At 39.6% G+C, this 112070-nt stretch overlaps 1 protein-coding gene across 1 annotated transcript; it reads right to left on the bottom strand.

Annotated features, from left to right (window-relative positions):
- Positions 1-11926: 11926 nt before the first annotated feature.
- TNRC6B (trinucleotide repeat containing adaptor 6B) lies at positions 11927-108965 on the bottom strand. The gene is made up of 24 exons (XM_086479834.1): positions 108898-108965; positions 61562-61649; positions 57671-57692; positions 55655-55999; positions 48322-50649; positions 46850-47008; positions 43351-43529; positions 42142-42216; positions 40791-40836; positions 30954-31102; positions 29565-29735; positions 27187-27312; positions 26007-26138; positions 25387-25485; positions 24967-25141; positions 24459-24593; positions 24083-24259; positions 21748-21831; positions 19272-19418; positions 18926-19021; positions 16241-16465; positions 15668-15738; positions 13696-13835; positions 11927-12734 (listed from the first exon to the last, which is right to left on the bottom strand). The coding sequence occupies exons 1-24, from the start codon at positions 108963-108965 to the stop codon at positions 12344-12346; spliced, it is 5628 nt and encodes a 1875-aa protein (XP_086335960.1). The 3' UTR covers positions 11927-12343.
- Between the last annotated feature and the right edge of the window lie 3105 nt (positions 108966-112070).

Below are 112070 nucleotides of genomic sequence, written 5' to 3'. Positions count from 1 at the left end.
CTGTTTGTTCTGCTTTCTAGATGAGAAAGAAAAAGCATTGTGCATCACATATTCTGCTTGTTTTAGACAGGATGCAGCAGAAATCCAAGATACGTATGTGTGTAAATCCCACAGGTGCACATGCATCATTTCAGCTTCTTTCTCTGCAGAATCACTGTATATGCTTCACCTTGAGTACTGGCAGAGATGGAGAGGGTGGCATACGGCAACAGTGGAGAGATGTTCCTAAGGCCACGGGGAGCAACGCAGGACAGAGAGGACCAGGGAGTGTCAGATAGGAAGGTTTCAGGTAAAGAAACCATATTCTTTATATTTCAAAGGCCAAATTCCAAAAGGCATGGGCTCATATGCACATCCCTGAGACGCACATCCAAGAAAGAAGAAATGGCGACCATGTGATTGGAGAGGGGAGAAAGTAGCAGAGGTTCCCTGACAGCTGTGGGATTTACCCAATGAAGACCTCTTCCCCCACCACCCTCCCAGAGACGTTCTGGGAGAGCTGTAAGGCATATACACAAGCAGCATCTACTATCATTCCCTCTGTTCCTACGTGTTATTGGCAGGTGATGGCTTCTGCATGTCGTGGACAAGAAGAGACACTGCATTTGAAGTGTAACTGGTAACACACCGAAATTAGTTTCTTCAGGGATGGAAACAGAAAGCTACTCTGCCCTTCATCCCTGGAGCAGCAGCATAAAGTGGCAAGGTTCTTCATATTACAGTCCCCTCTCTGGAACTACACACCACCACCTCCCCTTCCCGACGGCAGGAAAAGATGTGTCTACTTGAAGGATGACATTACCAAAAACGCTATTTAAAGGCAGGGAAAAGTACACAAACTGATTCTGATTTGGTGATCTGGTGAAAGAAGCAGCAAGCTCAGAGTACTTCAATCAAGTATCTGAAAGTACAACCAGAGGCATGTGACCTGTAGCAACACTGGCATAACTATGTAAGGAAGAGCAGGAGAAAGAAACTCGCATAAAGACAGAGGAGTATGAGTAACTGAATCTCCATCAACTTCTGTTACTTAGGATCTGAGTGTCTGATGGCTTTAATCATTAAAAGTTATCTCCCTCCACACAAGCAAACAATGTAAAAAGAATGAACGATCTTGCTGTAAAAAACTCATAATACTTCTATCATGCTTTTTATCTTTAAAGCACTTCACAAACATTTACCAGTTGATCCTCACAAAACCCCTGTGAGGTAGGTAAGTATTATTATCACCCCCGCTGTACAGATGAAAAAACAAAGGCAAAGAAATTAAATGACTTGCCCAAGGCAAGGGAAGAGTAAGGGCCAATGTTAAAATTCAGGAGTTCCAGGCTTCTGGTCCTGCACTCAAAGCCACTAGTTGCAAACATCTTTTTAGAAAGGAGATAGCAGATCGAAATAAAAGCCCATTAAGTTTAGAAGAAAAGGTAAGATTTAAAAGGTTACATCAGAAGGGGAAATGTACCACGAGGTATTTTTGTGAGCGAGTTTAAACTTCAGATTTTTCCTTTTTAAAAATTTTTTATTTTTCTTCTCTCTCTCCTTTTTTTTTTTTTTTTTTTAAAAGGCAATCTGACAGAGTGGAACCCTGATAAGATCACATCTGCAAGGCAGGCACAGATGCGAGAGTGATCATCAAGTCTATTACTTATTACAGTACTGTGAACGTCAACAAAAATAAAACTGCTGCATGAAAACACTGAATACAGGCAGGATAATCTCTCAGTTTATGATATTACATCTAAAATAATGCCAAGGATAATGCAGGTACCATGGTATACCATGGACAAAGGAAAAAGTCAAGTCAAAGGGTCCCTACTAAGATGATGAAGAGGGCAGCGAGATCTACATTTTTCTGAGGAGACTGCTCCTGGAAGCTCAGCAAGCTTCAAGGAACACACATAATTCACAATGACTGCATTCTGGAGATGCGAGAAAGTGAATACTTTTTAATGACCATTACGATATCACCTTATAGGAAAAAAGGATCATTTCTTTTAAATACAGGGCCTTGTCTACTCACCAGTCTACATTCCCTAAAACTTCACACACTGCCAACATTAACGCTAACTCACTCTGGCAGTAACACCAGACAACAAAGCACTGGTAGCTGCTGATGTTGAAAAAACACAGTCCTCATAGTCATGCTTTGGTCAGCACTAGAAAGTAAGTAGCAGCTCTACTATCTTGTCCATAGCTGCGCTGTCACTGTATGAGCTGTGCCAGAACCAGCAGCAAAGAAAATTTTAGGGAGAAGAAAGTGTAGACATCAAGGACCAGCTGTGTTCCAACTCTCCTGGAAGAGCGCAAGGACTGCTGTAATGGAAAACGAGTAGTAAATCCGAAAGACGACAGTGCCTGTGGCACCGTGTTTCCTGAGCATGACAAGGGCCAGAACACAGGAGGCGGCAGACAGTTTCCCAGGGAGAGCTGGTGTCCCATTCACCCTACTGGCCCCGGGGTAACACTGCACGGCTAGAATTCACAATCCTCCGCGAGGTTTCGAGCTGATCTTGTTTTGCAGTCAACTTTAGTTTTCCAAATCTCTGCCCAGTTACCTATTGGCCAACTTCTGAAAAACAGAGGTTCTTATCAACTCCTTTTTGTTTCAAAGTCATCACCTCCCCACTTCCCCAAACTACAATGGATATACCATGGACACAGAAACTCCTAAACAGTTTTAACAAAGCTATCTTTGTCCCCTACACCCCCTTTGCAGAATGCATAGTTTACAATTCACTTACAAAATAAAGAAGCAATGCTGACCACATATGGGACCTTTTTTTTTTTTTTTGAAAAAAGAACAAACAACCTCTTCTTAAGTTCAGTATCAAAATTCACATTTGCATAATAATACATTTCAAGGCCATTAGAGAGGAATGAGAGCGAAGCAAAGAAAACTGCAGAGTCTCTCCTCTCTTTGTCTTCCTGAATAGAGCTGAGGGATCCCACTGGAGTTTCTTTTCAGAGTGGGAATTACGAAGGGCTACAGCAACAGCTCTTGATCTGGTACACCTCACGTTTTGGGTGGGACGAAGAGGTGAATTATTAGGAAAAAAAAAAAAAACAAATGGAAGGAGACACTGCAGATTCCCATGTTTAGCTACAAACAGCTTCGAAGAAACAAAAAATTACTTCAGATTTTTTTTCCTTTTAAACACTTCTACCTCACCATTTCAAAAACTCTTTTTTTTCTTCTTGTGTAATACCCTGTTCATTTAAATGGCAACGTTAAGTGTGCTGGAAGTTGAAGGGCTGAAAAAAAAGTAAGTTTTCCTGTTTCTCTTATCAGGACATGGACAGAGAGGGCAAAAGTGTGCCTGCACCCACTATTTAACAGAAGCTACAAAACATCATCTTCTCTACATGTATAAATTTGTCTCAAACATCACTGTGTTTCAATTCTCCAGTGCTTACAAAAAAATAAAGCCACACGCACTCACACTCATGCACACAAACATAAAGAGAAGCCACGTAACACAGGTACAAACTCAACGGCAGACTAGCCTAAAACTATCAACAGCTTCTGTGCATCACATGACATCCCTTCGCACCCCCCCACCCCGATCTCTACCACATATGAATACGTATTGTGCAGTGTAGAGACCAGCCCAAAGATGCTGCTTGTCAAAAGGGACCAGTGGGCTGCAATCTCGATGTCTGACCTCTTGACAGAGTAAATTGACCATTGTCTCCCCTCCAGCCCAAGTGGTCTCCTCAATTAGACAGTCACTATACTCACAAAGGCACATTCATAAATACCACATTTAACTTACTGCTTGTAAAAACATAGAAGGAGGAAAACATTAAGCGCTTATACCCCAACCCATCCCTACTGACCCAGCAAGAAGTATCACAATAACGTATCACTTGGTGAGACCTTACTCTACCTTTAGAAGGTACATATTAAAGAAGTCTTCCAACACCTCTTTTTAAAATTTTTTTTTGCATAAATGAATGCTTTTTCTGTTTTTGGCTTACATATTTTGGAATACAGCACACTCACTATAAAGCTCTGTTGTAAGGCTACCCCCTAAAGTAAGGCTGTTCTACCTTGGCTTGCATTTTCACTTCATTTTGCTTCTTCTCCACACGTTCCCAAAACAAAACAAAAAAACCCACACAGCGCCTTATATAGAAAGGGTAAGCCATATCGGGCAGGGAGAGGGAGGGGAAAGAAAGCATGTAAAATCATAACCATGTCACTAAAATAGCTGTTCTAACAAGCTGTGCAACCTGCTCTTACTGCTCCACAGTACATGATGAAGAAAATGTTCACTTACGGTTGTGTTTAATCTGAAACAAGAGAAGCTTCCACTTTGTCTCAATTAAAAAAACCAAATAGATTAAAAAAACATGAGGAAGTTAGTTCTGTGAATGCAACAACACACACTAATACCCAAGAGGAGGCATTTAGTGCTCGAGGAAACATTTCTTGCCAAGCACTACCTCCTTGTATTGCGCATCCGTGCAAACTTCTCCAGTCTCTTCCCCTCTGCCCACCACAGTCAAGAATGTTTGCTGCAAAAATACTTAACGCTGGCTGGTACAATGCATTCTTCCCTTTTTTCTTTCTTTTTTTTTTTTTTTTCCTCCTTTTCCCCTGGAGTGCTCTGTATTCGTTTACAGAAAGGCTGTCAAGAGTCAAGTCAAAAAACTCCCTTTCTCACTACAAAGTTAACAGGAGCCCTAACACTGCTGAATGTCACCAGTCCCAACTGTCACACACACAGGGCAAAAATGGCTCTTTGCAGAGGGCACTTGATTTGCTAGAAGCTTGCTTATATAGCACAGGATTCTGGGAGACTTTTAGAGAAAAACTTTCCTGCATAGCTTGATGAAAAGCAACACGCACGCAAACCGTGGATGCCAACGGACGTTGTCTGCTGCGTGCCACAGATGAAGCTGCATCTATCTTGGCCTGACAATAGTTTTAAAAATAGGCTCCACACCATCAGGAGCTACGGTGCTTTTTGTAGCACAGATGAAAACTTAAATCACTTTTCATATAAGGATTAGAAGCTATAGTTACTACATCGAAGTTTAACATCTCACATAACACCACAAAATAGAGAGCTATATTTTCAACAGGACCCTGACTCAGTTTTAACAGCAATGTAGACAGACCCTTGAATTCTACTGTAGACAAAGCTCTGCTTAGCGAGTCACTACAAAATGGACCTGTTTCCTATTATCTACTGCAGGGGAACTTTGGTAAAATTCAGCAACACTGGTATTTACAGTGATGGGACACTTACGCAAAACATTGTGAAGGACATGAACTAGCAAGGCTGACAAAAATCTCCAGTCAGGCTCCTGTCGTTTAGCCCAACCAACAACAACTCTGCTCCAGCATAGTTTTTGCTTTGTGTTTTAGGTTTGGATGTGAATTTGGGACAACAGGGAACCCCAGCTCTGTTTACACTGGGAAACTTTACATACTTCACCCCATCACTGTAAACGTCCTTCTGCCACAGGTGGAAGCCTAGTACTGGAGGTGAAGGAAAAGGAAGAGAGTTTCAGTTTTAGATATCTGTATTTTGATCACTGCAGGAATGACTGGTATGATTAACTAACAGTATCAGTTCCTAACATTGCAAAATAGAAAATAAACGAGAGAACTGAAATGGTATTTTGTGCAAAATCAATTTAGACAAGCCAACAGATTCTACATGTGTTGTTTCAGACTCAGGACCAAAGTTGCACTTCAACAGCATTTGTTTGATGTATTTCTTTTGTTAGAATTCACGTCAACTTAGTTTTCTTGGCATTACTTTCCTGCCCACAAATACATGCATGCATATTTACAATGAAGAAAGCTGCTTCTGCTAGGGGAACCTTACCTCTTTAGAGAGAAAAAACTACCTTCTCCTCAGTCGGGACTCATACCCTGAGATACTAACCATCCACCACAAATCCAGCATTTCAATCCACTTGAGAAAACCTTGATACTAAGGTCACATGATTTACAGTGAATGTGATACATGCAACACATGTGTTTGCTGCGCAACAGGTCCTCATCTGCTACCTTGGCCCGGATCCAGACAAGGTTTACTTACATGAAGAGCCCTTACCCAAGCAGCACGCACTCATTTAAGGTCAGTGGGACTAATTGACATAAGGATCACTCCCGATTTCCTGGAGCAGACTAGGCCAAATTTGGGTATCTCAGATACACAAACAGTACTCCCTTTAAAGTCAACAAGAAAACAGTATGCACAAAGTTAAAAGCCTAAGAGGTAAATGTAACAGAATGAAGCAAAAAAAACAAACAAAACACCCTATGGTACCATCTCGGTGTGCTACTAAGACACAGTGGAAGATGTGGCAGCATTTTTAGGAAGAAAGAATAAGGGAAAAGTTCTAAGGAATAAATGTTCAGAAATTTCATGGGGGGAAAAAAGAAAAAAGAGGCCAACTTAATATAAGGGTTCCATTGTTATTTAATCTTTGAGGTGGTTATCCCAGCGAGTTTGTTAGAAACATCCTGTTTATATTGTAGAGGAAAACCACACTTGGCTTAATATTCTTGCTCATCACACAAGCCACTTAACATGAAGCAAAATAAAAAGCTTGTAAGAAAAACCTGACACCCTGTGATTGGAAAGAAAACCCCAAACCAACAAAAAACCCACTCTCAAGACTGCTGGGCAAGAGTCCAGGTAAAAGCATAAAAATACTGGGAAAAGACAGCAAGCGTTCCAAAGCACATGGTACTAAAACTGCTTTCTGAAGTAAGTATCAGAGTTTTCAATACAGGTTTCTGAGCTGTACCCCACTTTTTTTTTTTTGGTTGCTAGACTTTGCTGTTGCTGCTAAAATAAAATACTCAAATGGAGCAAAGAATTACCAAGCCCATTAAAAAAACCCTCTCTGTTTGATAACACACTGCAGGGTGGGGTAAGCAAAGTGGCTAGTAAGAAATGGATATTTGCTTAGAAGACTGCTAACATTTTTGTCTGTTTGTTTTCACAAATTAAGCACTGAAGGATTCAAAACCAGGAAAAACAGGAATGCTGAAGCCACCTGTAAATCAAGTGTACATTTAAAACTGTATAACCTGGAGAACCAAAACCAAGAACAAATGATAGAGTTCTGTTTGTCGCTTGAGAAAGTAAAAAGTGTTTTCCAGTGAAAAGATGTTACGTTTGATTTTCATCTGGAAAGAGATGCCTGTAGTCTATTCCAAGCTGTGCTTTCCCCAGCCTCTTTTCCCTACCTTCTTTATCACTGTTTAAACAAGATGCTGCCACTGATTCCCTCCCTGGAACAGTTTTGTAAAAGCCCAGAAGTACCCTAACATCCATTCCCGCTGACTTTTTGCTGTTCTGAGTTCAAATGGTAGCAGAATATTTACAACATTAAGTGATGATTGTCCCCAGAAGATAAGTCTGGTTAGCACAATGCTCAGAAATCACTTGCAAGGGTTAGGAGTGCCACCACTAAGCCATACTAGTGACATCATGATTAGCTACACATAATTTGGAAAGGAACAGAACTGTCAACTGTAGCTGGAAAATAGTAAGATTAATGTTGCTTTAACAATTTAGGAAAACTATCACTGTGGAGACAGCCACTAACATTTGCAGGCCTGCACATTTAGTGAAAGGAGGAGCAGACTGTTGTACTACAATAGGTTTGGACCCAGCAAACTGCTGAAGCTGTAGACTGCCAACCCTTTAGCAGTCAGTCACAACCCACTTCCAAGTGACTGTCAAGTTCCTGGGCTCTTGTTGGCTAAATCCTACAATCTCCTCTTTTAGGACACTGCTGATTTGATAAAACACAACTTCTGGCAAAGCACAAATTCTCTCCATAAAATAAACGAAAAAAAAAATCCTAAAGTCCCTAAAATAAACTTTCCTTTTACTGGCCCATGACAAGGTTTTCTCTTTTTAAAAGCGCATTATTATTATTATTGATGCATTATTTTCAACACAGACATATACACTCAGATGTACATGCAGCACAACATGAAAACAACTGGGCAACTGATATGAAAAGGTCAGGAATCTGGCATCTGATTTTTTTGTTGTTTTTGTTTTTTTTTTTTTAAATAATAAAACGTTATCTCAACTACTGTTATGTACATTGCACAACATGCTTATGCAGCAAGCTCTTTTTCCTTAAGAACGGGTACATGTATTTCCATGAAGTGGCTATACTGCCTCATTTGCCTCATCTTCCCTCCCTTCCCCTACTGTAGGGCATGTGGGTGCACATAAAAAGGCACTAGCGCGGTTTTTGTGGTTTGAGCCTAGCCATTTCAGGCAGAGTAAGCCCCGACCCTTAGAGCTGGGAGACAGAAGTTGGCCATCCCAATAACCCAGCTCTGAAGTTCAAGACTGTAAGCCCTGACAGCCAGCAGCAATAGGGTGAACAGAAGAGTTTAACAGATATTTCCCTCATGTAAAATAAAACAGAAAGACTGGGAGGTGGGGTGGGTGAAGAAAAGCAAGCAGCAAATCTCCAAGCGGGGAATAAACTGACCAAATAGCTGAAAACAGGAAAGCTGATTTCTAATGTACATTTTACTGGAGTTTTTCCGTATTCTCTCTTTTTACTGTACTGAGAAAGGCAGGATAATAGAACTACTTCATTATTGGGTATTCTGTCAGCACTGGTTTTCTTTAGCACTACTTAAAAGTGGTTTAAAGAAGCACCATCACGTATATCCTGCTAGTCCTCCTAACTAAGGATTTTCTCCGTTCAATTATACTGCATTTTAATTAGGTTGTTAGTTTCACTTTACTTTTTAAAAGGTGCTTGGAAGAATATTTTCATTTAGTTTAAATTGAGAGGGAACAAAGTGATAAGATTTCCATTCACACACTTCTCTTCTCCATGCAACTGCACACATCTGCATGAGTAACAAAGCACTATAAATGATAACCCTTCTTCTCCCACTTGTTTTAAGATTACAATGAATTTCTGTTGCTGATATTGAGAAGTTTTCTTAATGTATTTTAATTTAGACACTTTAAAATTCTTGATCCCTCACTTGACAGTAACATTTGGAGATTTTTTCTTTTTTTCTTTTTCTTTTTATTTATTTTTTTTTAGCATTTTTATTTTAAAGTAAAAACTTTCAAACATTTTGAAGATTCAGGAACTTGTAAAAGTTTATCAACAAGAAACAGCCATCTATCTAGGATAAGATAAGGTTAAATAAACCATCTTCAAAAAACTGGCTTCCTACCCTAGAATTCCTGAGAATGCTTGCAAATTTAAAGCAGGAAAATAAAATGTTAAAATAAAAACAAAAACACTGTTAAATGCTCCCAGAGTTAGTCTTCATCTAAAATATATATATATATATATATATATATATATATATATATGCACTTTTTGGTCTTTTTTTGTATGTTTTAATTTTTTTCCCTTTAAGCTTACAATGGAAGAACAATTTAGCTTTTCTTTTTAAATATTTCAAATCCCTCATTAAGTCTTGTAAACAAGAGGGGCTCTAGCACCCGGCTTTCACCGTAGTATCGCAATGAACTCAACTAGCCCAAAGTGCAGGAAAAGGGACCTTATAGGGCAGGCTGGGAGAGAGAAGTGAGGGTGGAACACAGCAATGAACCAGCATGTATAGCAAATCATGTGACAGAACGGATACTGGCTTACTCGGGCCAAAGGTGCTTCACTAGGAAGTACTGCTGGCACAGGACTTTTAAGAACCTGCTCTGTGTGTCCAAGCATGGCTGGTCTTTGAGCAGAGACTAGCAGAAACCAAGCTTTGTGGATGTGTGCACACGAGGGGCACTAGCTAGCAGGAGCTGGAAGAGAGCATTTTGTTTCTTTGTGCATGGTGGGATGGATGAAGGAGGAGACATGATAGAAAAGCATATTAAGAAGGGGCCAGATACGCTGCACACTCCAGTTTACTAAACAAACACAAACCTACTCGTACTTTTTGTCACATAACACTTTGCATACAAATCTACAGGCATGTGTATATGCAGCATTTCCCTCAGTCAGTCTTCCTTGTGACATTGGGTTTACATAGAAAGGGCGAATTAAAAAAAGCCACGCAACTCCCTAGCCCTTCCCTCCCACCCCCAGCACACAGGCATACACACACACGCGCACACACATACCCCTACATTACTTGAATCTGCTTTTGCTTCTCCCCACCCAACCCATGCTTAGAGTTAAATGTATTGGACATTGTTGTATCCTTCAACGAAAACACTGAAGAAAGATTCCCCTATCCTCCCCGTCACGTAATAAAGCCCAAGCACTGCTCCCGCTGAGGGCTGGAATGGACAGGTATGTGCTGGTACAGAACGTCGGCACTTTGTTAGACAGTGTAACGGCTAGACAACGCCACATGGAAGTCCTAGCGCTTACGGAAAAAGTACCGGCATCTCTCTTCCCTCTTCTCCTGGCCCCACCCCCCCAAAAGACTTCCCGCTTTGTGTCAAGGGACGCTCCTTCAAGTCTGCTACAACTCTTTTCACAACAGGTCTTAAAAGTTTTGTTCCCAGCGCACACACGCACGCACACACTGGCTATCACTGTGGATTATAGGTCACCCCTATCCTGCCCAGAGTACTACTACACTGATGCTAAAAAAAAACCCCAAACCTTTCCTTAAATACAGAAATTAAAAAGCAACAGTACAGGAAAAGTAAAAACAAAAAACAAAAAGGTGCAATACTTTTTTTAAAAAAAAAAGTCTTTGCTAGTTATATACCTCCCTAAGCAAAACCACATACACAGGAGAAAACACAACACAAAGAAACAAAAGGAAACGTTTGAAGCACACACTGGTTTAAGAACATTCGTAAGTAAACGTTTCTGTCAGTGATGGTCTGGCGCTGTAATACACCAAGGCCTGGCACAGGTAACGCTCACCATGAAGGACGCAGAAAGGAGTTAGCTGCATGTGCTTTCAGGAGATGAGGCAGGCTGGCCAGCGATTTGCCAACACGATTTAGTTTTTGTCAGTTTTAATACAAGCAGTAAATCAATTAGAAGGCTAATTTGGTTGGGCTGGACTTTCAAGCTTTTGATGGATTCTTCAAGAATGAGTATGGGTGCTTATTTTGGTTTGTGGGAGAAAAGAAACACTCTTTTTTTTTAAAAAAAGGTACTGAAGCTTGCAAGAGACTGAATAAGAACATTTGTCTCAGCCGCACAAAAAATGGCAATGTCTTCTTCCCTCCTCTTTTCCCCTCGTTGGAAGAAAAAAATGGCTTGCATTATATAACAAACATTCTAGGGTTCACTCAGTACAAAAACCCCACATGCAGACATAAATAAATAAATACACTGCTACTCAAAAGACAACATTGGCTCCCCTCTCACCAAATCCTTTGGATATGGCAGTGTTCTGCTCTACCACAGGGTTAGAACAAGGGCTAGGAAGCAACTACCCACTCAATATGATCTGCAGACTTGAGATAGCACCCTGCTAAAATGAATTTAAAAAAACCTACTGACAAATTTTAATCCAGCCCAACTGGATTCTGCTTCAGCCACAGGGACTCCACCATGCCTGTCTTGTTTTCAGAATCAAGACATGCAGATGTCCAGCCAGCCCGTAGACCATCAGCAATGCAGCGTTTCAAGATTATATATAGAGAGAAAAAAATGCACACACACGAACATGTGCACACGCACTCACACAGAAACAAGCACACGTGGGCAGTTACATGTGCCAGAACACACTGGTACTTATCAACCAGCCAATCACAAAGTGTTGGTTTTTTTGTTTTGTTTTGTTTTGTTTTTTTTCTGTTTTGTTTTTTTTTGTGGGTTTTTAAATTTTTAAATTTTTTTTGTTGTTTTTATTTTTGTTTTTGTTTTTAAAGTGAGGCTCCGTCAAGTCTTCCCCTCCCCCCCACCCCTTTTTTCCTTTGAACCCCTCCCCTACCCCAACCCAACATGGTAGACCTAAGGACGGAAACACACCCAGTGCAAACAAAGTTAAAAAGCTATTTTTTCAGTATATATGTTTCTTAGCAACAACTTCCGTATAACATGAAAAAGTGAAAAACTAGAAACTAATTTTTTTAATTTTTTTTTTTTTGTGTTTAAATTTAAATGGTATGTGTACTTGCTTCACATTGTCTTTCTAAGTTGGCGTTCATGATTCAAGTATTTCAAGAGTGATATGTTCTCTTTTTGGATTCATATTCCAAACGAAAAAACTGAAGTTATATAAGGGAGGCAACTATGTGCTCAGACAGTCTGTCAATGACCCACCTTTTTTTCTCTCTCTGTTTTCTTTTTTCCTTTTATAAATGTATTTATTGCAAGTTGAAAAAAACGAGAAGGTCAAGTTAGTGCTGCTGCTGTTCCAAAAAAGGTCACGAGGTCAGAGTTGAAAGTTCTAAGTTCAGATTGAATCCGACCCTCCTCCCAGAAGGTCTCCAGGTAGTAAGGGAGCAGGGCTGCCCATTCTGTGTGGATCCTCTACACTTGGGACCCCCCACAAGCTTGAAGAATAGTTTGGGGGCCCCCACAACGAAGTGCCAGTGAGATCACCCCCACTGCTGCTGCCGCCGCCACCACTGCTCCACTGCCCAAGCCCTGTTGACCCACCAAAGAGATTCAAAGCAGGTCCAACTGGATCTGTCTGGTTCTGTCCTGTCTCCAGGGATTGCCAGCCTGCTGTGGGTGCACTTGGGGTTGCTGCAGGTGTAGGGGGCTGAGCTTGTGCCAGAAAGCGACTAACCTCTTCATCTGTGGCAAACTCAGCCAGGATGGTAGTGTTTCCCAACACACACCTAGAAGACAAGGTACATGGAAGAAAAAAAAAAAAAAATTAGAGCCGGGAGGTAAGGGCAAGAGTTTCAGAAGGCATGGAAACACCACTATTAGGTGCCCAAACCAAATGAGATACCAGCTTGCCACAAGGGAGCAAGCACAGAAAACTTTATCTGCTCTTCACAGTGAAACTGACCCAAAGCACAGGAACTTCCATTTCACAAGGGGGAAAACCCCAAACCAAACCGATTAACCCCCTCACCCCAACATTCAGTTGTTAGGCCTGCAACAAACCTTTCCAAATTTAAACTAAGGTCTTGAACATTAACAACAAGAGCAAAAGTGCCTATACAGTGTAGCTAAAATGGTAAATGCACATACACCACCTTCTAAACAAAACGGAGGAAGAACAGGTTATAAAAGCCTGTGAAATTCATGATAAGATTAGAATAGTTCAAGAGTTTTCGCTGAGTTTAAGAGTTTACACCAACTCCCCTGCGCCCCCACCACCCTGACTCCCGCTAAGATTTTTGTCTCAAAACCTGCCACATTTTCAAAACATACCAGAGCCACAGTCAATTCCAAAAAGCTTAAGGACAGGAAACCTAAGATCTGCAGCTTTTAAAGTAAGCTATTTCAGGTGTATAGCCGATTCCCACACATTCAGGTTATACATGTAGAGTGATTTTCATCTGAAACAACTCACAAGCTTTTATAAAATGACCAAAACTGTACAGCAAGGTGCATACTGGTCACAATTCCATCCTATTTGCACCTTCTTAAGTTCTGTATGCGTCAGTTTGTGCCAGCAATTAAAGTAACACAAACAGAAGGCATCTTTGTTTCTCTTCTTCCTCTGATGAATGAAAGATTCCCTTCCAACCATCGTATCTGAAACTAGTTTCCACAACATAGCACTGGACAGATGTTTCATGTTCGTGAATAACGTAGTAACAAAGAATGGACACGGGGATTGCTCACATGTGCAGTGCAGTCTGGGCCTTGGCTGCCTCCTGTTTGGTGTTGTATCGGATAAGGGCGGTGCCCTGGGTCAGGTTCAGATGGAATGTCAGCAGTGGGCCATGCTGCATGCAGATCGTCCTCAAGGTTGACCCATCGATCTGAGGAAGAACAGCCAGGATAAACACAGATGTTTGTAACTATTTCTCCAAACGTACTTCAATCCTAACTTTGTCTCCGTTAATTAAAAGATATCTGCTCTCAGAAAGGAAAACAGGTGACAGCAGTGGGAAGTAAGCAAAGGTGACAGAATCTAATTTTCAAACAGAATCAGTACGCCTTGACTTCTCACAACTACAAAGATTTTACTTTATGGAATAATCTGACTTATCTTTCCTGCTCACTTGTAGCTTGAGTCCAGTTTTCCCCATTTCACTGAGTTTCATTATTCCTATGTTGTCAGGTTTTCCAGTAATTATATACAACTTGTTCTTAGCCATCAGGATTTGTACTAAAGGAACCAGAATGTCAGTCTCCAGCACTCTGATTTCAGTAGAATTTAGATTAACCAGTATTTAAGAGGTCCTTGCAAAACTGGAAATATCACCTCCACAATGAAGGGTTTTTAAAATTTATTTTGTCTTTGTGGTTTGTGAAACAGTAAGTCACAGAAACAGTCAGTGAACTTTCTGCCAAACCCAGTGATGTTCATTCCCCCTGAACTAATGTTTTCACAGCAGTTGTTCTCTACATTCCTGCTGCAGCAGTAACAGCTTGTTACCTACCTCCAGTAACTGCTGTTCTCCAAGGTGTTCTGTACAGACAGATTCCATTCCTGGTATGCCACAGGAACATGCACACACGAATGGGATCCGTATGTGCAGATACTTAAGGAAGCGATACTTTCTTCCTTCTCCCTTTCTCCCCTATTATATAGTACAACCTCAAATGAGGGAACAGGAAGTTGTGTGTGGATACAAAGATGGTCAAAGTTAAAACAAAGAAACCTGAAACAAAGATACTGTCCCTGAATCCACCTTAACCTTTACGCTTCCTTCTCTCTAGTGTACTGACCCACAATGAACAGAGGATTTGTTATGGAAGAGACAATTATAATCTGCTTCTTTCTGTTTTCTATTAACTTAAATGCCTCCGAAATATATTCTTCTTCCATTAAATGATTCCTAAAGCAGTATTAAACTACCTTGAACAAGGGAGACTTAGAACTGTGCCTCTTCATCACACCACTCCTGTTTCCTTCACATCAAGGAAAACAGCCTTTTTTATGACAGGAGCACAGTTTGCCATTTTGGGTGATCTGAAGGAGACCTTAGTTTTTCCTTTCACATTGATGTTTTCTTAAGAGTGTAGTAGAAGCATGGTAAATTATCCTGCTGGACAGGGGACCCTCTGTCTAGACCGCAGGGTGCTGCTGATAATCATATAGGCTATTCCTAAGCCTCAAATACAGACTAATTGGGATTGCTGAAACCAGGATCTCCAAAGAATTGGTTTTGAACGGAAGCAAGCTCTAAGAATACTTGCAGGAATAAATTAACTAGACTGTTTTTGGCAGGAGTGCTGGAAACATTCTGTGGTTTCACTATGGAAACACCAAAGTGAAAACTGGCAGTTACACCAGCTTTCTTATTGACAACATCCCAAAGAACACTCTTTTAACAGCTATAAACCACTCCACATTATGGTCAGGCAACTTATCCTCACTTCTAAGAAAAATCTTTCTCTTCCAATAATTTTTTTGAAACTCTAGGTAATGAAAGGTTGTAACAATCACGTAGCAAAAACTGAACATCTTAAAGTTAGCGGAAGAGTTCACAACAGAAAAAACAATCAGACTGCAGCCCTGTTTAGTAGAAACGCATCTTACGTATGCTAACAAACCTGGTTTTGTTCAAAGGGAAAAAACTGAAGAATCAACAAATCTGTACCTCGATAAAGAAAACAAGTTCCTGGAGACAACAACAGAAAATACCTGTGGAGTGAGATTGTGAAGAACCAGCCAGTAGCTAGGACGAACTGAGCCACCATCACTCCAAGTAGATGCTGCAAGTTAGAAGGCAGAGCAATCAAGACAGATTTGATACAAAGAAAACCTTTTTTCTTTACAGTCAGGTCTTTCAAGCTCACACAAATTCAGCATTATCAGCCCTGCTAACATACAAAGCCTAATCTTCAGTCCTGAAAACAAAACCACATCTTTCCTCACATTTCACATCAAGATTCACTTTTTACTAGAGTTTATCTTCGAGGAGCTTCCCACCCACAGAAAGCATCTAGTCTTGAAAGGCCCCATGCAGTAGGTATTCCCTCCTGGCAACTCTCAGCCCTCTTCACTCATTCCCTGTGGCAGGACCTGGGATCCCACCCCCCACCCCCCCACCCCACCCCCCCCCAACTACTGACAGCAAATTTCCATTTCAAAAAGGAGTTGTGTTTTTTTTCCTTTTACCAGACAACTGCAACTTTCTTTGCTCCAAACCATTAGTGCTGTAAAACGTACACTCCTCAGGTCTGATCAATGGTGCTATCAGTTGATTCTTCTCACCAGAGGCAAGCCTTGAGTCCTGCGCCCCCCAGCCCCTGACCGATCGGGGTGCTGTGCTGTTCCATGGAGATGATGGTTTGGGGTTGGTCAGGCCAGGAGGCGGGCGGGGCAGCCCTGTAGTGTTCCTTGAGGAAATATGGTTTTTCCACATCTTGTTGGAGAGATGAGTGGGATTGTGTCCTATGGGATCTGGGGACCATGTTGATTTGTAATCACTGAATTTTGCTAGAAGATTAAAAAAATTGTACATATTAGAGAAACTTATGAGATTCAACTAGACTTTAACTGTACCATCACTGTAAACCTTTTGACTGCATTTATACCGGAGACAAGCACAAAGCACAGAACTGTACAACAGTTAATCTACCATACCAAAAAAAGCCATGCTACATGTAAGTTAGTCTTCGCTTATTTTACATATGCTGTCCCAAAAAAATCCCCCAAACCTAGACCATTTATGATAATGTAATAGGTTGCAGCATGTTCAATCATTAATAAGATGAACAGCAACTTTTATGTCTGCACTACACTTCATTTGAGAACCTGAGAATTTCTTACAGGTTTGGGCACTACCGACCTTTAATAAAACCGAACCTTCTTCAGTCCAAAAAGTTGCAGAGAACTGAAATGAGTGTTTACTACTCTTGGTCTACTAAGCTAATGCTACCTCCTAAAGATGTCCTCCTATAAGATCAAAGCTTTCTCATGAATCACGAATTTCATACAGAGTTGACACAACAGTAACACATGAAGATGGTCATTTAGCTGTGCGACAGCTGGACTTCTAAACAATCTGGATAGTGCACATTCATTTTTCTTACTAGAAAGAATTGCCAAATGCCTATTAGGAGAATTTAAGACCAATAGTTGATATCTAACACATTCCAAGAACCCTTTATATAGAAGTCCAATAAAAAAGAAAAATGAACACACTCCCCAAAACATCACTATTGGTCATGAATATTTGGTAGTTCTTCTTAAACTAGTTTTTCTTAAGAAGGCAGACTGCAAATTCTCCCACACATTCTGACACCAAAGGACATTTATCACCCAGCAAAAAAACAACCCAAAAGTCAAAACTGCTTGAGTAATTTCTTTTTCCCTTGTTCTATAATGAGAATCAGCAAACACCAGGACAATTTTGGGGAAAAGGCACTTGTGTCAGAATTATCTTAATCAGAACTCACGTGTGCGCGCACGCAAATAGATGTATTAAGCTCTATTCACTAACAAAAGGTAGTAAACTACTTATTTGAAACCAAGGGTTAAAATCTAGGCTTACAATATGCCAGGGTGTCACAAAATAGTGTGAGAATCAAGACTATAAACCTTTCAGCAAGTAAAAATGTGCTTCACCTTACAGTTGGATCACTGTATTTCCACAACAGAGTAAATGTCAATAGCAAGCAGGTTTCAAGCACTAATCTGTGAAAGTACTCAAAAACCTGCTTTCACTAGACTCAGTTTGTTTTACAGATATGTGAATTCTAAATCCCTAATTCAGATGACCTGCCTTCTGGCTGTAAAAGCTAGTGTGTAGTTTAACAAGATGAGCACAAGATGGTACATGTGCCAGGCAGTGGTCTAGTTTCCTCAATTCAAGTATGACTTCACTAATTTTTTTATCTCTTGGGTCCGTCTTACGTGCTAGCCAAAAATCAAGAAGAGGTAAGAAGCTGATACATGCCACTCCTTTCCACAGGCTATGAAAGAAAACTTCTATGTCATTGTAATGCTGCATACACCAATATTGCTTCAAACCAAAGTCACCTCACAAACTGACAGCAGGAACAGTTTCTCTCAAGGGCTAAATAGGATTTTGAACATATTTTGTTAAGATGCTGAGATAACATACAAACACAGCTTTTATTGAGTAAGATGCAAACAACAAAGTTTGGGCCAGATGCAGCTCTCAGCTATGTTCATCACTTCTGCTGTTTACACACAATTCTTCAGGTTTTAGTTGTCAAGACAATTATGTCTCAAGAGAAAACTCTGACAGTTGTAAGAAGTTCAAAAATCCAAATGGTTTGTCTGGAGCAAGAATTTTCAGCATCCTACTCAAAAGTGTGTGCAGAAACCATTTTTCACGAGAAACCTTTGGAAACCTTCTTACCAAGGTTCTGAGGCAGATATCCAAATTACTATTTACAGGCCAATCATTAAAAGCCAGAGGACTAAAAGCCCTCCCCTCAGGATTCACAGAATATAAAAGGTGCTATAAAAGGCAAGGCAAAAACGTTCCCTTCACAGCACTCCTATGTTCTAAAGTTAAAATGAATAAAATCACTCATCTTATTACTCTAACTCATACATATAGGAGCAGGTATGTTTAAAAAAGTTATGACAGTCCCTCAACCCTTCACACATGGTCAACAGATTGTGCACATGTGGGTCTACTTTTTTTCTTTTGCATCTGCTGCTCACTGCTACCCTATTCTTTAACTTGCATAAGTAAGAATTTTGTACTGGGGGTGGGAGGAAAGGCAGAGGATCTTAGTCTAGTTCTTAAAGCAACCGCAATCGAGTATTTTATCATCGGGAGGAAAAATACCTGACCAGCCACTCAAATTCAGAGTTCCTCAGAAACTACTGGAAAACTAAATATTCAAAGTAGAGCAAGAATGAGGAACTAGTGAACAACTGGAAAATGCTTTTTCCAGGTAAGTTTTGGAGCCCACATACCTGAAGTGCTATGAACGTTGGTGAAGGAATTGTCAGAGGCACTGTAGGGCCAGGCACCAGGTGAAGGCAGCGAGGTGTTGAGGGAAGAATTAGACCCTATCAAAAGGAAAAGGAGAGAGAAAGAGTAGGCCAACTTCATAGACCTTCTGTAACACTGTTAAAACTCAAGACAGCCACTATTTGTACCAATGCCAAGCTTTCACATGATACACAGCCACAGTGTAAAGGCACAGAGGCTTCCTTCTTAGCCAAACGCAATGGACTGTTACCCTGTTATGACAGGATCATCAGAATATTCTCTAATATCAGAATGGTTTAATCACATACCAGTTGTTCACTGTTTTACCTGTGGTGTTGTCCCGCAGAAGTTGGTGATCAGTATCTACAATGGGAGATGTGGCTGTCCCCCCCAGCACACTTCCAGGGGTCACATAGGGGTCAGATTCAGGGTCAATGTTTTGTATACCTTTCCATGGCACTCCTGGTTGGAACTCTGGGACAGGAGGGAAAAAGGAGTTAGATGCAAACAGGGAAATGCCATTTACTGGAAGTAATTGTTGAAGATATTTTAGGAGGGTAAATAATTTTCTTCTACACTGTTACTCAGAAAAAACCCAGACTTAATTAAAAACTACTTCACATTTCCTCCCACAGCAGTATCACCAGTGTCTGAATACAGGTCTACACTACAAAAAGGTGGTGCAAGTGCACACAGTACTCCTGTGACTATTCCTGTTCTACTACATTCAGATGAGGCTTCAACAGTTTTATCCTTCCTTAATACATTATATATTTTTTAAGATATATGAGATTAGATTAATCTGTACACATACTTTGTTGTGTGTGCAGAAAACTTTCTCAAGGAAAGGCTACCTACCTTCAGGGTTTGTAAACATAACATTTGACACTTCACACTGTCGGTACACACACTTTATACATTAGCAATCAATACTGAGGTAATGCTAAGGTGAGATGCCTTGTGGTAAAAACAACGTATATACTCATTGGCATTCTTCATGCTTCACAATGAGATGGAATATACTTATCATGCTTTAGTTTCCTTTCAACTATAACTCTGGGCATGCCAGATTTTTAAGGCAAGAGGATGAGTTATATGAAGTCTGAACACACAAAACCTCCAGATACTGTAAGAAAGATCAGTAACTTGTTTCGTTCTCTGAGTAGATGTTCAATGAATAAAGTGCTGTGGTCAATTCCTGAAGCAGTGATAAAGTAAAACTGCCAAACAAAAAAACAAGTAAAGAAGCTTCAGATACTATGTGACAATTTTGGTAAGGGTGAAAAGAGTGCCAAGGTGGCAGATTCATCCCTTGCAGATACAAGTCCAGGATATGGAATGATACCTTTATTCACAACCTGAAGTCTTGAAATAATTAATGACAGAATATTTGAGTGTAACTAAAAGTCCATGATTAAAAGTGGGATCCAGGATGTGGTCTCTGGAATGAAACGATGTAGGGTGAATCTGGGATGGAAGAGTTCATTTCAGTTACCTTTATAACGAAGAAGCATAGTCAAGACTATGAATTTCACAGACAAATACAGAAGAAAATGTGACAGTACTGGTTCAGACAATAGGCAGAGCAAGGACAGTATTAGACTGTGATAATGCACTGGCAGAAGAATCTCAGAGAATACGTAAGAAACGCTCCACTGGGTCAGAACTGTGGTCCATCTAGCCCAGTATTCTGCTAACAATGGCAGGAGAGATATCATTTGGGGACAGAACACAAACCTGGCCACTATCTGTAGGCTACTGCCCTCACGTTCTCCCAGCATCCATAGTCCTTCTTCTACCTAGGATGTCAGAAATACCCTCTTATCTGCTAGCACCTCCTTGTGAAACTGTTTTTCCATCAGTTTATCCAATCACTGTTTCAACTGGCTAGGACGATCTGTCTCCAGAAGCCAGGCCACACATGCCAGAAGTTCACCATTCCCAATGGGAAAAAAAAAGCAGCTCTTCTCTATTTAAAATTTGCGTCCTCTTAAGTCCAGCATTTGCACCATGGTTCTAGTGTTGCAGGATTCGCAGAATTACAATTCTGCATTTATCTTGTTCACTGCAAGATATGCTGTATGAGCAATCAGCACAGCATCAAGCAAGGAATCTGCTCAGCTACTGCCAAAATACTGCAATCCTCTGACAAACAGGACCAGCTTATGCTTATGGAGCAAGCAATGCAGCTCTTGGGTCTAATCAAAAGATGTTCTCTGTTCTGAGATAAAGAATTCAGGAACACAGGTAAGGACTTAGATATTAGACCTTGTTTTCAAAAAAAAAAAAGTCCAAGTCTTGCCTTTGTAAAGATTTCTGACAACTGATGGGACTGAAAATTAAGCACATAGTAAGCTCTCAACAAAGAGTTAAGAAATATTCAAACAAAGCTCCAAAGATCAGGCAGTGTATATAAAGACAACCACGCTTCAATATAATCCTGGTCTGGAGAAGAGTTTTTCTTGAACTTCAGCATACCGACAAGTTTCCAAATTATCCTTTGGGATTGACAGTTATTCTCATGCACATTCACCAACTCTCCCTACAGACATGCTTTTTCATTTCTATAGTAAAGAAAAATGAAGTGCGTTTCTCCACTGATATTTGAAAGATCCTCCCAAAAAGTTCAAACATAAGACTAATAGGGAAACCACGACAGACACATCCAGGCCAATTTGCCTAGAGTATATGACTGACTGCTCTTGAATGGGAAAATTACAGTCTAGTATTACCTAGGTATGCAAGTCTGCGTGACATAACCAAAAGATACAGTTCTCACCAATGCAGCAAAACTTGCTCTCACCTCCAGCTGTGATATCAGTTTGATTGGGCACCACTTCATTTATCTTTGTGCTGAACAATACTGCTCTCTTGAACGGCAGAATTTCTGCAGCAGATGGCATTTAGGAGGAAAACGCGAAAGGTGTAGTCAGGGTGAATGCTGAGTGACCACTGTATTCATTCAAAGGAAAAACGGACCTATTTCAAGAGGTTTTCTCTTGTAAACTCATTTTCGTTTAACAACTTATTTTCCAACACTTGGAAGAAAAATTTTATCTCCACGCCAGGAACTGATAGCAGGCCTCATCTACAAGCTTGCAGAGAAAAAGAACCTACAGTGTAAAATCATTTTGGGTCTTTATTCTTCATCAGAGGTGTTGATAAGGTGGATCATGATTTCAGCTAAGTTCTCGTTCCTGAGGAAGCCAATAAGCCAGAGAAGCTACGAGAGCTTAAGTAGCTGATGGTTAGGGGACAGTAACACTTATCTCAACAGTCTACTGACATCATAAAAGAGGGCTAGCAATACAGCAATAATTGCATAAAAGCCACATGCCAAAACCCATGATCAGTTACACGACACCTGCAATCACAACCGTGGGCTACTCCATTTACACAAGAAATTGGGATGGTACTAATGATCCCTGTGAGAGTTTATGTTCATGATTTGTGAACTCCAGCTATCCTCTCACGGTGGTGAGGCAGCCAGCAACAGCAAAAATTTTACTTATCACTGACAGTGGGATTGCAGTATCACTGAGGAAGCTCTATGATACCAACAAGGGGCAAAGAGCAGCTATTCAGCTTCTCACTTCTGTAACAGCCTTCTGGTACCAAGAACCTTGCCAGAGCCAGTGGCTGCTGCAAAATCTGGAAACACAGCAGAGCTGATCCTCACATCCCTCTCATTCCAAGCAGTATTGTATTTCTCAGTATTACATAGGGGAACGGTGACTAAAGAAAAAAGTTCAGCAACAATGAGTCTACGAGAGAGGTCCTGAAAAAATAGTACATTTTGGAGGGTTCCGGCATTATGAACAGTAACTCCAGCTCAAGCTCAGTACTTAAAAACAGGCTGGCAGAGATATAATGCAAATACACCCCTACAGAGAGCAGTCAGTGGTATGAAATGTTGTGGGTGTGCGGATGTTCTTGAGATAACTAATTCTTTATCTCTGTTAGCTCGTCATAAAACATTTTCTTGCCAGAGTCAGACACTGAGGGGTTCCCACATAAAAAGCTTTAACAGCTTTTTGTAGGTTTCCTGCAGTTGTATCTGTCACACAGAATTCTAGGCTTTCTGAGACAAGGTCTGTGCTACTGGTTTACCCAAGAGATGTACCTGCACCTTTACTTTTTTGTGCTTGAGGGGATACATAGCGGAGTATTTGCAGTCAGTAACGTTTTCCTGGAATGTAAATTCGAGGCAGAGAAAAATCACAGCGTCCACTATTTGCTAACGGCACTGACTGGCGATTAATCTGCAACTTCAAGGACACCACTCTGCATTTAACGAATGTTTTCTATAAAAAATTATGTGCATGTTCAAATACCTATGTATTTTTCCTAGATACTCAAGTTTTCTAGCAGGAAGATAAAATTCTGCCAGTGAAACTCTAGAAGACAAAAAGAATGTGCTACTGCCTGTAATACAAAAAGCAAGAAACTTCTACTCAAGCCACAAGATTGCTGAGCAGTACTGAAACATGGCAACGCTCTTCTATTCTTTACACGACATGATCAGAGGTGAACCACAACAGCACAGCACACACATTGTGTACATATTGCACCAATGCTGCTGGCAAAAGCAACCTTGTGGTCCACAATGGGTCATATTTGTAAATGACTGCCAGAAGAAAAGTTCATGCTAGATAAAATACAAAAGATCAAGACAAGAAAATCTTGTTCCCGCTGTCACAAAAAAACCCAGCTTTCACATCTTTTGTTTTCTGATTCCACACTATCAATCAGAATTTTTACACCCCATGTCAGCCTAACACAACACAAATAAGGAATCGATACAAGAGGAGGCAGCTGGTGGTGTGTTTCATGAACAAGTTATTTCATGAACAAGTGTTCTCATGAAAATTTCTGTGATTGTAAAACCACAAAATACAGAAGAGCTGACCTAACAAAAACCAAACACTATTCAGGCGATTCAGAGCTCATATTTAGCCCAGCAATTTTTTACTGGAAATTCAACATTTATGTTCTAATTTAACGCGGAAGAAAATTTAAAAAACAAGATAGGCCAAACAAGTATTTTCCTTGCAGTGGTTATTTAAAAAGTATGATGAGGAAAGGTGCCAGCACATCTACTCTAAAGGTAGGAGATAACCCCTGCCCTTATGTAATACCTGGAGGCCAGCTGGCGTTGCTGGATTTGCTTCCGATCTTGTTCGTTGGTGGAGATTTGGCAGGTAACCAACTATCACCAGCAGGGCCTGCATGGCCACCTAGTGGGTCGCCCTGAATTATGTCAAACTGGTTGTAGGGCGATCCTCCACGAGCCTTTCCAGGGGGCACTATTGCACCTGAAGCATTAAAAAAAAAATATTTACATTCAAGAAAGGTTGATACCTTTATAAGTATGGTATACTAAAGCAAAAAAAATATTTAAGATGCATACTGGTGACATTCACTAACTTGAAGCACAGTTTTCATCTGAGCTATTTCACCTCTGGCAAGATGACACTATAAGGACACTCCTGAAATAGCCAGTCCCCTTCTTACCATTTTTGTGGATATTGGCATCTTGTGAAGCCACAGAGGGCAGCCCTTCCATCATAGTCCACTGCTTAAAGCGGGATTCTGTTCCAGCCTCTTTTGCTCCCACCATGCCATAATCCATGCCACTTGAGCCAAAGCCTGCAAAACAAACAAACAAAACTCCATTGCCATTCTCTCTTTTTAGTTTGGATGTCTTCAAACAGGGAGTCACTGCGATAAGAAAAGTAAAAAAAAGCAAAACTAGCCAATTAAATATACAAGAGACAACTTCCAAATAATCTTGTTAGGTCAGTACACCACCAAGATATGCTTTGTTTTCAGTTTAGTCTTCTGCTCATGTAATGAAACATAACGCAAATTGATCAAGAGTTGACCCTTGTCATAACCGTTGCTTACACATAAATTACTCATTTCTGGACCCAGACATAACTGGCTACTGTGGCAACGCAATTACCGTGTTAACATGGTAACCACAGGCAATGCATCAAATCTCTTTCCACAGAGCACTTACCTGAACCGTATCCAGGTATTTGCCCTTTGGTCTGTAAATCTGAGAGACCCACATTCAAAGGATTGGGTACCATGCTGTCTAAATGTGGCTTAGGCCCAACAGGGTGGGACGGTGAATGCTTCATGCCAGGCTGCCTCTGCTGCTGCTGCAGGGCAGCACTCACCATACGAGCAATCTGTAAATGAAAGAAAAAAAATGGGGATGATATATCCTGTACTGTAACACAGAATTCCAGTAAACATGAAGAAATAGTGACTTGAAAGAGATCCAGAGGACCTTGCTCTCCACGAAGTGAAATCTGAAGAGAGTGCAAACTGAAAAGAGCAGATGACAATACTAAAGCCAGTGCCATCGTTGCTGCAGACTGGATTTTCCCAGCGCACACTATAGCTCATATGATTGACAAAAACAGTGCCACACCTGTTGCTCCTGCTGTTGTCGCACAGCTTGAGATAACTTCCTCTGGCTCTGTAACAGCTGCTGCTGCTGCTGCTGCTGCTGAAGGAGGAGCTGACATGCCTACAAGGTAAGTGGGGGTGGGAAGAGTGAAAATACAGAGCTCATGAAGTGATATATAATTGCTAGGAGCTAGTCACTCGCAAATGCTTTGCTCAGAACTTAGGTAAACTGTTTCTCATTCCACACACTCAAATAAAATGACAACGAATGCATTAGAAGAATACTATATCCTTCACTTGTTTCTAATTTAACATCATGTAACCGTATTACTAGTACCTGCTTTATCACCATCACTATGACTACGAGTCTGAAGAAAACTTCGTTAAAAATCAACTAACAACTGCTTTCTGTACCAAGACATGGCTTAGAATCACTACTAACCCACTGCAACTTTCATAACAATTACACTGCTGCCCTCTAACAGGGCTGTATTTTCCTGTACAACGAACAGGGAATACTTGTACAAAAATAACACAAGATCAGTAGAACAAAACAGAATTAGAACAAACATAAAAAGAAAACTCTTTCAGCAGACAATTTGTATACAGTCTGTTTCACAAGATTACTAGCTAGCTACTTACTAATTGAAACTGGGGAATCTGTGGAAGCTGGCTCAGCATGGCAATCTGTTGTGGAGAAAGCTGGGGGCCCATATTGAAAAGACCAGGATTCAAGCCACTGTTGGGAAACTGTTTGAGCATGGAGGCCGAAACCTGCATGGAAACCAGTTACATATCCTCAAGAAATGCACTGCTATAAGAAAAGATGATGAAGCAGAAGTATTTCTACAAAGGAATAGGTATGACACCAATCTTAAATGGCATTCTGGGAAAGACGTTACAAGATTTATTAACACATCACATTTAAACATGCACCATCTATGACTTGAGCAGAGTGAATACCTCACTTGATTGACAATATACAGTATTACATGTGCAGATACAGACACACACACAAAGGTTCCTCTCCCCCAACCAACCGGTTGCTAGAGACTGCGCTAAATTAAAATGCTGACATATAGGCAGCTAACCAGTAATCACAGTACTGCATTATCACATTAAAAACTTACTGCTTGACAAGGAAAAAGAAAGGCATTCAGGCAGTCACTGGAGCAAAGAAACAGTGCCTCACAGAAAGAGTTAATCTCTTTGTATGCTGAATAAGCTATAGTAAAAGACAGGAGTAGGCGGAGAGGAATCCCCCCATTTCTCCCTGCATTATTTGAAAGTTGCACCAGTAGAATTCAAGACAATCTCCAAAAGTCTTCACCAAGTCCAAAGCAAAAGGTAAACGTGCATTTGGAGACCCTGACATCTTAGAGCTCTGCAATGTAAATGCAATTTGCAGCCCTTTATCAGGCCTCTCTTTCAGGGGGGTAGGAAGCACAGGACAAGACTGCTCAAAAAAAAATAAGCAACCTGTCACACTTCAGAAAAACTTTCAGCTTTCACTTTTTTGTCGTTATTAAAATACTTCGCAAAAGCCTATGTAAAACACCGGATTCCTGAATCCACTTTGAGGTTTAAAAATACTGGTAGCGAGCATTTACCACCAACTGCCTTGGAATAAGAAAGAAGGCTAAACCTTCTGCGCTGAATTTTAAGCACTTTCAACTATGAATTTTATTTTTTTATCTTATCTAAGTTTTCAGTTTCTTAACATCAAGTCAAGACTAAGATAGGTGTGTAAGTAACCTCAGTGATGTGCTCTGAAGGCTGCAGCTCTGCTTTTACAAGTAACCAGTTACTGTAAATTCCTTACCTGGGGAGAAAGAAATTGGGGAGGCACTTGCGCCCGGATATTGGGGGAAGGATTTAGTGGCTGCACTGGTGTGTGCATGCCCCTCGATTGTGCTGTGCTGTTTCCAAACAAACCATGATTGCCACCCTACAAAATTAAAGCAGTAGTGAGAAGATGAATCTTTCAGGATAATGGTTTTCTATGCTATTAGCTATGTATCAATAACAAGTACTGACTTAAACAGAGTACCCTTAGAATTACTGAGATGTTTGCCCTAAATCAGTAATCTACCTGGGTTAAAACTGCTGTACTACATTTTTGAGATGCAGGCTCTTTCTCCTCTACATTGAAGAGTCATGTTTATCCACTTAATTCCAAAGCACACGAAAAAGCTAATGTTTCATATTTTGCGTTTTACATGTTGAGAAATGGAAACTTGGAGTACAAATAACACGCTCAAAAAAATTCCACTGGCTTAAAAGTATGGCAAGACTGTGTCAACAAGAGTTTTAGGCCATCAATTTAGAAAAGTCAGGTATTTTTCCTGCATAGACTGTTGAGGTATCACTCATAAGCCTATTGCTTCCTCTGCAGGCCTTTCACTAACTGAAACATTCTAAAACTTTGTTAAAAATTTTCCTTCTGATGTGACAACATCATTCTGGATTGGGATGTTTTTCTTTTCCTTTTTTTTCCCCACTAAATTGAAGAGCAAAAAATTTTCAAGTGAGAAAAAAAATCTGGGTTGTTTTTCTCTTCTCTCAGTGATTTATTTTCTAACACAAGAATACTTGCTGTTTGAGGTTTTTTTAATGAGAAGTATTTACTGTTTTATAAGCAACTCCTGTAATAATAAACCCTACTGCACGAAAAGACCAAAGAAAATCTGTGATTATGTTTCACTATTTCAGCCTCTGAGCAGACTGTCTTTATTAGTAACATCTTTCAACAAAAGCCACAGGAAATGTTATGGACAGTCTCCTACACTAACAGCTGCATGCTGTTGCTTCTAAAAACTGAAGCTCGTACTCCAAAAGGTCCTTATGTACCATGATTCTGTCCTTTCATGTTCGAGACCCTCTGAACTTCCCATCTTCTGCTATGTATCGGGATGTCTACAACCCTCAGATACGTGGGGTTCTAAACAGTACCTTCTCCATCCCTAAGGCATCATTCTCTGTTCTCCCTCTTCATGCCAGCAGCACTGCTGTACTGAACAAATTCATCATTCTTCCAAACTGAGATCGTACAGGCCTTCTCCAAAACCTTTCCTTCCCTTATATACTGGGATTTCATAAACTCTGCCTCCCTTCTACCATAATACCGTGCATCCTTCGCCATCCTTTCGCTAAAACAGAAGTCTCTCATCCTGCTTCTCTACTGGCAGCATTATGGATTGCCCCATTCACCTGCATCACATTTCATTTCCTCAGTGTATCTTCTATTTCAGAAGCAACTCATGATGTCAGACAGGAGGATAAACAAACAACCCCAAGAGACAAAAGAGTTTTTATTCTGGAAATAACTGACTGGGGTCAACTACACATTTAAAATTTTTGAGAGGCCTGAAGCTGCAGCTACACTTTCAGCCCTCCCTAAAAGCTCAGAGTTCTGCACGCTGAAGCCAAGAATATGCCTGCAAATTTTGTACTTAGTCTGATGTTCAACACTGATTGTGTCACATAGAAACAGAGAGACAACACAAAGAAACACCATCATGTTAGGCATGTGACTACATAAGCTAGTCCAGTTGCAATACTTAGGTTCTATTCTTTAATTTCCTAGTATTCCTGCAACATTTTCTTCCAGCATAATGCAAGACCTAAATAGCCAGAAATTCTTTCAAACTGCAGTTAGCCTCTTCCATTTCTTCCCCACCACTCCCCTGTATACCGACCAAAAATGCTGCTACTTCAAGAGTTTTTAAAGGCTGCTAAATCAACCCCTTCTTTGGACTGTGGGGAGGGGAGAAGGGAACAGGCACAAGGCAAAATGACTGCAACTTTTTAAAGGCACATTTCTACATATAAGGTCGTAGGGTGAAGTCTGGAAAAATTCAGTGTCAGGTGGTGATGGGGCAAATCAACAGCCAGCCTCTAACTGGGTTTTAAAACAGCAATTAAAATATAAAGGTTGCCACTAACTTCATGACTTCTGAAAAGCACATCTATCTGCTGTTGCACTGTGATTCAGGAAGTAAGAGGCCAACAAAATCAGATGAAATACATTTTGATGACAGGAACCAAAGTGGATTGATTCTCAATGGCCTGATACAGTTCAAATTTCCATTAACAATATTAATTTATTTAGTAGGAAAACAAATGCAAGCAACCAACTAACCAGGATTAAGCCCAGGTTGCAGCCTTATAACAATGCATCTTATAAGGTGGCCTGCTTACTTGTCTAGCAGCGAAGTTTTGGGGACTGAGCCCTGAGCCGATTGCCCCAAGGCCGACGTTGGATAGTGTGGAACCAGAGGGAGACAGCTTGTAGCTGGGAGAAGGGGAGAAGGGAGAGCAGGGAGCCTCATCCCCAAGGCACCCATCTTGATTGGAGAAAGGCAAAGTCAGCTGAAGCAGCAGTTAGCCAACAGCAGGAGTTGGTTAGTGAAGCAACAGAACGCAAGAGGAGAGAAAGAGGGACGGTGAGTGACTAGGAAGAAGCAAAGTTAATTTGTAATAGCAATTACAAGGACAAAACTTCTGACTCAAGTGATCACTTGACAATTAGGATTTTTGGTCCAAGGACATAACCAATAAATTCCTAAAGGTTTCTTTTTAAAAATACAGTTTGAACTCTCATTAGTTTTGTTTCTGACAGTGGCTATTACCACTACAGAACAAACCAATCCTGAGTGAATTCCTAATGTTAGCACACACCTACAAACATGATTTTTGAGAAACGCACTAGCTCTGCTCAAACATGATTTTTGAGAAACGCACTAGCTCTGCTAGTGGTATTTATTAATTAGGCCACCAGAGGGAGCTGACAAAACTCTTTTCTGGCCTGGTATACCAAAATGGAGGAGTTAAAAAGAATTCATTGACAGAAACACACCTTCAGAATTTTTAAATCAAATTTCTTTTCCGTTTTACATGTGATAAACTTACACTGTATTAAAAAAACCCTAAAGCATTCTGAATCTATTGGACACTCTCCAATTCATATTGCGAAGCAATTAATATTTGATAACAACAGTGAAAGCTTCTATTTAAAATAGGCAAGAATATGAAAGAAACACTACCATAACATACAACAGATGTCACAGAGAAACAGATGTCATACAGAAGCTTACAGTACATGGACATACAGCATAAGGGGTTGCAGAATTTAGAAAGGGTGTTTCCAATAAACGACAGACATGAAAGCAGAAAAAATTCGGAAGACTGTGATTACTTATGTTTACTTAGATCTAAACCAATTTTTTACACTAGATGATTGTAGTCAGTAGCCAAAAGAATCATTGTGATGAAACCTATAATGAATTTCACTGCTACCAGTAGTTTACCCTTCCAAGGAAAACAAAGGAATTTCTTTCTGTCCATATTAAGAGCAGTCTGTTCTAGAATAAAAAGCCTCATTCTCCCCAGATAATTTAGTTTGTCTATGCATATCTGACACCTCTGTTTTATATACACATTCATTCTACAAACATAACTCCCCCACACCTTTTATTACTGAGTTCGTCCAAGGTCACTGAATTTTTAGCACTTCCAGAAGAGTAGGGTAAAAACTAGGACCTTGAACACAGAGGCTGGTATTAATTTATCTGAAGATATTTCTCTCACCTTCTCAAAATAAGGCCCGCTATCTGTGGTTCCCATGTCTTTGGAATTAGGTGGACGGAACCCAGATCGATCCTTTCTCATCATGTCATTAAAATCCCCGAGATTCATGGCTCGTTTATCTACCTCAAACTTCTTATCTGGGAGACCACCTGTAAAAAAAGAAGAAAGAAGATAAAATTAGTGCAAATAATTGCTACCATGTTTCATGATATCAGGTTCACAGCCAAAGAAAGTATCTTTAAGATCAGGGTATAAATTAGATCTGTCCTGCAATTCAGCATAAGTATAGTTGCTATTATAAGTGTTGAAAAATTAAGGTAGGAAGTTTCATTTTTAAAACTGAACAAGCCAGTCTAGAGAGTTAATTCGAAATATTTCTCACAATTTATGTACAGATAGAAACACAGGCATTTCTACAGTAGCCTAGTTCAACTAATGATGTTCATTTATACATAATTCTCAGTGTCTTCCAAAACTCACACTGTTATTTATTGGTATTCAGCATCTATAGAGACACCACTATCTAAGTTCTCCATATACTCTACTTAGCCTTTACTGGGCATTGAGAAAGAATGTCTCAAACTGCAAAACCAGGCACATAATTGGGTCACGACTTTCCTACAGTCATGTGAACTTAACTCTTGAACACCATAAATCATCTGGTATAGCGTAACTTCCAGATGGGCAACCAATCTCCCTCAGCCTGTAACAATCACGCAACCAGAAACATTTTTCAAACACCCCCTACAGTCTCCTGCCACTGTTTAGCGAGTAATCTGGTGGAACATGAGGAAGAGATGTTAATAACAGATGATCAAACTACAATATACTCAGTGAACAAGACATCGTCTTTTTCTACAAGCTTATCATCAGCCAAGTGCTGACTGAAGGAAGTTTTCTACCTTACACACTGAACCGCTGCCAAGAAACAATTTTTTGGGGGGTCAAATTTGGCACCTGTAAGGTATCAGATGTATATTGTCACTTCGAAGTAGATGGAAAACATCTTTGTTTTAAAATATGGACAGCATGATAGAAATGAGCTTTACTTATATTTTTAGTTTAAAATAATTTTGTTTAGTAGCACAGGTAGCCTTTCCAAGAACAGTTTAAAAAAAACCTTCACCACAGTTAACTAAAATCTATGACTCTTCCAAAGCAAGTTGGTGACAGATATCCTACCCTACCACTGACAAAACACTAAGTCTTTATCAAACAGAGCAGACAGCTAATTGCTCCAATACCTTCAAAACACTTATCTGTTCCTCAAAAAAGCTTCTCAAAGAGAGCATCTCTTCTTAATGCCCAATCACAAACTACTAATATTCATAGGTATGTTACTGTCAAGAACCTACGAAATCCACCACTAATTACATGGAATTTTCTTGCTCGCACAGCTTTCAAAGTTGATCCAGCTTCATGCTCTCAGATGCCTTCAACATCATTTATCACAAAAACACTTGACAAGGCACCTACGTACATATCTTGACTTGTAACTGAAGCCATACTGACCTGGATGAGCTCATCCCTATCTAACATAGCACAGAATCGCAGAATGTTAGGGGTTGGAAGGGACCTCAAAAGATCACCTAGTCCAACACCCCTGCCAAAGCAGGACCCCTAGAGTAGATCACACAGGAACCTGTCCAGGCAGGTTTTGAATGTCTCCAGAGAAGGTGACTGCACAACCTCTCTGAGCAGCCTGTTCCAGTGCTGTCAAAGCCAGAACCGGCTCCGCAAAAGCAGTCACATAAAATGTCATGTACATCTCAATACTGTCAATACCTACATTTAATCACTCCTCACAATACCAGGAATGCACTACCCAAAAGGCTTGTGTGCTTTAATTCTAGACAGGAAGCCCTGTCCGTTAGTTGCTTGAAAAGAAACTGAAATCGAGACAGAGTTGCATCACTATCTGAAATGAAACTGAGTCAATGCTGATACAAGATGACTAAGCCACAGAAACACCCTTTTGTCTCTTCAGTTATCCTGATGATCCAATCAACTCCTCAAACATTACCGAATGATGCCTTGTAAAAAAGCTTGTTAAGTAACATGTAGAGCATTAAACAGCACCTTTAAAGGCTTCAAGTATAGATATGCATGCCACTTAGTGCTGAGGCAGCTGCTTAAACTTCAATATAAACAAAACCTTGCTAAGAGAGGTGATAGCATTCATTTATCCCATTCACAGAAAATTCTAATACAACCTTGAAACCTGTTGTGTAAGTCTGTCTTTTGCACTTACCAACAACAGCTATAAATAACACAGGTGGCTGAAGACTAGCTTTACCTTACACAGTACAAGACCACCGTTAAAATCTGAAAAGTTTGAATTTTACCCTCTGCAGTAGGCAAGAAAACTTGTGCATGAATAAATACGAAGCCCCAAATCCTCTACAGGCAGAAATGTGGAAGAGGTTGAAAGTCCAACCGTCTTCATAAAAGACGACACTCCATAAGTTCTTGGATTTTCCCCACTATTAACAGCTGTGAGAAACACTGTGAAAAATACAAAATGAAACAATGCCCTTGGAAGAGGGCATTTACATCCCAGTGAGGAAAAAACCCCTATTCAGTAGATCATCACCACCACATGCACGCAGCTTAAGAGAGCAAAAAAATTTAATCATATACAAACAAAATTACATAATGTGATTCTGTACTGGGAGATAGGAGACAGAAACGTCTGTTGAGCAAAGTTACTTAAAATGTTAGGAAACAAGAGACTCAATGTGCTGAAAATACATACCTCTAGTGGGGTAACCCCAACGGGGAAAAAAAAAAACAAAACTATTTGAAACATGTTTCTGCTTGACCACAAAACCAAAAACATTTTAAAGATACTGGTTTTATACCTTCGCCATAAATTTACATCATCCAAGCCTACTGAGCAAGCACAACCATTTTTTCGAGGTGTTGCACCTGAATGCTAAATCAGGTTATGGCTTTGTAACCTATTTACAATAGACAGCTGCAGGAATAGCATTTAAATCAACAGAAATTGGAAATTAATTTCGCAGTCTTTACAGGTGATTTGAGAATTCCGTGATCTGCAGGGGTTGCAACTAATACACTAAAAAAAAAAAAAAAAAAAGACAAGACAAAGGTGGTGGTCAAACAGAGGGAAGGAAAAGATAAAACATTAAGTGGTTCTGACAAGCTACTTACTGTAGCAAACACCATGCCTCAGGACTTGCATACTAGGATGTATTTCAACGGAAAAAAGTTGTATCCTATTTTCAAAGTAAAACAAGCTATCCATTGAAGGGATTTGATAGAAAGGTTAAAAAAAAAAAAAGGAATTAGATCTGCCTCAGGCATGCTATTGATCCATCTCTTTTCTGTCCTGGTCAGTAAATAAAAGTGTCACTCCAGCACCTTGCAATAAATGCAACACATTTTTTGAACAAGGAGACCAAGACCAACGTAGTAAGAATTACTTACCAACAACCAGTTCTATTTTATGAATATGATTATCAGGGCCAAGCTGTTCCATGCATATCAATTCTTTGATATGCATGGTCTCCATGCACAGACTTAACTCTCAGATCAATGTGCACTTATCCATAAACTGGGAAAATATCATGCTAGGAGTTATCTAGTTAGGAAAACCTGGTACATCATAATCCTGACTGAAAACCAGCGGAAAAACAAGCCTACCTCATAAGTCAGTCCAACTTTTGAAGTTTAGAAGTAGATATAGGCTGAGCAAAACAGTTTATAGTTTTCCACAAGCAACTGCGTTAAGTAACAAGCGCAAAACTGCTAAACAGAAAAGTAACAGAAAAGCCTCAGGAAGATCTGCTACATTCCCAGTCTTTGAAACAGAATACAAACTATAAGTGCCTCCACTTAGGATCAAGGATGCCACCATTAATGGGAACACTAATCTTAGAGAAGCGCAACATATAAAGACCATATATGCATATAAAGACTACCTATGCAACCTTTCTGCACCATTTCACATCATATTCTCAGTGTCAGCCATCTTTCTTCCAAAGGTCTGATGGCCTTAAGGTCCTTGACAGCAGAAAGTTCTAAAGGATCCAGAAGTTTAATTTTGAGATAAAGAACTAAGAGAGTTATAATCAGCATAATCCAGACTACCATCCTCTTCGTGTATTCTTAGATCTGTTCTTTAACAGCAGCATCTGAAGGCAGACAAGAACTGAACATCTAAGACCACAACTTATCTCTGTCTAGATAATGTTTAGAGAAGCAGGATATAATCAGAATCTGAACTCTAGAGAGGCTGTATGAGGCCAAAGTGGTGAGATCCAAAAACTCTGTTACCTTCCCCAAAACTATGTTGTACTATATAAATACACACTTTAATGATACACATTTTTAGAATGTAATGGATTCTAAGCTGAGAGACACTGCAGCTATTCAGATTGCATTATAATACCAAATTTGGAGTTGATATTAGATGCAAGTACGTCTTAACTACCACAGCTCTGCCTTTGGTACCAACAAAGATTAAAGGATATTCCCAACAAAAGAAGCTTTTTGTTTGTGAAAATCCCGACTACAGCATCACACGTGATGCTACAACAGTAGCAGATGAGGAAGTACTAAAGTTGGTGACAGCACTCGTGCAAAGAGCGTCAACATCAGAGGACTTCTTGCAAGGCATAATATTGGAATAATTTGGTCAACAAGGCACAGAAGAGGTATGGCAGAATCAGAATGGCACAGAAACGGCAATTGTATCACGAGGACAGAAGACACTTTAGAAGAAAGCAGTATCTACTACTGGATTACTTCCTGGGACAGGGGGAACACATCAGATGTCACTATCTTGACATCTGCAAAAACATAAAACTGAAGGTGGTATTTATCTGAGAGTTGAACAAACAGCTCTTGCTAGTATGGCCTTCCCTACTGTCAGTATTTGGTGTTTAGATAAAATAAAAAAAAATAAAAATCAGGTGATGAAACAAACCAAAAGTTGCTACAAAGACAGGATCCAATGCACTGAACTGTAGATGTATGTGATGCTGGCAAGTGAAATTACTTAATGCTTAGCACAAAGTCATAGACCTGAACACTGTAACTTCTTTGGCTGCTAACACCTCAGAAGTAAATAGATTCTATCTTTGAAGTGGACACAGCCAACTTGTACCACAGACCCAATGCTATTCTAACTTACAGCAACAAATTTCAGAACATACTTTGAAATGAACTGTACTTGACCTGTAAACACCAATTTTAGTTGATCTAGAGACCCCACAGGCTGTGACCTGACACAGAACTACTTTTGCAGGTGGTTCTTCAGGGATACCACCACAGGATCATCAGTAATTTAATTCAACTGACAGTCTCCCACAGGAAATTTAGAACTACCAGCAGAATAAGCATCGATTGCAAGTCAGTCACCTCCTCCAACCAGATCTCCCCTTCTTACCAAGTCCTTTCTGTCCTTTTAGCAGCACTTTGTACCTGTGTGCATCCATGTCTCAGCTAAGGTAGAAACTATTGCTGTTATGCAGAAGTAGCTGTAAATAAGCAGCTTGGTAATGGGACATTTTTGAACGTGAAAGAGGTAAAACAGTTACTGTGTAACGGCTATCCTGTGGGTCTCAGTGCTAGTCACACAGAATCAATGATGTCCACACCTTCTTAACAAGCTTGACTTGCATGGATACAAGGAGCCCTTCCAGACACAGAACCACTACACACACACTTCTCTGGAGCCCACAGAGCCCACCTCATCTACATAGGAAATTCACTGTTCTAGATGAGAGCTGAGAACACCACTACTACTTTGACATACCATTCTTTGGAATAAGAATTACAGACCTCTGGTTTCTGACATTGTAACTGGGAGGAAATCTGAGGCCTCTGTGACATTCCTAAAGTTATAGAAAGAGGATGAACATCTGTCTCCAAAATTAGTGCAGGGTTTGTACAGTGGCAATGTCCTTTAAGTGGACTAGAAGATCTGTCTTCGTAGTCAGGGATATGAGGTGATCTTGCTTCTGCAGATTTTGAAGAACCAAAACCTGAACAGAAGTAGTCTGTAGAACAGGAACAAAACCCTCTTCCCCTTTATAAATATCAAAGACTATCCTGTACAAGTTCTTAGCCTTACTAAGCCTTCAAAGACTGGATAACTGGATAAACGAAACAGCAGATTTGGATCATCCCTTTTTTAATACATACCTTAGGAATCTTGTACAGAAACCATCTCAAATGGCATAAGACTTCAAAAACCTGTGGTATTTCTATTGCAATACAATGATAGTGAATATTCAGAGACAATTTGGAGAACAGAATGCAAAGCTAAATCAGATTTCAAGATCAAAAAAGTATTTCTGTGAGAGTTCACTACTTAGTTTACCAAAGAAGAAAGTCATGACAAATTCAAAGGTGATTAAATGGGATTAACCCCCAAGTGGTCAACTCTAACTCTCATTTAGGATAGTGTTTTTCACACAGCCCATCCCCACTTAAGCTGTGTGGTGGGGCTATCAAGAGTGAAAAATGTAGTTCTACTGAGCAGCACCTTGTAACAGCCTGAGGCAAACAATTGAAGACATCAATGACAGAAGATATTCTTTTCCTCATATCACTTCCAGGGAGCTGCAGTAATTGGATGTCATACCGCCAAGAGCTAAAACAGTCCTCCTCTTCCACCAAATGAAAAGGGATCTTCACTTTGTTGAAACCATAACAATGAACACAAACTATATGGATCAAAACAGTCTTACATGATGTCCCTCCCACAAGTTATAGCTCCGTTCTGTACAGGTATACATCCCAATCTTGCATATGCACACAGCATAGGGAACGAACAGGAAGAACCAGAGATCTGTGTGTGGTGGCAGAGCCATAATCTCATTGCAGTCGCAGAGACATGGTGGGATAGCTTGCACGGACTTGAATGCTGTCATGGATGGCTACATACTTTTAAGGAAAGACAGGCCAGCAAGGAGAGATGGAGGAGTTGCTCTTCATGCAAGAAAGCACCTGGAATGTTTTGAGCTCTGCCTATGGGGGGGGATGAAGAAAGAGTCGAGAGCTTACGGGCAAGAATTAAGAGACACTTAGGAATGTCACAGAGGCCTCAGATTTCCTCCCAGTTGCAATGTCAGAAACCAGAGGTCTGTAATTCTTAATATGGGTGGCACTGTTGTGGGCGTTTACTACAGGCCACAGGATCTGGAAGAGGAAGTCGATGAGGCCTTCTACAGACAGCTGGAAGTAGCCTCACATTCACACACCCTGGTTCTCATGTGGAAATTCAACCACTCTGATATTTGCTGGAAAAGAAACACAGCTAGGCACACACAATCCAGGAGGTTCCTGCAGAGCACTGATGGTAACTTTTTGACACAGATGGTGGAGAAGTCAAAAGAAGAGAGGTACACTGCTGCACCTTGTGCTAACAAAGGAGGACTGGTTGGGGATGTGAAGGTTTGGGGCAGCCTTGGCTGCAGTGACCATGAGGCGGTGGAGTTCAGGATACTGCATGGAAGAAGCAGTAAGTGGGATTACAGCCTTGGACTTCAGGAAAGCTAACTTTGGCCTCTTCAAAGACCTATTTGGCTTAGGGCTCTAGAAGTTAGGCAAGTCCAACAGAGCCGGTTAATATTTAAGCACCACTTCCTCCAAGCTCAAGATCAGTGCATCCCTGTAAGAAATCAAGCAAAGGAGGCAGGAGGCCTGCTTGGATGAGCAAGGAGCTTCTGGAAAAACTCCCAATGGAAGAAGAAAGATTACAGAATGTGGAAAAAGGGACGGGCCACTTGGGAGGAATCTAAGAATGCTGTCAGAGTATGCAGAGATGCAACGAGGAAGGCTAAGGCCCACTTGGAGTTAAATCTGGCAAGGGATGTCAAGGACAACAAGAAAGGCTTCTTCAAGTACATCAGTTGCAAAAGGAAGACCAGGGAAAACGTGGGCCTGCTTGCTGAACAAGGCAGGTGCCCTTCTGACAGAGGATACAGACAAGGCAGAGTTACTGAATGCTTTCTTTGCTTCCATCTTTACTGCTAAGGCCAACCCTCAGGAATCCCAGACCTCGGAGGTAAAGGAGAAAGTCTGGAGAAAAGACAACTTCCCCTTAGTCAAGGAGGATCAGATTAGAGATCGTTTAGGCAAACTGGACACCCACAAATCCATGGGCCCTGATGGGATGCACGCACAGGTGCTGAAAGAGCTGGCAGATGTTATTGCTAAGCCACTCTTCATCATCTCTGGAAGGTCACGGTGAACAGGAGAGGTGCCTGAGGCCTGGAGGAAAGCCAATGTTACTCCAGTCTTCAAAAAGGGCAAGAAGGAGGACCCAGGAAACTACAGGCCATTAAGCCTCACATCCATCCTTTGAAAGGTGATGGAACAGCTCATTCTGGATGTCATCTCTAAGCACTTGGAGGAAAAGAAGGGTATCAGGAGTAGTCAACATAGATTCGTCAAGGGGAAATCATGCTTGACCAATCTGATACAGCCTTCTATGATGGCATGACTGGCTGGGTGGATGAGGGGAGAGCAGTGCATGTTGTCTACCTCAACTTCAGCAGGGCTTTTGACACTGTCTCCCATCACTTTCTCATGTAAGTGATGGTAAGCTTAGGAAGTGTGGGATAGATGAGTGGACAGTGAGGTGGATTGAGAACTGGCTGAAGGACAGAGCTCAGAGGGTTGTGATGAGCAGCGCAGAGTCTAGTTGGAAGCCTGTAACTAGCAGTGTTCCCCAGGGGTCAGTACTGGGTCCAGTCTGGTTCAACATATTCATTAACGACCTGGATGAAGGGACAGAGTGCACCCTCGGCAAGTTCACTGATGACACAAAACTAGGAGTGGCTGACACACCAGAGGGCTGTGCTGCCATTCAGTGAGACCTGAACAGGCTGAAGAGCTGAGCAGAGAGGAACCTGATGAGGTTCAGTAAGTGTAGGATCCTGCACCTGGGGAGGAATAACCTCATGCACCAGTACAGGCTGCGGGTCAACCTGCTGGAGAGCAGCTCTGCTGAGAAGGACCTGGGAGTTCTGGTGGACAAGTTAACCATGAGCCAGCAATGTGCCCTTGTGGCCAAGAAGGCCAATGGCATCCTGGGGTGCATCAAGAAGAGTGTGGCCAGCAGATTGAGGGAGGTTATCCTTCACCTCCACTCTGCCCTGGTGAGGTCACATCTGGAGTGCTGTGTCCAGTTCTGGGCCCCCCAGTTCAAGAGAGACAGGGAGCTACTGGAGAGAGTCCAACAGAGGGCTATGAAGATGATCGGGGGCTGGAGCACCTCCCTGATGAGGAAAGGCTGAGAGACCTGGGGCTCTTTAGCCTGGAGAAAAGACGACTGAGTGGGGACCTTGTCAATATCTAAAGGGTGGGTGTCAAGAGGACGGGGCCAGGCTCTTTTCAGTGGTGCCCAGTGACTGGACAAGGGGCAACGGGCACAAACTGGAGCACAGGAAGTTCCGCCTGAACATGAGGAAAAACTTCTTTACCCTGAAGGTGGCAGAGCACTGGAACAGGCTGCCTGGGGAGGCTGTGGAGTCTCCTCTCTCTGGAGATATTCAAAACCCAGCTGGACGCAGTCCTGGGCAACCTGCTCTGGGTGAACCTGCTTTAGCGGGAGGGCTGGACTAGGTGATCTCCAGAGGTCCCCTCCAACCCCTACCATTCTGTGATTCTATGATACCAGCATCAGCTGCGTAACTATTCAAAGCCTAAAGTCAAGACATCAGATGCTGTAAATCCATCATTCTATTAGGAGGAGTGCTAAAATTAAGGATCAAACCTTTCCAAAGCACAGCATGTCATCCACGTAAAAATACTAACACATGATCTCATTTTTCAAATACATTTAAATTAAATTATACGCACCTACAGACAAGTCCATCTTACCGCCTGGAATATCCTCAGTTTGACTCTGAAAAACAAAACAAAACAACTTCAGTTCTGACTTCTACGAAATGCTGAGGCATGTTTCAGAAAGCAGCCCTTGATGGTTAAAGGCAGAATGAAGGAAGGACATTGTGTCAATGAAAGTTTTCTTTTAAACTAAAAATCAAACATAAGGATTCCTGATATCACCCTGGACACACCTCACCTCGACCCCCTAATGCTTTGTGGCAGGTTTACCTGTATGAAACTAGACACATGAAAAGAACACATGTGACACAAAGATGGACAGACAGCTGCTCTGTGAAATGAACCTCTGTCCTCATGTTCCAGTGGTCAAGAGATGAAACACTGAAAATAGTGGCCAAAATGATAGCTCAATCCTCATGACTTGTCAAGTCATCAAATCTTGAAATGTGCTGCCAAGTTATTCTTTAGCTGGCAGTCTGGGACAGGGTGTTCCCATAGCTTTCAGAAGCATCTACGGTCTAGCAGACCGAATTTAGGCTTGGGAGCCAGCAGACATTACAAACTAATCCTAGTCATGTCAGCGACAGTTTGTGCAGCCCTGGGCTTCTCACAGAACCTCTGCGTTATCATCTTTCACTAGCCTGCATTACATACTATTCCTACTTCACAGGATGACACTTGGCACGATATTTTGTAAAATGTTTTACAAATTAGCGTATTGGAAGTTCTTAAAAAAATTTTTTATTGTAACTATTTTTAAGGTACTTCCCTGCAGATCTGTGTTTTCTCCCCATGATGTGCCATTTATTTATTCACTTTACCAATCAATCTTTAAGTACTGATTAATAATGAGCCCTTTTTTTTCTATAAAGGCCCCACTACACCACAGTGTTTAAAATATAAACAGCCAAGACAGACACAGGCTGTAAATCTCCTTTTCTGATAGGTGTCTGAGATTCAGAATGAATAGCCTTGGATGGATCACAGATGTCCACAGTCAGGAGCTGAGGCCTCTACCTTGAGTGCGCTAAACAGCATGTAACAAAAATAGAAGTAATTAAAAAAAAAAAAAAAAAAGAAAAACCCCAAATCCTATTACTTGCATGGAAATCGCAATCTCACACCAACAGCTGTTATGAAGTAACTTTGAAGAGTCAAAGCAGATTTTGTGTTTTTCCGAGAAGCCATTCTGACTAGCAAGGAAGTGCTGAATACTCAGCTATTACAGGTAGTATAATCAACATGGCAGCAGGGCAAATGCACATAAATAAGCAGTTACACACCACGAAACAGCTCATCTTTTGACTTAAAGTTTACTGCTTTTTTACAAAGTTGGATTTTATATTTTTAAAAAATTACTTACTAGCAAGCCCATATTTGAAAACTGTTTGGATAAAGGGTTCATCCACGAATCACTATTTCCTCCTTTTAATGCACACTAAAGAGGAAAAAAAAGACAAAAACATTTTAAAGCAACTTCTTGAGTTCTTAAATTCGGTTTTATCCCTGAGATGCATAAGCAAATGAAAATCCTAGTATCAGAGAAAATAATCTCCTGAACAACAAGTTTTTGCATGGTTGGAAACATTTACCAAATACTGTTTTCTTCTTTTCTCTCTCACAAAATTGTTCATTGTTACAGTTTAATACACTCTTTAATCCACCACATACAGAGGTAGATTTCTTCCTTGGCTTTCCTTGGCTTTCTTCGCTTTAGTATGGGTTCTTACACAGGCACTGTGCTGACCTGGCTCTCAATTTGGCCTTACTGTAATTTACAAGTGATCAAACCCAAAACTTAACAGTTCAACAGAAAAGAAATTTTTTTGGACAGTTACTTTGGTGGTTAAAATAAAAAAGCTTTAAGTGAGAAAACAATTAATGAGAATCATTTTTACAAAGTAGGAATTGTAAAACTCCACACCATGTCACAGCAGTATTTCCACATCATAGGAAGCTGCTCTCTACTTGCCTTTTGAGTTTGCCCTACCGATTCGATCAGGAGTAGACAAAGCGTAGTCCTAATATTAATACAGTACCAAGTGTTACTGTACTAGATAACTTTAACGCAAACAAGCCTTAGAAAGCAATGTACCCAGGACTATAGCCAAGCTCCTGCTCCTGTTTGAGGCCAAAGGTCAGTAACAAGAAACACAAGTCAGGTCAGACCTAAATCCAATAGTCAGTAGAAAAAAGAAGTGCACATGCCAAAGGGACTGTAGAATCTCAACTTCAGCAGACTATGCAAGGAGAACAGCAGGAGGCTAACACAGAAAGGTGTATCAACAACAGAAGAGCAATAGCCTTGGGATACTTATTGCTCAGTTTCATTTAGTAATGCAGCTTACAACCCAAAAGAATTTGACACCTACTGGCAGATTTATTAGTCACAACAGGTGTAATAGATTAAAACAAATCCAGAAACACTGCATTTTTTACACTGTTGTAACAGGCATCTTTCTAGCTGAATTCTGTAATACCTTTTTAGAGGAAAAACTATTATAATGCTCTAACATATCAGTCATACTGCTTTCAGACAACACAGTAGTTATGAATCATTCAAGCATTTTACCTTCATTTGTGTTTTCTTTCCTCCTTGCCCCCAGCTTGTTGAGTTGTGGGAGGAACTGCTTCCCTGAGAGCCTGCTGTGTTCCAGACTCCTCCCTCCTCCTCCTCTTCCCAGCTGGAATGACGTGTTCCTGTCACTGGCCCATCACTCTCTCCCCAGCCATCTTGCATAGATTTAGAACCTTTAGAAAATGAAAAAAAAAAAGCTCAAAAGCAGCCTACAATACCATGCAGCTGGTGATTTGACAGTGCAAGATTAGCTGAGATCATCAGAACCCCAAAGGAGTGGGAAAAAAAGTGTCTTCACTCTAACAGCTGTAAAAACTTGCATGTGAATCCCAAAACCCAAGAGACTGAGTGGCATGTTAGCATGTCATGTTTTGCAACTACTTTAAAGCAACGTCAAACCCTTAAAAGATATAATAACCATAGGGACCTCTTGTTTTATACAAATACAGGTTCATTTGAATTTCTTTAAAAGGCAACCTATTATTTTCTAGTGTAAATGAAAGACTTCAAGGGCACTTAAAAAGCAAGGGTGCTGAGGACTCTGGGTCAGGTGGTTTATCAATTATTTCCTCTCTTCCTTCAAAACCTTAACATCTCCCTTGCACTAAACTCCCTCACAAAATTACAGAAAACAAAGAACTTTAGGGAATAAGGAATAGTAAGTAGAATCTGGAGGAGAGGATGTGACATTGTGCTCTAGCATACCTAACACCAAAAGTAGTTTAATGTGAAAAACAACCCTCTGCTTGAATTTCTGTTCTTAATGTCACTAAAAGGACTCATTAGCAGTACTGTTTAAGTAGAGTTGCCATTGCCAGAAAGCTACAACCATTTCATCGTATCAGTTCAGACTAAGGACTTTTCCCTGTTGGCTTCTTTTCTTGCTGTTACTCTCTAGCACCAGCTGTCAGGCAACTCAGAATTCTAACCTTTACTGACAAGTCAACAAGAGCCAAAATCCTCATCCCGTCCACTGTCCAACTGTTCTCCCTCCTGCTGTAACTCTGAATTCGGCATATCTATTCCCTAAGCATCTCTCTGTTTTAAAAAAATATTTCCATCATCATCACCTTTTTCATAACTAATTCTTCAATTTGGGGTTTGAGTGTGGAAATGAGGGATAAGGATATTAACACACATAGCAGAAAATCTCAATATAAAAGAGGTCAGGAATTGTAATCAGTTGACCAAGGGGAACTCTACCGAAAATAAGTACAGCAGTATTTCATGGCAGTTTAAGAGCTACCTTAAAATCCGTCATAAATAACTCAGATGCTTCACAGGAAACATAACTTTTTAAAGTATATTCATTTGTGTACCAAAATTGAGGGCTGTTCCGGAAACATACTGTTCCAAGCGCAAAAATCTACCTCTTGACCCTTTAATCATGCTACTTACACAGAAAAGGCTACATTTAAGGATTATGACTGCAGAGTCAAGAACTTAATCTGGAAATGTCATATATGGGGTAGTCCCTGCAGCTTTACTTTATTTCCGGCCACAGTGTTTAAATATAGTACTATCATCCTGGTTTTAACTACATGACCACAGATTATTTTTCTGCACTGACAGTTCTCAGGTCTGAAATTCTTGAACATGAATTTGGACAACCGTGTAAAGATGACTTGTTTGTACGATTCCTACTTCATTTTCTGCATGTGTGGAGCAAGGAGGCATAAACAGCTACAGAAAGCAAATGAAACTTTGAAGCTAAAGACAAAATAGTGATGTTATAGAAAACTGAATTTGTTCCTACTTCTGCCAGAGCCAGAGAATTCCTATGCAATGCTGGTAAAATTAGGTAAATCCATTTTTTTTAAACAGGCGGGTAAAGATCTCTGCTTTCCTTCTTTGGCTGTAAACTCTTGTTTTCTTTTCCAACCATTGCTAGTCTCCGTTTCCTGTCCTTACCTTCAACCATAAATTATGCCTTTGCATGCTCTTTGTCCCAATTTCTTCTTCCAACTTATCCAAGACATTAAATATCTCCCCTTACTCCACTGAATAATACAGCTTTCTTCTTCATTCCTTCTGGGTGCCAATCAGAAAGGAGTTGAGAGAGCAGTCACAGAACAGAGGAAAATTAAGATCTCGGCTCTTAATCTACTACAGCCCAACCTGAAACAGCCATCACTGGGAAACTCCCTGTATTTTGCTCCTCTAGAGCTGGGGATAGCTTATGTACAGAATAGTACACGTATGCTGCAGCTCTTTGGTTATGTCACAGATGCAAGCCGGTTAAGACAAGCAGGTGACCATGCACAGTCTTTCGAGACTATCGTTAAGTATTGACAAATCCACAGAATGTGCAATGGATCATTACCATTTCAGAGGCTCTTATTTTGGTCATATTTAGGTGGCTTTTTACAGATGAAAGAGGAGATCCATCTAAAAAAAAGTCTAGCATCCTGAAAAGTGCCACATTTGTGTGGCAGGCACAGGAAGCACTACAATCATCCACAAAAGGCTAGTATAATGTTAACACTAAGGAAGCAATGCTTTTTTCCTCAGTTTTGCTTCATAAATGGCTAAACTTTTTAATTGGAGTGGGAGGAAGGGAAAATGACCCAATAACATACAATCTGTACAGAGAATTTCCTTCCAAACAATTACACACTGCAAAAGCAACTTGAAACAGTTTTACAGTGGGTATCATCAGTCAAGCGCAGTAGCAGTCATGCATTATCAGTAATGCCTACTGGAAGCTTCGTACCCAAACGTTACTGGCTTTGGCTGTAACATTTGCTATGTTGTATCAGCAGGTGATTGCTTTTGTTTGTTGTCTCTTGCTTAAAAAGACTGAAATAAAAATTCTGCAAACAGCTTACGTGAGCAGGAATAATTACCACAAAAATAAAATTCTTAATACAGCAAAACTTTAACTTCTAAGTAAACTTTCAAAATATTTCAACATCTCCTCATTCATGAAGAACACAACTGTAGGCTGGCAATATCCAGAAAATAGTCATCCATTTAGGTTCAACCACAAAAGAAAGTTCAGTTCTTAAAGAGCTACAATTTTCCACACTCATACAACCAAAAAAAAAAAAACCAACTCAGTCAAAGGCAAGTTGCATTACCAAAGCATAGATTACCACATAATGGCCTCCACAGTGAAATTTGTCTGTAACTGTGCATTCCTTTTTCTGATACGGTCAGGGAAAGTGATTTATCATGTAACAAGTGGGCAGCCAGAGAAGAAAAGACATTTTGAGAAAAAGACTTATTTCCTCACTCAGATGCTCTAATGTTTCAATGCTTCCGCAAATCAGAGCTGCCCATTTAATCACTTAGGAAATTTTTTCATTAACTTAAAAGACAAAGTTACAGTCATTTGTAAGCGCTTAATCACTCATTAATCAAAATCTTATATGACATTCAACATTGCTTCTAGGCCTCAGATAATTCCTCCATGGGTGTCCTCTATCAAAACGCCAAACACTAAAAATCTCCAAGACCACTGCAAAGAAACTGGTATCTGGCCTATACTCACTAGATTTCATGGCATTCGGGGCGTTGGAAGGTGCATTCCCCCAGCCTGTTGTCGATGCTCCTGTATCATCTACTTCACCCCACCCGGGACTGGTTTCATTTGGCTCACCCCAGGCAGACGTACCATTATCTGGAGCAGGTGGAGTGCTTTTGCTCCAGACTGCACAAAGGAGAAAGAGTTTTCATTACAGACCATTTTAGACAACAAACTATTCACTGCAGTGCAGCACCATGTCATTAATCTACTGCTTCATTCTCTCCATTGAGAACTTTAGATTGTCAGTAGCATAGGTGCAACAGAACTGACGACTGTTCACAACATGCTTAAGAGTGGGCACTGACCTCCAGGAATGAAAGGGAAGAGAACACTATGATGAGTAATATTCTTCTCCCAGGTTAAACACAAACTCAACACCTAATGTCGCCCTATCTGGTGAACTTTTGTGACTAACTAAAAGCACCAGACTAACTCAGTGTTTTCATATACTGAAGAAAGAATAAGGACATATCTGAAGTACATATTAAAATGAAATAGTATTCTTTAAAGCATGTTTAAGTCAAAGAAAAGATTACACAACAGTAACAACTTAATGTATTTCTAGGCTATGTAACTTTTTCTTGTCCTTGTTTCAAAGAAGAAAATATTTTGCTAAAGTATTCTTTTATCATACAGCAGAGGCAAACTGAGCTAAAAAACTAAATCACAGACTCGCTCCATTTCAAGTGTTACTGGAGTGTTTCAGAGCAAAAAGTTTTTGACTAAATATAAAAGAAATTCTCCCTGTTTCTCTAACAATTAATTATTTAAAAAAAAAAAGTGACTTATCCTGGAGAAAAGGAGGCTGAGGGTATCTACAACGACCCAAAAGGAGGTTGTAGTGAGGTGGGTGTCAGTCTCTTTTCCCAAGTAACAAGCGATAGGCTAAGAGGAAATAGCCTCAAGTTGCAGCAGGGGAGGTTTAGAATGGATATTAAGAAAAACTTCTTCACCCCAAGAGGGTTGTCAAGCATTGGAACAGGCTGCCCAGGGAAGTGGTTGAGTCACCGTCCCTGGAGGTATTTAAAAGATGTGGGACTTAGTGGCATGGTTTAGTGGTGGATTTGGCAGTGTTAGATTTACAGTTTGACTCAATGACCTTAAAGGTTTTTTCCCAGTCTAAATGATTCTGTGATTCTATAAATCTGTTTTTCAGAACTCAGATTAAATATTCAGATTTGTCAGCTAACAAACATGTTCTCCTACTGACAAACTGACCAGTATTAAGATCACTGTTACTGAGGCACAAGAAGCAGAGGACTGATTGATTCACATTTTAAAGACACTTTAAATACAGAACCAAATACTCAAATAATAAATTGGTTTTCTTTATGGAATAAAGCTAGCAGGAATTGGAGGCTACACAAGTTATCTCTTATGCATTAAGGTTACATTCATATACAGGAGCTTGCTGAAGAAAGGAATGAGACTAGTACCTGATGCTTGTGATTTGCTAGTCATTGGAGTAGGCAGGCTCTGCTCCCGGGGGGCCTGTCCTCCTTGTGAGTTCTTGTCCCACAGGTTCACATTCTTGTAGTTATAACTGCTAGGATCTCCCCACGCTGAAGTGCCATCATCAATATCCATTTTTCGACTGATTGACTGTGGAGAAGGTTCTTCCCACCCACTAGGCTCCTCCTCTTTGGGGGCAGCTGGCTGTGGTCCGCTGTTCCAGTTTGGGTTTGAAGGTCGCCCATTACTTGGAGTTTGGGGCGGTGGACCCCAGGAACCAGAAGCCTCCTGCTGTTGCTGCTGGTGCTGCTGCTGCTGCTTGTTCCAGGAGTTGGGTTGTCGACCCGTCTCATTCCATGTTGAAGTTCTTTTACAATCATCCCATCCACCCTTTGAAGCAGCGTTTGTATTTGCACCGTTACCCCAAGTTCCAATCTCATTTTGCCCACCTTCACCCCAACCAGACACTGGCTTGTTTCCTGCACTTTCCCAGTTGCTATTTTTCGTTTGGTCAACTTCCTCTCCCCAACCGTTCTTTCCAGAAGACCATCCTTGATTAGGCTGCCGTCCACCCCACCCCTGATCCTTACTAGAGCTGTCATTCCAAGAGGAAGATGATTTTTCTTCTTGTCTTCCTCCTCCCCAATTAGAAGAATTGGGGTTCTTATAGTCATTCCATCCTCCAGTATTTTTGGGATCCTTCCACTCCGTTGGGGTTGAGAGCTCACCCCATCCAGACTTGATTTGATTGCTTTGGCTGGGTACATCGCCCCAGCCCCCTGAGTTCTTTGTCTGTGTGGCAGAGCTCTCCCACCCCTCAGTTCCTTTATCAGACTTCCCCTCGGGCCGTGGCATCTCTTCAATATCCCACACGGTATCTTGCTTAATTTGAGTTTGGCCCCAGCCGGTGTTCGAAAGCACTCGGGGGTCCAAATCAGTCCTGCTCAGCAAAGTCTGCAAGACTGCCTGGCAATCAGGATGAGTAGGCCTGTATGATCGGCGTCCAGAATTGTGACTGTCACTACTTCCTGCTTTGTGGTTGCTTCCAGTGCTTTGACCTCCAACCTCACTTCCCGCAGAGCTGGAAGATCTTCCCCAACAGGGAGCCTGGGAATTACCTTGGTTTTCAGGAAGAGGGTGGCCTTTTTGATTGTCCCATGCTCCAGTGCTAGAATTTGGTTGGTTTGGACCACTCCATTCTCCAATCTTCAGTTCATCAGACCCAGACAGCTGTTTCCATTCTCCCTGAGAGACCCCAGATGTTAATTTGTTCCCTTCACCCCATTTGCTTTCATTTCCATGCTGAGGGCCAAAGTTCCAAGACCCACCACCCGTAGACCGGTTATTGTTATCCCAAGAATCACTTCTTGACCCATTAGGTTTTTGAACAGAAGCTCCTTTCCAGGAGTCCTCTCTATCCTTTCCATTGTTCCCATGGTTTCCAGAATTGCTCTGTCCAGAGACTGTGTCAGTTCCAGAAGACCCCCTAGCTGTACCCCAAGATCCAACACTCCCAGTCTTTCTTTCTCCAGTGCTTTGTGAAGGGGTGTCAGTGCTCCTGGAAGGGTTCCCCAAGCCCATTTCAAAGGGCATTCCCTTATTCTCCATAGGGTTTGGTGAACTTAAGTTCAAGGAGTTAGTGTTTCCATTTTTTGGTCCATCAGTGTTATGAATTTGAGCCTGTTCTCTGCCAGAGACAAAGTTAACACCCGCATTTTCCATCTTTGACTGCTGTTCCCTAGAGGTCTGACCTACTGTGCTAATCTGTGCATTGGAGCTACCATTATCAGATTCCAAAGTCCCTTTCCTAGAATTGCCCTCTTGAACCAGTGCTGGCCAAGCAGATGGGTTGCTATTTGGGTTAAAGTTGCTGAAGCCAGAACCGGGACCGATTCTATCTTGTCCACTCAAGTTCCTCCAATTACCTAGTCCATTGTTACTCTCGGCAGCAGGGTTGGAAGATTGAACAGATTTAGCCTTGGGATCAGATTTCCAGGCCCCAAGATTACATTCGTTTCCAGCGCTTCCAGACTGGCACTGGCTTCCTTTTCCTTTGTTACTAGTGGTGCTTCCTGGCAGAGCGTTTTTCTCCAAGCCAGGGTTCGAGGCACTGTTGTTATCGGTGGTGTTTTCGGAAGAAGACTCAGCATCTTTGCTGGCAATACAAGGCCACTCTTCCATGTCAGACCCGTCTACAATCACCTTGTCCCAGATGTGAGTTGGGTTGGCGTTGGTGCCGCTGTTGGAGGAGGCTCCAGGACCCCAAGTGGAATTTGCATAATTTGAAGCAGCAGCACCTCCAATTGCTGAATCTAAAAAAAAAAAAACAAAACACAAAACAAAACCCATGCCCAAAAAAGGTCATTAATAATCAGTATTATTTACAAGCACTGAACATCATATTTTTGACACCACTGATCACTGTTTTCATTAATAAGAACCCTCCCCTCAAATGTGCACAAAGTTGCTTTGGTAGAACATCAAGCTGGAAAACACCATTGAAAATACAGATAAACTTCTTTCAACAAACTCCCCACAAGCATCTTGTGGGCATTTGAATTCACCATTGACCCACTACTATGATAACAGTCCAGCTCTAAATTCACCATAGTAATTATAAGCTAGTTAATGAACATTACCGATACTGATTGTAGACTTTTCAAATACACATGTAAAATCATGTTATATAGAGAACAAGAATGTGTACGTGCACACATTCATATGCATGTGTACATGCAGTCAGCTGTTTGGTTGCTACTCAACTAAGGGCAGCTACAATTTATTACAGATCAAAAGATAAAAGATTGAAGACAAAAAGCATCTAACGAATACATAAAGCTGAAGAAGTCTATCCTTCAGCTTCAAATATCTTCTTCACGTCGATTTTTCTACGAGGAATTTCTTTCAACCCTTCAAAAACCAAAATTATTTCCAAAAGTTACCATAAATCGCAGGAGTCCAAAGCTACACAAATTACAATTCCTATGTAGTAACGTGCACGCCGTATTCAGTATGTAATTACCCTACATTTGTGTCACTGCTACGTTTACCCTAGAAACCAGTTTGCGGCTTTGTGAGAAGCCACGCTCATCTCTGCCACTGCGTGGAGGCTAGTAAGCGATCCCACTTTTCCTTCTCTCTCATCAGCTCCACCTACTTCAAATTCCCCAAGTTTCACCTCTCATTTGTGACAGTTCTGACGGCAGTTAAGCCCATTAACTAAGTCAGCTGTATTCACTAAACACAAAACTGTTCACTTTTTGACGGGTTAGTTTTTTGCTGGCTTAGCACATTGTACAGGGTAACCTGCAAGTTCAATGAGCTTTGGAATCACTGTAAGGAAATTAGCAGGATTGGTGACAATGAACAGGGCCCCTTTCTTTCATCTGTGGTGAACTATTATTATGTCCTATGTGGTATGACTTCACACGGACAAGATCTTTGTATATAGTTTTAAAGCAGACAAATTAACACAGTGCCACAATGGATGAAGCCTATGTCAGTGCTTGTAGCATGATGCTTGCACATATGCAGACATTATCATCATCAGTTTAACATGTCAGCCAAGATTCCCTTGCCATCCACATAATTACTTCTGATCCTCTAAATAATTTAAGTCCATTAGTACTTCAATGTTGCTCTCTATATAGGGTTCCACTCATTTTTCTATGTATTTTTAATACCAAGAGACCCTAAATTGCCCTCACCAGTGATTCCCAGTGATTAAGACTACAGACCCATGTACTGAACCCTAATATATTAGTCTTATTCAGTCATCCCACCCAACCAGTTTAACTTTTTTGCAGATCATAAACTCCATAGTAAGATCTGCATCAGTATTCATACCTGAATATATAGTTACTACCAATAGTGGCTCATATGACAGTTTCCATGAAAATAAGGCATAATGACCTTAAAAAAAGTGTTGTTCATCTTCCTCCCCCCCCCCCCCCCTTACATATCCAAAAGTGAAGACCACAACTTCTGGTTGCTAATACTTCTAACAGAAGATAAACAGATCAGCTTTCAATGCCTGTCTCAGGCTTTCAGTTTATTAGCTTAACCAATGAACACCCACTGAATGCCTTCCAGATCCCCCTTCATTGAGGGCCACCAGTAAAGATCCAGACTTCACAGCAAGGTTAGAACTCTCTCGTAAGCTTTGAATACTGATGAACAAAAGTTTCTTCATCCGTTAAAGCCCTAGGCACCAGGATCCAAAAGACCAAGCAGTTCCCATGCACATTCTGTTCCTTCTGTTGCCTTAAGCTCAAGTGCAAAATTAACAATAGCAGGCAAGTGTGACACTCTACCAGTATTTATATCTTTTTAATACACTAAGTAACCCTCCCCCTCCATTTTAAAAACTTTCTGATTAGACTGATCACAGGAATAGCTTAAGGAAGACAGACAAAGACAAGTTCAGAAGACTGCAAGGTTGCCGTCTTTTGAACTTCGCAATGATTCAGCAAATGAACGATGCACAGGCAGCTAGGCACTTAGCAAGATCTTCACAGAGGTGATTTTAACAAAGCATTTCACATTTCATTTCTGTGAAGACATCCTAAAAGTATTAAGATTAGGGTACTTCCCAACAGTGTACTAGGACAGAATTTAGTGGACTGTTTTGTAAAACCAGCCTCCCTTGCTATATTTGACAGTGGCAACAAAATTTTGGCAATTCATAGTTTTGTCTTAAGATAATGGGGTAAGGGCTCTTGTTACTTAAACTTCCTAAGTCTTCCTTAATAACAAACATGCTGAAGATTAACAAGTTTCTGAGTTGACTAATGAAGAAAGTTACTAGCAAATGACTACTCTTAACGATGAAAGTATGGAGCTGAAGTGAAAGTATTGAAATGGAGTCCTGAAATGAAGACGCAGTTTTGCTGTGAGAGATGATTGTGTACTGAACTATTGAAAGACTTTCACCAACAAAATTTAAGCTTTGTTTTCCAAAATTGACTTGCACATCCTGAATTGGCATTGGAAGAACTATATACACCACCCTCCACCCCCAACCCCCTGTACTGCTACAAGACCATAGCGAATTTGGTGTCATCTTTCAGGGAACTAGGGCTTTGCCATCTTACAGAAGCATTTAAATTCTGGTAAAAAAAAAAAAATCCACATAAAGAAGGATTATGTATTGACTTCTTGTATTAAAGTCTCACCAACACCACCTGTAGCTATCTGGCCAATATAAGAATGTGAAGGAGTAGGTGAGCTGCATTATTTTCCCTTCTAGGAACCATGCTTCTGTTTTCACATGGGATTAATCAGTGCATAAGTGCCTGACAGAACCGGGCCCAAACTGAAATACAATTTGTAAACAGTCAGGATCTCAGACAGGATTAATGATGTCCAAGACAGACAGCAACACCATACTTCCATAAGCACTTTCAAGGAGCACCCAAGTGACAGCCCCAGCTTTTCTCTTGTGCAGCTGCTCATTCCCTCTCTTCTGGCACACCTACTTTCACATGCTACCACACCTACTCTCACATGCTAACCCATATGTTCGCACTGATATTCAGTGAGCTGAACTGCTAAATCATCCAGACTGAAATTAGCTGTAAAAACCAGCCTGGATGTTCCCCAGCCCAGTTAACTGTCTTATAGTACAGAAATTTGAATGGAGTGAGGCAGGTCTGAAGGACCCATATCTTTCCTGGCAACATTCCTGACTTACATCAGTACAAAGCAACCAAACATTGGCATAAAAAGTTGCCACAATCAACAAAATACAACCACGTAACATCTTAGTTGATAATGCACCATTACACTAAATGTAAAAATATGACAACTCATAAAATCAAATTTCAGTCTCAGAAAAACAAGTATTAGGTGTCAAATTAATTACACAGAACTTAAGGAACCTCTAAAATACTTCAAAAGGCTCCTCACATAACACATCCAACAGCAAAAAAATGCTGTCTGTGAGAAACTTTGGAAACTTTTAGAATGCTTCACTACCATGAAGTCTCCTTTGTCAGTCTACTACAAACACTGTGAAGGTATACCAGTGCCAATATAACACTAGGATTTTATATATAGTCAAAAGACTTTGGGGTGTTTTTTTTCCCCTCCATCTTCCAGGTGTTTTATCAAAATAAGCCATCTCTAAAAGATCTGTTTTTAATCTGATTAGCTAAAACTTTTCCACCGTAGTTTGAAATTCACTCCCTCTCTTATTAAATACAGAACATCAAAAACAACAAGATAAATAATCTGTCAAACAGGGATTTGCTACAAAGGAACTGAAGTACTGAAACCACAAAACAAAGAGAATTATTCATTTTCCTAGAGTCCTTTTTAATAAAGACAGCCATCCAGCTTACTTGATTCTGGAGTTCCAAGTCACCTCTGTTTTTCTTCTGAGCCATACAGAACTATAAAAAGTTTATGCTCTCTCAAGACTGGCGGTAAAAAAACCTGTCCCATTGATCTGGCATGGTTTTCAAAGGCAAGCTCAGACATAGTAGTATCATTATTTTCTTTAGTCTTTTCAAGAATTTATTATTTCTTTTTAAAACATCCTTATTGTTAGAACTGAAGTTGTCCATGACTTCTCAAATCACCTAAGCTTTTCTTTAGAATGCAGATGTCTCGAATGGAATTTTGTTTGTTCTACTATCGTAACTTAAGAATGAAATACTGCAATTCCCCAAGGGTCTAAAAATTCCAGGAGCAATCATATTTTTCCCATGCTTATAAAACAATTAATCTTAAAAATCAATTTATCTTCTGGAATTCAGAGTGAAAAGAAAAGCAAAACCAGGACAGTCACCACTTCTATAAAAAGGCTTATCCAAGGAGAAAAACAAGATTACTACTAAAAAAAGTCAGGAGCAAAAGTATCATCTTTCTATTTCATCCAGATGAGAAATGACAGACATCTGCCATTTGTAGGCCTGATTATCACCAGATTGTATAAAAAAAAGTGACAAGCTATGAAATTCATTTCAAAGAAACCTAAAGTGCTATTAAGAAGTCCTCAATGACAACCATAAAATGCTGTTTATCCGTGCACTGTGTTTATCTTGCTGCGGTCTTAAGAGCATTACGGCATCCGATTCAAACCACCCAAAATGTATTTTTAAAAAAAATTAACCCTCTTTCATGTTCCAACTACCAGTAAAAATTGCATCCACTGCCCCTAACAGCAGAAGAGAAGTCTACACACTAAAATAGTAGAATTAAGCTCTCCAAACACAATCTGAGGAGTTTTATTATATAATCACATGCTTATGCACAATTTTAGTGACCCCTTTTCTGCCATGCATACACACATGTTAATTTATTATTATTACTTGCCTGACGCAGTCCCACTGTCGCTCTGCAGCAGTGCTCCTGTCACTGGTTGTGCGTTGTTTGGGTTTGCTCCTGGTGCTGTTGGGGGAGGAGGCCCTGCTCCACCCCCAAGGAGCATACAGGATGGCGGAGGGGGCTGCCCACGTTTCAGTAACACTTTGTGGTCCTGCTGGCAACGGAATCGCGGCGGCACCTCCCGAGGCATGTAGCGGGCGGCGCTTGGCGGTTGTCCGTTCGGCACTGCCACCCTTTTGGCATTGTTGCCACCATTGACTGGTGGCGATGGAGAGTTGCCAATTGGGCTGGCAGCCACTGGTTGGCTTAAACTTGGTTTCGTCACTTCGGGCACTGAAAAACAGCAAGAACGAAAATCAGAAATTTTTCCACTTAAACCTGCGTTAGCTGCAAGAACTCACTGCAACGCTTTCCTTTAATAATTTCACTCTTCTCTGAAATACTGTGCAACTTCAACCTTACCACAGAACAATTTAATTAAAGAAGCAGCAATAAGCAGTAGTGGCAAACCTCTTGCTTCCATGTGCAACTCTGTACCCCAGGATGAAACTCTGCCCTCAGCAAGTGTTCCGCTCTAAGCCCCAAATGTCTTAGAAATGTAAAGCTGGCAAAGTTGTCACCCCAGGCAATGAGTCATTTTAAAACATGAGCAGCCAAATACAACTGGTTACACACACATCCCCAGCTCTGTTCCCTGATCTTCAATGTATCACCCTTACGGGAGATCTCAGATCAGATCCCACATTTTCACCTGCTTACTAGGCCACATGTCCACTACCAAACCAAACAAAGGGCAGGGCAGAGCGGGAAGACACACCAACCAAAACCCAACAACCCTCCTGCTGGATTCAGAGTTAACGAATCCGAGTGCTCTGTACTGTTCTTAAACTAGGCAGTAATATTTGACTCTCAACCAAAAGGCAGTCCTACATACAGGGTTTTTACTGGGCTTGCCTAAAGTTCCCCAGTTGGTCACCAGGTGCCCCTATAAGCAAGGACAAGGTGCTTCTGAGGGCTATTATGCATTAGAGAAGAGGAAAATCACAAACAAAAACTTGAGGAACTAACACCATCAGAAAACTTGCTTGAGAGACTGTTGACTTGTGACCTCTTACTCACATTCTCCGTGTACTTTTTTGAAACAAAGCAAAAGGAGCTCCTAGCCAGGCACCCAGAAGGTATAATTGCCAAGACATCAGACTCCAAAGGCAAGGAAAACTCAATATATCTACCGTAGCCTTTGCTGAAGATTAATACAAGAAAGGGATGTCCAGAAACCCCTCCCCAGCATAGTGAAATAATTAGTAAAACTCTTCCTATTACCAATGTGAGACCAAAACAAGTGAGTCTCTCTTTGGCAACATGAATGCATTATTCCCCACATTTTATTTCGATAAGTGTTTTCTGCTTTCTCTATATTGGCTTTGTTGCCCCAAACACAAAAAAACATAGTTAGCTGTAAAATCAGGTTACTATCTCAGTTCTCTTCTGTCAACAATGACAATTTCCCCACACAATTTTTATAAAACTGACACACAAATCAAGATTAAATCTATTTTTACATCAGCCAAATACGCTTAACTTTCAAGACGTTCACTCATCAGTCCTGCCTTATCTTGAACTTCTTTTAAACTTCCAAAGAGAAGTCCTTTTCACTCATTTTGGTATCTCACCATAAGCAGTACTTTCCCTGACTTCCATTCCATTTATATAGGTGGTTTCAGGTTTTGGTTACTTGTCCAGAAACATTTGCAAAACTGGAAACTAAGTATTTCAGCTAATCTATTTTATCAACAATCCTCATTCCCTCTTCAAGTATTTTGATGCTGACAAATGGTTGGTTTTAGTTCTCCATTTTAATCATCTCAACTTTTATTTCTTCTGAACATACTCCTCAATACTTCATCTTCACTCAATTCCCCTTCCTTTTCCAACAATTTTGATCAAGATCTGAGTCTTGGCTCAAGTCAATTAAAAATACTCTTTAAGATCAAAGATACTTACCTTTGGTTTTTTGATCTGTGACCTGCAAATTAAGAGCAAGAATGTAAATAGAGTTTTAAGAACCTCAAAACAAGCATTGAACAGGCTGCACTAAATCACGACCCTTGATTTATTAATACAAGAATAGTATTTGTTGTTGCATGAAAGTAATCACTTTATGAACTTCAAGTTCTCTAATACTCTATTATATTTTACAATCTAATACTCTATGATATTATTTTACAATACTCTAAACAGTATTCCTAGTCATAGAGATGAAGTTTTCAAAAATACTACCGCTCCTAAAATACCTTTGCCAGATGCAAAAGTCCCTGGCAGAAACAGTAATTACTTCACTTGTGATTATTTTTAGTATTTTACTCCCTCCTCAACCCAAACGTGGACTTTCAAAGCACAAATAAACCTGTGCTAGAGCACTACAGTTCTTTCAGATTTTGGAGCTTAAGCATTACAGTTGAAGTATAACGAAAACTTCCTTCTATGAGAGTATCCTTACAGCAGACTGTTGGGGCTAGCAACTGAATTCCCATAGGAGTAACCACAGGTGAGAGCAGCAGTCTGTGTCTCTGCCATCTCCCCATTTCACTGTTCCCATGACATCTCTTCCAAGGAGAATTCCTAAACCTTACTGGATTCAGTGCTACAATTACAAAAAGTATCAGCAATACCTATATAAAGCACCAGACTTCAAAATCTGTTGAACACAATAAGAAGTTGACTACTGAAGTGAGCCATCATGCTGGCCAACATACTCAATATGTGGTTTTGCTGTACTTCTACATTCCTTCAGCATAGCACATTTTAAGCTACAGTAGAGACAAACATACCACTGGTTTATTCTCTGGAATCACGTGTATTGTAGCATGTTTTGAACCTGTTGATCATGAGTTCCACTACACAGTAATAGAAAAACCCTAAAGATCATCATGTGTCAGGTTCTATGACACCTGTTCTTAAAAGAAATTGCTGAACTAGTCCATAATTCTGGAAAGCACACAGTGACAGTATAGAATAATGAAAGAACAAGTAAAAAGCAGTTTATTGTTTAAACCAACCAAACCAGAACTCCTTTGTATGGTAAAGAATAAAAGACAAACTGCACCGAATTGCTATGGTATCACTTACTTCGCAAAGATGAACAATATGCAAAGCGGAACATTCACTGTAATATAGAATCTCAAGCATCATAAGTTCACAGAAGTTAATCCAAAAGTCTCCAAGACACTAACAAGGCACTTGTACCAAAACTGTGTCTGTACCAAGCCAGACATTAATTTTCTCTTCACTTATGAAAAATCCTGTATGCGTCAAATTACGTCTTCTTCTGTAACACAGTTAAAAATTCTGTTAAGCACTTAAATGACTCTGATGCTCCACTACTAAAGGAAAGGAGCGAGGGGAGGCAAAATTATTCATTAATCCAACCTGGTAATGTGGACAGGTTTTACTATGGTCATCAGTAAACATGTTCAGCAAATGAGTAACTTGTCTACTTGGAAGACCCCATTTTAACAAATCTTTAAAGAATTCTACACAGTAACAACATTTTGCCTCATGAAAAAAAAAAATTACTTCTGCCTGTACTGCATCTCTCTCCTAGTCAAAACAATCTGGTTTTGTGATTGTTTTTTCTTGGTCTAGAATACAAAAGCCGAGAAAACGTGACACTGTCTCAGATTTACAGCTGTCATCTCCCTGTAGGCAACCTGTAAGCATTGGCAGGGCAGGAGCAGCTATAGTGAATGGGAAGGTGGAGTCAAACTCAGCCTTCTGACGAGCTACCAAACAGCCCCTGGGACACCAACCACAGGAATTCAGCCTGTGAATTTGCTTGCATAACCTTTGTTAAAGTGATTTTTTTTTTTAAAGTTTCAGAAGATCCAGACAGAAACAATTGCTTCCTGTTATACAAACTGTCTGAAAAAGTTACCCCTAAATCCTTAGTGCTTATCCGGTGAACATCACCTCAGTCACTAGGAATGAACACAGACATTTATGTTCTGTCCATTTGGTTGTCTGCTTTGCTATTCATACGTATCTCCAAGTACTACTGCTAAATTTGGTGTCTAGGAGATTAATTTATACCCTTTCCAAGATTTTGGCAAAATATCATAACATTCAATCATGTGGAATAACTTAGTAGGTGAAGGGACCACACAGGAAAGCTGGCAAATCTCCTTTGTATTCAAAGCACCGATTCCTCAGTAAACACAGCACTGTCATCAAGATGATCGGCGCAACCCTATCAAGTTTCACTGAGTATCAGCATATAATCCTGAAGTCCCTATTTACCAGGGTCTGCTCCTCTCGCTTCCTACATGTACTTTTTGTACTTGAACATTCAGCAGCAGCAGCACTGAGGCAAAAAGACACTGAAGAAATCTTATTTCGTAGCTGCTGATCTTTTGCAGCATTATTACAGATGTATCGACACAACGGCTGGATAAAAACAACAGAAATATACCCGTTTATCCACGCCTAATTTAAACTGATAAGACTCAAATTGGTGAAAATGCCAGACTTAAAATGATCCTGGATAAGCCAAAATTTAGCTGAAAATGTTGTTGGCTGTTCTCAGCAAACACATACAGAATTAACAGAGTAATGTCTGATTTTTCATAGGATCTGTTGTTACTGAAGCAAGTGAAAAACAGACTACTGAAAGTAAAACCCTCTGCTCTCAATTCCACATAATCATTGAGTTTGGAAGGCACAGCCTCTGGAGATCTAGTCCACAGTTTCCAACCCCAGGAGTCTCCCCAAATCAAAGCAAAGTCATCAAAAACAGATTGCACAGGGCCACGTCCTACTCGTTTTTGAGCATTTCCAAAGATGCAAGCACCAGAACCTCTCTGGGAAACCTGTTTCAGTGGTTGCCCAGTCACACGCAGATGTGCAAAAAGAGTCTTTTTATGATTAAGTGGAATTCCCTATATTTCAATTTGTGCATTTTGCCTTTTGCCTTGACATTGGGCATCACTGAGAAGAGCCTGCCTCCATCTTCTTTACTAACTCCCACAAGGTATTTAAATACATTGATTGATAAGAACCCCCAAGACTTCCCTTCTCCAGGCTCAACAGTCCTAGCTCTCTCAGCCTCTCCTCATCTGTCAGATACTCCAGTCCCTTAATCATCTTTGGGGCCTTTTACTGGACCTGCTCCAGGGTGGTTACATCTGTCTTGTACTGGGAAGCCCAGAAATAGACAGAAAGGATTTTACCATTAAAAAGCACGGATAAAGCTGCAAGAGACTCAAGTTTGTATGTCAAGTTAACTTCTAGAATAATCTACTAGATTTTCAGCAAAATAGAGTTTCTAATAGACCAAGCTTTCAAACCCATTTTCTGAGCAAAACCAATTTTCAGTGATCAGTTCTGCACGGCTCGGACTCAAACTGATACACTTCAGCAAAAGTGCTATTAGCTACAGAAACTGTAAAATCTACATGACACTCAGCAAAACCTAAAGTGAACCTTCAGTAGTAAATATTTCATATAAATTTCCTTCCATAACGACTTACTGAAAAACAACAAAAAAAAGTATCATCTTGCTCTAGAAAACATTTAGTCAATTTTACTGCAAGAATTGCAAAAGCCCGGCCGCACTTCTGTCCCCAAACACCTCAAAACAGCAGGAGTTGCATAGATCAAGAGAGCTTATATTCAATGCTTCATATCAAAAAAACATCTTTTACTTCACATGACACACTAAGGAGAAGACCTATGTTAAACACTTAAGTTCCAGAAATATGATGCAAAAAATAGTCTTTAATGAAGCATCACTCTAAATAATCAAGTTTTTAAGCTCAAATACAAATAATTTAACATCTTACTACCCCCAATACTATTTATGTTCCAGCTGGATAAAAGAATTCAAATATCAAAACCTACCTTCTGAGCAGATTCCTTCTTTTTCTTATCCTCTTTCTTCCTTTTCTTGTCTTCCATTAACTGTTCTTCCCTTTCTTGCTCCTTCTCTCTGCCAAAACATGAAAAACAATGGTATGAGCACAATCAAGTTGTGTAAGAGCCACACATACTATATCCCCTTTCCCCCCCAAGAAAGGAAGTCAAGATCCTAGATTCCTCTTATCATCATAATTCATTTGCATTGGAGGGTTTCAGTCTAACTGAGATAAGAAAAGCACCTTCTAGCTCAGTGTGGCCACAACCACGCCACTTGCTGCATAAAGGAAAATTCCTTTATTCATATCAGGCCTCTTATGGCAGTACCCTCTATAAATTAACTACATGCCTGATATTAGAAAACATCTTCAAGACATTTTTGGCCAAAGTACCCTTTTAATTGGGTTGTGCTATTATTTAATGAAAAGTCTCATGAATCTTTTCATACAGCAAAAAAGGGAAGTTGAAATTTAATATAAGATGGTTTGGTCTGATATGACATTTATCTTCACAAGGGGAAGAGATTATTCTATTGCCTGTAGCTATGTCACTTGTAAAAGACTAAGAGTGTCATATCAAATCAAAACCATCATTTATTAAACAAATCACTAATTTAATTTCTAGCCTATTGTACCCACCCACAGAATTTTTGTGATGAAACTTGTAATATAAATTACTTTCCAGGGAATCTATTTTTTCCGCAAGAATATTCTTTTTTGAAAGAAGAAAGATATGTGCAGCTGCTATTGTTGTCAAGCTATCATCTTGTTGCTATGTTTCGTATCAAATATGAAAGTACCAGAAAATGGTTAATTTACTGCATACATGCTATTGGCTGATCTGTTTCTATGGTGAATCACATTTTCATTAACCAATTCTCTTCACCTCCTTAAAAGTAAATTTAAGGCCAAGTTTTCAGCTTACTTGGAGTAATTTTTTTTTTATAGGGAAAGATTAAGACAAACACAATTAACGCAAAAAGTCGATCTGACAGGTGAGGGTTAGGGTCAGAGATGTGTAATTTACAATTGAGCAACAATTGACAAGTGTAACCCCTGATCTTTCAGAAAAAGATTTTAGAAAACACAGAACAGCTTTATAAACAAAACTGGAGTTTATAACAGTACTGAACTATTCCCTATATATGTGCACAAATCAAAGCTCCTTAAGCTCCTTTTTGACCACAGTTTAAAAAGCTTAGAGTTGAGTTGGCTTTGCTGTCACATCATTCAGACTTTCCTTTCATTGCATTTATATGGTATAGGTAATATTTTTGTTTGCCTTTTCACTAGATACTGCTAAGCCAGCATACAAAGAGACATTTACACAACTAATCAACAGTTGAGATGTTATGTGTTAACAGCTTCCTGATTGAGGACTTCAAAGAAAGCTCTTAAAGAGAAACTGTTCTATGGACAGTAATAAAATATCTTCCTGGTTTCTTAAAATTAGGCTCTCCATGGATGGAGAAAATGGATATGGGCAAGATGAGGCCTCAGTAACAACATTCTGAGGTTATTAGCAAATGCAATTCATACATAATGGCAAGTTCAGTCTGCATTTAACGAAGTTTGAGGCAAGCATTCCACATCACATAGCACAGCGTTTTATGCACTCTGTCTGGTACTGCCTAAGCCATATCAGTTCTTGCACTCTTCTGTTCTCTGTAAAACGTTAAAGCACACTTCACAGGCCTAAACTGTCAAGGAAAAGCCCCTACTGAACAGCACAAGATGTGAAGCTTTGGGAAGGTCAGTATACTTTGCATTTTCTGTCATGGCACCAAGATGAAATTTTCATTTTCTTTGAGCCACAGATTGTAACCAATATGAAAGAGTTCTCCAGTGACACCTTCATCTTTCAAAGTTACTATAACCTCACATTATGTTTACTACTTTTGTACTGTCAAGCAACGAGCGCCTCTTGGGTTGTAGTGCCAGTTACAAGTATACTACTTCCAAAAAACTTTCTTGCAGCTGTCAAAAGTTTAAGACCTGTCTTAAAAGAGCTGCTGGAAATGGGTAGGATCAAAATACAAAATGACTTCCAGTAACTGCCTGGCACATGGACAGCCTTCTACTTAAAAACACCCTCCTTAGTTTAGAGAGTAGAAGAGCAGGGAATAGAAAAGAATGAGAAAAAGGTCATACTGACAATGAAAGCTGAAGCTATGGCTTACAACAACATGTAGCAATAATAATAAAAGGAACCAATGATAGAAGATCCATAGCCTGAAAGTAAACACCTAGTCATAGTCATCTGTCTTTGTAGTAAGCTCAGGGCAGGGAGATTGCTACTGCTGCTGCCCTGTTTTCAGAACTATATGGACAAACATCTGCAGTACTAAGGTTGCAGAGAAGCCCTTTGTTTTGCAAGGCAACCTCCCCTTCTTCTGCTCTTTTAGTAGAAATGTGCATTTAATATTTCATTGGGCACATCATCAACAACTACAATATAGCAATAATCAATACTCAGTAATGTAGGCTTTGATTCACGTAAGCACGCACCAAAGTTCTACTGAGGCAGAAGGGATCTATATAAACACTTGGGCTCCATCACATGTACAAGACCACCGAGTTCCGGACAGAGTGTAACTAATACCTCACAACACATAGAAGTATGAAGTTATACTCTCCAAGTGACAGAGCAAGAATTGATGCTATGGACATGCTAACAATGTACCACTACATTGAAAGTTCACTGAATTAGGCGGGGGGAATAGCTTATTGCTGTTTTGGGCATCACACTTGCCATCTTCGCACTTTCACTCTTCGATGCTTTTCGCTAGTATCTACAATGGTCTCCGTTTTCAGTTGTACACAAGAAGCTTGTTAAACACAAGCTTAACTTGCAGTGTTAAGTGTTCTGATAAATTTAACATAAACAAAGCTTTCAAGTACCTCACTGATTCATTCAGAAGACAACACTATTAACCTTCTCTCATTAGCTAAAGGATAATTCTTCCTGGACTGGTCAAGGAAACCCAGCGGTCCATTGTGTACATTCCAGCAACCAGCTGCTTACATTGACAAGATCAACATGGGGAGAAACAAGTGAATTTAGAGTAATACAATGGGGTGTGGTTCCGGTTTTTGTTCCCAGCACACAGTAATGGGAACACAGACACACCACAACCCTGAGGAGGAAGTTTCTTAAGTAGCAGTCAGCAAACAGCTTTTTACTCTAGCTTTCTTCAAGAAACCATGTGTCGATCTCAAAAATATGACCTAATTGCACTTTACTATTTCCCACAAAATCTTAGAATCAACATTATTGAAAAGTATTTTAAAAGTATATTCCAGACTTGATTTCTGAATATTTAAAGTAAGGCATATAAACAGCTTACAAATGAAAAGAAACTATAAGATGCAATACAAAATTTTATTTATAAAAAAATCCAAACCAAACCAATACCTACGATGCAGTACACTCAACATGTTATGTAAGTTCTTGTAACAACCTCTTCTGGCTAAGAGAAAGGCAATCATTTCAGAGAAACAAAGGGTTTTCAGCTTGTTAACTAGAGAAGTAACAGAAAATACTTGTGAAGTCCAAGCTATTAAACAGATAAGCCATGTCAGGAAAAAAAAAAAAAAAAAGGAAAAAAATAGGTATTCAAGAAGCTTGCCCTCCCCCAAAACAATTTACCATTTTTGGAAAATGTTAGTTTCCTGCAAAATACTAATACTCATTTTTCCAGAAAACTCTATTTTAAGAAGACTTATTCCTTCAACATATGGGCTTGAGGCACAGGTAGAGGACACAGGTTGCCTTCAAAGTTCTTGCTATCACAAACTGAACTGTGAGATGAGATGACGTACTATGTATTACATACTATCTGCTGGCAACACGCTGATAGGTAGAGATAAAGCGTCACACAGTTTTAGCCTACACAAAAGCCTCACAACCCTATAAAGTGACCCTCAAACTAAACTTGCACAACAAATCTAAGTAAAATATAAGAAATTAAAATACCTAGAAACTCAGGAGTTGCACTTTAGTGTATGCAACTCCTAGTTCCTTCCACAGGGCTACAGGACAACAGTGTAATAGCCAGTGGAAGTTCCTCATATGTAAAGATGCAGGCTAGGTATCAGTACTGCGAGTCACCTTCCCTCCTCCTGACCCCAAGCTTTACTTTCTCTCAGTACAGTTAACTTGGTTTACCTACAACACACACAGGAGCAACAGTAAACTTCTATAGGTGCATCCTGTTCTCTGCACTGTAAAAAGCATAGGATGACTTACAAATCTGCTTCCAAATTGTGAGCCAACTTCTGTATCTTCTTCCAGAACACAGGGGATTCCCAAACTACACTTGTAGGATCAGCAGCACTTCAACAGAATAAACTTTTATCTATATAGCTACAAGGTCACATTAACAACTGTTAAATTTTCGCTAAAGGCTTTAGCCACAACTAGCCAGAGCTAAAGGCCCCATCACCTCATGTGAGATAATGATTTGCATGCATAGACCAGTCTCACTTAGAGGCAACACCTGAGCTATTAACTAACTCCTTCTTACAGACAGGCCTCTAGTGATCCAAAATATCAGACCACCAATGTATTTCTAATCATTTAGAAATAGAGGAAGAAACTCAAAACTTGAGGGAAACCAGAAATTTAATTTACAGTATGGTAAAGTAAAAACTTCAGTCAAGATTTGAAGCAAGAAGAATTTCCAGAAAACTAACTAGAAGCATCTAGCTTCCCAGCATTTCTGAACGTTTCCTCAGTATTTTGATAAATCATACAGCCGGGATACCAGCAGCATTAGGCATCACACAGTGGTGTCTCAGGTGCACTGCAAAACACCCTTGTAACAAGCTCCAGGCCAGGTACTCTTCCAAGGCAAAAGCTCCTCTCCATCCATACAGAGACGAAATCTCCCAGAGAAAAGTAAGCTGTCTTCAACAGTGCTATTTCATGAATAGCTTGCTGCTGCCACTGGAGAAACATGTTTCATTTTCTTCCACTTCTCTTCATCAAGCTCTGTCCCTGACCTTCCCTTGCTTGAGCCTTCTCTGAAACTCAGCTGATTGTATAGCAAAGCAAATTCAACTCACAAAAACTCACCTGGACCATTCCCTGTTTTGTAAACAGAATTAGCTTAGGTATTATCAGATGAACACCAGAAGTAGGACGCACAAGCAGCAAGGAATCGTCTCCTTTCAAAGGAATATATTAAACTGGTTGCAGCTGAATGACACTGCACCTTATTGTATTGCAACACCTCTCCATGCAGCACCCAGTCAAAACTCTGTAAATTGTATCCTACAAAGATCTACTAGTAGAAGTGAGTGTATTTTCTTCTGAAACACACTCTACATTGTTTATTATATTAAGCAGAACATTTTCTCTGGGCTGTATTTAGTCCTTTATCGCACATTCAGAATCTGTGATCCGAGTATTGTCACCTGCATCTGTGCAATTCTCCTAACTGTAACAGGGGCTTTATTAGTATAGTTCTCTAGCACGAGAGTATTTATACAGAAATGCATTAGAAAGCATAAGCTGATTAGAACCAAGGGTCATGGGCAATGAAGAAAATGCATACTACAAACTCCCTAATGGTTCTTGCACCTTGAGGTGCAAACCCTTCTTGCTGCAACAAAGAATACCGGCAGTTTGCTGCTTGAAATGCTCAAGGCGGATGAAAGCTTTCAAATTGTATCAGGAAGCTGGATGTCAGACATTAAAAATGAAGTAAAATTAAATGCACTGCTACTGGAGTATAGAAATCTTTATACAGTTCTACTTTCATCCTACATACCCCATGTAACAGACATGCTCCATTATTTCAACAGCATGAGAAGAGTATGGCATATCCAAACACGCAAGTGTGCTCCAGCACATTTAAACAGAACAAACAGAAGCAAGACATCACACAGCATGGGATGAATCCCAGGGCTGACAGACCCTAATTCCTAAAGGTAGAATTAATTCCACTAGACTAAGCCATGTAAAGAGTTATGATCTTGCTGATCAAAAGGTTCAAAACAGGATTAATTAAACGTGTTAAAATGCACAACATCACAGCCACATTTCTTGTTAAGCAATGCCTGCATGCATACACTAGACAGACATAAGCCATACAAAAGCTGGTTGAATAGGAGACAGCCATTTAGAAAGTCAGTCTTTAGGCTGACCTGACAAAAAAATGGAATACAAAATTATTTGAGGCCAAATGAGTTCTGATGTTTATAAAGAAAAAAAATTGTTTCTTCAGAATAGGACACCTGAAGATCCAGAGTACAAAAATTTCAAAGTGGAGAAAAAAAAAGTTACTTGTTCGCTTGAAATAAAAGTTTACAGCATCACTTAACAACTGCAATATCAAAGCAAGGGACACACTATGCAGTTTAAAATCAACCAGTTAGTAAAAGGACTGTTGTCCCACACTTTTTGAATAAAAGTGAAAATAAGATATCAGAACTCAGACCTTCAGTAGAGTGAAATTAAAACTTCCGTATTTGTAACATATACATACATAGTATTACACATGTACTACAATAACAAGTGCCTCAATACCCTGCCTCCAGGACAAGCTGTGGGTTTTCTACACATACAATATACAGTTTGCCATGTATTAAATAAAAAAACTTTAGAAAGTGTGGGTTTAGAAGTGCTCTGTAAAGAAGTGTTTTCAAAAGGCAAAAGATTATTGCTCGTCAAGGAGTTAGAGTAAGCCGCTTTTTTCTTCTTTTTGGCTGAAAACCAAAACGTCACAGCAAAAAGTTTGCGTACTTTAAATAGCATATCTGGAACAACTGATATGCCTTTATCGCAGCAAAACATCAGTAATTTGAAGCTGCTGTAGAAAATAACCAACTTTAAAACACTGGTGTAATGACTTTGCTAAAAGTATGCTTTTCTAAAGACTCCTTATGGACTGCTATTAGACTTGTTAATAGAGTAAGATTAATTCTTTGTGAAGTATTCTGTTTATATATGCACAACGATTTATATAATAGAAAGAAAACAACTCCGATCATAAATGGCTGTTTACTTTAAAGAACTGGACAGTAGACGCCCTACAATACACAAATGGTCATAAATAAGGAGGTTAGTTCTCAACACTTCAGTGACTGGTTTGCAGGGGGAGGGGGTCAATTTCAGTTTTAAGAGTCTCTTGTTAAGAAGAAAACTTTGGATCGTGTGAAAAAAAAAGAACAGAAATGTTTCTAGTATTCTGTACTTCTTGCTTGCATTCCTTTCACAAGGAATTCCTTTCACAAGCTGGAATTACTCTTTCCAGCTGTCTCACGTACATTAAAAAAATGACTTCCAGGTACAATCTAGTTTCCCAAATGTTAGCCACAGCTGATAAAAACGAAAGTCTTCACGAAACAGAGAGCTACAGCCAAAGTTCTAGAACTTAAGAACTGAGCAAGTTTCCACCCCTGCTTCAGTCTTCAAATGCTTCAGAGCTCTTCCAGATCAGTAATAATTATTTCATAGCATGAGCACTCATGCGTACAAAGACACAGATAAAGTGTGTTTAGAGAATTGTGAAATGTGGTAAAAATAGCCCAGGGATGGCAAAAAATTCCATTAGAAATCTGCCCATAATTAAGATGTCCAGTAATTTATCATACCAGAACATTCATTCAGCAAGACACAGTTCTATTCAGGACTTCAAGGTTGCACGTGATTTTCAGATAACCTTATTTTCCTCCAAAAACTATTCACACGTGTAGAAAGCTCCATTATCTACAACTGTTTACTAAGAAAAATATCTTTTATGATTCTGAAAGCCATGAAAAACACAGAGAAATGAACAAACAATATGGAACAGTAAATGGATAACAGCCACCACAATAAAATCTCAATAAAGAGCCTGCCTCTGCTACAGGCTTAGAGAGAAACATGTCGGTTTTTTGACAAGAGAAGAGCTGGCAATCCTCAAGTAGCAACTGAGATCTTTGCTTCACTACAAATGATCTGTCCTGGTAATATGTACTCTTTCAAACCCCAGTTCTCACTAAAGCCATAATTTCAGCAGATAAGATGACAGAATACCTGGCAAAATATTTCTCTGTATCTTCCGTTAAGTGAAGTACTTCAGTTCTGGAATTATGGGTGGGTGGAGGTGTGTGGGAGGGATGTGAAAGCTCTGGACAGATGACCACTCTGAGGGAGCTGCTGCTGCACTTTCCTTTGCATGCGAGACACTTCTTTCCACTACACCATGCAAAAAGAACATTTCACCTACCTCACTATGCATACAGAAATACTTCAAGAGTCCTACTTTGTCATACAACATGGGGTTTGAAATGATCACTGGTTATCTGGGAAAAGTGCCAGATGTCAGTTAAAGGATTGCTTATTAGTCTGAAAGTGTAGTATACACAAGTATTTACCAGTATTGCTTTGTATTAAAAGATTCCGAGATGTAAACTCTACCAGTTTTATAATCTTAAATAGTTTTGCACGTCACCAGAAAAAAAAAAATCTTTTAATTTGAAAACTAACAGAAAAAAAGTTACACAGAACCTTGTCCCTAAACAGTCCTTTCCATTATTTTTTTTTTTAAATTATTTTTTCTTTTTATTTTTTTAAACCAATTCATCTTTTGGAATTAAGTGACACTTTCTGCGCTAGATACACAATACCCTTATTGGTCTCACCATCAGAATCACAAATAATTCTGATCGAAGGGATCTCTGGAAGTCACCCGGAGTCCGGTCTAACCTCACACTCAAAGTGGAGCCATCACCAAGCAGGTCGCTCAGGACCTAGTCACATGCCGAGTATCTCCAAGGACAGAGAACTACCACCCCTGTGGAGAGCTTATTCAATTCTTTTACTACACCCATTGAGTTTGCCTCCTCCAACATCTAACCACAATTTCTTTTCTGCAACTTGTGTTCACTCGCTTGTTTTACCACTGTGCACCACCCTCCAAAGAAGAGTCTGGCTCTCTATACCCTGTCATTAGGCAGCTGAAGACAGCAGTAACATCACCCCCTTACCCTTCTATTTCTAAGGCTGAACAAATCCAGTTCTCTCAGCCTCTCTTTGTGCAAGATCCGCTCCAGAATACTAGTCATCTTAGTGGCCATTTAATATGTCAGTGTCTTTCCTGGATGAGAGCCAGAACTGCACACAGTATGTCAAAGGTGGATTTTTAAGTGTTGAATACAGAAGAATCACTACACCCACTAGCTATGGCCTTGCTAATACAGTCCAGCATGTGGCTGGTTTCTTGATAGCAAGGGACACCCTGCTGACTCACATTCTACTTACTTTTTTTTTTTTATCAGGACTTTCAGGTGTTTTTTTCTGCAGAGCTACTTTCTAGTCAGTGAATGCCTTCTTTTGCCCCAGGTGTAGTATTTTCCACTTACATTTCTTGAATTTCAAGAGGCTTCTGTCAGAGCATTTTCTCCAGTCTACTGAGTTCCCCCTGAACAGCAATCTTACCCTCCAGAGGCGTCAACCACTCAGCCACGTTTAGGATCATCTGCAAGCAAGCTGAGGGTACATTCCAGCCCACTGACCAGGTCATTAATACAGATCTATCAGCCCCAGCGCTGACCCCCATGGGGCACCATACTGCCCAGCTGCCAGTGGACTTTGCATCACTGACCATAACCAACTTTGTCTCACTGACTGGCAATCCAGTCCCGGAATCCTTTGTCAAAAAAAATGTATTCCCTCACAGTAGAATGAACAAGTATTTCTGTGCCTAGTGGTCCAGTGAGCAGCAAACTAATTACAGCTATGTCCTCTGCAGAAGAACTGCAGTAGAAACCCCTCAATGAGCTACACTCCACTTCAGGTGTCTGTACCAGTGCACCACTGCATTTTGCAGCCCAGATCGAATCCACAAGTCAAGCTCAAAGCTCTACTGGCAGCTTTACCAGTGCCTCACTGGGGCTTTGAACTGGTTACAAATTGTGATACAAGTGAAACTGATGATTATTACTGCCACCTTAATAATGCATTCTTGTAGGTATGTATGAGAAGTGCTATAAAAACCCAACTACTTACTGTCAATTTTGTGACTGCAGTTAAACAGCAAACGCTAAGTCCTGACTACGACGTAAACTTAAACAAAAGCAGCTCTGTACCTTCTTAGATTACAAACTTCTGTCAAATGCCAAGAATAGAATTATTTTTTAACACTAAAAAAAAGTTCCAAGAAACTAATCTATTTGCTATGGTAACTATGCCACAGTACGCACAACAATTATGACATTTGTTTTAATGTCAGAATGTGACATTTCAGGAAGAATACTGAAAAAAATATTATATAGTTTAATTAAACGGAACACTTCCTGCCAGAGCATCATTTGTGGCACCAGCACAGGCCATGCAGACATTAAGAAACTCGATCATACAGAATCTTTGACAACAGAGTAGTTCCATTTAAAACAAACTAACATTTCTTGGATTATGACTGACATTTTTATATTGATGTTTCTCAGTCATAAAAAAAAAATAGACCTAAAAGCCCAGCCTGGTAAACTGTCTAGAGTGAGGGGGGACAATTCCAGGGGAAGGTGGAAATAAAGGAAGCATTAGATAATACAACATTATGATGTTACTACTGTAGTTTAACACACTTTAAAATATTGAAAGTTTTCTTAGCCTTCATGGTATGGCACTTCAGGAGGGATCAAAAAAAAATTGAAATATATGTATGAGTGAAGCAGTTTCTATTTAGTGGCTGGTAAATTACTGAAAAAATAAATCGAAACCCAAATCCAGATAGAAACATGCTGCTTAAAAGCAGCTTCTACTGAACGATGAGGTGCTTGGAATTCTACCTGCCTGGGATATTATAAGGATACTCTAACAGCATCAGAATGGTATAATTTATACTTCATTTTATAAGCAATCTGATTGTTTACTTTTATTCAGTTTCCAAAGAAACACTCCAAATTCACTTGCTATAAAAAGCAAACGACTCTATGCAAGTTAATTAATAGCCTGACAAGCACATTACATACCTCCAGATCTGTATAATATTGTAAAATTTTCCATATACAATGCTTCAGGGCACTGTAGTAATGAAAACAACATTTATCAAACTGCAAGTCATTATTTTAATTATACTAAATCAAAATACTAAAGCAAGAATGTATTTAATTTTATCAGTGTGAAGTTAAGAACAAGGTTTTCTACATAAAGTTATTATTCATCTGTTGTAGGCCAAGCTGGAAGAACCAGCAAGTTAAGGTTGCTTGAACTTCTAATACATTTAAAAAAAACAACTCTTACAGCTTGCTTAGATTTTCTTGGCAAAGGTATTTAAGGTTTGTATTTTCTACTCCAGTTATTATTGCCCAAGGCAATATTTATTTTTAACAGGTAAGAAAATTCATTCAGCTACTTCCTGCAAATATTCAGTTACAAAGTTTCAGGGCTGTCATGATCCGTATCAGGAAGTCTAAATTAAACGGGTGAAGGAAAAGTAAATAACATTTTCGCCAGTCTGGGAAACGCTGTATAAATCTTGCCAAATTACTATCTCTTCAAACAAATCTATCTGCGTGTATGTTCAGAACATTCATCTGGAGTTGGGCAGTTAAATTCTTGATATTCCATTACTACTAAGCATGCTCCATAAATTAAGGCTTATAACCAGGGTTATATGAAGAATTTTTTCCCCCATGATTGCTTTCTTGAAGACTACAAACCATCGTTTATCCTCAGCAGAGGCTGTACAAACAGACTGCAACAAAGCAGAACAAAGATCCAGGTGCTTTCAATTTGAATCCACCATAATGCATATGCACAAACCAGCACCTGCATTCAACTTTGCCTCACACTTCACTGGGCAAGTTGGTTCTTTAAGTACTTTAAGTTCTAAAGCACTTTAAGTAACAGTTTTGAAGCCCCTTGTTTTAAACCATATTTATGCGTTTTGTGCAATGAGTAAAATGCAGATGTAGCACCCTGTATGAAAAAACCTGAAACCCTGTACTTGCATACACGAACCATGGCAAATAACTTCATTTAGTGCTACCCTGCCTTATACAATTAGACAAATGGTTAGCTGGAGAAGTCTTAAGCAAATGTACACTTTTCAAAAGTTCATTGGTATCTTAATGACAGTGTATAATCATAACCTTCCTCTGTCCGATGAGGGGAAAAACCGCCCAAGAGATTGATATGTACATTGTTATGTAACAGCCAAATACTAGATGCTGTAAGAGCTGATTATCAATCTTGGCAATCACAAAGCCCAAACACAGAGAGTACTCAGTCTGAAGTAAGAACTTGTTTACCAGCTAAATACCATAGATTAGTGAGTGAGCGAGTTCTTAGAATGCAATAAAGATTATATATACTCCACCATGAAGTTGCAGTTAAGCAGTGTATACTGAGCTTGAATGAGAAAGAGATCTGTAACAGGCAACATTCAGTCTGGTCTATGACTAGGTAACACAGGTTCAAGTTCTCATGCTGACTTGAAAATGCAACTGTTACATCCACTACCTTCTCACATTTAACGATATATTTCCTTAAGAAATACCAGATATATTTAGCAGCTCAGTGAAGTTGTATACTTTTTATTTTGATTTGGAATTGACTTGGGGGAGGGAAAGATGACATTTAATAACACATGCTACACAACACAGAGCCTTCCCAGGATATGTTACGAAACAAGAGACTACATGACCTGCTCAAGGTTACAGAATGACTCCATTGCTCACTCTGAATTAAAAACTGGTATCCTCCTGACTCCTCCTGTATTTTCACTAATAAAATAATACCACTACTGAACACTTGCACAGCTCCTTTCATCACAGGATGTCAAAGGTCTTTATAAATATTAATTAAGCATTGCAACAACACTAAGAAGTATGTAAAACTTACTTCTGCACATGAGTAAACCCAAGCAAAGAATAAATAGCCTATGTTCAAAGTCACAGGACAAGTCAGCAGTACGGAGAATAAATGGCTCTGGCCATTAAGGAGCACTCCATTAGAAACAAGGACATAATTAATACTCCAAATGTGATGTGAACAGCCCTTGATCACCAATACATTACTATAAAGCCTCAGTCATGCCTGATCCTGCAAAGACCGCACTAAATTTCAGGCAGCATTCTTATGAAGACACTAAGTTTGTCTTTGTCCAAACACAGAAAACAGTTTTCATGAGATTTTTAGTACAATTGTTTTTCTTGTCCGGTAACTTTCCTTAGAGCAGACAGGTATGAGCATGACATTCTTTGGTACTTTACAAACTTAACAGGTAATATCAAGCTGAGACAGAATTCAAATATGGATTCAGGCCCCACAAATTAAAGTAAGGTACTTCTTAACATTCAATCATGTACTCCAGTAATTAAGGAAACAAAACACCAATTTCTTTCAAGAACTCAATACTCATTCTCAAAAGAAATAACCTTTATTAGTCCAAAATGAATGTTTTCAGCAAACTATATTGTAGTCATCACTTAATCAAGTATATCAGTGATCTTACAACTTAATGTAACACATCCACACTTGACCTGCTGCAAACATTACTCCTTTACAATTATTTACCCTTTCCAATGACCATAACTATCATGAGACACCACCGATCTGTAACACTCATAGTTCTAGTGTGAAAGCAAACAATGCTAAAACATACCAAAGTTGATTTTCTATGTGCTGCCACATTTGTAGGCTTTAATGACAGGAGTGAGACTAATTGTCTGAATTTTTTAAAATCCCTGCTAACCTTCCTAAAAATCCCCAAAGGTGACAAGCTCTGAACCGCAGCAAAAAAATCCCTTTTAAATTCAGTTTGAGAATCTGACATTAACATCACTGCAAGAAATATTTTTGCTTGGGAGAAAGACTACTGTTTTCTACATAAGACAAAACAAGCGAAGTTGCACTAAAAACATTTGCAGATTCACTTCACAGTGAACCCTGTGTTAGAAAAGGGGGCTTTGTGGTTACAGTGTCTATAAAGAAATTGAGGGAAAAAATGTGTAATTCATATTTCAGTCCAGCAGCTTTTTGGGGTTTTGTTAGGTTGTTTGGGTTTGCTTTGTTTTGTTTTTTTAAAAACAGCTCAAGCACAAGTTTTACTTCCCGCCAAAATAACAAGATTCAGTGAAGGCTGACAGAGTTGGCCGAATGAAAAACACATTTTCATTTTGTGTTTTAAATTGCAAAGTATGTTTTTCTTTTGACTACAGAATGAATGCCTGGATCTAGGTGGCTGGGTTGTTTTTTTTTTTTAACCTTTCAAAAGGACAGAATCTGGCAGTAGAAACTTAATTCTTTGGGCAACGAAGTGTGTATCATAACTACAATTTTATCTCAAGTTCTCTTGCAGCACAAAACCAGAGAACAGTTCAGTATTATATTTGATATATAATGGCTTTCATCGCATGAAGCAATTCTTCCTGCCTCTTACATGGGACAATCGTTAGTTAACATAGTTTAAGTTATCATTCAAGCATTATGCCTTCAACAGAGAACTGATGAGATCTGACAGCTAGACTTCAATAAATGGTGTTCCACCCCCACCTCCAGTAATTCTTTGGAAATCAACGGCCCAAAAGTTGCTGAGTTTTCCTGGGTTAAACTAGTCACTCAACCGTCCACAAAAAAGTCTGGAAGATCCTAATCCACTCATTGCCACTTAGAAGTATGACCAAGTTCAACATCAAATACTGCTGAGATGTGTCCAAATGTATTTGGAACCAAAGAGGGAGCAACCTTTTAGCCTGCAGCCACAGCAGCTTTATGTGAACACTGGCATTAGCATATGTTCTCCAGACCAACAGACCTACTACGGACATAACCATCAAGCCAGTAATTCTCCACGTCTGGAAAAGGACAGACACGTGATACTTTTGTTACAATACAGTATTTCCAAGTTTATGCTTTGGTTCTAATGATCAGTCAAAACCATTTTTCAGTGCACTTAGTTCGCAGTGAAGTTTTATTACATACAAAAAGCTGCTGACCCCCAGCTTTTATCTAGTATTATGCATAATGGCTTCTCATGCAAAATGTGTAATTGTGTTGCAGCATATTCTCACACCTTTAAGAGACATTCCTAAGTCACGGAGAACCACAGGAATACAAAGAAACGAATGAGAACTATACTGTTACAGATCACAGTTGTACTTAGGGTCATAAAGACTCCACTGCAGATGACAATAAAGTCAAGATTTGGCATGCCAGTACTACAGAGATACAGTATTTACTGTTTCACTCAAACACCCTATTTTATAAGGCTACTATTCAATATCTGTTGCTTACAGGGTAATTACCCATGAGGAAAAATGAAAAATCTGGTGAAACAGCAGTGCTAAATTCTAAGCCAAGTGTTTCACAAAAAAGAAAAGCTTAAATATATTTACACTTTAAGTGTGTAACTAAAACAGACTGTCCTGCCACACATCAACTTTGGCACACATTTCAAGATATACTCTTTGCAATATACAAACTAACATAAACTTCCTCCCTCCCTACTTTTGTATGAAGATTCAAACACTGATAAAAGTTACCTTGCTAAATTCAATCAAATCAGCAGTCTCCTTTAAAGAGCTTTTAGAATCAGATGCACATCAGCATTCATATGACAGAGTGGTATTTGTAAGACATGTACTGACACTGAAGGGAGCAATTTTGTTAACAGACCACGCCCTCTTGTTCTGTGGCGTGCACCTGCTGTTAAGGCAGACAAGCAGGGATCAGGTCTCATTAAAGCCTCAATGAGGATGAGACACTGCAGACCCTGCTCAAGAAGCTAGCTAAATCATAAGTGCATTAAGTCGTCTCCTTGCTGCATTGTTATAGACATTCTGAAGGCCAAACCATGAGACAGTCATAAAATATAAGTGAATAAGTGAGAGGTGTGGGTTTTACTACGGAATTTGATACTCTCTCAATCAATAAAGAAAACTGAACTCTATTCTAGTGCAGTTTGCTCAAAATAAAGGTATATGCTAGACTTGATATCTACTTTTAAAGTAGCAAGACCTCAGGGGCACTGAAAAACGGCTGTGCTTGACTCTCAGGGAACCTTCAAACGTGTTAAGCAGAGATTCTTTGCAGAGCCTGGTATGGAAGTGTTTGTTTGCCAGATGCATGCTTCTCACCCTCCTTACTGCAACCAGCTGGCCATTCTTTTCATTAGTCCTTTTCCATTCAAAAGTGAGATCGATAAATTACTATTCAAAACATCACAACTCAATACTTCCATGTCGTGAATCATGACTAATTAAGATGTAAGCTGAAATTATTCATTGGCACACAGAATGAAAACTAGAGAATTGTGAAGGAATTATGTGCAGGAAACAGGAAAAACTGAAACATCAACACAGTACAAGTGCAAGACGTGACTTGTTCTGAATTACAAGAAACTAACAATCCTTGCTCATGAAGTTACTGAAGCAGCCAAAGAATTCAAAGCCTCTCCAAACTTGTCTCCTCATACCATCACTTGAGTTTTGAAGACATAAAGATGTGATCATTTTGATCTGGCATTCCGAGAAAATGAGTACCTAAGATCTCAAAATGGCAGAAAGAACCAAATACCCTCACCAAGGCATGCGGCATCTACAACCACCACTTGCATTCCTCACATCGCCCAGAACATTATTTTTACCTATCTGCAATTGTGAATTTTTCATTCAAATGGAACGCCGATCACTGTCCTGAGTTAACAGCATCACACTAACGTGCTCTGGAATCCAGTCGTTTGCTATTCGCCCACAATACTGTCAAAAACAGTGGGGGGAAGACACAGGCAACCAACACATAATAGTAAGTAAAAGCTGCATTGCTATACATTTTCCTAAATTTCAAAGACTTAAAATTGCTCCTGTATTTTTGAAAAACAACTGCAGAACATCTGATTTGACATTAGCTGTGTACCCTTCTTTCCTTGTGAAGAACAAATCCTTAAACAATAATTCCAAAGGCCAACATCAAATTTCTAAGCATATTATAGCATCAGTCTATGTTTTATATGACTGAATACATACCAAGGAAAATTCCTTCTGTTTTAGGAATCTCTAGGAAAACATGTACAACATACTTCAGAAAGCTAATAGAAAGCAGTTTCCACATATAGCAAAGAAAAAACCTCACCCCCTTTTTTCATTTCTACAAGCATTATGTATTGGCACATAATGCGCGTACAGAAATGTAAAAGCACCTCACTATTTGAAAGTTTGCAACATCTCAAACCCTTTAATTTGTAATTTCTCCTCATGTTTTTTTTATCACTTGCTTCCATCAACTGATAAGAGAAAAACAAGAATGTCTAAGTAAACATCTCAATACTACTTTTTGTTTGTGGGGTGGGGTTTTTATTGTGGTTTTTTGGGGAGTGCTGTTTGGTTTTTAGTATTTTTAACTATGTTTGGGAAGATAGAGACTGCTGTCAGTTCTCCATAGGACGCATTATCAGGAAGGACATTAAAAGTTCAGTCAAGAGCTTTGTAAGGTCACAGAAAACTGAATCTGCCTAATGACAAACACCTTTTTAAAGGGAGACCACTCTGAGGATAAAATAGGTTAACGTTGAGGTTAATGCTAGAAATACTACTGTTTATTCACCTGTTTTTGCTAAAAGTAAGAACTAAAGCAGGAAGTTACTGGAATTCATGGAACAAAACCATGGAACAGGTAGCAGCCACTGCCTTACAATAAAGTACTGTCACCCTAAATCGCACGCCTTCCTGATTTAAATGGCAAAACACACAAGCCTTTGCTAAATACAGTAATGCATCCTACCTGCAATCCGCGCAGATGACCTGAGACACCCATATAGTGCTAACTTAGAAAATGCAGAAATGTCTCTTCTTCACTCCAAAAGGAATGGATAAGTGTGAAAAACAGCATTCTACAGGCCATACAAACATACCTGTTTAATTGCCTGTTTAAAATTAAGTAGCCACAAGAGTGGCTACCTCACAACGTAGAAACAAAAGAAGCTATACGAAATAGTCCATTAATAGGCAGAAATGATTGTCACCTCTCATGCTCAATCATCTGGTACACTAGTTTTGATTCATCCATTTTTACAGTCCTGATACCATGCACCATTCCTTAGCTGCGTTTTTAAGAAAATTAACTTTATTTCATGCCTTCTGGAAATAAAGCATAGATTAAACCATGTAGTCTAGACATGAAACTCTTACTAATTGCTAAGTAAACAATCATTTCCTTATTTCTTAAACAAAGACATTAGAAAGTTTAAACAAAAAGTGTTCACTGTATCCTCAGGGATTTGTCTAAACTACGGATAGTCTCCCACCAGGGAAAGAATTTCTTTTAGCTATGCTGTTATTTCTGTGGAATTGGTGTCTGCCCAGTCTCAGCAGTCACTCATATGAAAGCTTTTCCTACTTGTATTGAGTGCAGAAGACAAGATTTTTGAAATCTTGATTGAGGGTTAGCATTCCTTGTCTCTTTCCAGGAATAATAATTTACAGCTTAAGTGATGAATTTTACTTTCTACTTACATCATTCACAGATAAGGGTGGCAGATCAATTTCTAACTTCAATCCCATTTAAATATCTCTTGCTTTTTAATACAGTAGCTTAATATAAATTAAAAAATTTTAAAAAATAGTAAATAATCAACCTGAGGACTGGATATATGTCTGTCTTGAGTATGAATGGACACTAGATTTTTCAAGAAGCAAGAAGGAAATATTTTTAAATTAAGTACAGGTTACTATCAAAGAAGACGTTTCACTTGTAAACTAAGTCAGCTCTACAATATCTATATTCCAGAGAGCTTACATTCCTTCACAACATAGAAATGCACATCAGAAAGCTTCTTCAACATACAAAAATTCTAAGATGGCAAGAACTTGCACACCATGTACAACATAGCTACGGTTAATCTTCCAAACATGCATCGTTCTCTTTTTCTGATAATAAAGACTGAGATAAATTGTAAAGCAAGACTTAATCCAGAAAATAATCTAAAATGAGTAAACCACTGAACTGCCACCTAAGAGATTACGAAAGAGCACCACCACGCCACACAGCAAATAAAAATGTTAAGTCACAAGGGAAAAACTGAGGTGGAAATTATAGTGATATAAGTGAAATTTACTGTTTTAAAACGTTTCTAAAGTTCCAAGACTAAGCTGATTTGTCTTGTTAAATTCTCTTGCTGCCTTTAGATAATTTTTGCCTTGTTGCATTATGTAAGAGTGACAGCTTATTTTTAACAAAAACCACACCTTTCTCACATTCAGCAATGACGTCATAAGACAAAAAGAAATGCGTAAAACTTAGACAGACTGTAATTTTCAAGAAGTACAGCCATTTTTACTTCTGAGCAATTAAAAATACACATGCTTTTTCAACGTCAGTCCTAACAGAGACACAGCCACACCAAAACCATTTAAAGCATTCAGGATATAGATTCATATAAGTTCTGCATGTTTCCAGCCACAAAGATAATTTTTATCTCTGATGACAGCAGATCTGAAGACTCCTCCTATCCTTATTTAACAGCTACCTCTTCCTATCCAACACTGATGAATTTCATAAAAGGGTGGAACAGAGCAGTTTCATTTTTTAGGTGCTATGCAAAACCAGCGTATGATACACGACAGAAATGTAAAATATTCACTGTTCCACAAAAAATGCACTTCTAATCTATTCAGTTAAACCTCCTCTCTGTCCTCTTTAAGACAGGCGGCTCTGCATAAAGACAGGTCAATTCTTTGCTGCTATATAAAGTTGAAGGTTAAAATGCATAAGCTGATGTGGGAGACTATTTCCTGCTGAAAGAAAAGCCCTTTAAACACTAGAACCTCAAATCTAATTTGTCAGCTTATTGATGCTTCCATGCATACTGCCAGTGCAAAGCATCCATCTTTCTGTGAACTCACTGTATCGAAAAAATGGTCAACGCTACCTAGCAAAAAGGTTAGCATGACCTCATAGTAAGTGTGACACAGAACTCACTCACATAAGCATTTAAAATTGCAAATTTCAGGTGAAAGACCAGACCTTTAACTTTAATCAAATCCATCTGCTACGCTGGAAGTGCCAGCTGGACTTATGGTAGTCAATAAGTGTCATTTACATGTAGCAGAGTGAAATGGGGAAGTGTACCAAGAGTCATCAATATTTTTCTTAGGCTCTTTCTAAAGAGTATTAACCCCCCCCCCCCCCCCCCACGTTGGGCACCACTGGAAACAACATCCTTAGTTAAAATGGCCTTTAATAAACTTGCTCTTACGTATCATGTTGTTTTAAAGAGAGAAAGGAGAGCTTTATTCTGTCACTGAAGCAACCTCTGCCAACTTAAATTAGGGGGCAACACAGCTCACAACGAAACAAGCTCAGCTGGGTCTCCCACTCACCATAGCAAGAAATCTACTCTGTAACACTTTTTCAGGTGCTGACTGAGTAGCAACTCAACTCCAAACTCGGCCACTCATCACCGTATGGTTACAGTATCTCTGGAAGACCTGCTGGGATGAACTATACAATTTAATGATAGCATATTACCAGCTGTAATAGGTGAATAAAGCAATCAGTGCTGCAACAATATCAATCTCTAAAGTGGCCCAGGCTTGTGCAACAAACCTGACAGACATCCAGTTTAAATGTGTGCTGAAGCCACAACCAAAGGGAATTGGGACTTGTAAACACCCGAACAGCTGAAACTGAAAGGGAAACTCAGAAAGCATTTTCCATCAGTTAGCAGCGTACATAAGAAGTGAGCAAGTAAAAAAGTAGACCACTGTAAATCTTGCTTTAATTATTCCCATTTTTGTTAACTACCAAGAGAAAGTTTTTGATGCAGCCTCAAAGTGCACACCACTCACTAACAATTCTTTCCAAATAGTGAGGGCACACTGCACACACCAGGAGACACTGGGGCACTGTTGCAGAGTGGGGCAGAGAAAGGAGGGCTCAAGTGCTTCGGCCCCTCAGAAGTGAAATATTTTATGGTTAAGCTTTCAATACTTGGATTTCTTTTTGGAACTATTTAATATTTTTGTTATTTTCAACAGAGAAAACTAAAATTACTGCCTGGTAAGACACCAAGATGGTTTTTTGGTTGTTTTTTTGGGGGGTAAAAAAACCCTGGGTTTTTTTGACTTTGTTTTCTTTAGCTAGGTTCTGTGTCAGTAGTTTAGGAAAATACCCTTAATATACATTTGCATAGGGCCTCAGCCAGAAATGGTACACAGATAAAGCAAATGTACCTGACGAAAAACCCCAAACTCTACTTTGCTGCTAGTGCTTGGAACTAATGACAACTCGCCTGGAAAAGAAAGTCCCTTTTACTGTGAAAATGGATTTACTAATGCCTGCCAAGATTTTTAACAGTACAGAAAAATAACTCGTAATGCTGATATTAACTCTATAATAGATTAAAATCTCCTCAAATCACCAAAACCCGTCCATGCATTCAAGAAAAGCTGCTCAAAGCTAAGTTTTTACTTCAGGAAGGAAGCAAATACCAGCGAACCTACAGCATGTTTTCTCTTCCTTCATACCTCACTGAACGATAACAACCTTTAAAGCCTCATTAAAAACTCCACAAGTGTTAAACACAGAATGCGAATTTCAGTTACTACAGGAAGATTGCCTCTGACTTCTATTTTAAAACATCAAAGAAAATAATTTACTTCTTGGGGAATTTTTTTTTTGGTAACATTAATATTTCTCAAGGTAGTATGCAGAGTAGCATTTAACCCCCAAATTCCTCTACCCTCAGCAAAAGCCCTTAGCCTGACCTCAAGACACTGCACTACGATTTGTTATGATTTATGACCCAGCTACATTAACCATACTCTTTGGTCAGTGGAAATCCACAACTGCTGAATGCAAGTTTCAACACAGAACAGAACTCTTAGCATTTGAAATTTTGAGAAAGGTGAAATACACAATTTCAGCTTTTTACCCACATTATAATTTTAGTTAAATCAGCTTTGTTCCCATAAAGCCATAAAAGAAAAAGAAAGCATCATTCTATTCACAATTCAATACAGCTGTGTATGACTGGCTTCAGCCCCAGGCCACAAGCCAGGAACTTCTGAGTTCAAGTCTGGCTCTGCCACTGACTTTCTGTGTGGCCTTCAGAGAGCCCCTAAATTTCTCTGCTGCTCCTCTTCAATCTGTACACTTACCTAACAGAATGGCACTTGCTTTGTTTGTGCAGGCTTTTCACAAACAAAGAACTTAAATTGAGTTTGAGAGCAACTTTTACTGTGGCTCTAATGCCTAAGGCCCACTAAAAAGTCTCCACATCTCAGCTGATACCTGGTAGTTTTTAACTGCATTAACTGCCAACACGCATGTATTACATACATGCATATACATACATGATGCACATACAAATACCAAAAGATGTATTAAGTTAGAAAATAATTATTTCAAAGTTTGTTAAAAAACAGTACCAAAAAACGAAATCAATTTACTTGCTATAACTAAACTTACAATGCAGAACAACCTACAACCTTGTTCTTATTAACCCACTGAGTCAGTGAAGTCTGTTTTTAACAGCTTAACATTAAATGCACAGGGCATGCAATGCTCACACTAAAATGATTACAACAACAAATATTTTAGAATATTACTTTAACAATAGAAAAATGGCCTAGGAATGTGAAGGGGGAAAAGGATTTAAGCTTAATCATGTTACCTAGCACTAACTGGAACATCATTTAAAAGATGAGTTTTCTTAAGCAAAACATCACAGCAAGTTACATAAACTTAAGCTGACCACGTACTTGCAGATCCATTCTAGAAGAGTTTCACTTCACATCATTGAGACTGAAGCAGAATGTAATGGAGACTGACAGTAGCTAACCTCAGCTTTTTCGGAACTCAAATGATCCAATCATGCAAATACAGCTCACCACCTTTAAAATAGTATATGCTGCCTTCAAATCCACCCCTGGGAAAAAACCTCGTCCCCAAAACTTTATCAAGAGAGGCTGACGTTCCAAGAATTAACATGTTCAGTTATTCATGGCCTAAGCACAGAAAGCCATCTTAAAGAACTAAGCAACTGTAGCTTTATGGTACGTTAAGCTGACAATGTAAATCCTAGATTCTCAAAGTTTAGCCTCCACCCACTTTCACCTTTTTCATCTTATTTTACCTAAAAACTGGTAAGAACACATTTCCTACAGTTCTTCTGTATCGACACAAAATTTGTACAAAGCGGTAAACGTAAAGCAAAACTGTCTCCCAGTTAATACATTAATTCAGAGTAATGTGTTATTTTGTAATAAAAACAGTCACTCAACGTCTTCTTCAGAAACAGCCATTCCAGAATAACTACCACGCAAAGATGGGGTGGTTAAATGCAAATTCAGAACTTTTGAACAATGAGGACTAAACTGGTTCAAACCCCTGAAAAAATTTAAGACTTATGATTCTCCCATCCCAGGTCATTTACTAACACTTTCCACTGCAATTCAGTGGTTTTCAAAACAGAATTGCTGATTAAACCCTAGAAAGTTGCGAGAAATACCATCATGAAGAAGTACATCTAAACAACTTATTAGGAAGATTAAATCTTTATCAAGATGAGATTTTGGTTTTAGTTTCCTACATCACACTACTATCAATGTGTTTCCATCAGATGAAGCAGTCATGAATACTACAGCAAGGCCAGTATATTGGTTAGCAAGCATTCCTGCCAGGGTAATCTAGATCTGCTCTGAATAGGATTACAGGACACCAGTAAAGACAAACTAAAACAAAAATAACTCTAATGCCTTGTGCACTTTCTCTCAGAATTGTTTGGTCTGGTTGAGATGTATCAAACAGCTAATCTGAACATTACCTGCAAAGGGACAAAACATTTACTTGACTCTGTAACTCAAGGCTATTTAATTTAAAATTCCTATTAATATTGTTGTAACTGACTTCTGCAGCACCAGCTGGAGCCTTCTTTTATACCAGGTTCAAAAAAGCTTTTGGGGTTTTACTTCAGGTAAACCAAGTATTTTTACAGGCAATTTGAACCTAGTCAATATCTAGACTCCAACCAGTGCACATGAACTTGTAATGACATCCACAAAGAAAAACAGAGCTAGATATAAAATGACATATGTATAACCTAAATAGGATATCCTCTGTTTCCATACGCCATATTTTTTAATATATTTTTTTAAAGCATTTACCACAGAAGGTCCCTTGAATAGAATAGCAGGGTAATAACATTAATAGTACTCAAGTAAAGCCTAACAGAATAGAAAATGTTTATTTATACAGTCTTAACTAAAATATAACAGAATACATTTTAAAAAATTTACATGGGGATCAAGCTAACTACTATTTTCTGTTTCACAGGACAACCAGTTTTTGATACACATAGGAGTAAGCTAGGAAAAGATGTTAGCTAAGTTTTGGCTCCCTCTACCCTGCCCTGCCCTGCCCTCCCCTGCACATAGAAGGTATCCATTTTCACTTTTATTGTCCTCAAACTCTCTCCAGTAAGAGGCAAAATAGCTTGGAAAAAAAACCAGCAAGAGTTACCAGATGAGAATTTCCAAGCATTAAAAGACCAAAATTCACTTGCATGTTGTGATCAAATCATCCTCCCTATGAACTGTTCAGCAAAAGGCTGTGCATAAACGTCCTGCGTATTTAGCTGGCAAAGTGACGTATCAGACTGCATCGGTCTCATTTTAGTTGAAGTTCTCAGTAGTAGCCACCCTCTTGCCAAAGAAAGCTGTTTTGTAGACAAGTCTATCTAGAGTATCAACACAGAATTATAACCACGTGTTTTAGATCAAACCCTGAATGTAGCATGATTGCTTAAATGAAATTATATACAATTAAAAATATAAATGCTAATACAGAAGCTGCAACAAGAACACGAACGCTGCTACATTAGCAATCCGATATTAAGTTGGCACGTGTTCTACTACAAACAGTAAAATTTAAACCAGGGGAAAAAAGAGGAAGAAACATAGAAGACTTACTTTAAGGAAGGTTTAAGTGACACAGGACACTGAATTCTGGCGAATTGGACGGCTCAGGCATAACCAAGTTCACAAATGTAGACTGAACCACGATGACAACACATCTGTATTTGCCACAGAGCTCATGTAAAATGGGACAATTGAGCTCAACTCTAATTAATGGTTAAGCGGCATTAACAGAATATATATTTAACCTTTCCTGTTTTCCTATAGGTCAACTAGCCCAAAAAGCTCAACATCTGCAAGGGCTATAGTGTGTACATGCTTAAAAAAAAAAATTCCAGCAGTCTCACTGCAGCTGAAGTTTTGCACATTCTCTTGTACACAGAGGCTATATCCAACAGCCACTATGAAATTACAGATGGACAGTAATTCATGATTGTACTGTTTAACAAATGCTGTGCTTAAAAAAGGAAAAACCCAACATACTGAGAATACTAGAAGTAATTTTTCCACTGTTGTACTTTTCCAAAAAAAAAAAACTTCTCTGATTCAGAAATTAAGACAATGTTCTGCTCAAGTTTAAATCAGGTTTTGGGTTCAGCTGTTATACCCATTTCTGTGCTTGAGGAGGCCCGAACTCTACATCTACTAAGAACACTGGGAAAGACGAGCAGCCTCTCCTTATTTCATAATTTAAGCATGCACAGTGGGGTTTTGTGCACTCTTAAAGAATCAAGAGAATGGCCACCTTCATTTAAAAATATTCATGCCTTTCTGCTTTTTAGTTGCTGAAGTAACTATCCTGTTCAAAGCACACTCAACTATGATGGAGCCCAGTGTCAAAATAACGCTCTTGCGACGCAAATTAAACAACTGCTTATTCACTTGCAGAGAATGTATTTATCTATAAAAATAAATACAAAAAAGCTGAAGTGGTACCTCCCTCTATTTTTCACTGGTCTTATTTGAGCTATCTCAAAATTTGTTGACCTCCCCTACTGTTCAAAATGCTCTGAAGTTAAGGCCTCACAAGTACCATCCTAAAAAGAGAAGCACTCCCTTGCTAGCATGAAATAAACCACACTTGTATCTTGATGCTTTGTTTTGGTTTTGTTGTTGTAGTAAATTCCAAGGCTACATTTCACTTCTAAAAGTCTCAATTTAACATACATTTGTATTAATAGACGTGCTTTTGTACTTTTAAGCATTCTTCCACCTATCGATACTGAAGTACCTTTAGGTAATTTTCTCTGCCTAACATATACAAGCATCCATTATAATTAAGTTCAGAGACAAATTGTAGCACTGAAAAGAACAGTACTCTGCTCTCATGCTTACTACCTGTGGTTTTTAACAAGGGTCCCCCTTCAGTAGTTTCTCTCCAGGTGTATTAGAACACATTTTTCCGTGCTGTTTAACCCTTGGCTTGATTTGTTCTGCCTTTAAAGATCCTCTCGTGTTTTATTGATCTATCTTCTCTTTGGTACCTGAAAAAACTACAGGGTTTGTATCTTGTTTTATGTTTTCCCCGCATGACTAAATGGGCTAGTTATAAGTCATCCGGGAACTACAATATTTTGAAGGAAAATCAAGGTCTGTCTTGTAATTTGACCATACTATAATATCCAAATATCACATCAACCAGTTCTTCAGACATGACTTTTCAGAAGTGATCATAAATATATAATTCTAGTGGTACCAGAGCATTTCAGCCCTGAATTATAATGCCAGCAATACCAGATATAGACAGGAAAAATAACTTTAAAATGACAACACCCATAAAGTCTCAGGAACTCCTTTCAGAAGCATGGGGACAGCACTACATATAAAAAAATATTAGGGTTTGCATATATCCATGCTGCTCCCTAAATATATGCTCATCTCTACAAAAAAAAAAAAAAAAAAAAAAAAAAAAAAGAGTGGTGTCTTCTTGTGTTGGAAGCCTATGTACAAAGCAGGAAAACAATTTAACCAGTGAAAAGTGCTAAACGTACAACTCTGGAGCTGGGATTCACCACAAATACAGAAAGGCACCATTTCTCTGGTGCCCTTCAAAACAACTATGGTGCCATCAATAAAACAAAATAGAAGTAATTTCAGTATATAATACTTTTTTTAATCTCCATGATGCCTCCACATTTACCCTCAACACTGAAATGGCCAAAGAGTGTTATTTTGACACCCAACTTTAGATCAACTTGTTTGACTAATACTTGAAATACGGCACATGTAATCATACCAGCCGAAAACTAGTGTTGTATTAGCAACTCAGGCTGCTCTATCTTGAAATAAATACTGAATTTGTCTTGCCTTGAGAAGCAATAAATCTTTATATTCACCTAAACTGAATTTTACATCTGTTTATCAAATTAATTCTGCAGCAATTATTATAGCTAAATATTTAAAGTTTAGCCACTTAAAATCTAACCAGCTTCCTCAGCAGGAATCTTCTAAGCGAAAAGGCATCTGTCTTTTACACTGAAATTATGCACCACCCTTTACAAGACTTTCAGGAAGGTTACAGAACTAGAATCCAGATATCCACACCTGATCCCCTTGACAGGACATGAAGTATAGCTTTTTAGAGCTAAACATCCTCTGTATCTTATTTTTCTGCCTCGAATCTTGAGCTGTTTAAATAGAAAACCAATACTTTACAAGATGAAACAGCCCTTAGGAAGGACATCGGTTTCTTCTTCATCAATTAAAGCAAAGAACCCTCAAAGTTTACAGTTATAAAACAACTGCCAGCTGAAGACAATACCAAATGTATAGATTCCAACAAATGCTGGTCAAAATAAACTGTAAATTAAACTTTTCACCTTCCATCCTGGTCACCAAACAGAAAGTAGATCCATAATGACCAGAATTAAAGAATGCCGCTTCAAGGTGCAAGCCACAATAAGTTTTTGCAGGGGTACTAGGAAAGATACAGATAAAAATTCTCTTGCAGCAATACGTTTTTTCTTCATTTATAGATTTGGATGCTTTCTCCTCTACTCAGCCATCCATTAATACAAGACAAAAGTATCAAAAAATTAAGTCTAGCTGAAACCAGCCAGTAAAGACTGTATGATCTTATGAAGTTGTTTTTTTTTTTTTCCCTTTCCCTTCCCAGCAGGAGAGAACGAGGCTAAAAAAAAGCTCCTGAAAGTAAGCATACTGATTTTTTAGATGCTTGTTTTCCCTAACTTTTTTTCCCATTAGAACTGCAGACTCCTGTATACTGAAGCTCAAAGGTAATAAAGCTTTTCTTGTCAATTATTTCTCAAGAATCTTAGATGTAGTGCAAAAAACTCCAGGGGCTCTGCTGACTACAGACTTCAGTGTAGTTTTCAACCTACTAAAATAGTCTGCTTTGGAAAGGGAATGATTCCTGTAGATACCAATAACAACTGACGTACAAATGCAAACAGAAAAATTAAATAAAGCTTCCAAACCCAGTGTCATCACTGTAACCGAACAAAGCAAAAGAGGCTCCCCTGCCCCAACACTTCCACAAGCTTCAAACTGATCTAGAAACTGCAACTGGAGTCAGGTCTCTCAAAATTATTTTAAATAAGTGTTTTTTTCCTTTTGTACTGGAGGAACATACTGAATGCAAACAGTACTGAGAATTGCCCAGACTCACACTTTTAAAATCCTAAAATTTCACAGGCTGCAGAGTCCTCAACACACCCCACACTAAGATTTCATGGGTCAAAGACATGTTTATATGAAGAATTATTTTAATCGGTTCTTCGTACTCACAGTGTACTGTATCACAAAGCTACTTAAATGTCTATCCAACTCCGTACTGGAATAATGTCTATTACCCTCAATAGCTGCTTTTTGTCTGATCATGACTGCTTCTACAGCTATGAATGGTTGCAATTTTTAGAATATATCCCATATTCCATCTTTCTAACAATTAAGCTATACTAATATTTACACAATTTGGAAGTGTGTAACAGACAGTATAACACATGGAGGCAAAAAATATGCAGGAAAGGCAAGTACTTTTCTCAAGCACAGATTTTGGGAAGCCTTTGTCCTACAATATTGACAACTCAGGACAAAATTTAGGTTTTTCCTTACTTCCTCAGTTCAGCCATCCTATGCTACATCAGTTATCACACAAACTACTAAGCAGTTGATCTTTTGGTCTTGTAAGTACCAAACCTGAGGATACGGCTACTTTATATTTCATTTGGAAACAGTTCTAATGTCTAATTAAGTTTGTTAATCAACAGGTATATTCAACATCACCTGCCTACATCGGGATCTCCACTAAGCCCAAGAAGGCTTTGAATAACAAAAGACACAGAACATTTTTTATAATATTCCCTCACAGATACATGCCAGTAACACAAGGAGGGAATCTAGTAAATTCACTAACCCTAAACAGGGGTGATGTATTGCTTCATACACAGACTAGGTCCTCCATTACTACTAAACTTTTCATGATGAAAATTATCAGCACAATACACTACATCAAATTTGATTTGAGTTCATTTTCATTAGCTTGCTCTTACTTAAAATAAAAAAAACTCCACACTTTAATTTTCAAGAGAAACTTAATACACTGCAGAATTATTTAAAATATTTGCTAGCCAGTGGAGAAAAAAAAAAAAAGCCCAGATACATACTACTACACAACTATAATGAGGACAGCCAGATACATCTTCAGTAAACGTATTCAAATCCATCTCCTGCATTTGTATTTAATTGCATGGATGTAAGGCCACCAAGAAATATAAAGATACGATATCTGTAGGTTTACAAAGTTGACCTGCTAACCATAATCAATGTGCACGTACCCTGAAATGTGAAAGTACATTCACACGATTATTTGCATAATCATCTGCTGCTTAAATACCCAGCTACAAAAAATATCACAGTACAAGGCTCATCAGGAAGGGATGAAGAATAATGTGTACCACCACAGAGAATTTTCTTCATTTAACCTCACAGAAAGGAGCATTACATCACACTCTTACAATGCAGGAGGAGGGGCCTGTTCTCAGAAAGCAAGCTTCAGCGATTTCCCTTTAATTTTCTGCTTGGTTCTGGAGGGAGATGCAGAATAACTTGTATTTAAATTTTCAGTAACATAGAAGATGGGAAAAAAAGCGAGAAAACACGGCTTTGTAGCTACATTTACTAACATGCAAACGAACACTTGTTTTCTGAAGAATACAGAGCAAGCCTACAAAACCTCAGTAGCACCAGCATCTCGCGTTTGCAAGTGTGCATTCCTAAATATCTGCCCCACACGGTATCAGCCGCCAGACCCGTTAAGCAGAGAAGGGTCCCCTCACCTCTGGACGCGGCAGGACCACCGAAGCCGGCACCACCTAGCGCGCCCAGGTCGCTCAACTCCCGACGCCACGTTTAAGGGGCAGCAGGGCCGTTTGGTCCCAACGCCGGCCCAAAGCGCGGACCTGGCGGCGGGGAGGGGGAGGGGAGCGGCGGCCCGGGCCCGCGCCGGAGCCCGGCGGCTGCTGCTCTGAGTGGCTGCTGCGAGCGCCCGGCGCGGCGGGGCTCCGCCGGCCCCGGCTCCGCCGGCCCCGCGCTCCCTGCCCGCACCGGGGTGCGCGGTTGTAGTTTGGGGGGGGGGTTTCCGTCCCCTTTCTCCCCGGGAAGGCTGGCCCGGTGAGAACACTTCCCCATCTGTCCCCTGTCGGACCGAGAAGCAGAAAGAATGCAAACCCATTTTTATATATGCAAATTTTTGCAGCAGATTTAAGAGCTTCGGGTGCTGAGGGGAAGAAATCACTGTTTAAGAAGCCCCTGTTTAAATAAAATAAGATTTTCAGTACGATCTTATACTTCACCAGCTTGGGAAATACAAACGATCTTCCGTAATTTGCCCGAGTGTTTTAAATTACAAATCTCTTAAAAATCCACAATACACTTCTACGGAGACCTCCTTCTGAAAAGCCCTAAAAATCCACTAAAAGTGCTTTTACACGTCAAACCAGACAACATCTGAAGCAAGTATATGTGCTAGAAAAAACACCTCTGCAAAACCACGAATGAAAACGGTCAGCCCAGGCTCTTAAACATCTGCTGATAGGTAAAAACAATAATAATGATAAAATATAAACGTACCACTAACCTCATAAAGTGCAGCAGTGCTTAAATCCAGCGAGTTGAGGCATACAAGGTAGAAATGGAAATGAAAAAAGATCCAAAAATGATTTTGTGTGTGTTTGTTTTTTGTTTTTATTTCAAATGTTCAGAAACCAGCAGAGACTCTGTCGGCCATTTTGGCTTGAACTCCCTCACTCACTCTCCCTCTCGCTCGCTCGCTCCCTCCCTCTCGCTCCCTCTTGCTCTCTCTAAAGGAAGCAGCTTTTTGTGACCTTCAAATAGAGGCAGGTCATGTGACTCCAGGCAGGCTGTCAATCACGAGACGGGACCGTCCTACTTCCCGCCTTAAAGGGACAGCGCCCTGTCTGCCCCAGGGACAACTTCTCCCCGCCAAGCAACACCGCCCTACGCGCTCTCCACCCGGTCGATTCTTCTCCGTCCATCAACGCAAAGGCAATACACACAAGGGGCAAAAGAGGTGAGCCGTGAGAATATGGGGAGCGACTCAGCTGGAGCTTTTCTCTTTAAAGCTTAGCTAAAAAGAAAGCAGCCAATTATGCTAATTCCACATTAAAGTTGCAGAACCGATAAATGGTGAAGGATGAAACGCCTAAGTCCTGCCAGCCACACACACTCTTCTGCGGTGCACCGGGGGACGCACAACCCTAGCACTTACCTCGAGGGGAAACCACATTTTAAGAAGTACCCCACCCTGAGTCACGGACAAGAAGCGGTTCATCTTCAGTCCGCGATCAATCCAGCCTGCAACTGGACCGTCTACGCAACATGCACACATAACCCTGCGCTCCAGGTCGAGAGGCACGAACACTGCAGCACAGCTGAGCAAACTCGGCCTCTCCTACTGCCCTGACCGTTTTATGTCTCAGGCTGCAATTCAGTCATCTGTATGCAGGCACTCGACTGTCTCTTCCCACAATTTCCATGGATAAATGCTCCAACAGTTGAAAGAGAGAATCCCAGCGCGCTGAAACATAAGAAAATCTGCAGGATGTTTGCAGACATTACCTTGAATGTGCAGCAACAGTAAAGAATATCGTTCAGAAACAGTATATGGCAACATGAGTATGGTTCTGCTGAGAGGAGACTGGCTCCTGAGTCAGCCCCACACAGTAACAAACGCTTGAGCTGACCGTGTCATGGAACATGCCTGGCGAGGAAACCGACAGCAGCTTGGGAAGCTCACAGGAGCACCCTCGGGATTGAACCCTTAAAATACACAAGTTTTTAATTCTGTACAGTTTTGCACTATACCTACGTAGAAAGTAATAAAACCTCCACACTAGCAGTGAAAAAACACCACAGAATGAAACGAAGTTGAAAAGTCATGGGAGGGCACTGCACAGGAATCACTGGGGGGGGCGGGGGGGCAGAAGCTGCACATCTTACTATTGAGAATAAAAATCATTAGTGTATATCGTCATACTACATAAGTCATTGGCTAAACAAAAAAATCATCAGGAGACTATAAATGGCTTATATGGCTTGGGTTTTGACACGCTTTGCTCCTACTACCCTCATGGTAAGGGTACAGAAACTCTTGAACGGGGGATTCCCCCAGGGAGGGGATTTCTTCAACAGGAGTACAGCCTGCACTGCAACCACCCCAACATCTATCTCGGCAGCCTCATGAAACTCTGGAAATGGCTAATGTCTGTTGCATTCGCAGGTATACTGAAATGAAAGCAGTTAGATGCCAGCTATTCAGGTTGCTCTCTAAACCAGAGCAGAGACTCGGCCTGCTGGATGTAACAGCCTGTGGTGCTTTGTGGCAGGGCTAATCCAAACATGGCAATTTAAGAAATGTGGTGAAATCGCAGGGAACATGTTCTTATTTGTGGCAAAACCCAAAGAGAACACCACAATTAATCTGAATATCTAAAGACAAAATCCAAACCAACTACTAGGCATTTGATTTACACAAAGTTTCATTAAAGCAAATATATATGCATATTTATGAAACAGCTATCCCCCTTCTGAAAAATTACATTAAGTATTGCAGCTGCATGTTCTATACACGTTTGCACTGAGTATGACAGCATGCACTAAGCTACAGATAATTTTACTCCCTCTCAAAAGCCAAACTGTTTCACTCAGATTTATAAATCCTCTTAACTTCAGTAGATCTTGCCAGCTCTCCATTCCAAAGTCCTGGAAGCTTTTACTTCAAGGAGTTGATAATACTGTGATGACTTTAAGCAACCAGCACGCACTTGAGTTGCTGTGTATCAAGGGCAAGTCACTGGTATAAAATTTCACCTTGTCAATATTCTACTGAGAAAGATTTTTTAATCAAAACCTTTTTTTTTGGGACAAGCAAATAATCAGCGAACCAAAAATATTTAGAGAGGTCAGTATGGGCAATTCTTAAATAATTGTAGCATGGATAAAACATCCTGGGTTATTTAGTCCGTGCATTTTTAACAGAATGCTATGAGCCTCGGTTTTAGCTCGACTAGTTTGTTTCAATAAAGAACCATGGACGTCACTCGACAAGGTTATAGTTACATGTTTCGTCTCTAACATGTTACTTGGAAGCAACTTCAAAAACCTTATTTTAATATAAAAATAAGTGAAATTAATGCTTTACTTTTTTCAACTAAGCTAACAACTGAAAGGGTTTTTTTTGTTTCCTTTTTTTTTTTTTTTTTGGTTGGTTTGTTTGGAGTTTGTTTTGTTGTTGTGATAGTTTTTTTAATGCAGCGTTTCCCCAACCAAAATTGTGGAAGAAGCAACAGCACAGTATTTCAGAAAGCAATGTATTAGAGCATAAAAATACACAGCATATACAAAGCCTGCACATCCCTTTTCAAAGGGCAATTGCACTTTAAAACCTAAGCACTACGCTTTCTGATGCTAACAGCACTGTAATAGCTAGCGTTAATAGGTTATATCCTTGTTATGCGCTACTAACTTATCTGATTACAAACACTTCATTTCTAAGCACCCTCCATCTGAGGATCATAAAGCACTTTAAAAACTTTAATGAAGCCTCACAGTGCTCCTGTGAGGACAGTCCCCTGTATGAGCAGACACAGACACACACACGGGCACCCGTTAAGAGACATGCTTACAAGTCGTGGGTTCTCAGCTGAGACAGGAGGAGTGGGGTTTTTTTTTTAATTCACATTAAGCTGCATTGTGGTTCTAGTAACAGCTCATCCTTTCTGATGGCCTTTTGATAAGAATCAATAAATTAGGCTTCAACATTACATTATGTACACAGGCATGCTGCAGCATCCACTAGATGAACAGAGGTATCAACTGTACCCTCCAGCGGTCATCTCAAAAAAGGAGACCTGGCCTGTCTGATCTCTAGATTTTTACTCAATTTTAAAAGGATTTGAGTTCATCCAGTCCTTATGCAAAACTCCCTGTCTCATGAGCTGGCATTTTGTTTGGGCTCAAAGTCCTACAGTTTGATGCCATATCTTATTTTGAAGGCTGCGCCCTCGCTATCCTACAACACTTAACTCCACCCACTGGGCTCTCTACATTGCCCATACATATGTGGCAATAAACTTAAGACTTACTTTTTCCCCTAGAAAGTTCTTCATAGCTGATACTATGAAAGTGAAAAAGTCAATTCAGTTCCTCCTGACACAATTCCTCAGCAAAAACCTCAAATATTAACAAGTTTCTCATAGCATGAATGCCTTCTCACCAACTGTCCTTTCTCCTGCTGGTGAAGAATTTGATTCCTCAAGTATAAGAGGCAAAAAGGCAGACTTTTTTGCCAAAGTGAGCTGAAGCCTACATGCCCTCTATCCTACTGCAGCTCACCAGTTAAAGATTTCTGCAGACCTCCCTTCCCCAAACCTAGAGGGGGGGTGGGGGTGGGGGGTGCAGTAACAGATACAAAACAGTTGGAGATGGATTCCTCCCCAGATCCCTCACCAGTCAACGAGTTGGCCCGCCGACCTGGATTACACTCCTAGCAAGCACACCTCTTCAAGTTAACAGGGATCAGAAACGTCCTTTTGTCCTTCCTGAGATTAAGTTAAAAGCATAACTCTTAGGATGGGGACATGTACGCGAAGCCTAGGTTACACAGTTGCACAATTTCTAGTAACAAAAGGCAAGCAGAGAACTCCTTAAATTAAGGAACAGAATTAAGAGTCTTAACTATTCCTTGTGTGCTCTAACAACTGCCATATGATTCATTTCAAGAGAACAATTAGAAACATTAATGTTAAAACCAGGAGTTCAGAGCACCTTGCTTTCTAGACTTGGTAACATCTAGGAACCTGACAGGCATCTCAGCCTTGGATAAGGGATAGTTCAGATCACTTTTAAGTTATTTTCTCTGAACGGACAGGGATGCTGAATGCAGTCTGAAAAGCAAAGACAACAGGTAAATCTGGCTGTACCAACGTACTATTTTTTTAAAGTCTTCACAGCAATTGCACAAAAGCCATCGTGCAAGAAAGATGACCTCTCCTGCAGGAGTGTAAAACTTTAAAACGTTCAAGCATCCTGCAAGGACAAAATACTCATTCCTAAGGAAAATTAGGGTTTGTTTCGGGGTTTCCCGCCCCGCCCCCCCCCCCCTCCCCCCCGCCCTTCACATTTAGCGAAAAAAGAGACATTTTATGCTGCAGAACTGTGAAAACAGCTGGCAGGGGTTTTTAACTAGAGTAACCAAATGTATAACGTAAAGTCTTTCTTCAGAGAAAAGTACCATGACAAAAAGCATCCGACAAAGGAAAAACTTGCTCGGTTTCAGAAAAAGCTTACAACGGTTTTTGCATCCCTTACACAAAGGCACCTATCAACACATTTTAGAAATGGAGCATCCCATCATTATTATTCAAAACGTATATTGCAACAGTGCTTTGGAGCCATACTAAAGCTCAGATCTCATTCCTATCTTGCCAGGGACAAAAGAAAGGCTACAAGGCCTGAAAACTTCACCGGGGTATGAAGTTTAACGACTATGCATAACTTCAGGGCCAAGACAAAGTTCTGATCCTATACATCAATGAAGTGCTTACAGGAAGATAACGAGTCAGAAGGAAAACTTCATTCTAACTTTGCAAATACCCACTTTTCCACTTAATTTTTCCTCAAACTGCCTCAATAGTTCCCCTAGCTGCTCAGCCTATAAATAATACATCACTATGCCTCCACTTCTTCCATCTCCTCAAATGCCCTTTCCAAACTGGAGAAAGATGAAGCTTTCTAGCTGCCTTTTAACAAAGTTCTTCTATGAACAACGGAACTGAAAGCTCATTTCCTATGAATCTCTGTCACACATCACCGAACCTCTACTTTACCGCACTAATCCCAGCTTCCTGCACAGCCAGTTCTCCTTTGATGCCAAGGCTCTGCCAGTGTATTGAGCCCTATGCTCTTCCCATATTTTTTTTTCCACCTCTTTCAGTACCTGGGCAAAAACCAGCATATGCTGCAGCTAATCCCAAAACACACATGATGATTAGCTATTAACAAACATAACCAGAAGAGATAATACTTCAGTTTGTCCTGAAACCCTCCTTTTAGTGGGGCAATTAATTTTGGTCTCTCCTCCAGGCAATTACTGAAGTTTAACATACTGGTAACTACAACTATATTATAAATTTCTTACTCCTTTGCCTCACTTGACCAAAACTGGACAAGAGACTCCAAACTTACTTGGGAAAGATACAGACATGGAAAGCAATTGCATGAGACAAACTACTTTAGGAACTGAAAGAATTGACTCCAAACATCTTCCATTCAATCAAGACCCCCTCTAAGTGCTGAATTGAGTTTTTATACCCATATCCGTGGAAATTAAATGAGTACCATCCAGTAACACAACATGCGAGGGAAATTGTGCAAATTCTTAGAATTTGGTTAACCTGCTCCTTACTGTCATCCTCAGAAGCTTCCTGATTTTGGAAACTGTAATCCTATCCTAACAGGTCTCCCTCTTCAGTTTCTACAATCCTGTAAACTGCCAAAATGTCAATGAAATAGTAAAAGTTTGCCTGTTTTATGCAATTCTAGCTACGCCAGTGAAAAGATAATACTTCTTTCAAATAAATAGATTTTTAGGGAAATGGTATGGGGTATCACTCCACTCATATATAAACCAAGCAGTTGCTTACTAATTGTTATTTACAGCATGTGAATTACCATGCCAGTTTGATGATTGATTGCACTGACCTTCCATCAACTATAGCTGTCATTATGCATTTCAAAAGGAGTAATAACCTCATCGGGTAAATCCTTCCTTCCTCCTGTTTAGGCCTTCAAGCTTTAAACGGTTTTTAAAAATAGCAGCAAGCATTTTCATCTGACCAGGTTGGAATATTTAATGAAAAACTTATCTTTCATGTCTATAACCACTTTACCACAACAGGACCCCTTCTTATATATACATATATAGCCTTTAAACATGCTTCTACTGAAATTCCATATCCTCTACTCACTTTGGTTTAGTCTGCTCATGCAAAGCAGACTTCTTACAAATATTTATGGGAGGTCTCACAAAAGACAAGGAAGTTTTTTTGACTGGAAGCTATTCTACTCATTTTTTTCCCCTCTCCACCTAAAAGGAGGCTATAATGCATTTAAAAATTTTTAATTTTTTTTTGTTTGTTTTATTTTTTTTTATGGTGAGACAGACCAGTACCTCTCTACAAATTGTTCTAACTTGCCTTTAGTTTTAGTATGGAGAGTTCAATCACTGGCCCGGAAACCTCTGAGCAAAGGAATTTCTGGCATCTTGGTTGGAGCTGGCACCAACCCATTTTCCTTTGTTCTCATTAAAGGAACCATAATATGCTAAGTTAAATTAAAAAAAAAAAACCAACAACAACAAAAAAACCAACCCAAAAAGAAACCAAAGTAAAAGCAGAATACAAAAGGAATGCATATTCAGTGGATTACTGAAGATTTCCCTAATTTGACTCATTTTTCTAATAAAAGCACTATTTATTGCTGCAAAAAACTGTAAATTGATCTTTCCAAGTGACTTGAACATCTTCCCTAAGCAATTTGCCTTCATGTACAGCCTTTCAGTTTGAAATGTCAGGAACGGAACAGCTAGCTATCCATGCAGAAAACGCTATGAGCTGTAGCTTCACAAATATTCAAATGCATGCACTAACCTAAGAACAATATGACCCCCAAATACAATCAACTTTAATGAAGGGCAAAGAGTTCAGCAAATTCCACTGATTTAGGTAAGACTGAAAGAAATCTTACCAGCTCTCCAGATCACAGCATGCCAGAGGAGCAACACAGCTTAAGAGCTCCAAAATATCTCTGTAAACAAGTTTCTAATTCATACCATGTTGACCACAGAGCACAGTATTTTTAGTCGTACAAAGTAAGTCATATCTTCTACATGGAATAAAAAGCTTGCTTTCTTCCTTCCCTCCCTTTCTTTAACCAGTAATGGTAACTCCCTGCTGGGTCTAGATGGGATCTGCAACTTAGAACCAAGTTCTTGGACTTTAAGACCATTTACCTCTTTCATCCTTTAACCTCTGGTATCTCTAAGCCATAGTGGATAGTCACCAAAATTTCTATGTTCTGGACACAGGAAACAACATGAGAGCACAAACTCTAATATAACATACAACTGCTAGATATTTTTTCCCCTCCCCTCTTCATCTCCTTGAAAGGAAGATTCCGCCATTCATCTGGGTGCACACACAGAAAACACCAATGACCTGATGAATGTATTTATTCTTTGGAGAGAATGAAGCAGGGAAAAAAGCACCAAGCAACTTAAATAGGATGCAAAAGGGAAAAAAAGTTTTAGAACTGTAATTCATACACACGTATGATGCCACTGACTTGCGCTAACAGTCCAAAAAGTGAATCCTTAGCAAATCAAAATGCATGGCACTAACTTGGTGCAGATACCACAGAAATTTGTCTAAATTAAAACATATTTTTGCATTAAGAATATAAACAAAACACTGACTTACACAGAGCTCAAAATTATTCACAGCCCTTAAATGATTTTGCTTGCAGTTGTTAAGTCTGTTATCTCACTCCCATGTAAGATGTCACCCAACAGCTGCCATCTGAATAGCAACGAAATGCTAAAAAGAGAGCAATGTCCAGCCATCCATACTTAAACGATACATCAGAGGGCAGTTACCTCAGGCAGCTCCTGAGGAAGCGGCAACTTGGGAGGAGGGAGAACAGCCACTGATCAATCAGACCTAAAAAAGGACTTTAACTTAGACGTCCTGGTTTCAGCTGGGAGAGAGCTAATTTTCCTCCTAGTAGCTGGTATCGTGTCATGTTTTGGATTTAGGATGAGAATAAAGCTGATAGCACGCCGATGTTTTTAGTTGTTGCTAAGCAGTGTTTACACTAAGTCAAGGATTTTTCAGCTTTTCATGCTCTGCCAGTGAGAAGGCTGGAGGAGCACAAGAAGTTGTGAGGGGACGCAGGCAGGACAGCTGACCCAAACTGGCCAAAGGAATATTCCATATGACATCATGTCCAGTATATAAACTGAGGGGAGCTGGCCGGGAGCAGCAGATCACTGCCCAGGGACTAGCTGAGCATCGGTCAGCGGGTGGTGAGCAATTGCATTGTGTGTCACTTGTCTGTCTTGGGTTTAATTTCACTCTTTTTGTTATCTTCCTTTCCATTACTATTATAATAATATTTTATTCTATTTCAATTATTAAATAGTTCTTAACCCACGAGTTTTACTTTTTCTTTCTTTCCAATTCTCCTTCCCGTCCCACTGAGACGTGTGGTGGGGTGGGGTGTGAGCGAGTGGCTGCGTGGTGCTTAGTTGCCAGCTGGGGTTAAACCACAACATTGGACAATGAACGTGAGGTGTGTCCAGCAGATAGTCTGCTTCCTGGAGAGGGACTGGAGGACAGGGGGTGGAGGGGGTGGCAGTGTCTGAGATAAAGAGACTCTGGGATTTTAGGAATTTGATCAGTATGTGAACGCTCTCCCCTTCGAAGTACAACAAGCTCGTTAAGATAATACTCTCCTTTTTGCTAGCAATCTGAATTACTACTAACTGTAATAACTAGAGAAACCAATGGTATCAAGGATAACATGTGACACTACCTACTTGGGTATTTTGCAGTATCGTATTTATAAATCAAGTAAGCTGGAATGGAAAATGCACTTTTCTCTTGTTTTGGAAAGACAACAAATGTAAAGAAGTCTCTTGATCAGACTGCAAATTCAGAAGCAGGCTTTGTGCACTTCCTACGCAGGACAAAGACAGATCTTGAGGTGGGGGAGAAGCCAAACAAAGTAGCCTGTTCTTACCACAAGACATCTGGAAGAAAGCACTATAAAATCCTAGTGAAAAGGAACGCCAAACTATTCACGCTTAGAACGTACACTGTTCACAAATCTTTTACTCTTTCAATATCCAGCAGCAGTGTAGGTTAAATACATTGGAATAGTAAGTGCAAACTTAACTTCCAAAGTTTACTTTTTTCTGTGTGAACTCTCATAGCTTTTTTTTTTTCCTCCTCAACAGTCATCTGGCTTCTGGTTTTCCCCATATTGAGAAAATACTTTCAAAATAACAGTACACTACTGGTGTAGGTTAGCTGAGGTACATGGAAAGCCTGTATCTGTTCGTGACAAAATAAAACATGCAGTGCTATATGCTTTGCTACCTCCTAATTATGGTTTGAAAGGGGAAAAAAAAAAATCACTGAGGAGGTGAAATGGGGAATCTTCAAGACTAACTTGCAGAAGTGAATGCCTAATTTTAAATTATTTTTGCTTAGAATGCTCAGACTAGAGTTTTCCTGGGGGTAATACCTCTAATTTTAAGTATAAAAATTTCAAAAGATTTAAGTATAACATTAAACTGGTAAATCGTATAAAACCGGTATAAATTCTGCGTATTTTCATTACATTGTTCAGAAGTACTGTATTGTAAAAGGTACAAGCCTGCTTTTTCAACGTTATTGACTTACCAGTCTTATGGCTAGAACACAGCTGCCTCTACAGATACAGAACTCACTGATGTCTCATCCATTTCAACCCACTCAATTGCACAACAAAGGGCAATTCTCTTCTCTATGCCTCAGGGCCCCCTTGTATACACAGGTAGAGCTGCCTTCAAATGCAAACTTGTCCTGCCACTCACTCCACTGCAGGAAGTAAAAGATTTCTACAATATGAAGGTGGACAGAAGTATTCCTTAAATGTTAGTTGGACCAGTTTTCATCTTAAGTTTTAGCCTAATGGTCTCACACTCTCCTTTCAAATGTCCAAGGACATAAAAGAAACAAAAAATTTCCAAGTTAGGACTCTCATACTCAGACCTGAATTATCACTGACTGGGACTGAAGCATATTCTGACACGCCAACAGAACCATAATACCCTATGACACAAGTGTCTGGTTTGGCCACTACAGACATAGCACATCTGTGGTGGCTTGTTAGGATGTTGGACAGAGGACCTCAGTGTTTATGGACATTCCTCTAATGAGCTACTTATTCTACACCCACATAGAACAATCAGCAACAAAAAAAATCAGCTAAGCCTTTACTGTGAGTGTAATTGTTGATGTTTTTGAGGAAAGACATAACTTGCCATGAATTTCAACAGAATTTGAGGTGATCATCAAATTTAGGTACCCCAAAAATCTGAGTTGATAATCTGAATTTGGAGGATACATGGAAAATCCCAGCATGAATCTTCCAAAAAAACCTCCCAAACACCCCAAAACCCAACTTCTGCTTGGGTTGGTCCTGTCAGTAATGTAAAAAAGTGCAATGGTACTCAAGACAAATCTCAATACCTTCTGTAATATGGAATGTCCCTAAACATCAAGCAAAACCCCCATTACGCAAGCATTTAGCTAGCTGTTTACTTTAAATTTGGTAAAAACAGCACTTTATGCTACAGAGACAGAAGCTACGGCTAGGGTCCTTCACGGGATTTTAACATTGAAGAAACCCTTCAAATGAATACTGTAGTACTTCATAATAATGGCTGGCATTCTCATCGACCAAAGCAGACATCTTCAGGATATACCACTGTAGCCATTTTACAGTTTTCAGCAACACTATCAAAGAGTAAGATCAGTAGTTTTATGCCACTGTGGCAGTGATATTTACCGGTGCACCCAATTCTGGCAAGCTGCTGCAGACTAGGGAAGACTGGCCTATTAACTGGCTCCTTAGTTTGAAATACAAGGAAAGGCTAATAGAGCTTGTTTCGCTTAGTTTTAAAATGACAAAACTAAACTCTCTGTGTGTGTGTGTATAATTCTGCTGTGTAAGCAAACACAGAAGTAAGTTTTAATGAGGCCTGAGCCAGACTTTCAGACACGCACACTGGAAGAGAAAGGCTATGAACGTAAATTGCAACAAGGGAAGTTCTTAGTGAACGTTAGGAAATTGTCTTCACCATGAGGGTGATCAACATTGCAACAGATTGACCAGAAAGGCTCTAGAATAATCCTGAGAAGCCTGATACAACTTAGAAGTTAGATCTAACCTTCAAATCTGGCCCTCCTTTGAGCATGGGATTGGACAAGACGATTTTCAGAAGTGCTTTCCAACTTAAATTATTTTATTAGTCTATGATTCTTGCTTCCAGCTTAGACCATTTTAGCTACTGCTTTCTTTTAATTGTACTGTCACACAAATCCAGGAAGACATTGACTATTCCTGATGAAATGTCAAAGAATAATGTAAGAGAACATTACCAAGTTTAAAACAATTTTGTGATCCTCACTGGTTGCAATCTCTTCCTGGCATTACTGCAATTTTGGAGGGTCTCATTAAAAACTCTTGCAAGCCAGGGAAAAGGCCATCCAGCAGGGCTAACCAATGACACTTTGTAAATTATGGAAATGATCTTGTTTTGCTATCTTTCTTAGAATATGAATCACTTCCAGATCTACAAATTGCCAAGGCAGTTGAAGACACTTCTCTCCCATTACTACAAAACAGCAGGTGGGGAATAGCCAGCTGAGATACTTCAGACAGCAGTAACAGCTTGGCTTACCTTGCTAGTAAATACAAGTATGAACTTGGCTCACTTTTTGTCTGAATAGCTACTGTCAGACTTCTCCATGCGTCAGTCACGAATAGTAAAACGTATACATTTTTCTTATAAAAAGGAGTAGTTTTTCATTACTCAATCACTTTCACTAATTGATCAAGGTGCATAAGTTTCCAGTGGTGACAGCATGGCATAATTTATTAGCACAGGCAGAGCTGCTAATTAAAACCGCTAGAACTAGGGCCACAACCACAATTTAAGGACTTGAATAGAATTTCTTTTCCTACCGCCAAAAAAAGTACAAAGAGAAGCTGGTCTCTGCTTATCAACAGAAGTTTGACCGTTTTGGAAAGATGTTTCTGGATCAAAGTTGCCTGTTAATCTTTGCTCTAGCAGTGAAAAAGTAAAAGTCCTATTACAACTGGTAAGGCAGCAAGAAGCTACTCCATGTAAAATGTAAGTATTTTGGGGGGAGATAATATTTACTGCTTAAGCATAGCAATTCAGGTCAACCTCTTCATAATGGATGAAAATATGAAAGAACACCTCTAACAAAATGTCCACCTTCCACTGAACATAATGATTCTGATCTTTCTCAAAACTCTTCCTTTGGGAGGGAGGGAAAGGGATTTCTTACCAAACATACTAGCCACATAACAAAATTATACAGCCAAGTGTAACAAACAAGTTGTACCAGAGAGCTGAGAAGAGGGAGGAATTTACAGAGTCCTTAAAAACTGAGAAGTAACAATTTCTCAAGGAGTCCATTGGTCCTCTGCCAGAGTAGAAGCATGGTCCAAGATGGCCATTATCAGCTCCAGCAGTCCAGGCAGACTTGCTTCTTTTGAAGTGTAGGTTTCAAAGTAAGCGGCAGTCCTCACTGCTGCACAACCACGACAGTTTTGTGACACAGGCACCATGTATAAACTGCAAATCTTTCACAGGACTTAAGACAAGTATGCCCATTCCATATTTCACTTGTACTAAGGATTTTGAATGGTTAACTTCTCTTCTTCATAATTAGCTTCAATTGAAATAAATTGCATTCATGCCGTAAATGATCAGTTGAAGATCCTAAAGACCTCGTATACAGTCTAACAGAGTAATTCCCACAAAGCTGACAGATACCAGCAAACAGCAGTTCTCAGGTATCATCTACAGTTCAATCAAAAAAATGTTTAAATGCTGCAACTTTAGTACAGTAAGTCTGCCCAAAAGAACTGTTCGGTACAGCAAAAGAAAGGTTTGAAAGACTGAAGCAGGGTTTGGTGTTTTTTTTTTTTAATACTAGAAGGTACTCATGCAATGCCAAGTTTCTATCCCTGAGTCAAACTGCGTTGAAATACTCTGTTGCACTTCAGAATCAGAGTGCCAGAAGTCATCCATGGATGCTGGCTCCTTCTAATCTATTATGAAGCTGTGCTTCAGCAAAGGAAATTTCACATGCAACTGAGGCTAGGTAAGAACTACTGCTTCCACTGGAAGTCTCTCAGAAGTATCTTTTTATTTCTGTTCTTTCGTGGCCACTCAAACTTTGAGTCCCCTTGAATGCAGTTAAATATTAAGAACCTCCTAGGCAAGCCCAGCGATTTAACACTTGTAAACTGCTCCAGCACTCTGGTGTAAGTTAGCTGCCTTGCAGGTCAGTTGCTGAAACCATTACCTTCTGAATGCTTACTTCCTCAACAATCTCAAGAGTCACGCAGATCAGGCTGCCTATGAAAGGCAATTAAATTAACATGGCCAACTTTTAAGGAAAGAAAATTAGAAGCACTCAAAAAAAAAAAATCCCATCTGTATAGCTGAAGAGCCACTAAAATCCAGGAAGTCTGATGAACAGCTGGAAAGGGAAGGAAGCATCTTCAGCTACTGCAGCTATTTCTGTAGTGAACATCTGACACTACATTCAAACTTATAATCCACTTGTCAATAACAAGCTCCAATTTTATTTGAAACCAACTTGGAGGACAACAGTAAACACAGGTACACAGAATCACAGAAGATGGAAGGGATGTCAGAGATTGTCAATCCCACCACTTTGCTCAAAGTACGGTTAACTACAGCAAGCTGCTCAGGGTTGCATCCAGCTGGGTTTTGAATTTTTTAAAGGATGAAGAAGGCACAACTTTTCTGGGCAACCTGTTCCAAAGGTCTGACCACATTCCGCAGTAAAAAAAATTTTAAAAAAAAGTTTTTTTCCCCTCATGTTTGAGTGGAGTTTCCTGTATTTCAGTTTATGCCCATAGCCTCTTAACTCTTCACTAGGCACCACTGTGAAGCCTTTGGCTCAGTCTTCCTTAGTCCCCTCATCAGGTGTCTATATACATGGATAAGATCCTCCCCCAAGTCTTCTTATCTCAAGGCTAAAAACAGTCCCAGCACCCTCAGCTTCTCCTCTGTATCAGATGCTCCAGTCCTTCTGTGTTGCCCTTCATTAGACCCACTCCAGCATGTCCAACTAATCCCTAATGCAAGTAAGTAATAACACGAAGAGGCAATTTCAGATTTTTTTTCTTTTGAGATCTACAGCAAAACATTTGAAATCAGTGCAGCTTTTTGGAGTCACTTAGGAATACAAATTACTGATCCTTAGCATGATTATAATTTGTTTATATCAGATGCCAGATCAACATCACTTAGAGCAGTAAGCTTACCTTACAAGAGGTAAGCTCTACCAAGGCGGATAATTTTGTTAAGTAGTTGAAAATTTGAGATTGTGGGTCGGAAAAGATTAAATCGATTGATTTAAATTTAGGAGCAATACCCACAATAGAATTTTGCCAGCTGCAGTTGCACGAAACAAGTATCTTCATCTCTTAGCTGCATTACTAAAATTGCACCTTTAGACTTTTATCAAAATATTATTAACAACATTATTAGGATTGATACTCCTTAGGGCAGGATCTGTACGACAAGATCCCAGATGCCACTTGAACACAAATGTATTAGTTAAAAAAATAAAAATCCTGCCTATCACTAATCTCATATTCTCTTTCTAATAATCACAGTTTTGGAGAAGAGAGAGATACAGTGTTGTAAGGCGCTTGAAAAGCTCTAATTAGAAATCAGGTCAACTGTAAAGTAATTCTAGCTTCCACTTGCACCTAAAATAAGACAGCAAACACAAGGCTAGGATAAATCCAGTACAACATCCCTCGTACTATTCACTACAGTAACCCGTTTTGTTACACTACTACATATCTAAAGAAACAATTCAGAAGAGCAGAAATCTAACTCCTACTTTTTATTTCTGCACTGATTTTTCTTCTGGAACTTTCTGAAAGTTTCTACTTCAACAAGCTTTGTATCTCTTGGTACCACAGTAAGTTGGGCAGTCTGAATAGAAAGAAATAGCAGCAATTAACTTTGAGAAGTCTGGCTCACTTCCATGATGGAAAGAATGTGCATGTTCAGCACTAGAACTACCCTGAACTCATCTTGGCTACCTCAGAAACAATTTCTCACTGTCTCAGAGGCAGTGGACTTAGAGTCGCTAGCTTACCTAGAAGGCAAGGAAGACCTTCACCCCAAATCAAACCCCAGCCTTTCTGCAACAAGTGTACTGCTCATCAATGAGAACAGAACTTCCTCCTTCTCATAAGACATCCAATTAGGCATAGTAAGAAAAAAAAAAAAAAAAAAAAAAAGAAAAGAGCTCTACGCTGTGGATTTCCATCTTGTCACTTGCTCCAAAAGGCAGGTCAGGAAAAAAAATAATTATGATATCAAAATTGAATTCTCATTGCATTAACTAAAGAAAAGAATATGGAAGACAACCATCACTGCAATACTTCTAGGACAAGACTCTGTTCTTCCCATCTGAACAAAAACCCAGGAAAAAAACCACAACCATCACTAGATTTCAGCTTGAAGTCATATGAAAAAGACTTTTGCTAATGGAAATCTGTCATCTTCTCCGATCAAGATTCTTTCCCTAAAGCACAGCATAGCAGTATCTTAAATTGTTCATCCTTGAAAGAGCATTTTGTATACAATTTCTGTTCCTTTATTAAAACGTATTCTAAAGAAGTAAGGCTTGTATTTCAAAGAGGACTGACCTACCATACGCATACCAAAAGGAAGGCCCTGGTTCTATCATATTTCACATTATTTCAGTGAAGAAGAGCTGCATAAAAACTTCATGTACAAACTTACTACCTCAGTGCCAAACTTCCAGAATTATTATTCCTTTTCAACGTCTGATTTACCTTCTGAAATTGCAATGCATATTTCTCTGCTTTTAAATCTACGGCAAGTCAACATCCTGCTTCTTTTTTTTTTTTTTTTTCCAGCCACCATCCACTATTATATATAGATATTGAAGGAACCACAAGGGTGAGCACCAAACGAACAACCAATGCTCCCAGTACATTTAAACAAGAGTGCTTCACACCATTACTATGGTAAGGCCCTTTTTAAATAAACGTGTGACTCACTGTTTGTTTTCTTCACCAGGAGGTGGAGTCTTGCCATGCCCCTCCATTACAAAATCCTCATGTTCCATCTGCAAAGGCAAGCATTGCAGGTCAGAAATCGGTGGAGCAAAATGCACATCACCTAAAGTGGCCCTTTTCCATACACAGCAACTTAAGAGAGCCACTTTATCACAGTGGCTGGTCCAGAAGAGAGCATGTAGTTTCTTAGCAACATATGTACATCTCCAACCCCATTGCTATGATATCGTTTTATAGCACAATTGTCAGAAAATCTTACAAGGGAAAAGGAATGATTTAATGGCTATAGCAGAAGACTGTCAGTCAGAGTATCTAGGTTCTAAGTTTTGCTCTGTTATGGACTTCCTTTATCATTCTGAGTAAGTATGGCTTCTACCACTTCTTCCTTACATATAAAGCAGGAATTTTAAAAAAAAGTTACATCTATCAACATCTCTGGAGAGAAATAATAATTTTCAAAGAGACTTATTAACGACAGACAGAAACTGCTGTGAAAGCCGAGTACTTCTTGTGAAAAATAACTTTTATATGAAAAAGACTTTCACTGCACATGCATAGCTTAGCACGGTAAAAAAGAGGCCTAAGGGAACCTCAAATAGATGCTGTTCCAATGACAACATAAGGTAGGCATTTCCTTTGGCTCACATGTTAAAAGATTCCAAGGGCACTAAGGAAGTTTTCTGTTTAATTGTTTGCTATTAAAATACAGCTTTAGCATACGTTTTCAGTAATTCCTTTGGCCAGAAAGAATCACATTATATTTGATCATGACTTAATTACACACTCTTCATTTAATTACTTCATTCAGCCAGAATTTCTTGCACAGGTACCAAAATATTCTTCTCTTCACAAAAAAAAAAAAAAAAAAAAAAATCAACACATGCACTTAGTATTTTATATAAACATCCAGATACACAGTTAGCAATGCTGTACCTCATGTGAAGCCAGCAAACAGGCCACACTGCAATACTCAAAAAGCCACACAACAAAGCAACTAAATCATAATCACACATATATCCATCCATGATCCACTACATTAAACTGAAAAGAGAAGAGAAGCACTGTTCAGTCAGTAAAGGTAACATGGTTTAGTCAGTCTTTGAAGGAGGAAAAAACCCCTAAACCAAACCAAACCAAACTCCTGCGGCCACTTTCCCTTGTGCCCCTACCCTCCCCCCAAAAGAGTCAAGTTTACTCATTTGCACCTTGATCCTGCTGACAGGTCAAAAACACGGACAAAAACCATTATCTGCATATTGACATCTAACAAGGATACAGAAACTACATTATTTGTCTGCACAGACACTCTATTTGCCTGCTCTAAGCAAAACCACAAATGCACCAAGTAGCTGATGAACTGTACAGTGGTAATGACATCCAACAAGACAGTCAACCAAGTATGTGTAAGGTTATTTCACCTTTCTAAACATGTACCCATGCGACCCACAGTCAGAACCGTATTTTCATTTAAAAGCAAGAAAATTTTGCATTAGTTTTGTAAATAACTCAAGACTTTTACAGATGTATTCCTACAATATCAGAAACTGAAACCTATTTGTACCTCCGTCCGTATCTGATTCTCAAGAGCTCTAACATCTGTAATCAAAACTGCCTAGATGAAGAGAAAAGTATTCTTTCCACTAGTTCTGTTGTTGTGGATGTTAAAACACAAGTATGGCAACCGGTAAAATAGCTGCAGATTAGTGGCCGCATAACAAAACACCGTGATTCTGTGAGTGAGGGTAAATGTTTAAGAGTTACTCTCACACAGCCTGAAATCAGAAGGTATGAGGTATGTTGCTAGTATGAGACAAGTACAATTCACATGAATGCTAAGCAAGGGAACAGTTTGTGGTCAGTACTGGGAAGAATGATGAAATACAGCCTTCGGGAGTAAAAAAAGCACTATATACAGCATACATACTGCTAACTAACAAGATTCCCATATAAAATAGAAATTCAAGTTAATGAAGCTGTAAAAAAGGAGAGATCATAAAGCCTGAAGTATAAAATGGGAATGATTTTAAAATGAGCAAAACTTAGAAAGGAATGGGAAATTATTTTATTAGATCATAAACAAGAAATTTGAATGAAAACTGGAACATCTAGTAGACGACCACCAGGACATGGCAATTGCTGAAGTACTGCTAATAAAACTGTCACTTTAATATTAATTTTATATTAAGAATGCTAGTGACATAGCTGTTCCAGATATATTATCATCTAGCATGCACGTCTATCAAAATTACCATTTCAAAGAGAAGTGGGCAAACAATTAAGAACAACAAATCACTTGAGCTAGAAAAAAAGAAGATTTTAGAAGAAAAAGAAAAGAAGCTGTTTTAAAGCAACTAGAAAACCCCATCTACTTTTAGGAAATGTTAATCAGCCTGCTCTATTTCAGACAGTAGGCAGAAGTACCTGAAATTACTAAAATCTGCATTATAAAAAAACAAAGAAGATATGATACGTTTATGTTAGCACTGAAAAAAAGAGCTGGGCTTCATGTAACTTAGACAAAGGCCAAGACAAAGTTTCTCACGAGAAGTTCACCCAAGAAAATTAGTCACAGAGTAAGAAAGTACTCATGAACACGGAAACTGTTCAATACACAAAATAAAGATTAATTGGTAGGGTTTCACTGATTAAAAAAAGCTAACAATAAAATGCATCAAGACACTAAAAGAGGACATGGGAAGTGAAATTATTAGTGAACTAGAAAAAAGTTATCTCTTTTTAGAATGGATGAACAACTAAACTTGGTAGGAAATATTTGGCTGGTCAGGCTCAGAGGATAATGGTCACTGCATTGCGTGCTATCTGGAGACTGGTATCGAGTGGGGTGCTGCAGGGGTCTACCTGGGACAAGTCCATTAAACAACTTTACCAATGACTTGAAGAACCAATAGGGCACACTCTGGTCAGAACTTCAAGATAATACTGAACGGGGGAGAAGAGGTTCAGTCAGTATGCCCAAGGGCTGCCACTCAGATGGACCTAGACAGGCTGGAGGAATGGACCCTATAGGAACTTTACGAATTGAAACAGGGCAAACACAAAGCCCTGCACCTGAGAGGTCCTGGCAACGATACAGGCTGGAGACTGACTGGGGAGCAGTTCTGTGGAAAAGGTCTTGGCAGACAGCAAGCTGATCA

The sequence above is a fragment of the Leptosomus discolor genome, chromosome 1, assembly GCF_034619465.1.
Source record: "Leptosomus discolor isolate bLepDis1 chromosome 1, bLepDis1.hap2, whole genome shotgun sequence".
Lineage (NCBI taxonomy): Eukaryota > Metazoa > Chordata > Aves > Leptosomiformes > Leptosomidae > Leptosomus > Leptosomus discolor.
The sequence above is the reverse complement of the archived record's forward strand: the minus strand, read 5'-3'. Positions and strand labels throughout refer to the sequence as shown.

Coding starts and splice junctions, on each gene's coding strand:
- TNRC6B (XM_086479834.1), bottom strand. CDS start 108,965: ATGGAACATGAGGATTTTGTAATGGAGGGGCATGGCAAGACTCCACCT. Junction 43,530..46,849: donor CCCGAATGCCATGAAATCTA/GTGAGTATAGGC, acceptor CATTTTCTAAAG/GTTCTAAATCTATGCAAGAT. Junction 21,832..24,082: donor CAACGCCAGCTGGCCTCCAG/GTATTACATAAG, acceptor CATCTGCTGCAG/AAATTCTGCCGTTCAAGAGA.